General features: G+C 42.3%; 1 protein-coding gene across 1 annotated transcript; it reads left to right on the forward strand.

Annotated features, from left to right (window-relative positions):
* Positions 1-1,287: 1,287 nt before the first annotated feature.
* On the forward strand, positions 1,288-121,352 carry RNF150 (ring finger protein 150; the record flags this gene model as incomplete). Its single annotated transcript, XM_084286851.1, has 7 exons — positions 1,288-1,753; positions 68,002-68,252; positions 75,335-75,406; positions 75,808-75,890; positions 83,620-83,716; positions 89,450-89,660; positions 114,733-121,352. 7 exons carry the CDS (start codon positions 1,288-1,290, stop codon positions 114,849-114,851), a joined length of 1,299 nt encoding a protein of 432 aa, XP_084142977.1. The 3' UTR covers positions 114,852-121,352.
* Positions 121,353-132,283: the final 10,931 nt, after the last annotated feature.

The following is a 132,283-nucleotide window of genomic DNA, read 5'->3' on the forward strand; positions in this document are numbered from 1 at the left end:
GTCGACCGAAGCCAGCTTAGATCAACGGCAGCTATGAACATGAACTGGAAACGGGAAAATATTGCCACTAGCGAGATACTTATGCATCTCATCTCAGCCAAAGAGTTTGCCATTTCTAGCACCACATTTTAAAAACAAGGTAGCTAAAATAGGCGATATGTGTTAATCTTGTGAGATGTCCTTCTGTTACTGAAGGTAGTTATGGAAAAGCAGAATTTTTGCTGCTTACTTGCACTAAGATGGACAGAGTCAGTTGCTATCTGACCTTGTTCCATATTGGTATGAAAGGCATTTAAGTCTTGGCCAAAACTCTTTTTGGGCGTTTTATATGTTAAAATCCACAAATCTGGGCTTTCGCTGAGCTAGGATTAAGCTATTCTCTTCTGCCCATGTCTGTTGAGTGTTTCCAGAGAGCTGCTTTGTCATTTTTTGAAGCTTTTGCATTAGACATTGTGCTCATGCCGGTAGCTCACCTGATTTTGGTAAAAATGCTTGTCCGTGATGTTCACAGTAAGTTTGTCTGTATTTTATAACCTGTATGCATGCATTTAAATCTATGTAACTTTGGAAGAGACACCAGTGACTATCTCTATCTGGGGGAAAAACCTGGTGGGTTTTGCTGCTGTACATGACAAGGTTCGTGTTTGCAAGAGCAACAGCAGTGCCCTCAGGACGTTTCTGTCTTTAGATCTGTCTTTAGGATCTGCCTTCAGGAGGAACCGGGCTGGGGGCGCCCCGACCGCCGCCGCCTCAGGGCGCCGCGCTCCCCCTCAGCCCCGTCCCCAACGGCCGCGCTGCGCCCGGCCCCCGCCAGGTGCCGCTGCCGGGCCGCTCCCCGGCCCCCGGCGCCCCGTTCCCCGGGGGGGCCGGGCCCGGCGCCGGCTGGAAGCCCTCCCTCCCCTCCTCCCCTCCCTCCCTCCCTCCCTCCGCTCCCCACCGCCGCCACAGCCCCGCTCCTGCCCGCAGCGGGGAGGGGACGGAGGGGAAGGAGAGCGGGGGCGGCCCTTGGAAATCAAACGGCCCCGCTATGAATTAGGCAGCGGGCTGCGAGAGGGGAGGGAGGGAGGGAGGGAGGGAAGGAGGGGGCCCCCCGCCCTCCCCCGCACGGCGCCCGGCGGGAGCAGCGCCGCCCCGCTCGGGGCACACACACACCATACACACACGCCACACACTCACACCATACACACACATCACAAACACCACACACACACACGCACACCGGGAGCAGGCAGCGGGGGCGGGCCGGCCGGCTGCCGGGGGGGGCGGGCGGGTGGGGGGGGCCGGCAGATGAAGATGGCAATGTCTGTGATCCAAGCGTGCCGCAGCCTGGCTCTCTCAACATGGCTGCTGTCCTTTTGTTTCGTGCATCTGCTGTGCCTGGACTTCACCGTGGCCGAGAAGGAGGAGTGGTACACGGCCTTCGTCAACATCACCTACGCCGACCCGGCGGGCGGCAGCGCCGAGCTCCGCAGCGAGAAGAGCGAGTGCGGGCGCTACGGCGACCAGTCGCCCAAGCAGGACGCCCGCGGGCAGGTGGCCCTCTCCGCATCGCCCGCTGACCGCTACGCCTGCGACCCCGGCACCCGCTTCAACGCCCCGGCGCCGGGCAAGAGCTGGGTGGCCCTCATCCCGCGGGGCAACTGCACCTACAAGGACAAGATCCGCCACGCCGCCGCCCAGAACGCCTCGGCCGTCGTCATCTACAACGTGGGCTCCAGCAACGCCAACGAGACCATCACCATGCCCTACGCAGGTGAGGCTTCGCCCCGGTCGCAGGGAAGGTGGCCTCGCACCTCCCGGATGGTGGCATGCTGGGCTGCAGGCCTTGCCGGGCAGTGGGTGCCCGTGGTGAGCAATGGGCTTGCTGCCAGCACAGCTCCGGGGGCAAAAAGTTTGGGAGATGCGAAGTTTGGGTTGACTGGAGGGACAGATGGGACCCTGAGCCCGCCACGGGGCTCCCGTGTTTTGTTGGGTCCTCCGGCAGGTGCCCTGTGAGAGTGGGACCTCCTCAAGAGGAGAGCGGTGGTGTTTGTGGTGTGTTTGTATCAGAAGGTGCAATAAAGTAAGGGCACAGTGTCCACTGTCTCACCTGTGACAGCATAAAAGCCGTGGGATCAGGCAGGAAAGCCAAGTATTCAAGTATTTGATTTGGTGACAACGTGGGATGTTTTGTCCAGGATTCAGGGGGCTTCACTCGCTGCATGAGCCCTCTGGTGGGGTGCTCACAGTGCCAGCACACCAGTACTTGGGTCCCAATGTGTGCTCCTCAACTAACGCAGCACAAATCCAGTTGTCGGAAACAACACGAACCTCTGGTTTTGCCCACAAACAAACCCACTGTTTTTGTAACAGCATAGGAGCTGAAATAGCATAGATTTAAAAACAGATCACCGGATTTATATTTAGGGACGGTGTTTTGTGCCAGGGGTCACTGCTCTTTTATACCAGCAGCCTGTTCTGTGGGGACTAAAATGCCACCTATTGTGAAATTTCAGTTTGGTTTGCATCCAGTAACTAATCATGCCCAGCTGCTTCATGCCAGTTGAATCTTAGCAGAGTTGGGGGTAAATTGAAACACAGGCTGCAAAACAGCCTCTTATTCTAATGACATTTGAAAGTCTGTTAGCAAAGTAGCTAGCACAGATGTGTTGAAAAACAATTCGTTGCCTGACTAACGCTACAATACTGCTGATGCAAAAGCAGTGCTTTTCCTTTTGGAAGGAACCCCTTGCGTGCCGCCTCTTGAAGAGATTAACTGTTTATTTGGGCACGTTCTTATTTCTTTGATGGGATCGGTGGAAGATTTTCTTTAGTATTTTCCATTGACTTTGTAAGACAAGGAACTCCTAACTTCTTGAGCTTCTTAAAACTGTGCTTTATAACCTGCATGTGGTTTAGTAGCTGTTCAGATAATACTTCTTGCTACTTTAAGTATGACAGATTATTTACTAAGCAGTATAACATAGTAGGAACTTGGCATACTTTCGCACATTTAAAGTAAAGCTCGGGCTGTTTCAAAACTTCAGATGCGTCGCTTGTGCTTGTCCAGTAAATTTCTCTAAAACTGCCAACATGTTGGATCAATTAATGGTTTGCCTGTTTTTAAAGTATGCACTAAGCTGTTTTCCCACACAAATGGTGTTTTATTAAGGAACAGTGGGAGTAAAAAATGTCTAACCTTTTAAATGTTAGAGCTTTTGTTTATTTTAAAGTCTAAAGTGAAGTAAGCAAGGAATCTTTCTTAGTGAAAGTGGCCTCAGCTTTCTCAAATCCAACCACTGTATCACTTATCTTGGGGGCAGCTTCTTTTATATCATATGACTGCTCACAGCTCATTCTGAGAATCCTTTCTGAGTACCGAATTGATACCCAGCAGTGTGATTGACTGTACAGTTGCTGAGGCTGAAATGAACGGAAACTTGCAGAAAATAATGTGGACTTGTTGAATGCTATCAGACTGAAGGGCTTTGCTGACTGATTGTAGGAGTTTGTCTTCATTTTAAGGATTTTTGTTCTGCGAAGTTGGAGAAACAGTTGGTGGTCTTGTGTTAGTGAAAACGTGCCCTCTGCATACAGTCAAAACTGAAGGGAATTTTAGAGCTTAAGTCTACTGGAACAGAAGGAAAAATAAGTATTCTCGAACAAATATTGGACAAACATACAGAGATTCAGAGCTGGATTTACCTTCACTCTTCTTTTTGTACCACCATTGTGCTGGGGCAAATTTAACATACAAGCTGTGTAAAATTGTCTTTCTGACTTGCAGCCTTTGACGTTTGCTCAGACCCAGTCTAAATGATAGCACGGGATTCAAGGAAAGAATGAATCAGGTTTCTGAGTTCAGCAGCATCTGTGGTACTCTGCCCACGCCAAATCCTGGAGTGGGAAGAAGAAAATTCCATCCTGGAAAATACTTGTAGGGGGAGGGGGGGTGAAATATGACCTAAAAAGTGATTTAAAAGTTGAAAGAAATATGTTACTCTTTTTTTTTTTTTTTTTTTTTTCCTCCCACAGATTTTTTTATTGAGGCTTCAAGTAAGCTTTAATAAACTCCTTGTTATATAGAAAATGCTATGTCCTGTTGCGTAACAACGTGGCTCCCATTCTCATGAAGAACTGCTGGTTCTCCAGAGACAGATGTCTCTTTTCCTCATGTACGTCATTCTCTTTTATGTGTTCTGCCTTCTTTCTTTACCGTCATTTTATCTCTTTGTTTCTCTTTCTGTTTCTCTCTCCCCACGCTTATTTCTTCATATCTACTCCTATGCTTCATTCCCCCTTTTGAGCACGTTCACCTATTATTTCATAAGCTATTGCCCTTGCTGCCTTTTCCCCAAAGCTCTCTCCTGCCAAAGATTTTTACTTAACAGCTGTATCTTCAATTATATTTCCTGTTTTCAGTTACAATGAATCTTTGCTAAAATGCACCTTCTAATCTTAAAATCTGCAGGAATCTGCAGCAAGATACTTCTCTTCAATTTGAAGGACTGTAGGTGGTTGTCCCTTTGCCCCTTAAGCCCCCCACCCCCTCAAATGGAAACCAAGGTGGTATTATACACAAGTCCGTCACGCAAATCTTTAGCTACAACTTTCCAGGATTAATTTATAGTGCACCAGATGGAACAAACCAAGTGCTCAATCTGAAACAGTTCATTCACCGTGCTGAAAGCCTTTGCTCTCTTGGAGCCTCTTAGATCGCTGCTTGCACATCCAGACGAAGGAGGTAGAGCTGTAACGTCTGTGTTCGCAGGGAATGCAGAGCTCTTTGGTTTTCATGCTCGGACACACTTAGGTTCTGCATCATAAGATTACAGCCTTTGTGAATCTTTATTTTTACAGGCTTGAAGTATGGTATAGGAGCTTTGGGTTCAACTGTGTTTGCTTTTTGACTAAGTAGGTTTTAACCAGAGGAGGAACGAAAACATCTAGGATTTCTCTTTCAGATCCTTTTCTGTTTCTCCTGCATCAATTTTTCTAATAATAAAGAGGAGATGTTCTTTTTATTCCAGAAAAATAATCCATAATGTCATTCAGGGCTCTGATTGGCATTTTTTCTTATTTGGAACAAATTAGCTGTCATTTAGGTTTGAAAAGGCTCTAGCAACTGTGTCTACGTTTAATAACGTATTAATTGGAAGTGTTCTCGCTACCTGTCTTAGCAGATGCCCTCTGTGCTCTACGGAGACACAAAGGGGGGTCAGTTTCAGAAGGTAGTTGAAGGTGGGAGATTCCCTCTCTCCAGCTGTCATTAGCTACGGAGGGTACCTAGGCTGACCACCTCTTAACGTAGGCACCTAACTCAGGTGCTTGGGTCTAGGGAGGGATGTTAGCTGTGCCCGGTGCGCAGTTCATATGTGGGTAAAAGTCAGATCCGCATTAATCGATACCATGTGTAACATTCAGTTTGAGTTCTGGAGTGCATCAGAGTATCTCACAAACTGGATATGATTAGTATATGGAGTAAATTGCATCTTAAGGACTTTGGACCACAGTCAGATGCGAGTCAGGCAGTTGTGCATTCTCTGTGTTCCGCTTTTGCAGTGCGTGCCATCATAAATTCGCAGCCGCATGCTGCATGTATGGCAGGCTGTTCTCAATGAGAGGCAGATGCCTCGCTGTTTTTTTGTGATGGCTCATACATACTGTCAGCAACTGTCAGATGCAGCTCTGAGACATGAATCTCCTGTGTGGTCTAAGATGACTCTCTGACTTCTTCCCTTCCTCCTTGGCCCTGAAGTGCAGCATGTGTGCACCAGATTGCATGAGGGGAGCATGGCCATCCCATTACAAAACCCAGCGTGTCCTTCCACACATGGCCAGCCTTGATCCATGCCTGTTGAGTTCAATAACAGCTTCTTCCTTTGTACTCAGACTTTTGTTCCCTGATCAATGACTAGCCTTGCTTTTTACATATTTTGGGATTTGGTGTTAGTAGTTTGGGCTTTGGGCTCCTCTGTAGCTGTACAACTTGTACTCATGTGCAAATTAAACACTGAAGTTGAAGATTTTTCTCTTTACAGGCATAATCCAATGCTGTAGCTCCCTTATTTGTTCTTTTACTAAAACAATTGCTTTCCTAAACTTTTGTTAGATTCTAATGAGGAAAATGTGCTGATAGCATTCACGCTGAATTTATTTATGGATCATTGTGAATTAATCAAGGGTTGGAGATTTTGGGCTTCCAGGGCCTGCCATAATCTTCTGTTCAGGCACCAGGATTCATTCCTAATAGAAACTAACTTAATCGGGGAGGGAGGGAGGTCTCAGAGACGTACTGATGTCCTGATGTACTCAGGGCATGGTTGAGGTGTGCAGCCATCCCTAGGGACTTGCAGGATCTCCTGGATCCATCATGTAAACCTGGCTTTTAGCAGGTTTTGTAAATCCACTTCTTGATAGTTATCAAAATTGGAGTTTTATAATGTTGGCTAGAGCCAGCAGCAGTGCTGACAAGCTGTCCCACTGCGTTCACTAGTGAGTCACGCTTCTGCCTACTAGTTCTGCTCTGCTTTAGTGCTGGACCAGTGCTAAACTGGGAGGAGCTGTTGACTCCCTCAAGAGTAGAGAGGCCTTGCAGAGAGATCTTGGCAATCACCAGTAATACGAAGTTTAACAAGAGCAAGTGACGGATTCTGCACCAAAGACAGAGCAACCCTGGCTGTATGTACAGACTGGGGGATGAGAGGCCAGAGGGCAGCCCTGCAGAAAAGGACCTGGGTGTTCTGGTTGATGGCAAGTCAAATGCGAGCCAGCAGGGTGTCCTGGCAGCCAGAAGGGCCAACCATACCTGGGTGCCGAGGGAAGAGATTGTCCTGCTCTGCTCTGTGCTGGTGCAGCCTCACCTCGAGTACCGTGTGCAGTTCTGGGTGCTACAGTATAAAAAGGACATAAAACTAGTAGAGAGTGTCCAAAGGAGGGCTACAAAGGTGGTGAAGGCTCTAGAGGGGAAGATATATGAGGAGTGGCTGAAGTCACTTGGATTGTTCAGCCCAGAGAAGAGGAAACACCTTATCACAGCCTACAGTTTCCTCACAAGGGAGAGAAGAGGGGCAGGCACCAATATCTGCTCTCTCGTGACCAGCATTAGGACCCAAGGGAACGGCATGGAGCTGGGACAGGGGAGGGTCAGGCTGGGTGTTAGGAAAAGATTCTGCATCCAGAGGGTGGTCAGGCACTGGGACAGGCTCCCCAGGGCAGTGGTCATGGCACCAAGCCAGCTGGAGTTCAAGAAGCATTTGGATGATGCTCTCAGACATAGGGTCAGATTCTTGGGTGGTTCTGCGTGGAGCCAGGAGGTGATCCTTGTGGGTCCCTTCTAACTTGGGATGTTGCATGGTTCTATGGATTTCTCTATTGCAGATGTCTTCAGACATGCCAAGTTGTTGGGGGCTTTGTGATGTTGGGTGACTAGTTTAGCTTTAGATGAGTTCAAAAGAATGGATGTGGGGAGACCAGACAGGGACTACAGGAACAAAATACTATGTGGGGCAGCTGTTTCAGTTCTGGGGCACTGATTTTGGTCACTAGATGATACACCTTTTGCCTTGTTGCATCTTGCATCTTCTTATGGCTGGCTTATCCATGTATGTCTCCTTCAGAGCCAGTTGCAGTCAGTGGGAACACAGCAAATCCACTGAGCTTTGGGTCAAGTTGTAAGATACAGCCTTCCCTCCAAACCGTTGAAGTATTGGTTCTTTGAAAACATGTTGATCCTCCAAGGGTACTGATTGCAAAAACAGATTTCTGCGTGCCATTTGATTACCTGCAGTGTTTGTTCACAATGATTTTCATATAAGAGTTGTTTTCAGCTCTCTGCAGTGAAGTGACAAGGCAAGAAGAAAAGTTTCCATAGAAAAGGATCTATATCAGCATTGATTCTAACTGCTGCCTGTTAATCCGGAGCATCTCTTTTTGGTATATTGTCCTCAGGAGAACAGTTTGCCCTTGGTGAAGTGATGTTTTGTCTCTGTTAGCTAGGTATTTGGGCTTTAAAATGGCATTTGTTAACTTGGGTTATTAGGGTACTGTGGCAGTCTGTGGCTGGTGTGTTAACTCTGTTGTAGCTCACTGATTCATGCAGATACGTTTCCGTGCTGTCATGCTCCATGATAGTCACAGAGCACAAGACCACCTGCAGCAAAAGGGGAGAGAAACCTGCAGTTAGTTCAGCGGTGTCTTTTCCTGGTTAGAGAAGGGAACGCTTTCTACTTTTCTCATGTAAGCAGAGGACTGAAAGAACCCACTATTATGCCAGATTTATTTGATGGAACTCATTGCACGTTGTCATGTGAGATGACCGAGTTTCGAGTAACCTCTGCCTCCTAGCACCACAAGCTGGGATGATGAAGAGTCAGATCTTTATGAAGGGATAGTCCAATGACATCTCCACTTCCCAATAACTTCTGCATAGCTGGTCTGCACAGAAACAGCATTCATTTCAAGACAAGCCTCACTTCTGCCCTTTCAGTTGCATTTGAGTACTAGTCACTTGATGACTTCTTTGATACAGAAGGGAGGAAACAATACAATCATTGACTCGTAGAAATTGGATATGGAAGAGACTGAGTAGTCCATGTAATCTGTCACCTTACTAATGCAGGACTGCTTTCTGCAGTATTGCCAGATACAGTGGTTTTGTGTGTTTTGGTTTTTTTTTTGCATAGCATCTTGCTAAAGGAGTCTTGGGATGTACCAGAACCAAACGCAGTTTCTGAGCAGCTGCATGGTGCTGAGGCAAGAGAAGTAATGTGTAGGAGGATATTAAATAGCAATGCTGTATCTTGCAATAATATTTAAATCTCATTGCTGAGATGACTGTGGAAATTGAGGCATAACAGCTATAACGTAAGGTTTAAGGCCAACCTTTAACCATCATACCATACAACTTCAGGGAAGTACACGCCAATTGCATGAAGAAAGACGAGGCAAAATATTTTGCAACTGGGTATGTCCAGGCAGGCTTATTCTGCTGTGTCTTGATTCCACAGAGTGATGTGACCCAGGACTTCACTAGTGCCCAGTTCTCTCCTCATTTCACTCCACAGTGTTTTGGTTTCTCCGAGAAAGATACCTAGATGGACAGGGCACATCAGCCACTGCACAGTTTAACTGGATCTTGAATGTGAATGAGCAGGGGTCAATGAGTTCTCTGGCTACCCTGCTTGTGCACAAATGCTTTTAGATGTTGTGTCTCAAAAGGTAATTCTATTGAGAGCTACGTTTTTGGTTTTCTGGAGGAGAAAACTCAAATCACTCAGATGAAATCTCAGCTTTTAATATTTACTGTATTAAATCGACCAGTTTTATATCTTCCATCTGACTGACTGTCTATATTAGTGGTTCCCACGCATTATAAACCTACGTGTTGGCTAATGAAGTTGGTGTGAAATCAAACCCATCAGCAATAGACTTACCATTCTTCAACACATTTTGTGGACCCATTAGAAATAAATCTCCAGCTGGGAGAGGGTGAAAATCACTGATTTAGGTGAACTTACCATCCTGATGGAAATAATACTTTTGAGTTCAGAAATGAGTATGTGGAAATATCTCTTCTTACAACAGGTCTAGTAGATGGAGAAAGGTTGTGAAGGTTGATTTTCCTATGAAACAGTAACACTGTGCAGCTGTGTTTTACAAGAGAGGCTTAACAAGGGCATTATTTATATTTTGGCTCCTCTTCAATAAATTCTGAGAGAAACCTTAGGAAACTGAACTGAGGAGAGCTGAAGGAGATGATGAAAAGATTAACCTGTTTGTTTTACTGCTATTTTACACGGAAATATGAAAAGCTAGCATCTTTTATTCTTTGCTACTTACAGATAAAATAGCTTTTTCAAATAATTATTCGTTTCTTTCCCTTCTCAAGAGTGACTAACAAATAACATCAATAAGTTGAAGTGCCCATTCATTTATATCTGACAGTATAATCATAGTGATATTCAATTATACTGCTAGACCTAAGGGTCTGTCAGAGTTTTGATCTCCAATTTGATGTTTAACTGTGTGTGTGTATCTAATAGTCCCTGCTGTAAATTGGGAAGGTAGCCCATTTGTTTTAACCTGTAATTTATTTTCAGTTGAAGACAAAACTGAAGGAAGAAATGTTTGTTTTTCTGGTTCCCAAAACACAGAAACGTAACTTCTGACCTGGTTTGAGTTTATCTTGTGTACTTCTTAAGCACGGATAGAAGCATTACATCTGCATAGGAACATAATTTCTCCAGGGATATATGGAATAGGTTGGTGAGTGGTCCCTTGCGCTATACACTTAAGGAGACATAGCTTTTAAAAGTGAATTTATAATCCATAGTGTCTAGAAGCCTTTATCCTGAGAGAAGACCCCTGGCGCTGGGTAACGTGTCAGTTTGCAATCTGAGGTCACACAGCAGGTGAATTCAGAGTGAGGGAGAAGCCAAGAGGCAGCAGAGCTTAGCATAGCAGGCAGCAGTACCGGCACTCCATAACGAAGCAGTTCTCTGTATCCTGTTCTACCAAGTCAGCTCCCTGCTACTGACGTACTTGTCTACAAACCATCACCATTTGTCCCTGAACATTGGCTTAATGATACGGAATATTATTTTTTTTCTCATAATTTGTTTTATACCTTGGGCTTCCTGCCTTTTAATATGTTCTTTGGTTTGGCTCTTACTGTTTGCATCTCTCCATGCAAGGCACTTCTTTTCTGCAAGTCATTGTAAGAATCTCTCTAGATGATGTATGAGGAGAATTATGCATCACATTAATCTGTAGCTTCCATTGTTGTAAATCACACATCATTAAACCGTGCTCTTCTGTTTACTGCTTGATCTTGCAATCCTAGTCAAAGTATTCATTTCTAGTGCAGTCGCTGCTACCGTGTGTTGAATGTGTCTGATGTTATAGAGCAGCACTAAGACTGGACTCGAGCCTCGTAGATGGATTCATCTTCAGTTAACACTTCTCATCTTCAGATTACTGTAAAATATATAGCTGTCAGTTTAACAAGTGTTGTGGGTTGCCTGGGTTCAGACCAAGTACAATAAGCTTTATGGTTTTATTCTTCTGCTTAAATTGGTTTGTTCGCATAAGAAGCTTTTACACCTAGTTTTTACTCTCATTTTAGCGAAATAATTCTATTTCCTCATGATCAAAGCCCAGGGTGTCTAACAAGCTTCACTGTAAAAGATTTCTTGGATTTTCCTGTTATACAAGAGTTCGACAACAATATCTGATAAAGATCTTCCTGGCTTTACATCCTGCAAAGCTTGGTAAAATGTTAGTATTCCTTTTTCCTTTTCCATTTCAGTATTTTCTGTTAAAAGATGGAAATGTACTTCTGCTTCTCCTTTGGCCTTTCAGCAATCTCTGTGTTAGAGAACGTTAAATCTGTGGCCATGTCTCTGGGGCATGTCTGTTGGTACTCAAATAAATAAATAAATCTTTGAAACAGAACAGTCTGAGGCTGCAGTCTCACTCGTGAATTCAAGATTGCTGCTTATACTTGTACAGAATATGCTTTCCCCTCTTGTGAATTTTTAAGCTTTTATGATGTGTTTGCTGTCTCCTAGTTTTACCTGCCAGTATCATGCTCCTTGACTGAGGCAGCTTTTGCAAGATTGTGTAATCTTGGTGCCTGGTCTCCTATCGCTCTTTATACGTCCATGTGTTTAAAGCACCATCTGGTTGTCCCTGAAACCTGTACCTTTAATAAATACTATACCAAGACTCCTTATGCTGGAATTCGAGGAGCTGAGTGAAATCACTTATGTCTTGCTATGATACTGTCTTTGAAGTCTTTCTTTTGTCTTATTTTTCCTTCAATCCTCTTTATTTTCTACTTATTTTTCCTTTGTTAGCGTGTGTGTTCGTTTTTTTTTTCTTTACTTTCCCTGGTTACAATAAGTCTTTCCCTTGGTCTTCTCATGCATTTTTTTAAACCTTTTTTCTTTTTTTTTTTCTTCTTACCTTTTTTTAACCTTTTGTTTTGTTTTGTTTTACATCCCTCCCTTTTCTTTTTTTCCAACCTTACCTTTTACCCCATTCTCCCAGGTTGACAAAAATACCCAAAGGCCATAAAGGAAAGCAGAGCAGGACTATGCACTTTCAGTTGCTTTTGCTTTGCAGCTAACTCTGGGTTTAAAGAGCATCTGCTGGCTGCTGTTCAGGGTTGGCCTGGAGGAGTGGGACACCAGCGGTCAGGAGGTGCAGCAGTGCTGCTTCGGAATGGAAGACTACCAGTAAGACACAGCACATTTACTATGCGTAGAATGGCTTTGTGCTGAACACTCGTAAGTCTTTTTCATAAATTCTTAAAAGACTAACTTCTGCTCCTCTGTGAACAGAGGAGGCAGATCCTGCTCTTTCATGCTTTTACGGAAGAAGATGAAGTTTCTCCTGTTGGGTGCTAGGAAAACTAACTGGGACTTTTTCTGGCAGAATGTTTTTTCTTTAGTAGTGAAATGGACTTTCGATTAAAAAAAAAAAAATGCTTCAGAAAGATTTTGATCTCCAGAAAGGATCTTACAGTTTTAAATTTGAAGAAAGATTTCATTTTAGTAAATACTTGGTGTCTAAGAAATTCAGGTTCGGATATGGTTTGGTTTTCCTTTCCTTTTTTTGATGATATGTTACATTTTAATCAGCTTTTCTCAGAGAAGAAGTCATGTTGATGGGAAAATAGCCATCCAAGTAGCTTGTCACCTCTGTAAGATCTTCAGAGGTGAGATATTCTTCCTCTCAGAGGGCATGTAACTTATTTGACCAATCGGCGTATCTTCATCCCCTTTTCAGCTTTGCACAGATTCACATTTCTTACTGGTACTGCCCCAATCTTTGACATGTTCTTGTTTGCTGCCTTGTTGCTGTTTGTCCCTGCTGCCTTGACAGGTGCTGTGAATGTTTCCTGAGATGATGAGGATCTTGGTTGCCTTGTGCTTGTATATCGTCTAGTTGCCATTCGCAGTTTTGCTTGTTGCCTAGTGTTTGAGGATTGCGCATTGTATTGATCATAGACTACTGCCCAGCTGGATCCATAAGTGAGTTGGAGAAAGCTACCAAAGAGCTTGACAGTAGGGGAAAGTAATAAGCTACACCTAAGGCAGGCAGGATCTGCTAGTGCATGCTGATTCTTCAGAGAACTCATCTGTCCTTTCCACTCAGGGCCTGCTAACCCCTGCTTAAGAAACCACATAAGAGTTTTTGTTGTTGTTGTTTCATTTTTTTTTTTTTCCTTTTTCTCCTGAGATGTTCTCTTGTCTTTATCTACCTTTATCTACCAGACAGCCTTTGTGGTTGGTTGTTTTCTTTTTTTTTTTTTTTTTTTTCAGTCTTACTCTACTAACCAGAACCTACTGAAATGGAAATTATGAGGGAGGCCATGACCTATTCTTAAGAGAAAAGTGGGACTGTATAATTATTTTTTCTGAATTTATAATTTCTAATGGTTGGTAGTTCAATAAAATTTTTGGTAAGGGAATTGATATTATCTTGTCTCTAAATATGCATGACCTTTCAGTTCTTTTTATAATTAAGGGACATGAAACCCTTAATTAAGGGTTTCATTCCCATTAGCTGATTTATATAGCCTTCTTTCTGCTATTAGACTTACAAAAACTAACGAAGCAAGCGCTGAATTTTTAGTATAGATTTTTGATTATCTTGTACATTTGACACAAATTTGTTCTTAGTCCTGAAGCAATGAAGTGCTGGATCAGCACAATGATGTTGGTCCTTTCTGGACAATTTACTTGATGTCAGTAGTCCAGAAATATTTTTCATCAATCCCGAGATAACTGCTAATTCTGTCAGAAAGCTGTTGGCTTTGGCATTGCCTAGCCAGATCTATATTTGGATTAGCCTGCAGAACATGGATAATGTGCATATGTAAAACACCAGACACTTTAGTAGTAATGTTAGCAGGGCAGAAAGTGTAACTGTGTCTCACCCTGTACATAGATCAATATGACAACTTCTAAAACCTCTTATTCACAAATGAGACATACTTAAAAATCACTTCTCACTTTGCTAAGATGGTGATTTTGCTGTCATAAAACTCACTGGTAGCTATTTTAAAATTTAGCAAAGACATTATTTCCGATACCTACATTACATTAAGGTAATTTGGAGAATGCTTCATGTCCCAATTGAGGACAAGGTTTACATAAATGCTTATCACTAAGCTTGCATTTAGTTCTTGCAAAGAACAAGCCAGAAGTTGAGCGCCTTGACTAAGTGTGGCTGAAAGTGGTTTTATGGGAAAATGTCACCTGTGAAATTGGCAGAAGTGTCCGATGTAGCCCAGAGGTTTGTTACTAAGAGCAGTACTGGGGTAATCTTGTGGTTCTTATTGCCTCCTGTAACACTGCATTGTGAATAGTCAACGGCCTTACAACAGAATGTTTTTTTTAATAATATGTACATGTGAAATATGTATGAAGCAGGTGTTTTATAAACACCTAATAAAACGGATGTTTTAATTACTTTTCATTTCTCCACATTGATTAGCTTCTGCTTTCTGTCTGCATCACCCTGAGAAGCAGACAGTGCCTCTGGTGCCTTTCAGCTTCCAGTGGCGCTCTTTCCCTTCTGACTGGGGAAGAGTTGGCCACCCAAACTCTTCAGAACCTGGTTGCTGTCTCTTCTTAACTCCATTTTTATTTGATGTCTGTTACCAGTGCACGCAGAGAAACGATCAAAGTTGTGAGAAGTGTGGACAGCTTCTTAGTTATTTGCAGATTGCTTAGAGATTTACATTAACCAGTCAATTCTACTGGCTAGTTGAACTAGAGAGAGAAGCTTGTGTAATTTAGAATAGCCACATGTATTTCTTGCTAGTCAGGGAGCTGCCTAATTTCCAACTACATACATATCTGAGGCCTATCAGATACACTGCAGCACTATACCCTACGCCTATTCCAGTTTGGGAATAATTATTGCAATGTTTTACAGATTTGGTTCCAGTAGATAAAGTTCTTCATCGTCCCTTGTGGCCTTATCAGTCTGTCAGCTTCATTTTGTTTTTAGAAACTCAGGAGAGGTTTCTTACTGTTCCCAATGGTACATGTCAATTTTGAACAGCACTCACAGCCACTTGCACGATTGTTTGGGATATGGTGAGAGGATGGGAAACTGTAACTGCTGAGGAAGAAAGTGTAAAATTAACAGATATTCCTAACGAGTTAAGTGCCATTTTTAGTTACAGAGATCTGTCTCGAAATAATACAGTCTTAAAAAAATTAATAATTCTTAATAACCTTTATAAGTAAGGGTGCTCCAAGACAACTGTGTTAACAGCAGCATAAGGCTTGCCAGACCCAACAAATATTCACATATAGTATACAAGTATTAATGAATACCTGAGGTGCCTCGGTAGTCTTCAGTGCTCTGCAAATCTGTATTCATCAGCACAAGCCTCAAACACCCTCAGGTATCTCAATGTGAATGGCCATCGGTAGCAGTGGGGCTGGTTGTGTCTGTCTGTGGGTGCTATGCTTTTCACTGGCCTGGGCATTAGTTTAACTTCTCATGCTTCTCCTTGTCTAAAACAGCAGAATTGTAATCCATCCAGCAGAGAGTTATTGCAGGCTTGATTGATTTTAAAATAAGGCTGACGTTGATGCCATTATCCAACAGTCATCTCCACCTACTGGCACAGGCAAACTTTTGGGATCTGAGAATGCGTTAGGTTTTTAGTCAAGTACACAATATTCAGACAGCTGAAAAAAATCGTTTTTGTTTTCCATCTTTAATAATGATAATGACCCTATTATTAAAAGGAATAATATACACAGCATTTAAGCACATGCAGGCTCTCACAGTAAAGAGATTGTGCCTTTTTCTTGTGGAAAGATGTTATACTGTGCAGACTTGGTGTCATTGAAACTGTAATAATGTATGAAGTTTATAACTACTCTAACTACTTTGAAGAAGCACACTGCTTGGCTGGAAAAGTTACAGGAAGTTTACAGGAAAAAAAATCTCCAACATCAATATGATGGTTTCTATAATTTTTAGTTGGGGTTTTGGGATTAGATTGGGCTTCAAACTGAATTTTTACAAGCCATGTTTTGTGTATGCAGCCTGCTTTTAGGCCAGCTCAGATGTGGATTTCCAAACTTTTAGGTTAGCTACTATCCCTTTAAAAGTCTCCCAAGTCCTCATTCCATTTTATTACTTTCTTAAAATGTTATGAAGAAAAAGCCAATAGCCACCCTGTAAAATTCCAACCCCCAAATATTTCCTTTAGAAAAAGCATTGTAAGTTAGCTGATCGCCAGCAGTGCACTTACCTATGCCATTAATTTGTAACTTCTGCTTCTGAAATCCTAACCCTGCTGAAGTCAGTGCCAAAACTTCTGAAGGATTTCATTTCTAAGTAGTTAAAGCAAGAAAATAAATATCTGAACTCATGATGCATCTTCTGCTGCCTCCATAGTGTTTAACACATTGTTGTCAAGTGCAGTAAAACGCCTTTCATCATGCCCAACTGAAATAACACCAGTCTTGTAGCAGCAGCCTGGGTTAGGAAGAAACACTCTGTATTTCATATGATCTGCACACATCACTTGGATTCCAGTAGCCCAGCAAACAATACTGGGGCTTCATTAAGGTCATCTTGTAATTCATTAAGGTTGCAGGCCAGCCTGAGAGTGTCTTGAAGATGGAAGTATTACTTTCCATGCTCCAGCTCATTTAATAAAAGGTCCACCTATCCTTGAGTGATTGTGTAAATTGCCGAGCCATTGTTACATTTATGGCATAGCTAGAAGTTTAATTTTCTTACCTTCTGAAGTGCTTGAAAATATCTTACATATATTTCTGACAGTGAACTTCAAAACTTATTTTTTTGAAACCTACTGACAGCTAACATTTAGTTCTTGCAAGTCTTAGGGCTTGTCCATGAAATGGAAGGAATCAAGGGAGGGTGTGTGTGTGTGCTAGAGCTGTGCTGTTGGAAGAGGCTAAAAAGCTTGGTTTACAATCCTGGTAGCAGGATTCAGATGGCTGCTAGCTGATCTCCAAGAGAAGGGATCAGCCGAGCTCCCGACAGCTGCAAGAGATGTTACTGCCTGCCGAAAGTCATAGTTCAAATACAAGCTTCTGAATCTCAAGCAGGTACTGGCTGAATACACTGCAAAAAGACCTGTCCTGTGCCAGGAGGGCGAGAGCAGTATCGTTTTCACACCTTTCTTCACTAGCTAGTATGCTAAGAAGGAATGGGAATGGTGACAGCTTTGTCACGGGAGGAATGCTTCACTGATTGCTAGGTTGTTAGGAGAAGGCTCAAAATTAGTATTTGCAGTCTCCAAGGAAGGAATAGAATCCGCATTTTATGCCACCCATCTGTATGCTGAATAAATGTGGACTGTTGCCACAGAAATACAGAAACAAATCTATCCACATTAAGCCGAGTAAAGTAAGCAATTCCTTACTTGTTTCCAATCTGACCACATTAAGATGGCACTTAGTGCAGGCCGAGTTTGTTCCAAACAGAAGATTGGAGTAGTCGTAAGATCTCAGAATATGTGACTGGTTGGTTGGTGACTTTTTCCTTTTTTTCTTTATTTTCCTGGAAATAATGTTCAGCTGCGGATGCCACAACACAGGAAATACTGCATGGCACTTTCAGCGCCTTTCTTCTACCATGCATCTTGTGTTTCGAGTGATGCTGATCTGTTTTGAGAGCTTGCGGGATTTTCAAAACCACTGCTATGTTAATCTCATTTGGCTCCTATAACATGCTTCAGATCACTCTCTGTTTTTAGGGTCTGATGACAAAATATTGAATGGTGTGATTTGTACTGTAAATGGTTTATTTTCAGTGTTCACTATAGCTTCGTTTTGGAAGTCTGTGGTTATTTAACCCCTTTGTAAGTCTTCAGCATGCCTTATGGTGAATCTGCTAATAGAGATGTTTGCTAATGTGAAAAGCTCTCTCTCTCAGTTAATGTAGGCTTTGCTGTATCCTAAACATGCTTTGCCTTTTGATCTCTTTGATACAAATTAATTGTAGGTGGCTAAATGCAGGCAGAGATATCAAATGCACAGCTATGCCTAAGAGAAATGTAACTATTACATAAAATTATTAGAAATCAAAGGAGAGATCCTGATAGGTGAATCAGCATGGAAATAACAGGGTAGCTGGAGTTCATGATTTAAGCTGGTAGCTCTGATCTGCTGATACTCAGGCACTGAGTCATCCAAGGCACGAAAGCTAAATGAAGAGAGAGAGAGCATAAGCTGTGGTGCAAGAACCAGGGTAAAGGGAATTACCCTCCTTTCCTGTCCTCTCACGGTATGGGAAGAATTGGTCTCTGATGCAGTCTGAGCATAGAAATATACGGGCAGCAGGGATATTGCTGGCGGAAGGAAATTGCCAATAGCTACCACTAGGATTTGTCCCTGGGAGGCTAGGTGTGGTTTTATTTGTTTATTTGGGGGGTGGAGAGGAAGGTTGTTTTTTTTTTTCTTAAAGGGGAGTAACTAGGCATATCATATCATGTAAATGTCCGAAACAGTATGGCACTGCATCTGAGTTACATATTCAGAGAATAACTAGGAATTGTGTTAACAGCTTAATATAAGCCTTGGACTCACCTGCATAACTTAATTACATCTCCTTCACATCTTCAGTTGTGTCTCTGTAATACAGTTTGATAAATTTGCTGCAAGATTTGGTTTCAGAACACCTTAGATCTGAAGTCTTTCATACCAAGTTCTTGTTTCAAGTCATGTAAAGAGTTATGAAATTCCCATTTGATCTAAAATTCTAATTGGAAATTTCTGGCTCTGGTACATCCTCAGATAATCAGTTTTTGGTAGAGGAATACAGCACTTACCCTATCTGTCATAGATAGATACAGCATGGAAAACCCTTACGATCAGCAGGTACTATAAAGAGACCTGCCCTGGCATTCAAATATTGAAAATAAGAGATCTAATTAGCAATGTACTGTGATATCAGCATTATGTTAAATGCAGTTGTTTTCATCCTCCTCAGAGCCTGCCTAAATCTCAAAGAGAAATGGTGGAGATGGTGTAATGAGCCATGTAACACCATTGGTCACAGCTGTACGAAATGTAACGTGGGCAAAAATGGACTGTTCTGTGAAGCCTGCAAACAGTGAGAGGGAACTGCCAAATGCTTTGTTTTAGAAATATGAGCACCTGCAGCATGCTCCGAAGAGATCATTTCAGTAGAGCATCAGGAATTTGCCTGACAAGTATGTGCTAAGAGGGATTTATTTGTGGCTGAATGGTATTGCCATGTTCCTATAAAAGGAACAGTACAGGGGAAGAACTCTGCCAGCTTAAAACAGGTTTCGACTTATTTAAGCATATAACTTCCATTTGGGCATCTAAATACCGTTTCTGGGAGTCAGTAGCATTAAACCTTTGTCCATAGATGTGGTTGAGTGTAAATCTAGGTGTCCTTATTCACACACCCACTTATATTTATAAATAGTAGCTTCTTCCAGGGAGATTGACTACAATAGATAACATGCATCTGATCTTGAACACACAGATGAGTTAAGGTTTGTGGACATCTGATGTAGTTATTTTGCCAATGGGTGATCAGCGTAGGCAGAAACAGCCCTATTGCATGTCCATACAGGATGGTGGTAGTACTCCTGCTGGTTGCTTTGGGATTCATTTCAGCTGCAGTTGTGTAGAACATGAGAAAAAATGGAAAAAGAAAAAAAAAAATTGTTTTAATTTTCTAAACTGCTTTCTCAAAGCTGCTTTTCTGTGCTCTTTTCTGCGTTTGGGGGCAGGGAGGGGGGAGAGAGGAAGAAAAACTGTCTAAATTATCTCTGGTCCTTAACCCTGCAGGTCTTAGAATTTAAATAAAATGTGTTATACAGTCAACTTACAATGCTGTCCAGACCTGCAGCTTGTATATACAGAGGTGTCACAGAATGGGGTTGGGAATTTGCCTTCTATTAGCATTTCAGAGTACTAGAAGCAAGAGACTCCATCTGGAGATGAGTTTCTCATAATTTCTGGGTACAAAAATGAAATAAATGTTGCTACCGTATTGTTCCAACTGCTTGATTAGAAATGAGTCAGAGTGGTCTCTGTGTTCTTCTCCATCTGGATATATATATTCCATCACAAAGCTCAGATAGAAAATCTAAGAATTCTGTTAAAGTGCTTAGCTTCTCAACTCAAAAGACATGGTTGTTTGTAGGAAATCTTCAGAGATCAGTTTTACAATCTTAGGCCCTCATGCTGAAAATGCTCATGCAGGCAAGTACCTCATGCATGTAATGAACTTGCTTGATCTATTTATACCTTTACTCAGTGATGTTTGTACCCAGATGGTGCTCCTTAAATTTCAGTGGGTTGTGTGTATGAGCAGCAGTTCACACTGCGGATCACAATGTAGGACAAGAAAGCAGGTAGCAAACAAATACACTTAATTAAATAGGTGTGACAATTAGTTAATGCAGTACTTATGACTTTTTTTTTTTTTTTTACTGGTGTCTCTCTGCAAGAAAGATCTGTAGCTGATATAACTTGAAAAATAATATATAATTACACTTTTTAAAAAATTGTATACCTTTCTTTACAAGGATAAATAAATAGCCTCCATTTTTAATAATGGCGAAACTGACCCAAAGGGTGGAGTGGCCAAATTATGTGGTGGATCAGGAGCAGAATCCAACTTTCCAGTCTCCCCTTCTCTCTGTAGCAATAGATCATTCTTGTCCCTGCAGCACCTTGTTTCTCTAGGCCTTTTCTTTGCCAGTTTTGGTTCACTTTGCTTACACTTTCCGTATGCTTAAACTCACACCAGGGTTGATTTGGATTTCTTTTACAGGCAAGATTCTCTGAAATTTTCCTTGGTGTGTAACTTGAGTCCATTTGTATTCATTTCTTCCATGAGCTATTCTTGTGATTCTATTTAAAACATACATATATATATATATATATAATTTTAATGTATATTCTGTAATTCTACTAAGGATTATTTTCAAGCTACTACCTTATAGTTCTATAAGTCTCCTAAAAATCTCACTGTAGCTGTGAAAGGGAAGCATAAGCCAGGCAAATAATGCTTACGTTAAGCTATAGTTGGACCAAATGCATTTCCTCGTGCATCTCTACTCCAATTGAAGTAATAGATTTCATGTTAAATGTAAAATTTGACTAATACACTTTTCTTAGACGCTTTTAGCTAATGAGTGGCATTTCATCTGCTGATATCCTGATACTTGCGAAGGGTATCTGGTACATATGAACACATCTAGGATGGCTAATTTTAAAACTTACATAGGCAGATACTATGAATGTGTGTAAGGATGTCTGCAGCTGTCTTCGGAGGGTTACAAATGAAAACCCCCTTTGAGTCCAGGCTATAAATGTTTTGGGTTTGTGCTTTTTATTTATTTATTTTTTTCCTCCTGTGCAGCAAGCGGTAGGAGGCTGGCTTCCCTTGTGCAGTTTGTCACTTTCAAAAATGTTTGAAAATGTAAATGTAATTATTTATTAGGGCACAGTGATTTTGATTTACTTTCTATTACTTTTAACAGGACAAATTACTAGATTAGGATTACATCAAAGGAACTGTAAGATTTATTAGCATTACAAATCTGCTTCTTGATCAGAAGTATTGAGCACATCAATTCAGCATATCACGTTTATGGTGATGAGGTGAATATATTTATGTAGCGTGAATGAACATCTCAGGTTTTAATGCAGCATCCTGTGCACTGCGTAGAACTTGATTCCGTAAGTAGCCAGATGAGGTGCCAGATGTAAGCTAATAGTAATTTACTAATAGTAACTCACTAGCTGTAACTCAGGAGTTGGTAAAAGCTATCAGGAACCAGAGGAGAACGGAATAATTCCTCTTGAGGCATAGCACTCACAGCAGTGGCTTTGTCTTTACTGTCTTTACATTTGTCATATAACCTTTATTTTAGAAAATGTTTTTCCACTGTTCTGAGAAGACAGTTGAAATGGAAAATATCCTTTGAAAAAAATCTGCAAGATTGTTTTAATGGATTTTTTAATTTTTCCAAGACATAAATACAGATTATGGGCTTTAAGAATGTTAGAAGTTTTACACCAGTCTCCTCAGCCTTTCTTGCTCCTCTGTCCATGGCACTGTCTGCTTTATTGTGTTTATGAACACTTCAGATAGGCAGATCTGCAGATTGTCTGTGGAAGGACTGAGACAACAGGAGAATTAATTACTCAGTGTAATTAAATTTCTTCAGAAGCATAGATGCCTTAGCAGTCTCTCCCCATCCTCTCTTACTCACTTCCTTGCTTGTCTTTCTTCAAGCTATATATTTCTCTCTCACATATTGCAGTTTTATGCCCTTTCAGCTGTTCCAAAATGAGCATGGCTTAAAACAAAAAATAAAAATTGTTTTTAGGTCACATCAGACTTGCAGCCCGTTAGTACTGTGTTGGCCCCACTGAACAATAGGTGAGTGGTATCGCTGCAGCAGAAACAAACAGCTGCTGCTGAGGAGGGCCAGGAACTTCAAAAAATGGCTTTGTTCCCAAAACAAATGCATAGTGGAACTGCATATGGATTACATCTTGAGTTGAGCATCGAGTGCAGCTGTGTTTATTACACTGCCTACAAAATAGAGCAGTAATGTGCAGGCAAAGCTCAAAAGCCCCTTAGCGGCTTCCTAATCTGAGGTCAGTTGAGAAAGGATTCCCGTTTCTGGTTTCAACTTCCAGCTTAGAGGAAGGCCCCTGCATAAATCTGCTGTATATTCAGATGTCGTTGGAAGTGCTTTGGGCTACAGAAAAACAGCTGATAGCTTTGTTAGAGGAACAGGGGAGGGGAATTTGTGTAAATAACATACACGTTACGTGTGCGTGTAGGACTGTGTCCATTTAGGGTATATGCCCCAGCTTCCCAATGTCAGGCAGCTGGCATAGTCCTTCCCTACTGTATATACACCCTTAGGCTGTTCATGCTGTTTGTGTCTGACGGCACTTCTATCACACCAGCTGCAGCTTCCCTCTCCCCAGATCTTGGCACGCCGTGCAGTTTGGCTAGCTTGATGATATTCCCTATGCCAGCAGAGCTGTCTCTTCCTCTAGAACATTTATCATACCCTCGATGACCTCCTGTCCCGTTACCAGTTCATCCTTGCTTTCAGTCTCTTTTCTGACTGTGATTTTGTCGTGTGCCACACTGTTGCTGGGCATGAATTTGCTTTTTCTTAGCTGTGTGCATGCCTGATCATGCTTAATCGATGTTTTTCCTAAGGGTGGTTTCTAATCTTCTTAAACAGTTTTAGTAGCTGCAGCTTGTTGAAACAGCTATGATGTTCTGCCATACAGTAGAGCTATATGTAAACTGTCTACCTTTCTATCCAAAACATTGGGGGATGGAGATCTATTTTCAAAGAAAGGTAGCTTAGTCCAGGGAAGGGCAGTTATGCTGGAAAATGTATGAATGCATCCAAGGTAAATCTGTCTGTCTCTTCGTGGTGGTGGTGGTGTTAGTTCCAGGTATTGTGTATAAATGACGTGTTCATGCTCATGCTTCATGTGACATGGCTGCGTGTCAGGTTATCTCCTATCCATACCGCAGTCAGATGTGGAGGAGCTGTGAATGAGCTGTATAGTAAGCACGACTCTTCCAAAGTAAGCTTTTCCCATCAAAGTAAAAAGTGTCGTATCTTGCCCTGTAGGCATCTTCCTTCTGTCCTTTATGACTTCAGTGAAAAATCAGGATCAGTTGTCTTCAGTGTTTCTTTTGTGTATGTAACAACTTGCTTCCCCAGTGAAGCTTCAGGGAACCATTCTGGTTTTTTTGCTCCAATCCTGTATAGTCACCAGCCTTTATTTATAGATCATCAGATGCTCTTCAGACCTACCAGAAGTTTGCTTAGATAGCAGAAAGTGAACTTTGCGAATCAAGTCACGATCTTGAAAAGCTGCCTGAAAGTCTGAGTCCAGGTCAGTCGTGACCTGGTATTGATGGCTGGCTGTATTGCACAGACCTGAACTGGCATGGGTATAGTGCAGGCTGTCTTTAAAATCAACGTAGACCTTATTTTACGGGGGTATGTCTGATCAGCCTCTAACACGAGTAGCCAGCTGCACACCTCTTGCTGATGGCAGTGAATTATCTGATTACATTTTTGTCCATATTACACTGGCTTGGTAGTACACAGCTTCTCTCCTTTTTTCACATCTCTATTTATGAGTTTACTTGTAAATTTACAGAACTAATATTAAATGTTCACAAATGAAAAATAAATCTTGTTCTAAAGCAACATCCAATTTCGAATAAGACAGTGAATAAATCTGTCTTTAAGATTCTGGACACACTTAGAATGCATTTTAAATGATTAAAATCTTTTTTAGGCCATATCTTTACTGCTGTGATGTCTCCCTGTCACAGATGTGCTATTGATTCATTAACGTGATTTTCTCTGTAATTTTGTTAGCAAGCTTGGTGAAAATTTGTGGTGATTGAAAAGAGAAGATAAAAAGTGAAGGTTTTCGCTAACCACAACCAAGAGTGGGTAGTATTTTGTCTCAGCAAATGAAAAGTATTTTATTTTATTCTACAGAGGGGATATGTAATATACTAAAAATGCAGCTTAATATGCTTCCACATCTCTTTTGAAGAGACATCAAGCAAAGCAGAAGATCTGTACAGCATCAATGTACTTGGCCTCGGTATTGTGTAAACATGGATTATTATTTTTTGGCTCTTTTGGTCTCCCACAGAGTCCAGGACATACTTTAGATTTAAAATATGTGCTCGTGCTGCACTTGAGATGGGCTCTTTGTTTATTAGGGAAAAGGAGCCTAGGTATTTTTTCATTTACCAAAAGGTCTCTGGTAGACAGCAGAGAACAGCAGCTGCCTTCATTAAATATTGTTTTTAATATATCAAATGCTGCAGATTAGGTACAGATTAGGAGAAAAATACTTTACCTTTTAGGTCAGTGAGGATAGATGAAGGGTTAAAAAGCTGGTACTAAACTCTTATGTAAGCATAGGCTTATTGTGAGGCTTTTCATCGCCAGATAGAAATCAGTGCTACTAAAAAATACACCAACTATCACAAAATCTTGTTATGAAGCATATAACCAGCCTGCAATAATTATATCTTAATGCAAGAAGAATGCACTCTCCTTTTCTTCTAGATCCAAAACCAAAACTAGTTACCACATTAAAAGACAAGAGGTGAGTGTAATTAAAATGTAGTGTGATCTTACTCCCCTTCTGCTTCCAGTATTAGTTTTCTCAGTGCCATATGCACCAAAGGCATTATGTACAGTGCTAGTAGTGCTGATAACTGCTGGCAGGAGAGCAGTTTATGACCTCAGGCATTTGTTTATTTTGTGTGATGAAACATAATCAGTAACACAGCCGAGTGTCCAATGCATACCTCACCTCAGGCTACCTATGGAGCAGCAAACTTTGAGCACCTCAGCTGTCCTGTCTGAAGTCAGAGGAGCCAACTTGTTTCTAAGGTTGGGCATGTAGTCAAGCGCCCTGTTGTACCAGGGTCTACAACAAGGAACCTTCTGAAAGAAGCTGATAACAAATTTCCAGGTTTCCTTCATTGTCTCCAAATTGCATGTGCTGTGCCATCGTTTCGCACAGTTTCATTGACTCATCAGAGGCTGGTTGCCAACACTGTGCTTCATCTGTTACTGCCAGGAGAAGGATCTTGTGAAAAGGCAGGCGTGTATGCTACGGGGCTATTCAGAGCTCCAAACAGGAGGAGTGCTGAGGAGGAGGAAATAGAAACAGAAATGACAAAAAGCTACAGATGTTTGGAGAACCAGAAGACTAATGCAGGATGCCAGGAAAGACCAGATAATAGCAAAAGTAAGTAGAAGAGAAATACGTGGGGGTGTGCAGTTGTAGAAAATCCTTAAGAAGGAAAAAGGAGGTTTGAAATATTAGTCAAGATAAGAATTTTCGCCAGGCCTTGAGTAGATTATGGCATTTCCTAAGGTCATTTCTGTTCCTCCAATGTTTGGTGATTTGATTATATTTGATAAGGTGATTTTTACTTCCTGCTTACACTCATTTTCCCAGCTAAATGCTCCTAAGCTAGCAGAAGTGTCACAGGTTTATAGCCTTATATGCAATTATCTTACTGTAATATTTGGTAGCACTCAGTAGAAAAGAAAAGCTGGTAGTCCAGAATATTTGAAACACAAAAAGTATTTAAAATGTTTGTTTTTACCAACATTCTGAAAAGAAGCATCTGTTCTTCCCTTGAGGAATGAAGTCCCCCTCTGCACTTGTGGCCACAAGGCTAACATAACGAACTCAGGATGATAAATTGGGACCGAGCTTTGTCCCGTGAGCTAGCTTAGGACGTGCTCACCTGGAAAAGAGGGGCACCAGCTGGAGCCAAGCCTGACGAGCAGGAAGCATCATATCATGTTGCTGCAGAGACCTAGCCTTGGGCAAGCTCTGCAGCTTGCCCCAGTGTGGGTGGCTGAAGACAGCCACTCCAGCAGCCAAGGAGAGCCGGAGGGCACGGGTCTCCCTTAGCCACCCTGCTTGCTCCCTGATCCTCACGCTGTTGCTTCACGCCAGGAAATGGTTCCTCAGGTAGGCAGTAAAGCCAGAGCAAGGCAAAGACACTCACAGACTCCTCGTTTTCTGCAGTGCTTGTAGATACAGCGTCCATTTGTTAGTAAGAAGAAAATGAGTTTGAATTTCCCTATGAAATATGAAAAGAAGGTAATCGCACAATGCTTCAGAGGTGCAGGGCTCTGAGATGTGTTCTAATGCTACAGCTGTAAGCCTCTCTGTACACACAAATACCACACTGTCAGAATTTAAGAGGGTGAAATAGGTTCTCATTTTAGGTGAACAAGAACTCCAATTATAACCTCTCACCATTCCAGTTACCGTACTCTGGGTGAATGTGTTTAACAGCAATTGGGTATGTGGCACAAAAAAAGCTCCTCTGCCTTTGGGGTAGAATTACAGCGCTAAATACAACATCACGCTAGCTGTGCGAAAGGGCAGAAAAGACCCTTCTGTTAGCCACCCTATAGTTAGTTTTTATAACTTTCTTTTAATGTGTTTCTTAAGGTTCAATTTGTCATTCTTATTCTTAGTCCAGTCAATTTCTCATTGACAATTGGTCAAAGTCCTACCCAGCTTATTGACACTGTTTTTTAAAAAGGGGGGCTTATCATTAGCTAAAGAAAAATAGCCATGTTCCATGTTTCAATGTGCCTGAAATTTGGGAGATTAGAGCACGTGAAATCATGAAAGTATTTTGATATCCACAACTGCAAGCATAAAACTTCAGCTGGCATTTTTATTTCTGAAGGCAATTGCTTTCCTGAAAAAATTATTTAATTGGTAGCAGGGTCAGCAAACTGTTTCCTAAATTGTAGATGGGATCCTGAAAAATCTGTTTTGCAAATAGGTCCTCACAAGAGAACATTCATATATTGAAGCTAATAAAACTCTTCCCTGGCTTTATGGATCTCATTGCATGTAGAGATAAAAATCACAGTTCAAAATTGTAAATAATTCATTTCTTTAAAACAAATCATTTGCATTTTAATTCCTTTTTGTGATAGTTTGACATCACAATTAACATTGGTTATAAATTTGTATTTACAACCTGCTGCAAATTTCTGTACTACTTGTATAAAAACAACGTTGCCTTGTAGCAAGATGGGCTAATTTTTTGCATTCAAATCTATGCAATTTTAAGATACTATTTATGTCTCCATTTGCACATAGTCCCAAGATTTAGAAAGTGCCAATAGGCCCTGGAAATACACAGGTGCCTGGAGTGGAACAGTAGGTGTCTGAGATAAGATGGAGGAAAAGGTATGCAATTTTACTTTTCAAGGGGAGCCTCTTATCAGGAAAAGTAACTTTGGTGTGTATCATCTTATACCAAAGACATCCACCCTTTATGGAATCAAATGAATTCGTGCTTATGGCAATTTTCTCTATGATTTTGGAAGGTCAAGATAGCTGATGGTTACTACCTGTTAGTAATAAGCTCACCTGCAGCTCCTCTGTGCTTAAGCCTGTCCCTATTTTAGTGGTGGTGAATGGTTGTCCACATGAAGACTGGAGAGTACTGAAAGTTTACCAGTGGTTAGTGCTTAGAACAAAGCTTGACTCGTATGTTTGCTTATTTTCTAAATATAGGATCTATTTTGGCCTGTTGATTAAGAACATTTAATATGCAAGTTATTAAAAAGCACCAGTTACATTTTCATGGGTCTCAATTCTCTAAAATCCCTTGTAGAACAAAACTGTCTATGAAAAAGAGCCTGTTACTGCAGTTAGTAGTGATGAGTATTATTATATACTTCTCTTGTACCAGCAACAGAAAGCAATTTGTTTAAAAACATAAAAACCTGTGTGCCTGCTATAGGCTTGTGTTTGGTAAAGCCTAGCGGTCTTGTGTGTTTGTGTTAGTCTGTGGTTCTTTTTTTCTGTTCCTTTATTTTCTTTTAAAGGTCAGCATTGTTTATTTCATACAATATCTGTTTCATGATCTAATAACTTTTTTTAAAATACATGAGATGCAATACCTATAAAATAATACACCTCTAGAGTAACTCTAATACACTCGCATATTTTAATCTATCAGTCATTTCATCAAATTCAGACTTGAAAAAATAATCCATATCTGGGCTTTGTGATAAAAATAACAGCGGGATATATTTTGATCATGAACTAAAATGAAATTCAGCAGTCTGTCAACACTGTTGATATATTTCTGAATGCCATTTAATCTGGTAATGAAAGACACAGTATCTTTTTTTTTTTTCTGCCATGCTTAACGGGCATAATTTTTCAGGTGCTAAGCACCTGTGGCTCCAAATCAAACTGTAAGTGCCTTGTCTAGCATAAATTGAGAATTCTGCTTCAATCAGAAATGCTCTTCAACAAGTCCTTTTTATTGCTGAGATGACTGTCTGCCCTTGTAAGCTCTTGACAGTGCTATTTTGGGATAGTTTCACTAGTTAGCTATGGAATGATTGGAACACATCTTAACAGCAACAAAAAACCTGACCTAAAACAAGTACAGTTAACTCTAGCACTGATGTGCTGGTAGACGATTAAAAATCACGTTGTATTTGCTTCAGAGGAAAAAAAAATCAGAGAAAATAATGTGGATGAACAGCAGAAGTGGCATTTACAGCACGCTTGCAGACTTAATTCCGGATTAAGCTTTACTGTCTGAATGCCAGTGCACTCACTTCCTTACCATAAAAAGATCCTGTCTGTCTCTTTGCTTTTGATTGCTGTAATGTAGAGAAAATGCTCGCTGATGGAGTAAGATAGAAAATAGTGTTGCAGATTAGAACAGTCAGAATGTGGAATGCCTGATGGCTTCTCTGTCTGAGAAATTATTCCTTTATGCATTAAAATTGGGCTTGGGGATTTTCTGTTTGTTTGTTCTAATGGCTGCATTCTCATTATTGATAGAGAAATATATATATGAGAACAAGGTTTGTTTTCCCACAAAATAAGTGCTTAACTTGTCCCCCAGTAATTGATGGCTGATGTGACTGTGTTGTGCTCACATCCAGTCTAAAATTATCAGGAGAAATGCAAGTGGAGCTGACAGCAGAAACTTTTGCATACTTGCCCTCTTCCTTCCACCCGCCACTGCAGCTCTCAACTTGAGGAACAAACAGACTTGGAGAATTTGAACAAGAAATTACATTAAAGGAAAAGCCAAGCAGATCCTGTGTGTGTCACAGAGTAGGTTGAGAAAACTGATGCTGTCTTTTTGGAACATCTAAAATATGGTAAGTTATCTCAGCATAGCTTCAAGAGGGGGGAAAGAAAAAAAAAAGGATCTGTACCGTATACTTTGCTTTGTGCCATAAATGTATTTTTTTTCTAGTTATGCAGTAGGTTTTTGTAGATGCACTTTTGCACCAACTCTCATTGAAGCAGCAGCCTACTCATGAATCTTACAGAGTGTGGTGAGTCAGCCAGGACATGTTCTGAATGGATGCTGCAGTGCTCGTCTCTCATCGCTTAGGATATGCAGTAAGATGCACGCAGCACAGCCTCTCACCACAGGTGACAAAATGGCACATTTTGTGGGGCTGAACCTGCTTATACTGATAATAGATGCTATTTTTGTTCAGTGCTGAACTCAGTCATCAGGAATACTCTCTTTTGCCAAACTGCTCTGTCCTATGGAGCAGAAATTTAGTAATGAGGTCTTTGGATTAGCTTGTTTTTGCTGTGGCCAAGTTCAGATTAAAAGTTTGGCAGTTTTCTCTGTGTTGTGTTTCCAGCATTGTCTAAAATACAAATTTTAAAATACACATTTTGTATGTGTGTTCTTTTGCATAGGTGTGAATTTTCATTTGCTTGCTTTAAGCACGTTGAGCCATAGTAAATTTGTTCTCCTGCATACCGCTGCTCCAGGTTGTTTCAGTTTTAATGAGATGATTGACATTATTATGCATGCTATAATTTGATTGAAAGCTGTAACAGCTATGTCCTTTCATGATTCAACTTTCTCTATCTATGAGCATGATTTTTTTTTGAGATGCTTAGCACTTGCAACCTTTTTTTTTTTTTTTTTTTTTTTAGTGGTAACAGTGAATATTCAGGCCTTTTGAAAGGCAGCTGACAGATTACTCAAAAGTAGCTGTGATCCTCAGAAGCCAATTTCTTGCCATAATTCAAAACTATTGACAAAATAAAGGTGATTATCTCCATGCAAATTCTCCAGTGTACAATTAGGAGCATTGAGTTTTGAGTGCTTCAACAATCAGAGTGATTGTGACCATGGAAAAAGCTATAGCACACCCCAGCCTGCTTTCTCCCAGAAAGCATCACCTTCAGTTTAATAATGTCAAACCGTGAGGAACAAAAGCATTTTAAACTGGACGTTTTTCTAGCTAGTCCTTTGCACCATTTGTATTGAATGGCTCCTTTTTCCCATCCCTAAGTTTATTTTCCTCATCACTACTTATTTATAATGATATGCTCAGTGATTCAGGCCTATTAAGGAGATTATTACAGCAATGGAATAGTTTTCATTTCAGCTTGCTCAGAGAAGAATACAAATACCTATAAATAAGCAGAATTTGTCTATCAATGCAGAGGCACTTAAAAGCCAAAGATACAAACAAAAGTGGTTGATGATATGCAGACAAAAGATGTTTTTATTTATTCCAAGTCATGAGATTCTGCTCCACAGAACATAGAAGATTTAAAAAAAAAAAAAAAAAAAGCTTTGGAAAAAAAAAGAGTGGAGTCAGCGGAAGACCAGCTTGGATGGAGAAAGTTGGAGAAGGAACATGAGGAGTTGCATGTCACTGGTGGAAAGTTGCTGTAGTCACCAAGTTTTGGACTCTCTGCATCTTTGGATTGTCCCTTTTTAAAACTGTCACATGGACCAAATGACCTTTAGCAGTTCCAAGGGACATGAAGTCCTTATTATTTCTGAGCGTTGTGTATGTTTGTTTGTTTAAGGTGTAACAAGGCTTGTTAGTATGGAGACCTGGAGATCTAGATACTAAGAACACTTGTAACATCCTAGCAGTGGTAATGAATTGATCTGCCTTCCGTTCAGGGTGGACTGAATACCATGAGCTTCTCAATACTTATTGGTTCGGTTTTGGAGAATTTCCAGCGTGATGGCTTTGCAGCAGAAAGTACTCTAAAATGGGACATACTGAGGACTTGAGTTAAATGTAAAGTGCTTAAGTGACTGCAAGCCACAGTGGGATAAAATTAAAACCTCATAAGGTTCTTTGATACCCATTCATTTTGCCTGATGGTATTTCCTCTGAAAAGTTCGGGCAGTACAGCAGTGGCCTGTAATCAGTAGCTCACAGAGCACCAAAAATCAGGGAGATGCAGACCCAGGGGAGCACTGAAGGCAGCTGGTATTCCCCGTTTCCAGATGTGCTCCGTGCACTCTCCAGGTGCTAGGGGTGAGTGTGCAGGAGTGGTGGCCAATGGGAGGAAAACCAGAGGCGTTCTGTATTTCTTTGAGTTTGTTGGTTGGTTTAATTCACATTTAAGTTTAAAAGAAAATCACTGCTGTTTGTATTATTGACAAATAATGCTGCGTATGAATCAGTTGGAGCTAAGTGCTGCTTAGCTCATGGGATCTAAATATTTTGGGAGGATGCACACATAGGCAAATAAGGGATTGCAGCTGTAGTTTCAGGAATTAGGCAGGTTTGCAGTCCAAAAATCCAATTCGGGTAACATTTGTAAAGTGGCAGCTCAGACACTGGACCTATGCTTTCATCTGACTGCTCACAGACTTCCACAGAGTTTCTGATCCAGTCAGGAGTCTTTCCTAGCAGATTGTGTTGTGGAACTGGGACATCAGTCTTAAATGTTGGCTGTGGTTGGTCTCCATGTCTGTGCCAGGGCTTCTGTGCGGTTGGGAAATGTTTGGATTTCATTGTCTATTCAGCAATTAGGTAGTGGATGGAATATTTCTTAAATCACCCTTTAAAGACCTCCTTTTCAGTCTTCCCTTCGCCCGTTCTATGAAACAGATATGATATTTTAAGCCATGCCTGGCTTTTGAATTCTTGTAAAGGGTTTTTTGGTTGAAGAAGGCGCTGCTTTTCCATCAAAAAGCCATTCTCTTTGAATGAATGTTTAGTCTGAGTTGATGGAATTCAGCAGAGGTTATGTAGTGCTGCTCAATGACCAAAGGTGCATGGGGCAGGTGTAAAGGCACAGTACTGGTCTGTTTTTTGGAAACCTATTTCAGATCCAGCTCCTCCAGTTCAGTGTTAAAGATGGGCTGGCAGTGAGCTGTAGCTAAGTCATACATAATGAGACAGAGTTGCGTGATGGAAGCATCTGTATGTGTGTACAAGCGCAACAGGAAGGAGGGAGGGATTTTAGCTTGTTTAGAAAATAAAATGCATCGTTAATCTAAATATGACAGTAACATAAGCTGTGAGAACTGCCTTCCAAACAGCGTGCCATGAGCCTGCTTTGTTTGCTGCTCTCTGCCAGCTGCAGTCACATTTTTGCCTAACTCTGCTGGGTCGTTTCCTGGCACCTGAAGTGACCCATTGCAGGGGCAGAGAGGTGCTAGTTCTTCCCCATTCCCAGCCGTACTGAATGCTGTGGAGAGACCTCATGCCCTCTGCTTGGAGCCTTAGAAAGAGACGTGTGAGCTGTGTATTGGCATGGCAAAGCTAGCAGAAGAGGATTTGGTAAGAAAAGCCTGGCTACTAAAGCTGGTTTTGTTTCATTTGTATTCTTGTTGGGAGTGATCTGTAGAATGGTTGTCTTTCTTTTCTGCTTCTCTTCTTCAAAAACTAGAGACAAAGATAGTTACAGGAAAGAATATGAACACCTGATAATTTCAGGTATTTGTCATGCACTGTTTTGCATACATGGCAGTTTCCCCCCTTCCAGGAATAGACGTTTCTCCTTTAAACACTCTGCAAGTATTTCATTTTAAACAACAAACAGGGCATGGGCGAGAGAGTGCAAAAGCTAAAAAAAAAAACTAAAGCAAACAACAGTTACGCACAAGGAATGCATGGAGCCATATACATAGATATACAGGAAGTTTTTAAATAAACCAAATATAAATACAGAGGAAGCAGCAAAGGGTGAACTGCTGCCAGGAGGTTGCTTATATAATTGATGTGCCTGTCTGTGAGGCTGCTTTTTCTGTGGTTTGATATATAGCTCCTCTAATGAGGCAGGTCTCAGTCCCAGAATTTGGTCTCCTGTTCAATGTGTAAGATTTAGATAAACAGCTCCATGAGGAATATGCCTGCAGCCTTTTGGAAACAAAACGCAGCTCTTCTAGGCAGTGTTCACTGTTTCTTGCTGGTTTCTGGGCCATGCTATCTGCTACTCCCCATTCGGGGAAGGATGGCAGTGCAAGTTGGTACAAACAGAAAATTAAGTCCTGTTGTGCACACAGTGATTCTCCTCTCTGCTCCAGCGGGAGTCATTATGTTTATTTCTAGGTATTTCCTCATGGCTTTTGTAACCAAGTTCTCATTGTGCCTTTGCAAAGAAATTGTTTTCTTCATTTCATGCCTAAGTAGGAACTTGGGCCCTGATCTCACAGGCAGGTCGATGTGCTGATGAAGTCCATGAAGGTCTGAAGAAAGAACGAGGTTCATAGCTGTGTGACTGGAAGAATCAGGCTGTTTTGCAGTTGTTCCAAGCCATGGTACAGGTGTTTGAAAAGTAAGTGAGAAGGAGGCTAAGCTGAATAATACATTACCTGGGACCAGTGAGATTACTGGTTGAAAGCAGTCTTTACTGTTGTATTTTGTTTGAAGATTATCAGGTTATTCTTTTTTGTTGTTGCTGTTCTCTTTTATTTTTTCTGCTGTCTGAATTCTCTGAGTCTTTGTGCTTTCCTTGTAAAGTTGTCCCCTCCTCGCGCACACGTGCATATACACACATGCAGGCTCTTCTCATAGGACTGTTGTGAAATGCTGAAGTTCCAGAACTCCATCATTCCCTTTCAGAGGGGCAGAAAGACGAGAAGATCCTTAGGATTTCTGCTTCCTCTTTTGCCTCTATTTCCATCTTTCCATTTCTTGTCCCAGGCAAGAATCCCACAAAGCAGTATGTCTCTGCTCATGGTCACTACTACCTCAGTAGACATTAGGATTGCAGCAGCCCATTCATGAGGGAAAGAATCTGTCAGGCCCTGCCAGTCAATGAGCGATTTGTCCCCACCACAGTCCCAGGGTCTAACACAAACAGATGTGTTTTGATGAGCTTTTTTTAATACAGTTCTTAAGAGAATAATATCTACTGGTAACTAATAGCAGACCTCTAATATACTCTTGTTTCCTAGCACTCTGTCTTGGATTCGTGTCTATTTGTTTGCTAATTTATGTTCTCGAGTGAAAATTAGGAGGCTTCAGATCTGGAAATGCTGCACTTTAATCAGTAAGTTTGAAATAATTACAAGTGTTTTGCAGTTGGCGTGCTTTAGACAGAAACACAAAACTAGTTTAGAGATACAGACCCAAGGCTCCAGATGGATATCCAGAGTTAGGCATGACTGTGCAATACGTACCTGAAAAAGAGATCCCAGTGGGATGGGACAGCATCTGTTCATGGAACCAAGAGGACCTGCTTTTGTGCTCTGCCAGACTTTGCTTTGCCACTTCATATCAAAGCTGGCATCTAAGCCTTTACCTGAGGTATGATTCCCTAGTATTGAAAGGGCACAGACAGTGAAAAAAACAGGTGCCAAGCCGTTAGAAGGACATGGTACTTCCAGAAAAGATAGGTTATATGCATGCACTCTCAGGTACAAAGTATACCAGAAATGTGAATTAAGTCTTCACTGTCTAGAATAAAACCAGACAACTTTTGGAGCAGGATTCAGTCACTTCAACATAGATCTCCAGTACCATTTTAGGCACTGTAGTGTGTCCTGCTGCCCAGTGGTGCTCGGGGCTCCCGGAGGCCCTGCATCAAGCCTGCCAGCCCTCTGTGGGTTTTTCTTATACCCTGAGGAGTCTAAAGTGGCACAGGGCACCTCTCTTTGAGCCCTTAGATTTGGTGGCAAAAGGAAGCTTCTAGTGGGGAGCTGCTGGAAGAAATGCCAGGAGTGTTGGGCAGAGCTGAGAGCGCAGCCAGAGCACGTGACGAGGGGAGCGCGTGTGAGGCAAATAAAAAGAAGAGTGTAGGTGCTGAGGAACAGGCAGATAATTAAAGAAACTTAAAATATAGTAGCCTGGTTTTTAGGAATTGACGTGTTTCTTGACAGAGTCACATTAACTGCTCTCCTCCTGCAGCAACAGAGAAGTAGTGCAGGCTGGCTTTGTCTTGCAGGAGCTCTTCTCCTGTGTACACCCTGCTGTTCCGTGGGGAAGGTTTGTTGGCAAAATTCATCTCCTCCAAAGGGCTCGCGGTCTGTAAGCTCACATATTTGTCAAGACCCTATGTGGCTTATATGAACTGAGTTGATGGTTCAAAACTGTTTTGAAGTAGATTGGTCTTGGCATAAGGAGATATTTTCAAGGAAATATAAAGCCAAAAATAGAGGTAAAGAAAATAGATGCGGCAGAGCTATGACTGGGGAGTCATTAGCAATGATGTCACTAACTAGGCCATGCTTAAAAAAAAAAAAAAATCCAAATGGAAAGAAATCTAGCATATGTATGCTGCAGTGGGAAGCGAGATCTGCATAAGCTACTGAGAAGCGAGTGCCAGGATTGTGAATTTCAATAAAAAGTTCATGCATTTAAACTACTGGCCGTAGGCAGAACGGTTTGGGAGCACATCAGCTTGCTGGCCAGCAGCTGCGTGGTGCGGAGCTGCCACGACGGGAGGTCCCGTGCTTGGCTGCACGTCCCCGCGGGCTACAGCTCACTGTGCTCTGCCCTGCCCTGGCCTGGTGCTGTCTCTGGCGGGCTGTCAGTGTGCCCAGAGCCGGCTCCCAGGTATCAAGTGAAGGACTGCTATGTGTGGTCAGTACGTCTGAGTTACTGTTTTAAGCTTTGTCAAGAAAGATGACCACTGGGTACGTTGTTTAAGCGTTGTTTCTGCTGGTGGTAAAAATAAATTTCCTGCTTAGCACAGCCATGTCCCTTAATGTCCCCCTTTACCTCTTCGGTATTTTTTTCTTGTTATTCCATTGATTACAAAATAACATACCTGAAGCTTTGCGGCTTTTTCACAAAAATAGTGCCTTCTGTCACCAAGGGCTACCATCACACAGGGAGCAGAGTCCTCCTACTCTGGCATCTAGAAGTGAGGAAGAAAATAGGCCCATTTAGTTCTGTGAGTGGCCCCGGCTGTTCACAGCCAGGTGCTGCAGGATATGCCCAGGAGCAGGTGCCTCAGTGCCTCACCAAGTGCCACATCCAGGACCATTGTGTGCTAGCAGCCACGCACCTAGGAGGTAAGTGGGCACAGGACAGCTGCATGGGAGGTTGCTGAGCGGCTGGGAGCTCTCCAGAAATCCCCAAATCTGCATCTGGGTCCAGCCCTCTGCAGCCAGCATCTTTGTTGGCTCTTGTCAAACATATCAATCATTCTGGATGTAGCTAGTGCAATGCTTGTGCTTATGCTCCCAAATATGCTTATGCAAGGCCCTGGTGTCATTTTTTTTCTTTTCCTAGGTCTATATCTGTGCATATCCTTTTCGCTGGTTACCTTTGCTTCTCTGCTTTGAGAAACGCTTGCAGAGGAGCTCTGTGCCACTGCCACTCCACTCTGTCGTTTGTAAAGTTCAAGTTTTTTTCCTTGGCTAATATTTCGGTCATGAGTAAATATCATTTACAAATTCTGTGTCTGTCCTTGACAAGGTGAAGTTATTAAGACTCATTTACAGCCCGTAAGAGGAGATGTCTGGAGATGAAGTCTAGCACTACTAAAACATTAGTATTATCTGTCTGCTTGCTGCTGATCAGTGCTGTAGGGTGAGAAGACCTGTGATATATGTTCCTATCTCATCATCTAAGAATTTATTCACATGAGTTTTATGAGCATTAGTCTGAGCTGGAAGGAGGAGAGAGACAGAACGAAGACATGCCTGAGAAGTTTATGTTGCAATTAGACATATGAAAGAAAAAACAAACCATGAATACTAATGGTAGGGAAGCATGCAGATAGGTTAAGTAAACATTCAGCTGTCCAGTTTCCACATGGAGAAATGTAAGTGTTGAGAAATTTAAGTGTTGCTTAGAGGATGTTTTCCTTCTGGATTCCTTCTGTTTTGTTGTCGTTTTGTTATTTTGTTTCATGTATGTTTTACTCTGTTCACATCAGGTTTGAACTTTCAATTTCAGTGCTTTACAGAAGCCTGTTTTCATCCTCATCGCTGCTGAGGGAAACTATAGTAATATGACTTTTGTAAAGTAGCATTTGTGTTGCAGAGGACAAAACTGTTGGGACAGTCGGTCTTCTGAGTTTTTGGGGCTGAAAAATCTCCCCAAACAGAAGAAATAGTTGTGATACTACATAATCCTCCTTAAAATACATTAAGAGTTCTGATTCCCATATAGTTAAGTTTATTTGATTTATTTTTTTTTTAAAGGAAATAGATACAATTTTTTTTTACATACATTTGAGTAAGATTATTACTCTTATTTGTCTAAATATGTATTTGTGTGCATAGCATTGCTTATGCATGGAAAACGACTGAGGGTGTCAGAAAGCAAAAGGAGAAAAAGTGAAAAGCCTTTTCTTTGATGTTCCCCTCTTCCCTACGCACCGTATTTCAGTATCCTGGTATGAATTTTATTGTAAGTATCCTTTTCAAAAATTTGTTTTACCTGCGTTACCTACTCTGTCCTCACATATTTGACTTGAGGCCTCCAGGTCTTTGAAAGTGCAGTATTTTCAGCACTCAGCATTCAAATTCTATCAGTTAAGCTTCCCTTTCCCACCCACAAGCTGAGAGAAAAAAGTGCTATAGGTTGTTTCTTTGTCACTTTCTCGTGCAAGACTTGAAAGTGTAGTCATTTAAGCTTTCTCATTTTTTCTTAAGGCTTATTTTCTTCTTTCTGCCCAGAAAAAGCTCTATGCTCCAGAAACATCTTTTAAAGAGAGATGAGGTTCATACATAATCACTTAATTTTTTCCCTCCTGAACATAGCGTCCTCTCAGCCCTTTGGCACTTCCATTTAGCTGCCTGACATTCAGATCAACTTTAATGTGAGGACTTGTTTTCAGGGGAAAGATGGATGGCTTCCCGTCTGCCCCATCACTACCTCTGGACCAACCCTGTGCCCTCGGCACTGTAAGAGGTTGCTGCAGCATCCCCCACCAGCAGTGTCCTGCACCCACTGAGTGCTTTGTCAGCTGTCCTACACAGAGCTTCAACAAGGTGCAAGAATGCACAGCTTCTGAAGCAGGATGCTAAGCAAATGATGCTATATTTCAGGAAAGACTTGCAGAGCTGTGTGTCTTCTAGCTTGATTTGTGATGATGTTTGCAGGTAGAAAGCATGGGCATACACAAAAGTGAGGAGGGAGAAAGCAAAACCACCAACTTGTTAAATATTTTCATGAGTTTTTCAACCCTGATCAGGCCTCCCATTGCAGTCAGGTTTTCCAGCTATGTATATGAGAAGTTAATCAAGCCCAGTACACGGAAATTGTGGGTACAGTCAGATTTTTCATTCTTTTTCCACAATGTGATTCCAGCTCATAAAATTAACTATGCTCGCTACAGAGTCTTAAGAGAAATTTAAGACTGTAGCTGTACTGTATTGTCAGCCTTGTCATTTTCCTCTCAGTCATTTCATGTGTTTCTTTGAAGCTTTTCTTTTTTAAGCCATCTCTTACACTGTGGAAATGAAACTTTCAAATTAAGTGTGAAATAGTCTCTTTGTCAACCAATAACTTATTACAGTTCTGCTGTGCTGTGGATGGATGTGTTCTTTGAAAGATGAGCTGTTGTTTTTGCTCTGCAAACTTACTCTTTCACACTTTATACTTGTTAGAGAAAAGGTACAAGATTTTTTTTTTCTTCCTCTTCTTCCCCAGTGGATTATTAATGAATTATTCATCCATAGCTCTCATAAGAAGAAAAAAAAAAAAAAAAAAAAAAGAAAGAAAGAGTACCTGAATTCCCCAAGACTTTCATTTTGTACTGCTTTTCACTAAGAAGTGTTGCATACATCCAGACCTGGGAGCAAGCACCACTGACTATACAATACACGATTCTGGAAAGATCTGTAAGTGTGCTTTAAGTGCAGAAGACATTGACTCCAAAAGCACAGTTACTGGTAATAAGCATCCTGCATGAAGGATGGTGAATTCTTCATGTGAATATATGCACATGATGAATATAAAAGAGTAAGGTTCCATGAAAAGAAGCTGGGCTCTTTTTTTTACTTTTTTTTTTTTTTTGTTACCAGCCTATAGTTCCCTTTCTCTTGATTTATTCCCTTATTTGTCTTCATTTTTTCCTCATTCCCTGCTTTGTGTGCCTGCATATAGAAACCTGTGATACTTAATGATGGTAATAGAGAGAAAGGCAATAACTATGCATACTTCAAATCTCTGTTGTGCTGCTGGGACCAGCCTTTCCAACACAGCATTCATTTCAAAAGAGCTTCCTTTATGACAGAGAAGTCTTTTAGAAAATTTCTTAAGAGACTTTGTGCTTTGCTGTGTCACTATGATGCCTTGTATTTTTATGCTATGTTAAAATGGGAAAAAAAAATAGGGCAACTGGAAAAAAAAATGACCTGAAAGGTTTTTATTTCTTGCTGTAAGGTAGCATTTCTGATGGTATCCTGACTTATCTATTAGTCTAAAGAGTGATCATGGAAGGAAAGTCATAACTGAAAACGAAATACATTGTGATTCAAGATTCAGGCAAGATATTCTGCCACCAGAGAACCATTGTTCTGTGTTGAACAATTATTTTTTTAATATTTAATATGGAGTATAATATGTCAATTGTGAGTAGTTACCATTAGAATTGTAGTACAGTTCCCATAATTGTTTTCTTTTACATACAACAGATGTGGATTGGTTTCTTTAGGAAAATGCATGGAAATGGCAGAACACTGTCAAAATTTTCATAGGTCTTGTTTTTTATTCTCCAGCAAAGTTTAGTTAATATTTTAACATAAATAAACATACAGATTTTTTTAATTCTATATTAATGTGGGTGACTTACTCTACAGGAAACAAATTTTTGGTTGATGTCTCTGATTTTCTTTATTAGATCCAGGAATCCTTGTACCAGATTTCTCTTACTTTTTAGAGAGGAGTGCAGAGTGCTGTTGTGAGCAGACAGCTCTAATGATGGTGATAGAAGTTCTGACCAATTTTCTGAGATGAGCTGTAACGAAGTTACTCGTGTTTAAATGCAGTACGCACATTAACATCAAACAAAAGCAAAATTACCAATACTTGAAAACTCTTTAGGAGAAAAATTGCTGTTTTCACTTGAATATGCCTGTGTTTTCCATTAATATGGAATGTCATTCTGATGTAAGGTAATGCTAATGCAGTGTAATTTGTACCAGTAGCTGGGTTAGGGATTGCGTGCTGTCAGCTTGTTGGTACAGTAATGCCCACCAAATGTGCGAAGGTTTTCTTTCTCCTGTAGTCTTTCATGGGTGCAGTAAGCTGTATCCCTACCAAGCAGCCTTGCTTTGTAAATGGACTGCAGGCCTGGATAGCACCGAAATGTTTGGTTTATGCTTAGTCCCAGCAGAGAAAACAGGCCTGTTAAGTCAACCTTGCCCATAACAGGATGGAGGGATGAACGTAGGTGGAGAAATGGGAAGTGTTCAGCCTCTCTTTGTTCATTGTTTACTGAATGTTGGAAAGCTGACTTCTGTTGTTTGTGTGGTAAGTCCAAGAAAATAGAAGCGTACAGAACTATCTTCCATTTCTAGTTAACAATAGTGGCAGGCTGAGAAGCACAAAGGTAGAAGAAATTCTTACTTATTAGTCATAAAATGTCATATTTTGCCACCTGCTTCATGCTCAACAGTTATTCATCCTGTCAGGTTCCTGACAGAGCACAGCAGAGGTGGCAGGATTAGGCCCAAAGTTTGAGTGACAACCTTATGCTCTGTTTAGCTGCAACATTATGATTTAAATGGAAGCTGATTGGTTTGGTATTTTCAGCCTACATCAGAAGCTTTTCCTTGAAAACTGTTTGTTATGGGAAAGAATAATTGGACTGTCTACTTTAATACAGGATTGCAATTGAAAACTGCACCAAATACATGTGCAGTTATGGAGCAGAACAGGTCTATCGATAGTGGCCAAATTGACCTAACATCAAGGTCATCTATCAAACCAACTTGGGAAAGGCTTTCCTGGGTGTAGTGCTTGGGCTTTGCACACTGTAGGTAGTGGTGGGCCTAATAATTACCATATTCCTAAATAGCACAGTAAGAAGATTCAAAAAGTGAAACACAGAAAACCATAGAATATTTTCAGTGTCTGTTTTTAGAGAGCATAGTGTAATACAGTGCAGGATGGGGTGATGAAAAATGTCATTGAATGCATCTTTTGCAAGTCTGTAACAAAATGCAGCTGTTCTACCTTTGAACTTCTGCCACCCTTCCACTTCCTGACTTTAACAAAATTTAATTTATTGACACACGCTCTTTGTAGATTTACTGGGCACACAAGAAACAACACCCTTCCTTCCTTTTTTTTTTCTCCTCCCCCATGCATTTATTAACTGAAGTACCTTATGAGGAGGATCCACAAAAGGTGATGGTAAGACATTTGGTACAATGTGCTGTCCAAATCCTTCAGTCCAGCTGCCTTCAGTATAGACAGGAGGAGGAAACTGAAGAATTAGGTTGAGAAGCTAACCAGGCTGCTCCCAAATTCTCTGTTCTTCTGAACCTGTGCCCTCAGAGCGAGGGCCTTGAACACTTTTCCCTGAGAGCTCATTAAAGGGACACACTTCTTTGCTATCTGTTTTTGCTTCTTCATTGGTTTACATTACGTACAAGGAGCCTCTGCATTGAAATTATTTTTATAGCATGTTAAAAAGGAAAGGTAACTTTATATGAGGAATGAAGAATCACATGCAGTAAATCTCTGTAGCTTAAAAGAAGAGAGGATGGCATTTTTTTTTTTATCTGTGGCAGTGCTAATTTTTTGTTGTGAGTGTTTTGGCTGATTTACCACTTTACAAACTGAAAAAAATGCTGTTCCTTAACCAGTATCTGAGAAGTTGTATGCTAATGTTTTGAAGAAAAACTGCTGTGGGAAACCTTGAAGGCCACACACATACACACACACAAGCGGGGGAGTCAAAGCGCAACCTCTGGTTTTTGGCAATGGCAACATACACATGGATCATAAAATACAGAATGCCTGAACATGCATGCCTGAGGCATGATATGTGAAATGGTAGATATGCAATAGAGGTTTATGCAAGTTTTCTCCTATTTTAGGCTGAAATTAGCATAAAAAATCTCTCATAACCAAGAAAAGGTTGGATCAGAAAGCCAGCTAAAATTTTGGGGGGTCTACAGATAAGTCTAAAATGTCCTAAGAACATCTTTACTACAGAAGACATTTGACCATAAGAAAGACTGTTTGGGACTTTTTTTAATATTATTTATTTATTTTGTTGGGGGTATCTTTGGAAATCTTGCCCTGTTGGGTGTCATCTTTTTGTTTTGCTTAGATAACAAACATAGTCCTCAGAGGTTTGTTGTGTTCGGATCCAAAGACTTGGCTTTGGATTTTGTGTTTTAACAACACAGAAGTGCATGAATTTCTGAAAGTTCTTTGCAGCCAGGAACAACTGAAGTGCATACTTATGGAGAAAACAGCCAGGCTTCTGCTAGCTGAACTGCACTGGAAGAAATTTGTACACGTGGAACTCGATTCTGTTTCCATTGAAGTTGATGCATTTTTGTTCCAAAAAGAATGGGATCTGCTTTGTTTTTCCTTTCAAAATTGGAAACGAGTCTCTTACAGACTTTGAACTCTGTGAAGCATTGTTAGAGACTTTTTTTCCATTTAGTATAATATCTGTTTCCACTTTCTGAATCTTTTTCTTTGCTTGTTTGAAATGGTTAGTGGTATAGCTAGTAAAAATACGTGCTACATGGGTTGGGGGGAGATTGTGTTAATTTTTAAAGAGCTATTTAGTTGCCTGACATAATTGCAAGAGTACATTTCTAAATCAGTAAAGGCATCAGACTGAAAATGATTCACGCAACTTTAGCTAGAACTAAAAAGAACTAAAGAGAATGTTACTATGATTTCAGAGCTGTTTTATGGCAGTATAAATTCATGGCTTTCCAAAAAAATAATAATAATAATTCTGAAACAGTATTGTTTCATTGAATGTTGCCTGTAATTTTTGTATGGCAAAGAACCAAAACATCCCTAGGAAGCTGTATGTTTGTTTGTCTTTTTGTTAACAAGCTGTTGGCTAAATAAAGTTCCATTGTTGAATGACTAAGACAGTCAAATATTTACGATACAGACATAGAGCAGTTCCTCTTAAAAGCTGTGTAAGAAACATCTGGCCAAATGACTGAACGTCTTCTGTAACAGGGTCTTTCTGGGATTAATGGTCAAGGATTCTGACTAATTGTAGGCAGTAACTCTTAATGAGTGCCAAATGTGCACCTGTTCACCTCCCTCTCTAGGCTCTCCATACATATGTTGCACGGATGATGTGCTGGCGGGCGGTTGTTTTGTACTGCAGCTTGAAGGTCATTTCTCCTGCAGCTCCATTTTATCTTATTTCACACATCTGGGCTCATCATGAACAGAACAGGATACCAGTGCTGTTCAGCTGTAGTATAGTGGTCCGATGTATATACTAAATCAATTCCTTAGGCTCTACTTAGAAATTCCTCTGTACTAGACAGTGTAGCCAGCTGTTTTGTCAGTTTTTCAAAACTTCGGTGATTCCATTCTGAGGCGCCTTCCATACCATCCAGCACGTGACGTTACAGCCTAAACACAGGAAAAAGAGATTGCACTGAAGATATAAGGTGTGGATTCTTTTCTTGTTTTAAATGGATTTTATGCCACTGCAAGGAAGCACGCCTGGGGAGAAGGTGCTCTGCAACCCACAGTCCATGTGTAGCAATGAAATTTGCAAAGAGTAGGCCTCAAATACCCTTTCCAAGCCCACTCAGAGCAGATCTCATTCCTTTAACTAATTGCTAAGGTAGCTGTGCTAAGCCTTGTCTTTGTTCCTAGGGTGATAAACATGCTTACAGAGTGAAATTCCCTCACCTGCACAGTCCCTATGGGCCAATTTAGGGCCTTCCTAGGTGTTTGGGAGACTTTGAGCACGCAGGTTTGTTGCATGGAGAACCCACGTCACATATGCAAGTGAATGTTGCTGCCCAGGGAGAGGCAAGTGTCACCCTGCACATGCAGTGCAGGCTCCTGTGTACCTGCATAGCAATGTATCTCCTGGCTATAGGGATCTCCTAAAGCTGGAGCGCAGGGATATAGGACTGTGAAGACATCAGTGCTTGAGTTCCCATGACAGAGAGAAAATTGGGCAGAACCTCTTACTGACAGCTTTCTTCAAGTGTGAAGTAGCAACGAAGGCAGTCCTTTGAAAAAAAAAATTCAATAGTATAATGCAGATATTCCATACAGTTAAAAAGTGAAACAGAACAACCTAGAAAAGAAAGCCTAGAAAGAAATTGCCTACAGGTAAGGGAAAGTGATAAATAGGACATTTGGGGAGCTAAAAGTAGTGGCCCTTACCCTTAGTTCAGTATTACGAAAACCAAGTTGTTAAAAGAAAAGTCACTAGGGTAAAAGTTTGATTTAAATAGCTCTCTAATGACTGCTTAAATCCATAAAAAATTTCCTCTGTTCTGAAAGGTGGCATGGGATAGTCTGGGATATGAATTTCAGCATCATGTATTTCCTCGTACCTCTGCATACATCTCCTTTCCCTTTTGCACTTAAGAGCATAAACCTTAGAGTCCTTTACAATGCTTATAAAACACTTAGTCACATAAAATAATGGATTTGTTGTGGAGGCCACGACAAAGCAAATCAAGATTCTTTGCACCAGTGTAGTGTGTAAAGGGATAAATCACAGAAAGCAAATTCATGTCCTAATTTTGAAAAGCCAGTGTAATGCTGTGATGTTTTCAGCTTGTTGCTGTCCAGCTGCTCTGGAAAAGCAGCAGCTGCTATGCTCCATTGCCTGTTTCTTTCCTGGAAGGTGCTTTATGATTTAAATCACTTCTTTAGATGGAGAAAAGCAGATCTCTAATTCAGCAACAGCCGTTTACATTGACTTGACACCAAGAAGTAAAACCAAATGGAAAGGATCACTGCAAAGATAGAGAAGAATAGACTTAATTAATAAAAAACTGCTGAAGGCAAAATAAAAAAGACGACATGCTGGGGTTTAGCAGTCTACTTTAGGACATAAAAAACATACGTTCAGTAGTTTTATGCAATTAAAGGAAAAATGGCTGTTTTTTTTAACTTGCAGTGCTTATCGTTGTAGAATAATCTCATAAATCAGAGAGCAGCATCCGTGTGCTACATGGTATCCCAGGCAAAGAGCTGTCGCCATATGAAATCCTTTTGCCTTTTTTGGCTGGAGAAGAAATGCTTCCAAACTTGGTGCAAGGCAGTAGGAGGACCAGGGTGTGCAGCCTTGTATTTGTGACTTTTTACACCGTGTGCTCTTAGCAGCATGTGGCATGGCTGCTGGGTAGCCTTCCCCCCCTCCCCAAATCAGATTATCTAACAGTTAATCTGTTGTGTTGGTTCCGGGAGGGGGCTGAGCGACAGCAGCTCATTCAGGAGCAGGCTCAGGGCAGGAGGGGGGAGCACTTCTAAGAGCAAGCTGTTTGAAGCAAACATTTTCCTTTTAGCGATTTGTGGGATTAAATTTCAGGCTGATGTCTATGGAATTTGGCAAGAGCAGCCAACACGTTCATCCCGTTAGTTTTTCTCCTTAATTTCTCTTATGGAAAAAAAAAAAAAAAAAAAAAAAAGAGCCATGCTTTATCACTATGACACTCCTCCTTTGACCAGCTCATAATTCTGTGATTGCTCTTCTTCATTACCTTTTAATGCTGACCAAAGCCTATGTATTTAGATTCACAGTTCTGTCACCTGTCTTGTGTGTGTGTTTCTTCTGAAATGAGCTTGTGTGCTACTTTTAACTTCTTTTCTTTCTCCATAAACGATGATTGTTTCTCAGCCTATGCAACCATGCACATGGAAGCTATGTAACAAGTCTTTCATCCTGACTTAGGGGAGAGGTGGGAATACGTCTTGTAAAGAAAACATGCTTATTACATCGGCCTTCCCTTGTTTCAGTTAAGTCCATTGGTCTGGAGATCTTGATATGAATCCTGAGTATCAGTGTATGTGGTGCTGATAGTTTGTGTAATGTCTGAATACTGAAGCCTCCTGTACTTGCCCGTCTTTCTTTCCAAGATACAAAGGAGGGCAGGGAAAATCTAAGTCTAATTAGAGTGAATGAATCTGTGCGTTGTCAGAGGCTTTGCTGTCTCTTATCCATATTACTGCCGCAGCTGAGGAGCGCATCACAAGGGCACCCTGGTGCGGACCCTGAGTGCTTTATCTGTATAGATTACTGCAGCCTATTTGCACAGGGTGAAGCCAGACTGCAGCTTCAGCTTTCAGGAAGCCTCCTCACAAGGGGAAAACAAATTATGTTAGCTAACACGTAGCAAGTGTTGGGAGGTAAAAGCTTAACGAAATTAAGACAACGTGCAGCTCCCAGGCTGCAGCAAGTGCTATGGGGAAACTGAGAGATAATCAGAGCCTGGTAATAAGCATTAAAACTATAGATACCTTGCCTTTTCTGGAGCTGCCTTTCAGTATAGTCTCTGAGTTAAATGGTATAAGAATGTCTTTTGCCATCACAGAGTTGAGGTTTCAGCCAGTAGAGACAGGGCTGAACTAATAACAGCACAGAGGACAAGCCAGGGACTAGACAATCTTGCCAGGATAACAGGAAACCTCAGCGTGGAGTCACAGGGTCACCGTGCGTGTACTTTATTTGGGAGTGCTGTGTTTACTTAGCTGGACCTGCCAAACTTGTCCTAACCGCTGTAGGGAATTGGCCTGTCCCACACACCTGTGTAACTTGCGTCTGGGTATTTCTGCCCGTGGTGAGTGTATAAATTGCATGGTACTTCTCACCGTGGAGTTCAGAAGATCCTGAAGGCAATAGATCGAGAGGTGCCACGTGGCCTTTCTTTCAAAAGAAAGGACTTGGTAGCACAAAACTCTGGGTACAGCTGTGATTCTGGTGGGGAAGGAGAGGGCAGGGTGTCCATTTATGAATGTGATGGCTTTCAGGATTTTCCAGGGCTCTGAGTAATCTGGGAGCTGCCACAGTCACTAAAGAGGCCCCTTGGGAAACTGACTTGATACAGGTGGATTTTTAGCTTCTAGGTAAGTAGCTAAGTGTGTCACAACTGAGCCTTCTCTGTCTGCTCTCAAAGGTGGTGGTCCTACATCACCTCTGCAGTTTTTTTCCAAAGGATGGCAGACATTGGCAGCTAGAGCAGTCAAGGTCCTTCAGTCTTCTTTTTTTTTTCATCCTGAATTCACTTTTTTCCTTTTTTTTTTTTTCCTGGCCCACCCTATGTATGACTCTACTATGTATGACTCTATTCCTGCCCTGTTATAAGTGTAGCCCTTTCACCCTTCTTTCGTTATCATAGTCAATCAGTTTCTTTCGAAGTCAGCAGCTGTCATTCTGAGGGGCTCAGCATGGAGAGAAACCTCAGACAGTGCCACGAGGTCTCCAGCTGCACCCCCAGCCCTCATTGCCTCTGATTCAGTAAGCTGCTCTGAAGACCCCACCAAAACAAAGTGCCTGCTTGGCCATCTGCAGTTCAGGCAGCAATTTTGTTTCGTTTTGAAGCCCACCATCAGCCTCCATTGGCCCAAGATACAGGACTACAAAAGTCTTCTTTCTTTACAGTTCCAGATTTGTGCCTTTTTTGGGTCAATTTCTCCAGCTTCTTCAAACTGGACTCGTGTAACTCCAACAAAACCAGTCAGGTTTTGCCAGCGGAGCATTTGGCTAATGCTGTACACCAAGCAAAGACATTTTGAAGATTAATGATCTGCATGTCATGAGTATGTAAATACTTATTATTTGCTCACATAACCTTTTTTTTTTTTTTTAAGTGGTGGCTTTTGAAAGATACAGTTCAATTTTCCAACTGTTTATGTCTAAAAATGAAGAAAATATAGGGCGGCGAGGGGTAAAACTGATGCTTTCTAATGTAACCGAGTTGGTTTTAGGGGAGTTACGGAATTAAGCAACTACTGCAAGATGTAGAAAGTATTGTGTTAGTGACTAGAAATGTTAAGTCATGCATAATTTAAGACCAAATCCCCTAGGAAGAGTTCACATAACATACATAAACTGTTGAGGGTTTAATAAACAAGGAAACTGAAAAGGGCAGCGTTTGCTGTAATCCAGATGTCTTGTTACTGCACACAGGTATTTCCAGCCAAGTGCAGAATGCTGCATTTAATGCTGAAGTATAGCTGAGTGAGAAACAAGATGGGGAATCAGTAATATCTCAGTGGTTAAGCACGTTAATAATACACCAGTCCTCTGTTCCTAAACCACAAAAAAAAAAAAAAAAAAAAAAAAAAAAAAACTTTATCAAATCTATGCAACCTTTTCGGATTTGCTTTTCCACTCAGGAGTAGCGATAAGAGAATTTCAGAACTGAATGTCTTAACTCCCTGCGCTCCAGCTGAGCAGCGTGTGTTAGCAGCGTGTGTTAATAACTACAGGAGGCCTTACCCGCGTACAACCTGCTGGTGTTTGCCTTATTTTCAACTGATGCTGTAGGCCCCCCACATGAAAATAGCGATATGAGAATTTTAATTCATTCTATAATGACTTCTTCCCAAGAGCTTGGAGAAATGGACATTTCTACAAACTTTACATTGTAATAAAAGCTGTAGTGAACCGCAGGTTGCTCCAAGTTAAAGAGGAACTAATCTGAAGTAATACCATTGATCCAGGGAAGTTGTTTTGCATTATTTGGCCCAGGTGTTACTTTTGTTTTTTTCCACAGCTAAATCACACGTGGGAATAACCAATCGCTAGATGTAGATCTTCAATGTGGTAGGTGAACTGAATTCCCTTTTTTTATTTTTTTTTTGAGGGTCATTCTGCTCTTTAGCATTTTCGGTAGTACTCTTAGTCAAGCTTTATGCAGTGATCATCAACTTGCATAGGCTACTGCTTCCAGTCAGAAATGGGACTGTATTTTTTGGGATAACTCATCTGCCCCTTTCTCTGGCGTTAGGTGGAAGTCAGCTTTGTTTGTCTATTTGTGCTGCTCTGTTTTGTGCTAATCTGCCTGACATAGAACTGATTTAAAAGCTACCCCACAATATGTTCTACTAGAACAAGTCTGAAGATACCGCACAGAGTCAACTGAAGAGTACCTTAAATTTTTGCAAGCGTTTTTTGGGAGTTTCTGGATATCTCTGAACCTCCACACATATGGGGAATGAAAATATAAAGGACTGACAGATTTCAAACCTCCAGGTCATTGCAGCTTACTGAGATAATTGCCTAGTGACCTCCCTTTTGGATCCTTGACAAAGACTGTCTTTTTAACAACATGCACTTCTGCTATGACCTCTGATTAAGGAGATTTAAAAAAAAAAAAAGAGAGAGAGAAAGAAAAAAGAAAACTATTCCACTCATGGTCTTTCTCTCACTCCTTGTAAACAAGTATGTTGCTGACTAAGGTGGTCATTCTTCTTCCCTAAGGGCTTTCTATAACCACTTTTTACAAATTACTGTAAACTGAAATGAACAGCTTTGTGGTTAGGAGCAGCCTTTGGTGTGTGGAGATCAAGTTCCTCTATCTTCTGCAGATTTTGGTTAATGAAAGTGTATGAATTGCCTTGGAGGGGATTCATCCTTTTTTTTTTTTTTTTTTTTTAACCCAGTTTGCCTGAAAGCAAGGCCACAAATCTGAATGAGTCAGGTGAGATCCATTTATCATTGAAGAAGAGAGCAGGATATTTGCAAAGGGCGAATATTTCATCTTTTTGAACTGCAAGAAGAGCCTTGAGATGGCTAGCTTGTTACCAACTGGGTTGAGGTGACATTAATTCCATGTTAGGATTTTAAATCAGACTACTCATTGATTTCAATGGGAGCACACCTGAGCACCCTTTTAATTCTGTTTCTGGGCATGGACTCATCCAACCTATGTTTAGAGTATTAGGTTTAACTTCTCTGTGTTTTTCTTGTCTTTCTTCTAAGATTTAAATTGCCACGTTCAGATTTTGAGATGAAAATCGCAAGCAACTGATCTGTAAAATGCAGAATGCATTGTTTCTATGGTTTTCTACTTTTTTTTTTTTTTTTGCAAGTACATACCAGCCGAATATTTTTAGGAATTACCATGATGCCTGTAAGTGCTACAAAGTAGTAACTGAGAGAATCTTGTAAAAATAGCATTGAAAGTAGACCTCAGAAAGTCATTTAGGCCATCTCTCTACATTTTAAGGCAGAAGCGACTATAACTGTTGTCCTTACAGGGCACAAGGTTGGTTTGTGTTTTTGTTAACATGAGTGCTCTTCCTCACCACACCAGTGCCCTTTCTGTAGTGATTTAAATACTTTTCAAAATGCACCAGGATTTTAAAAAGGCATGGCACTTACTGAGCTAGGTGTACTTTGTTTTGCTTGCACATGTGATGTACAACTGTCTGAAACCATTTCTCCTTATGCATGATGCTCCGTCTTAGGTTGTTAGTAACCTGACAGTGCTTCATATAGCTAAACAGCAGCCCATCAGCGAGGAGGAAAGGAGGTCTAGAAGAATTTACTAACAAATCTGAAGTCTTTGTGCATGCACTTTGTTGGTTATTTCAGTGCAGTGTGTGTTAAAAGAGTGTTAAAAAAAATAACCACTAAAAGACTGGATTGGAGAAGACCTTCATTTGTTTGGGGGTCCTTTTGTTCTTTCTATTCTGACTTCTGGAAGTGGCTGTACAAATTTCAATGTTTCAAGTATATTTTTGGAGTAGAAGAACTATGCATGTTGACATTTAACGTACCGATGTCTGAGGCTACCAGGCTCACCTTCTGGGGGTAATTTTACATAAATTGTGGCTTAGTAACATAGTGTGTTACTTACTGACTACATTCTTTTCAAATTTTGGTATTTCCCTGTTTTATTTCTGAACTTCCTTCATTTTGTGTCATAAATAACATTAAATTTGCTGAATTGCTGCCCTTGAATTACTTCAAGACAGGGTGAGCAGAAACAAAACGAGAAGTGAGAGGGGATTTATTCAAACTTAACTCAAAGCAAGTGGCAATGTGAGAGGTACTGCCCTAAACACTAAGACTTCTAAAACATTTACAAGAAATAAGGAACTGAAGTGCTACTTTAAAGCCATGCTGAACATAAGCAGAATCAGAAAATTTAGGAGGAAAACCATGGGATAACAGTGCTGCTGTCTCATGACACAGTGATTTAAACACCCAAGCACAAAGACAGCAGCATTATTATTGTTAAATGTGTACATAATGCAGCGAGTTTGCATTAAAAAAAAAAAGCGATGTACGTCATTGTATTCTCAGAATTACCATCCTTTGGGAACAGAGTCTCTTGGGAAATCATTTTTCCCTTCCATGAGCTTTGGCACCTGATGCAGGCGCAGCTTTGATGCAAAGAGGCTGCATGCTCTTTGTTTCTGCTGCCCTTTCCTTCTGTCATTCCTTGCATACGTGTTACCCAGTTCTGCCTGCTTTGCATTCACGCTGTGCTCCTGTGTGTCATAAAAGCCCCAGACCCATATTTTTGAGCCTTCTGCTGCATTCACTGTAAAAATAATGCTGAGGTTTTTCCTAGGCCCAGAGGATTACTGCAAAACTTTGTTTTACGTTTCCAGATCAAGTACAGACAAAATGTCTATGTTCTTTGGAAATCTTACAGCTTTTCAAGTACAACACGAGGTGCAGGCCTTCCCTTTGTGTGATGGTGACTCTCCTCACGAAACCAGGATGCTCCCTGGAGAGCAGATAGGGGTGTGATACAACAACTGCCTGGTCAATCTGGAGTACTCCCCATGGGGCAGGACACGATGCTTTATTTCTCTATTTTGTTTGCAGCCTTATTGCAGTAAATATCTCGAGAATATAGATGTATAAAGGCGATTCCGGAAGAAATGTACTAAAGCTGTTCGCAAAGAAAAATGCCCGAAATAAAATTGTTGGCTGATACGAGGGAGATTACTCTTCACTACCCTCATGTTATAAATAGCGGTTTTAAGAAACATGAGATTTTCATTGCCTAATGTGGCACATACCACCAGAAACATGTAGTTGTGTGTAGATGCTGCATAACCTGGCATGGTCAGAGAGCTCCCTCGATGTGAACCATGTGTTTTCTTAAGCCTGCATTTCCAGTCAGGATTCTTGAAAGGCTAAGAAGCATTGCGTATAAGCATAAAGAAGATTAATTTCTCTGTATCATTCAGTTATGAAACACAGGATTTGATAATGGTGACATAAAAATAATGGTGTCTTTAAAGAGAAATAGAGACATTGTATCTGAAAGGCACATCAGAGCTATAACCCTTTTCTTCTCATCATGCCCGTGTTTGACAGCGGAAAAAGGATAATACCCTGAGCAGATGAAGAGGGATTTCTTTGTCTGTGGGGGGTTTATTCTTCAATAATTATAACTTCTTCTAAGTAACTCTTTGGGAATAACATCTCTGAAATGAGATTGTGGAGTTGTTTTAGCCAGGTAGTATCTGGTAGTGATGCGTTCAGCCGCTGTTTAAAATGGCATTTCGTGAAGCCTGCAGCTCTGCTTCACTAACAATGACAAGCTGTAAAACGCCGAGACGTTCTGTAGCGTGTTAAGAAAATGTTTTGCTCTTGCACCTGCCAGGACATTTGGGGCCCTGTTCCCTTTCTCCAGGATGTCTGTAACTTCCATACATAATCAATAGGAATTGCTCATATCCTGTGCTAGGAAAATAAGGTCTGTTAAAACCTGTTGTCTAAAGGGCAGTGTATAAATAATAATGCCCAGCTTTTTTTTGTTTGTTTGTTTTTCAGTAGCAGTTTATGTTTTTCCTTCTTTTCGGTACCTGACATAATTGGCCTTACATACTAAAGGTCTGGTCCTGCATCATTATAAGCCAACGGGGGATTTAGCTTTCATTTCATTGCAGGGAAAAGGTGCATGACTTCTGAATGGTAATGCATAGCTGTCTTCCCTGGTTGTAATGGGGGAAAACAGGTTTCTAAGTTGTTTGCTTTTCATGTATTATAAGTGTGCTTTTGAGATGCTTATATTACTGTCATAGCAAGGCGTGCATTATAAAAATTTTTAAAAGAAGCTATGTATCCAAGCTCCACATAAATTTAACAAGTGTAAGGTCCCGGAGCATAATTGTTTCTCTGTATTGCATTAGAAAGCATTCCCACAACTTTCTCCATGTGAGATCAGGATAGAGAAACATTTTGCCTCTATAGAAGGATAAATATTTTTCTCTGGGACATTTAGACTTTCACATGCTGTTGAGGGTTGTTTTTCTTTTTTCTCCTGTGAGGAGGCCTGCTTATTCCAAACATTTTCAGGCCTGATGTGTAGTTTTAGCTAAGGGCGGGTGTATCTTGCAGAGCTTGAGGTTTCGTTAACACTGCCAACTATTCCCCGGTTCACATGGTTCATTTGTCTAGTTCAAGCCTGAAAAAACACTTCTCCTGTATTTCAGTTGTAGAGTTGTTTTTTTTCTCTTTTCAGTTTGTTTTGTTTCTTCTGAATCAGGATTTCTGCTGTGTGCTGGAGTTGGAACATCACCTTACAAGAGGGTGTACGTGTTTGGTAGCACGCTGCTTGTCGTGCCTCTGGTCTTGCCTCCGGAGCCAAGGAGGACCAGCTCTATGACTATTATGAATTCTGTAGTGAGACTGCTGCATGGGAATGGCAATTTTTGGGGAACTTCCTGTCAAATCGGCTCATCTCAGCACTCAGGTTACTTTAAGCCCAAAAGCCATTGGGGCTTACAGTTCCAATGGCAGGTGTCGGTGACTGCCCTGAATCCAAGTACTTCCTCAGTGCTTCCTTGGACTTTGGTCCATGTGGAAAGAAACCCAGAAATGTTCATATTTTGTCAAATTTTCTTCTTGCAGTAGCTGAGTGTGTTTGAAACTAGACCTCATAAGCTTGCCACCTCAAGGTTGCCAACCTTCTGAGAAGCTGGGGTACATGTTTAGAAAATTGCAGAGGAGTTTTTAGATTTTTATAATCTGATCTGTTTAGTACAGATCATCAAGTGGCAGTCAGTTTCTCATGTACTAGCTGAACACATTATTCAGCTGAGGACATGCTCAGTAAATGAATAAATCATTTCTCCCTGTTTAATCACTCTCACAGTTGAACATTTTGTGATTTATTTATGATTTGAAAAGCACGCCTTAAGACTCCAGCTGTTGACTCTCTGCCTTTTTTCTGGGTAGACAAAGGCCCTATTGCTACCCATTATTTTCTGTCACTGAGGGCACGTGCACAGATATGTTAATGGATACATATAATCAAGTCACCTCCTGGTCCTGTTTTCAATAAAAGGAGCTCGCACATGCTTCAGGCTTCCCTGCAGCTGTGAACAGTCACGTTATTCTTATTTTACTCTCAGTGGCTCTTTGCTTCTGCTTACTATTTCCTGTTTATAAATCCCAGGATCATACTTCTTTGCCACAAGGTTATCCTTGAACTCCATCCTGATGTGGTGCTTTTATTTCTTTGGTTGACTGTCCAGTCAGAATAACTGCTTTCCGCATTTCAGCCTCTTGTTGTTGTTGTTGTTGTTTCTTTTTCTATTTCTATTTTTCTCCCCTCTCAATTGTTTGTCTAGCCTGGCTTCCTGGTTCCTAGAAACAGCACCTTGGTTGTAGGCAAATGCTGGCAGTGTGTATCGCCCAGACCATCAGGTGAGCTATGGCACATTTCTCCTGCAGTCAGTCTGCTTTGTTACACTATTTCCTATAAGAAACAAGCTCTGCGTGGCTTGTGGCTGCATTTTGTTCAGGGACATTGATAGTTATGTTCTGGGAATCACACAAGGTAAATTCAGGAGCTGAGGTATCAGAAAATGTTCCTTATTTTGCAGTGTAAGTCCTTGGTAGGTCGAGCTGCTCTGCCATGTGCTTATGTGGAAGAAAGCGATTCACAGACCTGCACGTGGGTGAGCTGGGAAGCCAGAGCTGTGTTCCCAGCTCTGCTATTGACTTTCCCTGTGACTTGGACACCTTGCCCTACTCTAAGCTGATAAAGTTTACCTGATATATTACAGCCACTGGAGAGGACCGCAGTGTTACAGCTACAGGGAATGACATCCAGCCTTTTGGTAGAATTAGAAGATCGTTTCTAGACAGGGTCAAATGCAGAAAAGCAGAATCTGTGGCACCAGACAGTTTAATTCAACTCATCAGTGTACTGCTAAAGACTGGCATAGAGCTCAGCAAACAAGGTGGTAAGCGGAGAATTTTAGCTTCTGCTTCATGTTCTTCGGCTATGTGAGGCAGGGCTTGGGTTGGTGACTTATTTAGATTGAACAGACACAGACATGGTTAAATCAGCCCTATGCTAGGCTACAGAGCTGGCAGTTGAATCAGTCAGAGAAGTATTAGCAACTTCCAGATAGCTTAGTTGGGGTAGGAATAAACAAACAACAAACAGTAAAAATAACCCAGGAGTCCATTTAAGCAAACATCCCCTTCCCCCATCAATGTTTTTAGATGTCTTGTTCTCAATTTTGTGTCAGTTGTTCTCAATTACATCTCTATTCATGTTCTTTTTTTATCATGTAAACCAAACCAAATGAGTTGTGTCTTCAGAAAACCCCGATACCATCGTTAGAAATGGAGTTTGTTGCCTGTGAGACCTTATCCCCGATGTATGAAGCAGCACTGGAAGTTTGTTGTACTCTTACGTTCTCAGAAGTTGATATTCTTACAAATGATTTTAAACTGGTTTGCCCTAGAGAATTAAACTATATCAATTCGAAATCCAATTTTATTTAAGCTTATGCCTGTTCATAATGCAGGAAAGACCTAACATTTATCTTCTGCTTGTTGTGTGTTTTTTTTTTTTTCCTTTTACATTAGACATTTTAAGTGTTATTTACCTAAGGGATTGTATGGACAGCTGGAGAATTGCAAAACTAATGGTATTAGGGAGACTAATGAAATAAAAATTGATTTCTTGAGGAGGGATGTGAATTTCATTCAGTCTGAATAATATGTCTTAGCCATGATTTTTGTTTTATTTTTACTAGTTCTACCTTTCTGATTTCAGTATATGGAACAAGTCCCTTGTTTTTAGACGCCTTTAACCATAACACCCAAAAAGAAAGGTCCAAAGATTCAGCAGGGTGGCAGGTTTCTTCTGCAAGGCTCTCGAGCAAACAACATCTCTCCAGCAAAAACAAGGCAGACTTTATTGCTCTTGATTCTATCTGACGTAAAACAAAATAAGACATGTCCCTCTCTATTTTGAGGTGTGTGTTTGATTTTTGTTTACTTCATCCAGAAATTTGCAGACTTTTTAAAATAGCTCATAAATAGCCAGGGGTTACAAATCCCCCCCCTAATTGGTTTATGGCCTTGACCGGGCTGGGGCCAGTGGAAAACGCTGCAACTGCGTCAGGGGACATTTCGAGGGAGGCAGCTGACAGCATTGCACATTTCCCCTCCTTTCCTTCCCCTGCTCCGCAGAAGAGGTACGCAGCTGGTTCCTTGTCAGGTCCTTTCTTGGTGTGGCTCCTTGCCACCCATGGCATCAACACCAAGTCTGAGAGGAGATCTTCCTCCATGGTGACATTGAACTTTCTGAGGGGTTTTTCAACTTCTGTCCAGCCTTCAGGAGGTCTGATGGGAGAGTGCACTGGCTGCCACATCAGCAGTGCAATACAGCTGGTGTTTTGGGAAGTGTCTGAGGCCACAGCAGCCCAGTGAGCTGAGATTTGACAGGGCACAGCGTACAGGGGGGCCTGCCCTGGGACCTGGTGCCCTGTCGGTCTGCCTCCCATGGCTGGCCTGCAGGAAGGTCGCTGCGCAGGTCCCACGGCAAACTTGCTGGGTCCCTAGGAGCACATGTTTGGCCAAGGGTGGGCAAGGAGTACTTGAACTGAGAAATAAGGAAGCTTCAATGTTGTTTTGTAGTTTTCAGAATGATTTTGTTGACACGGATTAAAAAGAAATGTGGGCTAATTCTCCATGAAAGCTAGACACCTGCCTTTGCAGGAGGCACAAAGACTCGTGGCATCGGTCAGCCCAGTGACACTAACGTGAGGTGACAAAGATGAAGGCTCCGTGACTTACACTGGGCGTAATGACTGAAGACTTTTTCTTCCTGGGAAAGTTTGTCTTTAAGATGGCAGCAACTAGAAAAAGTGTTGGCAAACCTGCCACTATAAATCAAACCTATCCATCCCCTATATGGAAAAGTATGTCCGAAGGTATGGAACGGCTTCCATATGAGGAGCGAATGAGTGAGACGGGGCTCATTCAAAGAGATGACTAAGGGCTCCTATCACAGAAGTCTGCAAAACTCCCACAAAAATCCAATGATACTGAGAGATGTTCAACTGCTTTTGGAGGCTTTGGCAATGTGTCAGCGATAGTCTGGCTCAGATTTGGTTTATTTGTCCTTTTGTTCCACTTTTACCAGTCATTTCCAACATTTTCTTCTTTTGCTCCATTTTCATTCACTGTTCTTATCGGTTATTTTTAATCCCATCACCCTGCACAGAGTGATGAAAGCAGTTAGTGCTTTTACACCTCTGGGGAACTTTTATCTGAGTAAGGAGAGAGAAAATCCCCTGCGGCAGTTTCACAAAGTTCCAGGATTGCTGCTACGAACCTGTTCCTTGCCCAGCTGATTAGGGGTCATTTGAACTGGAACTTGCCCAGCAGTGATGCTCAGAACCGCACCAAATTTACAGTGTTGTTTCCTAGCTCTTTGCTCTTTCAGTCACCTGTGCTTTTAAAATGGCATACAGCTCCAGCCCACTTGGAGCCAACTGAGCATGTGGCTTCAATCACAGTTGTTTCAGTGTCTTGGTTTGGGGGGTTTCTGTGTCGGATTAGTAGGCAAGGGATCCTGAGGGCTGCTTTTGTGCAATTTTGTCTTCTCTGCAGAAGGAGGGGTGTCCTGTAAAGCTGCTCTGATGGTCAGGTTTGACAGTGCAGGCAGAAAATGTGCTGGACTTCAACTGGGAGCTGATGTAGTCCTGGTCATGGGGACCAGTGATGAGAGACAGTGATTAAAAAACACTCATCTGGTCCCCCCCATCTATTTCCTATAATGAACAGTTTTCAGCCAGAGTTGTAGAAGAGGCCTCATGGACTGAAGAGGTATTTTCAGACATGTTAAAATAGCTTGAAACATCATTTTAGAACTCAGGCATTTCAGCTGAAATGGGATTTTTTGCAGACATGTCTCTCTCCCTCTTCCCACTTCCCTCCCCCTTCTTCCCTCTTTCTTTTTTCTCCTTTTTAATGGTTTAGAAAGTTTGTAATGATATTTTATTCTCCAGGGTCAAATTTTGTTTATTTTGCATATGGCACTAGTAATTTTTTTTAACATCTCTGATGTTAGGAGTAAATGAGCAGGATTTGTCACTGCATCCAAAAAATCACTGATTCTGTCTCTAAATTTAGAAGAAAAGCTGTTATTAATCTGCATAGTAATGGCTACTTTTGTCTGTGTATAGTCTCGTGGTTATTTCCCAATTTTACATGTGTTTTCAATAGTCTTTGCTCATGAAGTTCGCAAAGCACAAGCAGAATGTAACTCTATTAGCAGGACATAATTCCACATAGATTAGTTAATTATGCTATCAGCAGCTCCAGTTACTTCCAGCACCGTTTATTTGTTTCCCCCGTTTTATCTCAGTACTCCACGGATCTTTGCATGCCCATAGGTTTCATTTTTACCAAATGTGCTCACGTACTGTCAAGGTATGGGGTCAAAGAAAGAGGAATTCCAGGTCCGTGCTGCAGCTAGCTGTGCTGGAGGTGGCTGGCCGAGTGTTTCCAGTGGGAAGCTGCACTTCTGGCCATGTTTCACCAACTCACACCCCTCCCAGCCTCTGGCACATCCCTGTGCAGTGTGATGTGGCCTTGAGCGGTCACAAATGCAGGGTAAGGCAACAAACTCAGCATGTGTGTCCCCATGAAGGGGCAGGACGACGGCAGCATCCACCAGCTCCTGCCGAAGTGCCCTGCTGTTGGAGGAGGGGGCACCAGGGGCAGGCAGGGCAGTGCCCAGGAGGATGGGAGCAGCCCCAGCTGTTCTGCTTACTCGTCTTTCCTTCCTGGCAGAGTGTCTGGGATGTGGTTGGGATCTGGATGCTCTGCACTTATCTTCAGGGAGCCTTTGTCTAGTCACTCGATGTGTTTGCTCTAGCTTCCCCATCTGTATATTTATACCTGCTCTGAGAGCGCCAGGCACAGTGACTGGCTTGTGTTTGCACTGTGCTCCATCCTGACTACTTCAGATGCTATTCAAGACATATTTGCTTTTGGCGTAAGTCCACCGGAGATAGCAAAGCAGAGTCTCTTTGGTAGTGGGCGTGTTTTGCAACAACCCTGAAAAGGTTGTGTTTTGCTAATAAATTATCCCTGCAGTGTGTTTTGCTATGAGTTGGAGCCTATCCTAGCTGTAAGACCTTGCCTGAAGGATTCTGTCTGGCCACCTTGCACATGAAAAAATCACAAAGCATTGCAAGGCAAATCCCAGAATAGAGAACTTATAGCAAGTGACACGTGTCATTAAAACCATACAACGTCTGGAAAACAGCGGGGATTTCTGGAGACATCTTCAGTGCAAATGATTAGCAGCTATAATGAAACACTTTCCTGGCCACGATAGCAAAGTCTTGAAAGCATGTGCCTTGATTTGGGCTGGGGTCTGGGGAAACCTCTCGGAGAACCACCCCTTTTTCTGTAATTAAGTGTGAATAAAGAACAACACGTTGATTCATTAGCGTTGGATATATCAGCAGACTGATGAGCTGACGCTAAGGGAACCGAGCCCAGGAAAAATGCAACTATCATGCTGTTTGATTTTGTGAGTTTTATAGCTCTTTACTTCTTTTTTCTTTGCTGCAGTTTCTGCATAAAATTAGAGGAAGTCAATATATTCTGAGCTCTTACAGCCTTGGCAAGATCAGCATTGATTACAAAAACATGAACAGAAATTTCTTTGTCCCTAAACAGTAATAAACAGTGGCTGCGACTGCTTTTTGCTGGAAAGATCACAGCCAGAAGCATCTTGCCTCTCCTGGTTTTAGCATCAAAAGAAATGAAGCGAGAGCAGCTCGGCTGGAGGTTATTGTTGTTCACCTCAGGATGAAAGCGAAAACTTTCCTATCAGTTATTTAAATACTGTAGCCAGTCATTAACATCAGCGGGTCTTTTTTCTTTACAGGTCACTTAACTATCCTATTAGATACTTGTACTTCTGCAGTGAAAAGTGATTCGTGACCAGATTGTCTAAGGAAAAAAAGAAGAGTTTGTGTCAAACTTTTTTCTTCTGGTAACAGGGAAAAGGAAAGGCTGGAAGGAAAAAGTGTCATTTCTCTTTCCAGCAGGCGCTCCCTTTTCCTTAGCCTTTTAAGGAGCCCTGATTTACAGTTAAATGTTTTGGGAGATGGGTGAGGGACCAAGGAAGGCCCCAGCAGTGCCAAGAGGAAGCAAGAAACGAGGCAGAGGATAAGTTGAAGGAATATCCATCTGCTTTTAAACGGAGAGATAGGAAACCAATGTAGAATGGGGGTGGGAGGAGATGAAAGCACCCACATCACTGCAAAGCAAGGGCTCTAGAGTAATTAGGAAAATAGAGCATAGGGTGAAAACTCATGTTTTCATGCATGTCCACCAAAACGGGTTTGCATGCAGCATAAGGCGTGATGCAGCCCCAGGTCAGCCTTGCATCCTGTCTTGCTGCTGCTGCTTTCTGCTTTGCTCCGGTGTTCCTGGGCCCCAGCAGCAGCTGAACACTAAATGCTCACAGGTAGTGCCCAGCCCACCCCACTGCCTCCGTACCTGAAACACACCCAGACCCAGGACCGTCTGGCCCGTGGTCCTGCTTCTAATAAAAGAAAACAGCAGTAGCTGTCTGGAGAAGTGTATAAGCGGGGTGAATGTTTAGTCCTGGCTCCCCAGCCTGCAGCATTATGTGGTTCCTGGGTGTCTCTGCCATTTGGTAGCTCTCCATTTTGCAACACCAAGACACTGTCTCTTAACCCCTTGTTTTTGCATGTGAGGGCCTTCCCATTTTATTCAGAGCTGCCTCTCTTCTTTAAGAGCCTTTGGTGAGAAACCTCACTGAATAACTTTGCAGTACTTGGTCCGTAGTTGTCCATTTCTGTTATGAAACCTCATTAGAAATTGGTGTCCTTTCTAGTCCTCTGGCACTGAGACAGCTTTATGCAAGAGGTTGTAGATCACAGTTTGTAGTCATTCCACTTATGATATACGCCTGAGTATTACTGCTACTTACTGGGTCTTGCTCTTCTCTTTGCCATTTTTTTCTGTAGTCCCATTTTCTGATACTTCAATTTGAGACCAATGCCTTGAATGCCCCATAAAAGAGAGTTCCTGCAGGGAATTATCCTTTTACCCAGTTTGATTTCTTATAGGTAATGCTTCACGGTTAGCCTTCGTAAAATTCTGGGACATTATCTGTGCTGCTGCTTTTCTGAAACAGCTGAAGCACAGAAATGAGTGTGTTTTTTTTTCCAAAAATATTGCTTTGGTTTCCAATTACAAAATGTAATTTCAGCCTATGTTTATTGTTAAAGGAAAAAGAAAACAGGGATCAGCTGATATTCTGATCAATTTATAATTGTACCATAAAGAACAGAGAAGCTAGGATTGAACTCTCACTGGATGGTCTCTGAGACTTGTTACTCTTGTTGCAACTATGAAAATATTAGTAAAATTTATTTAGTGTTAACATTCTATTGAAATGCCATCCCATTAACATGTATACTATTTCCCGTGTAATTTAACTGTGAAGAAACCAAACGAGATTGTAAAGCAATGTTATTTTCAAAGAGAACAAAGTCAGTAGCAAAAGGTGGTGTCTTATACTAATCCAACAGACCAGTCTTGGTTATATGCTCAGACAGTCACTACAGCACTGTTACCATGGGTTATCATTCTCTTTGATACTAGGCTGAGCTGTTTATTGTTCTGGAGAAACAAACAATACTGTTCTTTAAACATAAAGTCCATGCTTTGCTTTACGTTTGCTTTAAAATGTTACACATAATCCAGAATGTATTGTAAAATCCATTCACACAGATGCCACCAGCAACAGGGGTATGGCAGGAAAGCAAGCCCATGGTTGGCAGCACATGAAGTCCTTGTGCAGAGAGCAAGCACTGCTGAGCTCGTGGGAAGCATGACAGCCGAAATGGCTTGAGCTGCATGGGGCTGCCAGAACCCTCAGACTCATGCTGAGCCCTGGGAGGGTGCTCCAGAGCTGGGCACTTCCAGGCTGTCACATTGTTCAGGTTTGCAGGTACAAAATCTGTAAAAGGAAATACTTCAGATATTTGGATTTTGATGTACAACGTAAGAGAAATCCATATTTACACATTGATAGGATATCTTGGAGAAGAGTTATGTCCCTCCCAAATTGGAATTCTATTCAAATAATTCAATTAATTACTTTTCTGACTGACTTCTGGCTGTTGCCAAGCATGAAGAATTGTATCTTCCAGGATGTGTCAGAAACATGCCACTTCTCAGAGCTTCAATCAAAACTTGACAAAGCATTAAAGAAGCAGCCATCCCCCAGCTGGGCCTGACTGCTAATTAGATGAGTAGAGGACTGGTTTTAGTATCACCCTGAAGCTCTCAGAGGAGAATCAAGAAATGTCATATGTTTCTCAGCAAAGCCTGTGGTAGCCAAGGTAGAAAATCTTACATTCATCTTCTGTTCATGAAATCTGTCCATTTCTTGAAATGTAAGTGCTACAGAAGCCACTGTTACAGAACTGAGGTCTTTCTTTTCCCTGTCACCACTGAATATATTGTTACACTTGAAAAAGTTTGCAACTTGGCATAAAAAGCATCCCAGCTGAACTGTATTTCGCAGCCAAGAAGGAAGGTTTGGAGAGGCTCTTCCAGGTATTTTTCTTAGCTGCACATCTTGCCATTGAAAACACAGACTTCATCGCTGCCTTGCTCCTCTGCTGTGCACCATCATGTGCAGGTGGCAGAGGATGGCTGGAGCTTGCTGCAGGCTCCCTCTCCCTCTCTCCTTGCTGTGTGGTTCCTCCTGTCATTGGCCCATGGCAAGCTGCTGCTCCTTGGCCTGCAGGCTGGGGTGAGGAAGAGTTCAGGATGAGCCTCGCAGGATGGTGTAGTGCCTGGGTGATTCAGTGTCATTGCCAGAGCAACTCTTGTTAAGTGAACAAAGCAGACGCAGCTTGGTAGGGCTGTTCTGCCATTGATGGATTAGTCACAGGGTTACCAGTTTGTCCCAGTGACAGGGAAATAAGCTGGGCCTGTACATGGCACTTCAGCACCGTCCTGCTGGAGCCAGCAGTGCCCAGGCCCGTCAGGCCCCCACGGGTATCGTGCCAACAGCGGTCCTGCCGAGTGCATGGGGTGCTGAGCACGGAACCTGAATAGCTGCACGTCTTCTCCAGCCAGAAACATTTGGTTAGGTGAATGTGCTTCAGCAAGTTGAGGTGAGTTAAAACATCCCAAATGCAGGCAAGTTCTATTTTATTTGTTTTGTTATTGGCATGTAAGGAGAGAGCATTGACATGTTTAATGTTTCTTAAGCCAGAGAAGAAGAAAATCCATTCACTACAGCCTGAATACCTCTGGTTTATGAGCCTTTGATTCATCCTGACAACTATTTAAAAATTAATTTCAACCTCTGCATTAATCTTGGCCAGAAAAAGAAAAGAAATGTGTTAGGTAACGAGTGCCACAAAGTGCAGTTACCATTGTGGATGTGTGCAATGAAAGGCACAGTTAGCATTTAACTCACAAGAGAATCTTTAGCACATATTACCAGATACTTGAAGTCCATTGAATAAATGTGTACATGGGCATAGAAATGTATCTCTAATATTATTTCTTCTCTTTCATGTGTATAGTTTTCTTCTATGTCAGAGCATCCCATGTGTCATTAGATACTGAAACCAAGGTACTACGGACATTTTGTTATGTGAGGGAAGAAAGGGAAGTAAATGACTTTTTTTTTTCTTCACAATATCGGTCATATTTGAGATTAAAAAATTAGATTAATGGCTTGATTGATTGAATAGCACTCTCTGTAATGCCTTGGAGAAATTATCATAAACTCACTAAAGGGCTAAAAATAAAAACACCATCCAGATTATTATTTGTTGCTGATTTGGTTATTTTTTTCCAAGAATGCTTCATTACAAATGGTAATGTTTTGCAAGAAAATAACCAGATAGCCTGCAATTTGAATATATTAAGTATCTGAATAAATAAAAGCAGCTGCTTGCCTCTTGCAATAGCTGTCTTCTGACTTTGCATTTCTTGTTTAGCATATACACTTGGCCATGTCTTTTCTTAGTATCTTGCATTTTGTAATATCTTGTAAAAGGCCCTAGGCCAAAGGTGTCAATAGATCATCCTAACGGTGAGAGAGAGAGAGAGAAGGTAGGCATGTGGTTGCACTCCTGTTCGACCCCAGTGATGTTTCCATCATGAGTTGAAGACAGAAAGCTGCACTATAGCTTGATCAGAAAGCGCAGGTGATGAAGAACAGGAATGAGGTTAAATTTATCCAGGAGATGATAATTTTTTTCTCCCTCTTTTTCATTACTTTAATATTAAAGAAAGAAGATGAGACGCTGTGGGATCCTTGTTTTATTATTACAAAAAAGATTAATTCCATAATCAGTTGAATCAGTTGAATGTAATTCTTCATTTGTAGCATGTCATATCTGGCCTTTGTCCATTATATCTGGTTGTCCAGAAATATACCGAGCTATATTCAGCTGTATTAGGCATAATTAAAGATACTAAAAGCATGTTTTTAAAGACATTTTAGATTGAAGGTAAGTAAGCAGTTAAGATAGTACCTGTATTTTCTAGTGGAAATATTTTTGTCTGTCTCTCCCATTTGTATGGGTTTTCAGGTAACATCTTTCATACGGTGTCCCAGCTCATACTGCAAATACTGTTAGGTGGCCATACTGGACAAGTGAGTGATTAGAGTGGTGGCTTTTGAGAGGAGAGATGGAATTCATTTCAGTATTTCTGGTTGTGGGATTTTTCACTGGGGGTTCTTTGTGGTTGTGTGTGAGGTGGTTGCTTTGCTTTTCTCATTGAGTGATTTGAAATTGTTATTTTTCTTTAAGAAGGGAAAGAGAACAAAATAAGGCATTTGAACAGTTGTGAAAAACATAAGCACTGCTCCAGACAATTTATCTTATTGACTCTAGTAAATTGACTGGCATGGCACATCATCAGTGCCCTTCTCAGCCACTTTGCGACTTGGCAGATTCTCCCTAGGCTGTTAGGGTAATGTTTGCATTAGCCCTTGGTAATAATCAGAAGTGTTGCAAAGGCAGGTTTATTTTCCCTGCTGAAGGTGAACCCTTACTTAGACCCCCCCCAAAAAAAAAAAATATCTGAAAATGATAAAAGCTTTACAGCCAAGTATCTCCAGGAGGGTTAAATTTCCTATCACGGCTATCTAAAATTCTTTTGACGCAGCTAAACCAGTGATTCCACCCAGCTCATTGACTGGCCTATTCATAATCGGGGAAGTATTCCTCTCAGGAGACTTCCCATCGTAAATGTGGTGCAATTTGCACTTCTGCTCCAAGACTTGAGAAAGGAGGGTTTGGTTCCCAGCTTTGCGGCATATTTTGTGTGTGAGTAGCAACAGTCTGTCACAGCTATTTCAGTACTTCCAGGCAATCCAGGCACCCAGCAGAACTGGAGAGAAATTCCAGCACAGTTAGCATTTTCCACTGAATGCCACTCGCCTGTCCACTTCAATAAGTCTGAAATTCTTAGACTCCTCCTGCAAGCTCTTGGTACCTAAATGCCTTTGAAAAGCTGGTTTATACCTCCCGGGGGATTTGGTGGAGAAACATCTGAGCCAGACCACAGGACCTGGGGCACAGTGCTGCTCTGGGGGAGGCTGGGTTGGGTCTCAGCCTGGAGGAGGATGCTGTCAGAAATGCAGTCTCTGTTCGTGGCCAGGCAATCCTGTCCCACCTCAGTGAGTGTGGCAATGCAGGCAGATTTTTGTCCTCCTGCCACAGTCAAAATGCAGGTAGCACTGGGGTTTACGACATGCCAACTGATCTCCTGGGATTTCAGCTGATGAAACACTCACCTTAGCATCATCTCTCTGACTTGAAAGACCCCCAGTTTGTACCTTCTTTTCTAAATTCCAGTTCATGATTGTTGTGTATGCTATCATATCTGGCGTGTTTCTACATTAAAGTCTATTTTCTTTGTCCTTAGCTGCTTGGTACAATTGAGGATTTGACCACTGCAAAACATGGGTTAGCTGTAAAAATGGTATATGCTTTTTTTTTTTTTTTTGAAGTGAAGTGAAAGAAAAATATCCCTAATATTAAACCATAAAGGAGTGAGCTTACATATAAAGCTAGAAGAGACATCTAATAAGCTGCCCCATCCCAGAGAATTTCAGACTGTATGTGTTGTTTACATAGGGCACATAAAAGAAAGGAAAATAGTTTCAATAGCATGTAATGCAAATAAAATGAAAACAGCACTGTACACAAAGCAAAATTGACGCAGAGTCAAGGCTTGATAGATCACTGAAGGGCCTGGTTTTTCAGCCTATGGCTTCAGAAGGGGTAACAGGATGGTAGGAAGTCCCTGCCCCATCCTATTGATGGGCACTCCTTTGCCACTTCAGCTGTATGGGGCTGATAAGTATATGGCTGTTTGCCACCTCAGCTATGCCAGGGGCTGATTTGTGCTGCAGTAACATTTTTGTGTGTGTGTGAATTAAAATGAGGCTGTTGACTTTCAGCGTGGGCTCAGCTCTTGTCCCTGCAGCCTTCTCCCATCACTTGTCCTGGGTGAAAACAGCAATGCTTTGGTGCATTCAGCGTGAAACCATGTGGAGATCTGTGATTGAAAGAGTTCTTGGACTGAGCAGGGGTTTGGAGGGGCTTCTCTGACTCTGTCAGAGCCGTGGCCATACAAAATGTGCTATGATAAGTGCTTGGGGTGTTGGAGGGAAGGATGCTGGCTACAACACATCTCCCTTTCTGCAGTGGTTACAGCAATATTCTTCTATGTGAGCCTCAGCAGAACTGGGAACCTGTGTTTGTCAAACCGTGAAACATATTTTAATTAACTCACAGAGGTGAGTTTATAGAAACACACTGTGTAACTGGTTCCAGTTGAAAACTTCACCGGATTCATCCAACTTACCTTTGGATGAAAATCAGGAGGAGAAGATGGAACTTTTTGATACTGATTTGCTTTTTATTTTCCACTTGCCTCATCATCTTACCATTTTATTTTATTATACTCACCTGTTCTAATTAAAGCTTCTTTTCTCTCTCCTATACGACAGGCCTAGATGATGTTGTAGCAATAATGATTCCTGAACCCAAAGGAAAAGAGATAGTGAGCCTCCTGGAGAGGAACATCACTGTGATGATGTACATAACCATCGGGACACGCAACTTGCAGAAGTACGTCAGCCGGACCTCCGTGGTGTTCGTCTCCATCTCCTTCATTGTGCTGATGATCATTTCGCTGGCATGGCTGGTCTTCTACTACATCCAGCGATTCCGCTACGCAAATGCCAGAGACAGAAATCAGGTAAGAAGGGCTGGAATGGCTCTTGTGGGATTCAGCTTTAAATAACTTTAAAGTAAAATTTGGGGAAAATAAATGTGTAGCTTTAAAAGAAAAAGAAAAAGAAAAAGAAAAAAAGAAGAAGAAATAGTGAAAAGAAGGGAGGTTTAAAAATGCTTGTGTATGGGAAAAGCCAGGACTTCTGTCAATACAGACGGGGCTGAGGAAAAAAGAAAATGACTATAAAGTGTATGTATTATGGGTTGTTGGTTGTTTTTTTTTTTTGCTTGCACAAAACACACAGGAAACAGCCAGAAAGAGTCATGATGTTTATTACCAAAAAGATTCCTCTGGTACACACAGCCAAGTGACATAGAAATGTATATAAATTAACTAGCAATCCGTAAGATCAAAATTATGTGAAAAATATAGTGTGGTATGTGAATGTCTGTGTGGGAAACAAGGGCTCACAGTAAGCAGAGAGATTAAAAAGAACAGGAAGTGTTTTCATTTTCATGCTTCTTCAGAAGGGCCTTGAGCTTGAAAGGGAGTGTTCCTGTTCATTTGACAATTGTCCCTGAGTGGGACAATTAATTAATGCTGTAGTGATAGCCACTAATATTAGTAAATCTTTGCTTTTGGTTTTGGCATCTTGTCCGTGTCCCTCCGCTCCACAGAAGAGACAGAAACTTAGAGAGCTGGAGAGAAGTCAGCAGCATTCTGTGGGAATGGGTGCTGGGTCCTGAGGCCCTCTCGATTTATAAAGCACCATGCATCTTTATGGTTGTTCAGCAGTGAATAATAATAGCAATGTTAATAACAAATTTAATCTTTTCTGGACTGGATCCAACTATCTTGGCATCAGCAGAACTGTGAAGCTGAGGCTTCTACATTTCATTCTAATGGTACAGTAGAAAATATTATCAGTGTATGAAATCTGAGGAGATAACCGTTTTACTGCAGGAAAAATAATGCGTTTTAATTCAGAGATGTTTCTGGACCCTTAATAAATTCCTGTTGGGGCAGGGGGAGGGCTGGCTCTGCAGAAAGAAGTAAAACAGAGTGTTAATCATCTCGTAGAGGAAAGTACTGCTGCACTCTAAAATATCCTGAACGTATAGGGATCCCTCGCTACCCCCATTGAAATTCAGGCGTCTTCTGAGATAGAGAGCAGCTGCTCTGTATTTACACACAGAAAGAATATATTTTACTTTTAAATGTACACCATGAAATTTTGGATAGTAAGAATGAGACTATCCCAGCTGGAATTTGAACATCACTGGCAGCAGAATCACTGTGACTGTAGCGGCTGTGATAATTTTTAGATGCTTTGGCTGCAAAAGCACATGTGTGCCTAATTTATGTACGTGAGTACCGTAAGTGTGCTTTCAATCAAGTAATTGTGCAGGCAGATTAGCAGAGTAAATAGACATACATAAACATGAAACCCGGCAAAATAAGAAGCTCCCTTCAGGTAATATGTGGTGGTTTGGAATGGACTGGTTTATGTGTTCAAGCAGACTTCCTATTCAGTCTTTTCTTTCCAAGGTTTGAATGAGATTAATTTGTGCACAACCAATTGTCCTGTGCAAAGATTTTAATAACTTTGTAATTAATACCAATTCTGTTCTGGAGAAGAATAAGAAAATAGGCCTCCTAGGCAATTACTTATTAGTCATTTTTTGCCAAAGCTGTATTAATGATACAGGGCAAACGAGAATTTCTTTATGTAGTTTATTCACGTGATTTTGCCTGACATCTCCTCTGATTAGCTCTTACTTTTGTTAAGAAAAATGGTGTATGATACATTTGGATAAATCTCAACCATTTGTGCTAGTGAGCTTTTTAGTCCTGGCTATGGACTAGAGTAATGTAAGTAGCTGTCAGAAGAGCTCAACTTGCTCTTGCCCTTTCCATGAGGGTTCTCTCTGCTTGCTCTAAAGTTCTGCTTTTTTTTCTTTGACACATTTTCTTGTAGCACAAGGATGGGAGGACAAAGTCCTTGGATATTCAGATAAATACAAGAGAAACATTTTTTATTGCTTTTTGGGGATATAGTTTAGAACATGGTTCTTTTGTCATTTTGCTCAAAAGCTTTTGCCATTCTAACTTTTATGTGTCTGAGTAAGGGTATTGAGCTTACTTGTTGGAAAGCCTTGCAGGTGTTTTAAGGACCTTCATTGCTGGCCAACTTTAGGAAAGATGCTTCCTTCTATTTATATTTGATAAACTCTGGATAAAGTTTATCTGATGGGTGAGGTTGAAATGTTTGTACAAACAGCTTCAGATGAAGAGGGACCCAGCTGGCCTATTTAGTGAAAGTAGTGCTATCAGTTGCTACCCCACGGCACAGTAAAGTCTTACTGTGCTTACTGCCCATCTCTCTAACTGCAAAAAACTGATTTATTAGATTTCTGTTTTAAAAATAAAAAGGAGGTTAAATTCATTTTGACATCTGAATGATTTTAAATCCTGCAGTTTTAAAGCAAGGTCTTGTGAGGGTCAGTGTTGTCTGTGTCAAAGCAGAACCTCTGCTTACCTCTGTTTACCTCCATCATGCATGCCCTTCCCGAGGCTGTTTTATAGCCAGGCTGCTACCCAGAGCAGTTCAGGCTCCTGTGAATTCGTAGTCTTGGCGCTATGCTGAGGGAATGGGACAGGGTGGCTGACTGCTAAATACAATCTGCAGAAAAAAGTCATTATCTGCAAGTAGGAGGGGTGTTGCAGCACTGCTGAGCAAGGTTTCTGATCATCTTTCATTGTTCATTCTAAGCCTCTCCCTAAGTCATCTTCCAAGCCTCTTCCAAGCTGACCCACTTTAATGATGTCTTGCTTTCCTGCAAAATATGGTGCATCCTTTGGTCAAGCCTCATAACCACATCTGCCTCCTTGTCTTTTCCTATATGGTCACCCTCCTTTCTAGGTCCACTTCCCGTCTTATACACAGCTTAAGTTGCTGATCAGGCAGTAATTCCAGAAGGAGCTAACTTAATTGTCCATCTAGAAAGTGGTGGGTCCTGCTAACGAGACAGGCAGCTAGAAAGACTGAAGAATCTCCTGGATTCCTCCTGTGATTCCCCAGTGAAGTGAAACCTGGACATACACCTTGTACATCTTCACCCATCACTCTTTCACCACATGTGCAAAATCCAGGTTCATGCGCCAGAAGGGAGACTCAGCTCACTTCAGCTAGGTGCTTGGTTTAAGCGTATGGAGAACCAGGTCTGCAAGGCTTCCTACTACGTGCCCTGATCTGTTCATGTAGATGTTAACTTAGTGGGGAATTTCTGCAGTGGATTCCAAAACTGTCGTTCCAATATGGGCTTGTGCACCTGTAGCTAGTGTGTCAGCTACAGATACAGTCATGCTTCCTACAGTCGTAGAAAATATGGTTACATTTCAATTTTGATTGTATTTTTTTTGATTGATGTGTTCAATTTTTAGGAGTGTCTTTAGCACAGACAACTCTGTGGTTACATATGAAAGTGAAAGGTAGGTAGTAATATTCACACGGCTGAAAAAAACAACTTTTTCTCCTCTTTTCTCACCTAAGAAGATGGCCAGCAAGTAGGTGGCTGCCCTGATGTTATGCCCTTTTGATATTATGATGATGAATTTGTGAAAGGAAAGCATAGCCAACATGCTTCCTCAGCAACATGTTCCTGGAGTCCTCCTGAAAATGTGAGAGTATGTCCACAAAAGACTGTGGGACTTGTTTGCATCAAGCAACATCAGGTTACGGAGCTAATTGAAGGTGCTTTGGAATTACATGACAGGGTAATTCAGCAAACTGTGACTTGTTGTCTCAGCCCTGTAACAGCCAGGACACAGACTTAAAAAAATAAAAAATAAAAAAATCTTTCTGTTGTCCGTGAAGCACAAGATAGGAAGACAGCAAGAGGGAGATGTTTAAGGTCCAGACCTGTTGGCCGGATTTCTTCCATGTTGTTTCTTCCCATTAGCTTCTTGTTAAGTAGTTTCCTCTAAAAACATTTTGAACTAGGTGGGCTTCGTGCTTTTTGCAGGATGGCAAAAGCCAAAGCAGGAAGTTGTCCCACTAGGGCTTGTGGAAGGTCCTGTGCATCCTGGTTTAGGTAACAATAACCTCTAGGGAAGGATCTGGTTTAGTATATGACAGGCATTGTATGGAGGGTCAAGCAGTTCTCTGAGAAAGAAGACTGGTGGGCATGGCTTTGCATGAGGGTTTGGGGCCATTGAAGAGAGAGATGAAATCTTTGAAGCGGGCTTGGGAAGATGCTTCCCAGGATGAAGTCTGCTAACTTGATCTGCGGTACAGGAAATGTGTCTGATACCTCATCCTGATGGTATAGCTCGTTCTTCTCGAGGCACAAGGTGATCTCCTTCCTCCAAAGGTAATAGTTTGGTAAGGCCCTTAGGAGAGGAGCACTTGTGATTTCTCTTCCACAACACCTGCTGTCATTTCCTTCCTCAGGAACAGACAAGTGATGCTTTCCATGCTACTGTCCTTTCTTTTTAAATAGTAATGCCATCTCCACAAGACCACTGCATCTTATATGCTTAACTCCTTCCAGTCCAGTATTGAATGTTGCAGCCTTGGTAATGAGATTATGGGATTTATGATTATAAATCTCTAAGCTTCACTTTAAACCCCTAAACTATTGTAATGCCTCTTATCTTCTAGGGACAATGATTGGTTAGTGATAGCATGCCTTTCATTCAGATAGAAGAATCCTTGAAAGTATGACTTTACTCCAAGATATTCCTGTTTTTTCAAAAATTAAATAATTCTCATTTGCATTTAAGTCATGAACTTGTCTATTTAAGCTAGACAAGAGAAAACAAACATGAAAACAAGCAGATCAAAGATGTACATGAGTCTTTAATCTTGTCCTATGCCCTTGAAGAATGTGCAAAAAAAAAAGAGCTGAGACATTTCATTAGTTTAAGTAATAATAATGATAAAAAGGAATCACAAGCAATTCCTGAAGGAGGACGCAATGGCTCTTGTCTCACTGCATGTTATCAGTCTTTCTTTGATTTACATTAAAGAAACAAATAGCTGGCAAGAAATGTTTCCAGCTCTTGTCTGATCTGTTTATTGAAGGGAGACTGTGAGCAAAAATGTACCACAGAAAAGATGTTGTGCAACTACAAAAAACTCCCCTACATGTAATAATTAGCTGTGCCGGAATGCTCGTATGTGAATCTCATATGATAGCCAAGATCATTTTCACCTCTTTAGCCAGCCCTGAAATTGCTCACTGCTGTCAGTATTGCACACGTTTTGTCAGTCTTCCATGTCTCCAATCTAATAAGCTTAGCCTCTAAATTAAATTCGGCGATTTTAATTGAACCCAAAGAACAACGTGGTAATTTATTAATCATATCTGGGTGATGATTAGCTCCCAATTTACAAACAGCATCCAGCTTCCTTCCAGTTTTGGCTCCGTGCTCTCCCCCCCTCCAGCTGGAAGCCCTTCCCGCTGACAGGCCCCTCTGAACTCTGGCACAGGCAATGTTCCCAGCCCAAAAAGTTGAACGTCTTCTGAGTCACCGGAGCTCCTGAATCTCCCTCCTAACTAACAGCACATGGCTGGAAACATGGACGGGGGGCAGGGGAGGTGAAAAGAAGAGTTTGTCATCGGTGGCACCTCGGGGTGCACTGTGTCATAAACGGTTATAAAACTGACGGGAAGGCGTCAGGGTAGGTGTTGCTGTGTGATCCTCTGTAAGATAAGAAGAAATGGGAGAGAGCCCAATGGGAGAGGTCACCAATATGGTCTGGGGACAGGAGCATGCAGTAAACGAGGAGAGGTGGAGGGAACTGGGCTTACTAAGCTGGGTGGAGAGGAGGCAGAGGGGCTCTGCCTGCGGCCCTTGGCAGCATGAGGCATGAGGCAGCGTCGGGCTCTTCTCGGCGGTGCACAGAGAAAGTGTAAAAGTCACAGACTGCAACAAGGGAAATCCCCTTTATATGATGATAATTAAAAAAGCTGTGAGAGCGGTGAAGCACTGGAACAAATTATCTCCAGACGTTGTGAAATCTCCCTTCCTGGAGATAGCCAGGACTTGACTGGACACAGCTCTGACTTTGAAGTTGACCCAGCCTTGAGCAGGGGGTGGAAGCACATAACCTCTGGGAGACCTTTACAGCTTGTGAGTCTGTCTCCAGCTCTCCTTCTTGTGTTAGCACAAGTGAGCAGCCAAGTCCTGAGAGTCTGTGTCTGTTCTGATACAGGCACAGGCTCCACAGCACGGGCTGCAGAGGTAGCTCCACAGGGTGGAGGACAGGGTGTTTTACATCAGGCTGTTGTTACCTGCTTTAGTCCTGAGTGGCAGTGACCCTGTCAGCACAGTAACAGTGTTTGGGAAATACGTGAGAACAATCGGAAATGTCATATGGTAAGCAATTCACAGGCTGCTGGAGGGGAAGATAGAGAGGAAAAGAAGTGAATGGTTATGTATGGATAGGATGTTACTGCAGGACTACGTAGTGCTTTATCTGTAAGAAACTGCAGATGTTTTAGCCTCCTTTTTTTCCTTGCATTACTCCTATAAAGTAAGCAAGCTCTGTATTGCAGGAAAACAAAACAGCAGAGATGATTCATGTTTTTCGTGGTTAACAAGTTATCAACTCAGTTGCAGCACTTAAATTTTGCTGGTGATCATGAGCCAGACCTGGTATAAAGACCTCCTGAATCTTAAGTGTAGCGTTCGTTCTGCTTACCAGCCCAGGCCTTGTTTATTAATGCGTTTTTTACAAGTATAATTAAAAAAAAGGAGAAGCAAAAAGTAGGATTCCCAAGCAGCAGACTTGTTACATGAACTTATACTGACTTAAATAGTATAGGTGCCATAGCCATCACAATGGGCTCATGCAGTCTCCTCTGGAACTCCATTAGCATAGCTTTGCCTCATCAGCCCTGGGTTACCAACAAGCCTAGAATACCTACTGTGCGCTTACTCTGAGTAACAGCGTGACTGACCTCATCTGTTTACATTTATACAGCACTGTCCTGTTTCATGTGCAGTTGCTTCAAATTATTAAGAAATCTAGTGGAAAAAAAGCGATGAATTCTGCATGAAGAGATACTCTTTGCTTAAGAACCAATTTTCTATTACAGCGCCGGCTTGGAGATGCTGCAAAGAAAGCAATCAGCAAGCTGCAAGTCAGAACAATCAGGAAAGGTGATAAGGTAATTTTTCAAATTGCTCATTACCAAATGAATGTCTGCATGGAGTATTCCTTCAGACCACTGGGACAGAGAGGCAAAAGAGAAATGGCAATTGCTTATTAAGCTTGTGTGTGTCCTCCAGGTGGTGGAGCAATACTGGTAAGCAATTTATGGATGGAGTGGAGTAAGAGGTGAAATTATCTGAAGATGCAAAAAATCCTGAAAGTGCAAACACGCTACCTAAATCTGTGTGCTTTTCAAACTGGGTGCGTGTTGAAAGTCTGACTTGCTTTTCTTGAAATGTATGATTGATTTTGCAGCATGCATCAGTGACTGTTTTATTTTGTCACATAAGCTCTTGTATGAAGAGATTAGCTAACAAAATAAAAAAATGAAAATGATGAATGTTCTCTTTCCTATAGGAAACTGAGCCAGACTTTGATAACTGTGCTGTTTGTATTGAAGGCTACAAACCCAATGATGTTGTCAGAATTTTACCTTGCAGGTAAGTTAAAGGCTGAAGATGCTTTAAGCTCTGATAGAGTCTCTACTTCAAAAGATAGGCTCTGTTCTCAGAGTATCTCTCTGAGATTGTCTGAGAGCTTGGTGGAAAAAATTAAAGTTTATTGTTTTGATTTATTCCAAATCTATTCTATAAAGACATCTGAAATGCCTGTTTAATCTACTTGAAATTAAGGTAGCATTAGTGGTGGTGAAAACCTGAGTTTAGCATGATGGTCAGAATTTTTGTCTGATCTGGATATCTAACAAAGTTATCAGTAAGATTTTTAAACTGAAGAGTTTGATTCTTCTATTTTTCTCAACAGTTTAATATTAATCTAAAATAACGCCTTTAGAAGAATTTGCCACTGACTTCAAGGTGAGTCCTGGGCTGAGCGCCAGAGATAGAGTGGGCTAACTGCTCCCCATGGAAAGAAACTAGCACTACATTTGCTGTCCTGTGTCGTGACCAGGTGTCAGGAGAGGGATGGCTTCTATCAAAAAATATAAATAAATAAATAAAGTTGAGTAGAAACAATAAACGAAAAGGGAATGTGAAAAAGACCATGTTATCTATTGCTGCCATGAAAATATTCATAGGCATGTAGGACATAGAGGACATAGAGGTGACAAGAGCTTATTACAGTTGTTCTTTCTAATTTCTTCCCTTCACGTGACCATGCCCAGTGCTGCACACACACTCACAGTGATGTCATGCAGGAGTGCAGCCTTTTGCCACCTATAACAGCTGTATTCACGTCTCTGTGTCATTTTGTTGTCATCCATGGAGTGTTAGCTAACAAAATATTTCTCTAAATAAATCAATTTCTTAGGAAATTTCCTAGGAACAGTGGTTCTCCCAAGAGAGCAAGGGCAAGTGCTTTTTACCCTAGAAAGAGTGATCTCAAATGCAGTATATATAGAGCATAGATTTTTATGGAGTTTCTTCTATTGGATACATGTTCATTGGCTTGAGAAACTGAAATATTTGTTTCTTTTCCTGCTATGTTTTTCCCTAGTAGATATTTGAATGTTACAAGCTGTCCATTTCTGTTCATTCATATGACTCATTAATCTGTTTACCGCCATCACTAAATGGCAAACAAAAAGCAACAGATTAATCATAAATTTGACCTACTCTAAATCCCCCACAATGACAAATTGCATATGAACTCTTGTTTTTCTGCAAACACACACTTCATGAAGCAGAAATACAGACAAAAATGAGAAATTATCAGAAAATGTGAACCTTGCATTGGCATCAAGCCTGTTTTTATAGAAGCATAATAAAGTTTGGAAATTGTACATGATAGAGACAGGCAGTTTTCAGAGGCAGTTATACAATAGCAAAAAAAAAAAAGTCTACTCTCTAGCTTTCATTTGTGTCTCTCCTCATAATTCAGTGAGGCTCCGGTCAGATTTTGTCATGCACAGTGTTGAGTCAAGCAGAGTGAATAGGAAACACATAGTTAACAGGTGATGTTCAGTTCTTGGCTGACTTAAAAGGTCGCCTAGAAAATGACTCATGCTAAAAGGTTAGCAGCAGCAGATCTGTCTTGTAAAATACTCACAGTTTGAGCCTAAGCAGTTTTGAATTATAAAAACTAAAAGATCTTTCTCAAGCCACTACTTCACAGACTTCAACAGGCTTTCCTGTTGCCCAGATTGTGAGGGCAGTATCTTAAATATTAATTCACATGGGGTTGGACTTCTGAAACTGATTCTTTCTGCTGCTGTCAGACTTTTCTCCTAAAAAACAAACAAACAAAAGCACTTTCCGTCTCTGTTAAGTGAGTAGGAGAGTGTTATATCGTTATATCTTGATAAAGACCTACAGACAGTGTAGGTTTCTTCCTCCAGCATCCTCAGTTAAACCGTTTGTAGTTTTTAGTAAGGGAACTGCATTAGTCAGCCCTCTGTAATGAGAGGCTGGCATTTCACTGAGCCTTACAGAAGCCAACACCATGACATGAGTGCTGGCTGACCTTAGTTTATCGTCTATCCAGGAGCTGCTCAAGATGTAGAACTTTTTACCTGCATAGCCAAATGTGCTCCAAGATCTGTAAATGAAAGAGGATGCTTTATCCCACAGGCTGTGCTGGGAAAACCACTGCTAGCAGACAGCAGACACACTCAGCGTGAAGCCCTGTACATTTTCAGGTTTTTTGTTGGTTTGTTTGTTTTGTTGTTGTTTTTTAAGGCTGCTGAGTCCTGAGTCTAACTAAGAAACTGGTACCAGAATCCACTGGCCAGTATTGCAGCATATGAGCTCTGAAGTCATATAGACAGATGTTTACTAGCACTTAAGCTGTTTCCCCAAAGCTCCTCTTATTGCAGTTGGCAGAGAGCTGGCACTGGGGTAGCCTGTTGTGAATATAGCCCATGCTGGAGGGCGGGGAGGAGAATTCTAGTTAACTTGTGCTTCTTCCGTGCTTTCATCTTTGGAAGCCATCTCCCCCAGCTGACCATATTAATAAACTTCGCTCTACAGAGTGTATTAAATAAACATATACTGACACTTGATGGTGAGGGAAGTGTTGGCTTGCAGCTGGTTTTATGTTTAATGGTAGCAAGCATCACTGAAGTTATCTATGAGGGCGCTGACACAACATCAAATGTAAACAAGTTCACTGTTCCCATAGTGACACATCTTGCCATAGCCCTACTTCCTTCCGCTTGTTCTCCATCTCCAGCTTCAAAATTCCTTCATCTTTTCTGCACGTTCTTTGGAGAAGTTCCTGATAGAGACAGACCCTTTTTCTGTCTTTTCCTTAACTTCTCCTAACTTTACTAAACTTCCACAGAGAGGCAAGACAATTCTTTCAACGTCATCTCTACTGAGAACTTTGTTTCTTCATAACCTCTTTTTCAGATTGTTCCATTTCTGTCACCAACAAATGGTCATTCTGACTCTGTTTGAGCTTGCACAGCTCCTCTGAACCTCCGCTGAACAACTGTGATTTCACAGAGTGCTCCACTCCTTCCCTCTCTTTTCATTGGCCTCCTGTGAAAGTCATTTCATCACAACACTTCTTCCCTTTTATTCCATTTTCCCACTTACCCTCATCATCGTGTTCCTTTGTCCTTCCTTAATCTGCCTTAAAAACAAATAAATAGTAGCATATATACATCCTCTAAAGCCCAAACCTTCTTGTAAGGTACTACAGTACTGCTCAGCCTCGTACCAAAACTCTTTTCAGTCCTATGCTGCTGTCCCATCTCTAATCCAAGCAACAGATGCTTTTAGTCTGGGTCCCTGGGAATGTATTTTTCTTTCTGCTTTTGCCTCCTTTTGTCTAAGCTTGCATTTTTCTTCTGGAGAAAAAAAAAAAAGTGTGACTGCTAGGTTTGTTTGCGTGCAGTTCAGAAAGTTGGAACTAGGACTGGAAGGTGGGAGGAGAGCAGTTCCCCTTACCCTGGAAAAAAAAAAAGCTTCTCATAATTGTTAGCAAGTCAAAAGTTTTACAAGAGTTTTACAAAGATAAAATTATTATTATTATTTTTGGGCTGAGCCCAAAATAAATATTTTTTTGTTGTATGTTTAAAATTGCAGCTTTAAAGAATATTGAAATGCATTTCAGACAAAAGTTATCTCCCGTTAAAAAAAATATTGAGTGCTAATTAGATAACACCAAATGAAATGCTCTGGGATTTTGAGATTCTTTTCCTTACTTTGTGACTCTGAGCTTTACACAGCCCTGTGCAGTAACAGCCACAGAGCAGTGCAGGAGGGATCCCAAGAGGCCACCAGCCCCATGGTGCGGGGGCATTGGCTGTGCACGTGTCATTCTTGGGAGTTATTTTTCCAACACACTCTGCAGCCTCTGAGGATGAAGACTTTGCAAATTCCCCTGATAATTTATTGCAGTGCTTTGCCACCCTGACAGCGGTGAAGCTTTTCCTATTGTGTAACCTGAATCTCACTTGCTGCAGTTTGAACACATCATCGTGTCTGTTATCCCTAGGAGAGGTGAAGAACAGTTTGTTTCCTTTCTGCTTATGGAAAACTTTGTCTTGTATGAGGATTGTTACAACATCTCTCTTCTTGCCTTCCTCTTTCTCAACTAATCAATTACAGTTCTTTTGAGAAACTTTTCAACCCATCCAAATCAACATAGTTTTGCAATGCATGTGGTTGCACACAACAGGAAAAAAAAAAAAAAAAAAAAGCACATATTTTCTTCAGCTATGACTTTCATCAAAGCCATGTTCCAAGCTTGTGTCTGAAACATCTTTCTTGCTGTCTCCCTGCATGGATCATTACTTCTGAACTCATCTGTGGTGCTTCTACCCTCTCCTTCCTTTTAAAACTTGAATCAGTCAGAAATGTAAAGAGAGAAGGATTTTTTTTTTTTCAGTTGATCTTTTTACATCTTTGTCTTAGTGTGTGACTGAAATATCATTGTTGCACTCTCATCTTGTTTTGTGCTGACCCTTATTTTATCTGAATTTAGATGGTAAGCTTATCAGAACATTGATCAGTCAAGGATTTGTTGAAAGCCATGTAGATAGTGTTATAACTAATAAAGAGTAAAATAAACCTTCAAATCCTAATCTGCAAAACCTGCAACGCTGCTTTTCCATACAAAATGCTTACATGTATGGAAATAGATGATATGAGCTCTCTAATTGTATAATGTGGTACAAAATTTTTTAAATTGAAATCTTTACCTGATTTTCAGTAGCATTCCATTTTTGTGTTGATTTTTGTCTAATAATCAACATCCTTTCATTGTACATATTAAATCTAAAATTAATAGAGCCATAATACACTGTGGCAGCGTAGTATTGGGAAGTGCCAAGTGATGTGATCTGTCATGTATTTAAATTACTCAGCAGTGGTAGGGTCTTTACAGGATTGTTTTTTGAAGCCAACTTTAAAAATGCTAACCTTCAGTTTTTGAAGTCTTTAAGCCATGAAAATTCCAAGCTTTTGGTGATTAACAAGCATGATGAAACACTGTAATATGAACCACAACTTGACTGAGGCTTGCAAAGCTACAATTTGAAAACAAGAGGGGACCTTCTAATATACAGTAACCTGGCTTGACAGAAGCTACTTTTTTTTTATCTGAAACAGATTTTGGTATCCATTTTTTCATATTTTTGGATTTTGGCACAATGAGCTTCACATGTTTGCAGTTAAGCATATTTGTTTATGGATGTGAGTAGATAATAGCAATTAGTTTTCTTTGTGTAAGAATTGTGTAGTTATTTCAAATAGCTGAAAAGGAAGACATTGACTTTCAGTACTCTTCATGAACTAACACATTCAGTTTCTGTTGGTTAGACTTCTAAATGTAAAATTGCACATCATTGTACTTTCACCTATTCAAAATGCTTGCCTGATGATGTGCTGAATATGTGCCTCCTGAGATAAAAGGAAGGGTTATGCAGGACAGAGATGGAAATTTAGTGCACTGTGTTTTTCTCAGATCAGACAAGCCTTGTTTTGAGGAGGGTTGTGAACTGTAGTAGCCTTAGTAGAGTAGTGGTTTGAACTTAAAATATCACAATACTTCTTTTGCATCAATCATGTTGACATGCAGGATCAGATGTGGTGTGACAAAGTTTGGTATCACAGCCAACCGATATAATTAGAGTAGGTCAAACTTCCAAGAACAGATCTACCCTTTCCCATAGTTGTGTGAAGTCAGACCAAGTACAGCAATGTCACAATTTGCCACGTAGCTTTGTTTCTCAAAGAATCTGCTTCTTCTAGAAGTAGTGAGAAAAATATTCAAGTGAAAAGAATAAAATTCTGAGATTTCACTTAGTTTTGGCTTTGAATTTCTAACATTATTTAGGACTGAAGCCAGCTAGTATGCCAGCCAACTAGTATGTGGGCTGATACCACATTAGTAAGAGCTGGGGTTGCAAATCGATATTGATAAAAGTGCACCTCAGTATCTTCCATCCAAAGTTGAAAGGCTATGTGTATCTTGTTATGTGAGAGACGGTGTGACAGAGTACACCAGCCAGCCCATTCAGCTGAATATGTACCACTTAAATATTTAAAATTATTTTGGTACATTAACTGTGATTCTGGCTCGCTCAGAGATTGCATTTCCTAGTGGAGGCTGGCATATGCTGCGATATGCCCGCTCCAGGTGGAGTGTTGGGCTGCTGTGAGCTGTGCCCACCTGCTGTTACCTGCTGGGTTTGCATGGCTTGGCTGTGCAAGCAGTGCAAATGGGTCAGTGACAGCACAGGGAAACGGAGGCTGGAGATGGCTCAAATGTGAAAGTTCAAGCAGACTGAAATGTGACTTTCAGGCTCTGCCAAGTAAAATGTGGGACACCTGTTCCCTTAGGAAAGTCAGAGCTGATCTATATGTTGTTTCAAAACAAGTCTGAGTGTGCACCTTTCGGGGCAAGTTTGTGTGTATAAACCCTCTTTTTCCAGAATACAATACCCTATTTCCATTTTGCTTACGTTATTCATTGTTTAGAAAAGATTTATTAAAAAAAATGTTTTAAAATACTACTTATTCATGTATTTATTTATTTATTACTAATTTTCCTACGTATTAGTATAGTTTCTGAGGCTATGAATATGGTAGGAAATTTTCCCTTTTCTTCAGAAGGAGGGGAGCCAGCCAAAAGCAAACTATTCCAAGCCACAGAACACAAAAGTAGAGAGCAGGTGCATTGCCTACAAGATAAGCCAATGGTGCACTACTGTAAGCCCATTTATGCCACCTGTGGATTAAGGAAAAGAGAAAGTAGCAAGAGAGAGGAACTTCTCTGCCTTAGGCTGAGCCTTAGCTGCTTTATTTGACCTCTTCACCAGCATTTCTTAAATCCTGAGCCCCACATTCCTGCATTTTTGCAACATTCCCCCTCTACAACCATAGGATAACAGAATATGCTCACAAGAGAAAATACAGCTGTCAGTCAGGTTTGCACACTGAATACTTCTATGTTCAGTCTCACCTTGTGTCAGGCCAAGATAGGTGAGTTTTCAGTTCCTCTGCCTGGACAATGTGTAAGAAAACTGGCCCAGCAGCCACATGGCTCAGGTAGTTCCTCGGTGGTCACTTCAGATGGAGCATGGGATTAGCAACAACCCCTTAAGGGCTGGAGTTGTTTAGGAGCTCACTTTGACGGGCAAATTCTAAAGAAGGGAAGGTCAGGGATTTCAATTTTATTTAGGATTTATATTGAAATATAAATTGTTGAAATTATGTAGGATTTCAACTTTAAAAATGTTACCCTGATTTTTCCATTTAAATGAAGAGTAGCTTTTTCATTTTTTTTCTTTTATTTTTTTTTAATTTTTTTAACTTGCTTTCCTTATGCGTGCATCCTTAAAAATAAAAGCAGAACTCCAGTGGCTTCACCTTTGTGTAAAGTGTAATCCCATTTGTCTGCAGAACCATAAGGAAACAGTAATGTGATTTCACCAGCAAGTAGGTTCTGTGTACTGACAGCCTTTAACATTTAAAGAATATGGGTTTTGCTACTGCATTTTGTTTATTTTTCCGAATTCTTTTTATGTGTACATCTTCTTTTCCAAACTCAATTGAGTAATACTGTGTATATGCACTTGACATGCTGCAGAAATCATTTTAAAGCTTTGTCTGCATAGAATATGGACTTGCCGTCCTTGCAGAGGTCACAAACCACACCATTTGAAATGCTTGCACTTCACTGAATACAGAAGTGTCTGGTACTAAGTGATAAATTGTGCTGTGGTGGATTTGAATTAAAATGTCTTGTTTCTCATTGCAGGCATCTTTTTCACAAGTCCTGTGTAGACCCCTGGCTGCTAGACCATCGTACCTGCCCTATGTGTAAAATGAATATTTTAAAAGCTCTAGGGATCCCGGTAAGCATGTTGCAGAGGAGCTGGTTGGGGCAGAAGGGAAACACCAGCCACTTGGTTGCATCCCCAGTCCTTTGCCTGTCTGTTCCCATTCTTCTCTTCCTGCCACATTATTGATTTGTTAATTAATTTCCTAAGGGTAATACAAGCTGAAATGTGTGACTCTACCTTTCTCCTGCATCCCACTTCTATTAGCAAGAAAGGATGTGTGTTGGGTGTTGGGGTTTGTGTGTCCCCAACATAAGCCGGCCCAGCTTATCGAGCAGGGGATTGCTTACTGGTGTTTCAGATTTATACATTGTTTTGTACAGCTTTTGTTTGTGTTTTAAATCAGGGCTGGTTTGTGTTTTTGGGGAGTTTTTTTGTTGTTGTTGTTTTGTTTTGTTTTGTTTTTTTAATTCCACACTCAATTCAAATATCAAAGCAGAAGGTCTACAGATAAAAATTTCCCTGATATACCAGGTGAGAACAGCTAATTGCTCATTTTAGGGAGCCAAATCTCTTTTCTGTCAGATTTGTCTTAAAGTCTATCTGTAGCAAGCTCTGTGCTACTAATTCCAATTAGGAAGATGTCTACCGGTAACTAAGCACGTGGCAGACCCCATGCTAAAAGAGAAATGGTTAAGCTCTTTGTACTTGATACAATTAGGTGTGGTTAGAACTTGTTAAAAATAAATCTTTTTAGGTTGCTTGTTTCTAACCAGATCGTGTATGTCAGTACTGAAACCCTGGTCAGTACATGAACAGGTGCTGTAAATGCCCTCCCCAGTTACAGATGGTGACACACCAGCTCACATATGAGAGAGCTGTATAAAGTAAAATAGATCGCAGAATCACAGAATGGCTGAGGTTGGAAGGGACCTCTGGAGATCATCTAGTCTAGATGTTAAGGTCTTCCAGCAAGTTTAGTACCGTCTATCAGTATTTACATCCAGAACATGGCTCTCAGACTTAACTGGCAGCTGCTGAAGGCTAAGCATGTATGCAAATCAGACAGGTTGTCTGAGGCTGGGTACATCAAGGGGAGGAAAAACATGCTTACAGACATTGTGCAGAAGTTTTGATTTGCAAGACTGGCTTTACTATACATCAACAGCTCTGTAGCAGCAGGTATAGAATCTAACTGCCATGATTAGGAGTTGAAGCATCATTCAGTTTCCTCAGCCTTCGTTTTAGCTCTCACAGCCCCGATGTTGTCTCTGTGCTGTGTGGCAGAAGGGGGATCCATTCTGCTTCCTGAGTGCGAACTTTCCACACGGAGATTCAGTGGAAATAGCTGTGCTGATCTTGTAATTAAGGATAGTGTTGTAACCCACATACACAACTGGGTCAAATTAAGATTTCAGAGTCAGCCTCAGCACTGCTCTGTCTTAACATCCAAGTGTTTGATTTTTAGTGTTAATGTTCCACTAGCCAAGTTTGTTCAAAGGATTTTATTTTATTAATTTCTGTAAAAATTTTCCTAGCATGTTCTAAGATGACAAACTGAAAACAGCCCGCTCCATCATTTGGAGAAAGCATACTGGCTGCCACGTGCATGAGGCATTGGTTAAAGTTAGGGAGGGAGAGGGAAGAGCTGCGTGTTAGCTTTACCCCTTGAGGTGAATTACAGTAGGAATGGTTGTCCATGGGAACTGGGAACATATGGTAGCCTTCATGTCAAGGGTTTCCTCTGGATGACAGCAAAGGGAACAGGAGTCTGAGAGCATCAGGTAGCTTGGGGGTTTAAAATTCTTGTACTGCTATCAGTTCCTGCTCTGTTCTCTCTGCTTTCTCTTTTTAAAATCTGCTTTAACTTCCGCTGCTGCTTCTCCTACCTTGTCTCCTGTCCCTGCTGCTTCTCTGCATAGCCCCCTCCTGCCTGGTGTCACTGCCCATGCTTCTGCTCCCTGCTCATCTCACAGGACCTCTTCTCCACCTGCACAGACACTGAGCATCCTCACCCTTCTCTTTGCCCCATGGCAGCAGCTTAGGGCAGCTCGGGAGGGTGTTGGTCCTGTGCAGTGGTTTCTGGTGGCACAGCCAGCTTCCCGGCACCACACAAAGCCCTGTTCTCCTTGGAGACTGCAGTTGTCAGTCCCTAATAAGTCACCAGGCTCCATCAGCACACATGAACTGATTTTTTCAGAGGCTCATAATTTAGCCAGATGTCAGTGGGCTGTTGTGGGAAAAGACGTTTCCCGGGAAGAAGCTGTAAAGCTCTAGGGCTTCTCAGCAAGAGGTGGCAAACGCTTCTGTAGAGTGGATAAAGCAGAATGCCATTCCCTAACCACATTCTTGAGCCTTGCTGAGCCATCTTAGCTGAAATTTCCACACAGAGAAAAGAAGCCTTAGGCAGGCAGCAGTCTCTGATGGGAAGCTTGAGCACCAATTTGCCAAGGATCTTTGCAGATTTTACAATGGGAGGAATGAGGAAATCTTACCATCAGCAGGACTATTAGTTTTTCTACTGCCAGCTGAATGCTTGTCCTATAGTTCTCGTTAAAGAGCTGGCTTGTGCAACTGTAGATAGATTGTGCTTCATTTAGCAGAAAGACCTGGGATTTTCCAGGAAATTATTGGTTAAAAAAGAAATTTCTAAATATTTCAATTCACTTCACATCTAAACTCTCCATTTAATTTGTAACAACGACTTCAGATTATCTGCCCTAAAACCAGGATCTGCAGGCTGCAGTGAGGCACTAAACTGTCTGCACTGATTTTCACGGTAGCTGAGCACCCTAACATCCCAGCCTTTCACCGTGGCACTCTGCAGCTCCAGAGGATAATTAACTGAATATCTATCAGCAAACGTTTGGAGTAACCTTTTCCACCGTCTCTGTGCTGGTGAATCCAGCTCACAGACTTTACCTCTTTTGGCTGTAATATTTGAAGTGAATTATCAGTGCAAGTGACTTTCACTTTCAAAGACCTACATTGCTTTTGGGAAGATCATATCGCATAAAATAGTTTCCTTCTGCTTCTCCCTCTTTTCTGCAAATATCTGCTGGATAAGCAGACAGCTGCATTTTTGGCAGCAGATTGGATGACTTGAAGCTATTCACTAAGAGCCTTAGCCAAGCGCTCAGAAGTCAATACAAAGCCTTCCCTTGACTTTAGTGGAATTGTGCCCTCAAAGCACTTACATGCAGGGAATGAGTGAAACCAATATAATTAAACTTAGCAGATGTATCTGGGTCACCCTGACAGCAAAAAACTTAATGTAGTTTTTTCGATCAGTATTTTATATTGTTAGTTTTATAGTATGCTGCCTAATTTGCGATATTTTTCCAACTAAAATGATTCAGGAGTAAAGGGATTAATTATATCAAGTAACGTTATTTTAGCATCTTTTTTTATGTTTGGTTTGGCTTTCAATTATTTTTAAACATTTAAAAGTTAGCGATAAAGCCCCATTCTAGGAATAACTGGAATCAGAGCAAAGGACAGACAACTGATCCCCTGAAAAAAAATTCAAAATAATTTTTCTTAGAGTACAAAATAAAAAAGCAGGTCTTTTTTCTTTAAGATAGACTGCCCTCAAAGTCAAATGTAATTTTAAAATGAAATTCTGAAGGCATTTGTTATAATAGCTGAGGGTGAGGGAAAGAACGGTAGATCTAATGAATGATTTGGATCCAAGGCCTATAGATAAATAATTGGTGTTTTCACTCAGAAAAGTACAAGTTTGGTGGGTTTCATTAAAGTCACGTGTAGCTGGATGTGCCTTTATCCCGGTTGTGAGGAGCTCTCGCTGCCTGGGGATTAGGTTGGAGCCAGACAATGGCAATTGTAATTTTTATCCCAAACTTCAGCTTGTGGATACAAGTCACATGAGGATTGTGTAAAGTTCACGTCTTTTTCATTAGGAACATTTGTAAAAAAAAATACTCAGGAGATGGCAGCAATCAGACAGGGAATATATGGGAAAAGAGAAAACACAGTAAGGTCCTACTTCTGCAAAAAATGCAAGCATATGGTAACCTCCAGAGTTCAAAGGGATTACCCTTGTGCTTAAAGCTAAGCCTCTGTTTATGTCTTTGCTGTATATTTTGCTTACTTTCTAGATGGCTGCTGTTGGAGACAGACAGGTTCTGAAAATTTTCAGAAATGCCTTAACAAGTGAGACACCTGAGTGTAGCAAAAATCAGATCCACAGAGCAGGTTCATCACGTCTGACTTTAGCCATCCAGATGCTGGATTTCCAGCCTAGCAGCTTAAGCCCCTCTCTGTTTAGTGGTGAGCAGTAGGAAGGTAGAAAGGGCAATTCATAGCACTTACCATAGGGCGGGATGAATCACACAGCAAAATTATCTCAGACTATTGAAATTAGAGGAAGCCCAACTGACTGATCCAGATTAGCCTTCTGACTCCTGGACAATAATGATAAATGTGAACAACATACATTTATGTTTCCTAGCTTAACAATGTATCTACGTCATTGCAGCTCAACCTTGCAATGCCCCTTTGCCATTTTGGACCTGCCAAACAGTATCCTCGTTTCTGAATTATCCTTGCTTTTTGTTATGGTACATTAAAACTTCAAGTCCAGATCTTGAAATAGTTACGCAAAAAAGTTTTCTCCATGCCTTGGGGAGAACTAGACCCAGCTGTGCGGGATAATGGCACAAGAATCTGTTTCCTCTGAGAGCAAAAAGAACCTTTTACTCCTGTTTTACACCAGTGTTTATGGGGAGCTCCATAGAAGTCACTGCTCTGTGAAGGGGAGCATCAGACTTTTAAACAGGCCTAGAGAAATCAGGGGTAGAAATTAGTTGACTTCTTAATCACCCAGCTTGACTGTAGTTGTCTTGCTGGACAAACAGTCCTCCCTGCCCACTTGAATGCTCAGTGTTCTCCCCAGATAGGTGCTTTGACATTAAGGATGCAGTGTAAAAGGTGCACACTAAAACACCCTCTCATTGCTTCCCCGTAAGCTCAATAGAAAGGCAGGCACCTGACTTGAAAAGCTTGGCTCGTTCTGTAGGGGTAGTCATGTTCACTATAAAACTGCAAGAAAGAAGAAATTACAGAGTACTTGCATCCATGCTGTCTGAATCGCAAACCAAGGAGGAGTCTGATCTAAATAAAACTCTTCAATTTTCCAATATTGTTTGTTTGTTTCTTTTCTCATCATTTTATTTATGCAGGAAATACAGCATTAGCAAAGAAAAAGATCTTTTCATGTTAAAATACTGTCTTATCAACAGTTTTAGCTTCTATTTTCGCACCCCACACATAGATGCGCCCACAGGCAGTTCCGTGAATTCCTATTTCTGAAAGCTCTGATATCAGCTCAATAAATGCATATTGAGATAAATGATAATCATCCCCCTTCAGCTACTGTCTGTGTTTACATTTGTAATCTGACTCAGCAATCTGCCTGTGTTGAGCAGATCATACCAATAAGTGAACTATTTTGTCAATTTACATGCTCCCAAAACCTTTAAGAAGTATAAATAAGGATATTTAGAGATTGTAAGTGACAGTCTAGCACTGCATATTTCCAATGCATGCTTTGGATCTCTCTTCCAACAGATTGCATTAATAGGTTTTAAGCAAGCAAACTGTGTGTGTTTATTCATCTTATGTTGCCATTTTCAGTACTTGTTCATAAGCAGTTCCATGGGAATCAAGAAAATGACAATAGGAGCAGTGGGTTTAAGAGAAAATTAAAAAGATTAAAAAAGTAGGAGCAAGTAAATGAAGTGTTTTTATAAAATCAAAGCTCAATTTTCTTCTTTCTCTTCCCATTAGCCAAACGCGGATTGCATGGATGATATACCTCCGGACTTGGAAGCATCCATAGGAGGACCTCCAACCAACCAGATAACAGGAGCCAGCGATATAACAGTGAACGAGAGCTCTGTTGCTCTGGATCCCCCGGTGCGGACTGTGGGAGTGCTACAAGTCATCCAAGATGTAGACTCCTTTCCCCAGGCTGGGGAGAGTAACTTCACAACAAGCAGTAAGTTCCTCTTTCTGGCAGAATTTGCACTGACAGAAATTATTAGAAACCTGAATCACAAACCGATATTTAATGGGGGAAAATGGCCTTTGAGGCCTTTTTTACTGGAGCAATGACCTTACCTTAAGCCAAGTGGAAATCTACAAGGTAAGTAGATGTAAATATCGTGTCATTCTGCTGCACTGCAAACACTCTAAGCCTGTGTCCGAATCTGTGTGTAGGATAACAAACTCTAATTGGAGTCCCCCACATGGACAGAAGAACAAGCTATTTCATTCAGTACAAAGAAGTACAAAGTTATGGTCACCTTCAGGTATTGTTTACATGTCCTTTGGTCTGCCTTTTTTCACCGGGCTACATGACCATATGGAATTTATTACCTGCATATGATAAAATAAATAGTAAACTCAGCAATCTCTTCCACTGCCTTTGGTCAAGAAAAAAAGAATGTTGAATTCTGTTCTTGCCTTTCTCTTTATCTTCTTACGCCAGCTGAAGCTTGTCTGATTATTCATACTTGAATTTCTCATTTCATAAAGATTGATGGTCCTGTACTTGAAAACTTGAGTACGGTGATGTAATGCTGCCGATTTGTACTAAAAAGGAGAAATTTGGAGGTTTTCAGTGTAGTTTTTGCTTGTTCAAGAGGTGCCATTTGAGCTAGTAACCCTCAAAATGTCTACATGGCTCTGTTTCTAATGTTTCTGATGTTCATTGTTGAAAATCTACTTCTGACAGTTTGAAAAGAATGGTTGTCAGTTGTTTTGAGTGAGGATTGTTTAAAATTCTCGCTTTTAGGTAAAATAGCAGATCAGTAGAAAATACATATCTGTTTGATACCAGTTGGTGCATTAGTATTGACAAGAATATTGTAGAAAATCATCAGATATACTTGAAGGGAGGTAGGAGAGTGTGATAAAATACAGGCTTGTATATGTAACCAACACAGCTCCTGGAAAAAAAACAATACTTTCAAGCATTTTTACGTACTACTCCGACTCTGGGTGTGACACCAAAAAAAATGTGATGTGTAAAAGATTGGAGAGACATGAGAGGGCTAGGCTGAAATGATCATATTTTCCTTCATGTTGCAGCCACTGTCATGGCAGTGAAAATAACTTCTGGAAATACCGGACTTGTGACCTTAGGCATAAGTGACCCAGGAGTGGATTTTTAAACTCGTCTTTTGTGGATTAGGTACTTGTTTCAGTTTGGGTCCTTTTATGGTCAAAATATTGGATCCAGCAAAGGGTGTGAGCAACAGGGTTATAGACCCAGCTGTGATCTGTGGCCAGCCTGTCAGCTGGTGGGATATGACTTTCTCAAGCCTCCTTGGGTGCTGGCAAGGGCTGTTCAAAACAAGATGTTATTTTGTTCCTTCCAGTAATTGTTTTTAAATACATTTGAGGCTGATTTAAACTGTGAGAGAAAGATTTTGCCACAATGCTACTAAAGGCTGAGATAGACTCTGGTCCCAATGTTCCTGAGGCCAGCAGCTCCCCTGGCAGATAACTACCCTTGTCCCACTGTTCTTTACGAGGTCCAGTACTGAGGTAGGGAAGAAAGGCCATGGTGTGTCCTTTACACCCGCAGCTGTATGTCCCAAATTGAGAAAAGCCAGCAGCCCGGTCTAAAGTCCAACGTTAGGGGCAGTTCATGCCTTTCATCCCAGGATCTTGGCATGTCAAGAAGCAGTTCTTTTGGTTTGTCGTCAGTGGTAACAATGGTGTCGAGGCAGCCAGGGAACACAAGAGCTCAGTAACTCTCCAGCCGTGCTCTCCCCCTCCAGGTTTGTTTTGAGAGTCTGCAAAAGTGTTAGTGTCCGTCCAAACACATTTGTTCTTCATTTTCCATGTTGCCAGCTAAGTAACTGGTTGAAAAAGTTGCTTTGAGCCAGAGGAGCACAACAGGGCTGCAGATGCTTTATTTTGCCTTCGTGCCCTCCCTTTTTTCCTTGCCTTTGATGACACTGGGCAACAGTCCCTAACACCAGGCAATCCTGAGGGCTGACAGCAGAGTCCCTGGATGAGAAACTTGCACCAAGGCCAGAGGGTCTGTCCCGACGCTCAGGTAATGAGGCAACAAACCACAGAGCTCCCAGAGCTCACTCACACATCATTGGTATGTTGTAGCCAGGAATCTTCGTCTGGATTTCTCATCTCACAGTGGAATACAGAACTTGAATATCAGTCAGTTGTAGGTGTGGAAGTTTACATGCTGTCATCACCACATCCAAAGTGGTGCAATTTGCAGTAGTTCCCAGCAACAGAGCCATTTGGTCTCTTTTTGTAGTGGAGCTCACAGTAAAGATGAGCTCCTTGGAATCAGCCCCCAGCTTCCAACCATCAGTGCTGGGAATTTGTACCTCTAGCTGGCATATGTGGCTTTGAGGCTGTTCAGGCACTCTGAAAAGTAGAGCTTAGCATCTCAGGCAGCCTGAACTCTAAGCCAGTGAAAGCGAGCATCCAGAACCACCATCTAGTTGTGGTATGAAACCAAATACTAACTAAATCAGAGGGCAGCTGTAGCCTAAATAGCTGGGTCATCGCTGTCATATAGTTGGGACCTAATAGGCATTGTGGCTGCATATTGTATTCAGGCTTTGTATTTCTTATTTCCAGAATCCTCATAGTTACACAAGTGCAGAGCTTGCTAAGCATGCCCTTTCTGTGAACTATCCTGCCTGGGAATGCATACGTGCTGACGCTGATTGCTCCTAGGAATTTTTGCTGAAGTTACTAGATTCTGGCCTCTTTACATAGCATTGGTGACGGAAACATACTCCAAGGCTGAATCTGTGCTAATTTTTTTTCCCTCATTTCTGAATCTCTGTAGACTGCCTCCCATGCAGTCTTGACGTGGCAGCCTGTGCCCAGCACCACAAACACCCATCTTTGCATCCCTTCTTTTTCCTGGCAAAGTTCAGTGGTCCATGATATAAGGGACTTGCTGCCTCTTCCCACCCATTTCTGCAATACTTTTTGCTTAATTGCTGTTGCATCCTTTTGGTTTGTTGATTAATCATTCTGGTATTGTTTTCTTGGTTTGGTTTTAATTTCCCTTTCCAGCGAGCATTCAGAGCCAGAAGGGCTCCCACAGTGTGTCCGGAGGGAGGATATTTTCAGAATACTGTTCACATCGGGTGAAATTCTGTCTCCATTGAAATCTGGTGGCAAAGCTCCCACCTACTTCAGTGGGAACGGTTTTTAATTTCTGGAACTCAGACGGTGCTTTTCTTTTTATGTCTGTGAGTGTGCCCAGCAGATATTTCCTCTTCTCTCCCTCCCTTTTTCTCCCCGTGCTCCTGAACAGATGATGGCTTCCAAAGGACCCTTGGCAATGTGGTGTGCTGCAAACATCTGGATGGTCTTCACGTGGGGGGGCCTGTCCCTAGAGTTCCTTGCTAAACCAAGCTTCTCCTGTGTAATAGCACTGAGCACTAAAAAAATGGACAAGCAGTACCTCTCAGCTGGCTTCTACCGAGATCCAAGCCCTCATGGGCATGTCTACAGGCCAAAGGCTGTTCAGTACGTAGTCTTAGTGACTGTCTTGTGGTGGGATTTCATGCAGGATCCTGGGATAGCGTCTTAAAATGTGGTATTTCTGTAATCAGTTGCTGAAAATGGATGGATGGGAAAAATGAAAAACTGGAATTGGGGGGAAAAAAGGAGCATGAAAAAATGAGTGAAATACATAAGAGTTCATCTCAGCAGAGTTTCCTGCTTTGACCTATTAGAGCAGGTCCAGAGGAGGGCAACAAAAATTACCAGAGGGCTGGAACACCTCTCCTATGGAGAGAGGCTGAGAGAGTTATGGTTGTTTGGCCTAGAGAAAAGAAGACTGGGGAGAACTTCTTGCAGCCTTTCACTATATAAAGGGCACCTACAAGAAAGATGGAGAGAGACCCTTGGGTATGTAGTAACAGGACAAGGGATAATGGTTTTAAACTAAAAGAAGGTAGACATAGATGATGTATAAGGAAGAAGTTCTTTACTGTGAGGGTGAGGCCCTGGCACAGGCTGTGGATGCCCCATCCCTGCAGGTGTTCAAGGCCAGGCTGGGTGGGCTTTGAGCAACCTGGTCTGGTGGGAGGTGTCCCTGCCCATGGCAGGGGAGATAGAACTGAATGGTGTATAAGGTCCCTTCCAACTCAAACCATTTGATGATTCTATGAGTCTATTAATTTTCAACTTTCAAGATGGTACGAAAGAAGATAATATTTTTCCCCAGTAATGCATCATAGCAATTTGTGCTGCCCAATTTTTTAGTACTGAGTTATACAAAATGTCAATATGACATCTTTGAAAAATCCAGCACGGGTGGAATTTCCTGCTTTACAGACATCGTGAGTGTGAGCTAGACTAAGGCTTAACTTGGCTAAGGTCTGAACTTGAGAAGTTCTGAGCTGCACCAGCTTTGGCGGAGTGGAAGGTGGATTTGGGATTTGATACTTAGCAATATTATTTGGGTCAGGCTCAGCCGGGGTTGAATGATATGGTTTAAAAATGTAGTTCACTGGGAAAGTAGCGTCTAAATGCTTTAAAAGTTGTGTGATGCTTGCAAGAGAAAAAGTAGATTTTTTTTTAATCTTTTATAGCATCTATGATCATTAATGTCCCTCAGTCCATGTAGTATTTTATAATCTCTGCAGTAGATAATAGGCACTGACTGAGTCTTTGCTCTGTGTTGGTAAATACCCCTAGATTTTCAATTTAGACAAGCTTTTATCCTCTCTTCAGTGTGATGTCCTGTCATTACTGCATGAGGCCTCAGAAATCCCACCAGTACTATCTCTGTAGCTGGAGTAAAATTCATAAATAATTCTACTGCAAAGATGGGCAGAGGTTTTAATATGAAAAACCACAAACTCTCCCCAAAGGTGTCTCATTACCTGCAAAGTCTGCTGAGTTTGGCAGGCTGTAGAACAGCATTGGCAGTCCAGGGAATATCAGCAGTTCCTTTTCTGCCTCCCATTTTGTTCCTTCCTTAAAACCCTGCCAACAAGTAGCTTGTCATGACTGTTAGGACACTTTCAAGTGTCTTCGATAGCTCTTCATTAAATCTATTAATATAGCTTCTCAAGTAATTATTTTGATCTGTGTATGTCTAAAATGTCTTTGTGAAGAATAATCAACCTTTGGAAGAGGATGGAAGTGCATGATAAGAGTCTGATCCACTGTTGTCTTGTCACCACTTGACTGTTCTTCTTTGCTATTAATAGGGGTTTTTTTAAGCAGAAGTAAAGGGGGAGGAAAAGGTGGGAAAAGTCCCTAGACAGTAGTTAATACGGAAAGTTATTAACACTTGCATTAGCACCTAACATGGTCCTGGAGACAGAATACTGGTGGGACCTAGTTAAAGACTGAGCAGATTGGGTCCCATGTGTCTGAGGTATGACATAAGTCCTGGTGGCTCTATTAAAAGCTTGTGCGGATGTTGCACTACATAGTTATCGTGGACTGAAAATTCCGGTGAGCTGAGGTCCCACATTCATTTTGAGACTCGCACCAGTGCCAGCATAGCACTGGTGGTTTGGAAGGCCAGCAGTGGTTTGAAAGGGTCACTGGTTGAAACATAGCAGGCATTAAAAATGTTTTCTGCATTGTTACGTATACCTTAAAGGCTCCTGCTAGGCTGTGTGAGTGGATAGTTTTTTGGTTATAAAACTGCTCTTCTTTTCCATATGTTGAGACGTGAAATTCAAAGTGTTTCTGTACAGCAAATAGCAGAAAGATGTTCAAAGTGCTGTGAAACAAGGACCAATTTAAAATCTTTTTTTTTTCATTGTTGGTGTTTTTTGTTTGGTTTTCTGTTTCACATCTGCTATATGCATTGTCATTGGATATAGAGCAAGCAGGAAACTATGTTTTTTATCAAATGTGTCTTATTCCCCTTAAACACGCTGAGCTGTCCCTGTGGCGTTATCAGGGTGTACAGTAAGTACATGTGATAGTGACTCCATCTCAGCCTACAAGACTTGTGCTTCTCTCCTGCAGAAAGCCACGGGGCAGCGGTAGAGGAAGATGCTGGCCTAGACTTGGCTTCTGGAAGAGGGTGATGGTCTTTGCCTAGTGCTTTAGACATAATTGTGAGAAAAATCAGCATCCCATTGTAAGGTCTATGACATTCTGGGGCAACAAGTTTTTAAATCATCGCAAAAACAGTTCTGTGGCAGCCGTGCAGCCAAGGCTGGGGAGCCTAAGAAATAAATAACGTACTGCAGTAGTGAAGGCTCCCATTTATATGTCTCTGCATACCATTGCTGTGGCAGCTACCAGCTTGCCTCTCTCTGTCACAAATTACTTATTCCTGCCTCTGTGTTACCCTTCTGCTGTGCGGCTATGTTGCGAGCCCAATCCAGAAGCTAACCTTTTTTTCCTGGGTTATTTTCCATTTGGATCAGTTCCGTGATGCAGAAGTAGTTGTGCCAGTACAATGGGAGGAAAGAAATGTGGAGTACAAGAGAAGAGAGGGCCGAATAAGCCAGCTATAATAATGCTATTGCCAAAAACAAGCTCAGCATCTCAGAAGTACAGCTAGACCCTACACAGCTGTCTGTTTTGCCCAGAAATCAGAATAAACAAATAGGCAAAGTAAACAAGAAGTTTCAAATTTCATTTGAATAATCACACCAGAGTGTACAAGCATCTTGTTAATAGTCTCTGAATATGAAAGACATAAGGGATTTATTATCTATTATGATGAAACTCAATTAGTAAGGAAAAGTGCCATTGTAAAAATTGTGATGGCACACAAGTATGTCCCTAGAAATACCATTTCCAATTGTTCTGCTTGTGCATTATATATGTACAGGGGAAAAGGGGATCTGAGGGCTGGGATCAGGGTGAGGTAGCTTACGTCTTTATTTATACTTTACTGTCTCAGGCAGGCATCTAGATAAAGCATTGAACAACAACGTGTTTAAAGAAAAATCGACAAACAATGTAGAGTCAAATACAAATCTGAACTGCAGAGAGATGACTTAATACTAGTTGTTCTCTTTGATTTATTCTTGGAGAATGAAAGCCTTGCCTTGCAAGAGATGTTCGGCATTTTACTTGCAAGCTGCTTGATTATTTGGGATTCAATCTCACATCTCTAATGTCTGTGGAGTTTTTGTTCTCATCAGTTTTTACACAAAAGCCTCCACTGAAGTCATCAGGAAGAGCTTTTTAAGTTACAATGTGCTACAGAGATTCTCAATCTTTTTTCTGATCAATTCAGGAACAAAGACAAATGGGAGACACAAGGGACCAGCTGGGATCAGCACCTGAAAGTAAGAATTAAGAAGTCAGACCAAGCAGCAGCCGTGTAGCTGGGCAGGCAGAGAAAAGGCAAGCTTCCAGGGTCAGTCCTGCTGGTTGCTGCCGTTGTTTCAGGCAGATAAGCAAAGCAAAATTAATGTTTGAGTGTACTGCACAGACCCCAGAAGCCCCTGTCAGGGTCTACTGTAGCAGTCATTATATATACAGATAGTAAAGGATGGAGCCACTTCTGAAAAATTCATGGGTAATAGCACATACAGAAGGCAAACAAATCTAATAAATTTAGCGGGGAAAGAACGACAGTGAAAAGCCAGCTGTGCCTATGGGAGGGTGAAAGCGTGAGGCTGAAATACTGGAGCTGCTCGTAGAAAGTAGTGCTGTATTTGCCGCAGTCATCTTTGATGCTGCTTGCATCGCTTCATAATGGAGCATACATTAGCTTCAGCACTCTCATAGTGTCACGACAAGTTTGAAGGTGACTCAAATGAAGAAGTAAGCCAGGCAAAAGCTCTACTGTTGTGCTATTTCTAGGCATTGTTTTTTTGTTTTTTTTTTTCTCCTTATTCATCTAGGCTAGTCAGTGAACATGGAAGAAAATCATTTTGCACCTGGAAACCATCTGGTTTCTCACAAGCATTTAAGGGATCACAAGCGTGCTTACACATGCATTTCATGTGTTGTAATCAGCAGGTATGAGTTGCCTTTAGAAACAGAGTAAGTGAAAGAGCTGTGTGTGTGCCTGTGTGGTTTTGTTTGACAGATAAATAATCTTTCAGGAGATATCTGGCCTGCAAGAAACATCCAAAAGTGATGTTCTTTAAGTTTTCTCCAGATTCTTGTAGGGACAGCAAAAAAGAAAAGGTAGTCATATTTGCTCATGGAAGGAGACCAGTCATGTCCTAGCGTGGTTTTGAGACAGCTCGTTCTTTTGTTACTTACCTCCAATTCCAGCTGAATTCAGGGTGCTTCAGAGATGCTTGAGGGTGACCCCAGCAACCAGTCAGTTCACCTAGATGAGAGAGTTCTCACTAAATCTTAGGAACTTGACTCATCTTCTTGTGCTGGGCGTGGGCAATTTTGACCGAAGATAGCTCCTGAAGCTGATGCTTTGAAACTGATAGGCCAGGTGGAGAAACTGGCTTATGGGTTTTTTTGGAGAACATGAATGACCAGAAGAAATGTAGGTAACAGGCGAAGCCCAACATCCAAAAGGAAATATCCCAGCTACTGACCTGAGTATTAGGAATGGATTTTCTCCTGCCTCAGAGTCTGGGGAGATGAGGGAGGTGGGTAGGCCTTCACATTCTCAGATGCTGAAAATAGGACCCACACACTTGTTTTTTAGCCCAACTAGATGCCATTTTTGCCACTCCACTGACCAGGTCAATATCCTGAGGAATATACTCAGGCTGTACTCAGCATAGTGCACAGGGGCATCAGAGCTGCATTAATGAATATCTGGGCTTCCAGAGTGCCCACAGAATATATGATGGAATATCCACTCAACTCGGTATGTTATTGTGACTGTCTTTTGCAAGTGCAGACCTGTGACTGTTCTTTTCACTGTAATTCATATCAAACATATCTATCTGAAGCACTCAGAGAGCAGACAAGAACATACACTCTGTTTTGACAATAATTAGAGCCTATGTTAATACAGATATTAACGTGCAAAACAACTTATCTGCAGATCTCTGTGGTGAATTTCTGTTATGTTTGCCACTATCTCGGTACCATAGTGCTGTAAGACAGTGAAGAGCCATATTCCTTCAGGGAGAATGCATTGAAAATGTGTAGAACAAAGATAATACTAGCAAAGTCAGAGAAGCATAGCAGAATATGAAAAGCACTTAGCTAAAATAGCTTTATTAGATTGCAATATCTCAGTGAAAAAAAAAAATCACCCGAAAAAGGTTTCAGATCTGCCAGTTCCTTTTGCAGTTAGGTAAATATGGCAATATTTTCAGCTGCTAACATTTCTTTGGAAGGCAGCCTCCAAATGTGATGTCAGGTACATATGACAAACCTTGCTTCAGGTTTTGCCTCATGTGCAAGGGATATTGAAGATGAGACATCGCTAAACTTTATTACTTCTTTATAATTGCTTTTTGAAAAGGTAGTGGCACCAGAAAATTGTCTTTCTACGCATGAAAAGCTATCAGTCTGTAAGGCCAAAATAGTCTCAGAGTAGGATACTTTAGAAAAATGACCCTTTGCAACCTGCTCTGGGAGATGTAATGTGCATTCCCAGATGCTGAGCAGCCTGCAGCCTAAAGGTACACTTTAAAAGAAACACTTTTTCAGAAAAGCTGTGATAGGAAGACTATATTTTCAGTTGTTCACCCTCAAAAGTGCCTTGTTAAACTACCATAATGGCTGCATATTCCACAGGGTGGAAACAATTACATTGTGTGCAGTAATTTTTTCTTCTGTCTTTCTTAAATGAATCCTAAAGTTTCTTTGTGATTATGATTGAAACATGCAAGTTCACTTTTCTTGGAGAAACAGAAAATACACTGTAAATTCATATTCAGCTTCTACCAGTCCTCTTTTCAGACTACGTAAATAATGTCACAATATTTTACCTTTAGTTTACAAAACAAAACTCCCAAGGTCTAAATAGTCTTCTGGAACCACCACTGGAAGAGTGGAGTTGAAATTGAAGAATTTGGATGGAAAAGAAGGGCAGAAGGGGTTAAAACTGAACTTAATTTCATGAAATGTTGACTCTGACTGCAGTAGTGTTCCCAAGAGAACTAATGAATCAGTGCAGAGGCATTTGAATTCTTTGAAGTTCTATGGTTGGTCTCCAGGTTTTAAGACAGCTTTGGTATTTTAACTTTTCCTGGTACCTATCAGTGCGTATCTCTTTCTTCTACATCTCTGAAGAGTGTGAACTCTCACAACTCAAAAGAAGCTGGAATAGGAGTATATATTCACAGCAAGATCGAAATGGACAAAATATGTTCATACAGGGAAACAGCGTTTGAAAATTGCTCTGTTCCAATTTGAAGATGTACTTGTGAAGAGTTAGGGAGGTCTTGATCTCCAAGTGACCTGATGACCATATTTTATTGTAATATTCCAGCTGCAATTTGTCAGAACTTAAATTGACCTTCCCTTCCACTGGTCAAAGAAGAAACTCCAGAAATGGATGTCTCTGTCTTGGCCTTTTTCTTGTTCTCTTGAGCATTTCAGTAAAAATCCATGATGAAACCAAGGAAGGAGGGTTCTGATGCCAGAAGCTGCTCACCTGAAACTGCATAGTGACTGCAAGCTTATTTGAAGGAAAATTTTAAATGGCCCTAGGTTTATGTAACCTAAGACCAGTTTCCTATTGATTTTCCTACTGGGTTTCCTGCTAGCCAGCCCCAGGCCTTCAGGGACACTTGGCCACTGACAAGTCAACCTGGGTGCTAGGACTTATGTGCCCTTGAGGCTGGATCTAGTGGCATTTGGGTGAGATTGTGTTAGCCTTGCTGCTTATTGGCATGGTTGCCTCTCTCTGGGTTTTAATTGTCACATCTTGCATTTTGGAAGCAGCTAAGCAGAGCTAGCTTTGTTGTGATGCTACTTGTGTGAACGGAGAGCAAGGAAAGCAAAGAGGAGCTGGTTGAAAAAGGAGAGGGAGTTTGTTTGTACCCTTGCTTCAGGGTAATTAGAAAAAACAGTTGGCCACACATGTCAGGGAGTCAGATCAAGTTAAATTGTGCCATATCCTTGTTCATAAAGGCTCATTTGGGTGAGGAAAGGGAGATAGGCAGGAAGGAGAAAGGGGGTTAATTAAATTAATTAAAAATCTTTAACTCAATATGCTCGTTAGTTTGGTTTCAGCTTATGTAAAGGCTGACTTTTTTCTTTAAATAAGTGATTTTTTTGTGGATGCATTTTCAGACAAGATTCGAACATAGCAGGCCTGGCCTGGCAGATCAAAGATTTATTTTTTAATAGGAAAAAACAAACATGTTGAGCTACTGCAGCGTTGTCAAAGAAATGAAACTGTTGACCTTTTTCTTTATGAACACTTTTCTCAGTTGTTGTTCTGTACTCGTACGCTTTTATATGAAAGTGCATTAATATACACAGCCTAGCTTGTTGGGGTGTTATCTGGTACACTAACCCTGCTAAGAGAAGAGAACATTTTGGATGTTTCTTTTCCAAGTAGATGGTGGTTCTCTACATCTCTTAGCCATATTTTAATCCACGCTTCATGTGCCTGTGATGAGTTTAAATATACTTGGTTTTCTTTCCTTATAGAATGCTTTTGGTTACATCAAAAATATTGCTAAATCCTTTAAGCAAACTGTGAAAGCACCTTAAAGGAGACACAACAGGCCTTAGATGTTACTTGTCCAAAAATAGTAGGTTTGATACAGTCTCCATACCTTTTTTTTTTTTTTTTCTGATTCCTAAACTAATGGAAAGAGCCACATTTTTCCCAAAGACAGCTCTTTATATACAAATTAAATGAGATTCAATTATTTAGGCTGACAGGCAGTCCTGGCAAGCATTTCTGCTGGATACTCTGGACTGTTTTCAGCTATGTAGGTCTACTATTCTCATCCTGCTAGTACTCAGTCTCAGTTGTAAAAGATTTATAGATTAAACCACCACTGAGAGTGTCATACCCTGCCTGTCAGTCCATAGGTGTCCTCAACAATTTGAGCCATTTTGCATCCCATGCTAAGTGCCAGCCCACGGCCTGGCACAAGTCACGTACTGCTTACAAGTGCCCTGTGGCACACAGGGACCTTTGTGGTATGTAAACCATCTGAACAGTGCAAAGCTCTCGTTTTGGGAAGTATGGAGTGCAAAAGTTCACATTTTGTTGGGGAGAATGCGGTCTGTGACCAGGGTCAAATTCAGTTCTCAGTCAGAGCAGAGATGGCCACAGCCATGGGTGGAAACTTGCTGATAGCAAAACTATTGAGTAGGCAGCAGGAAGGATCAGAGCTGGAATAATTTCTGTTCAAAAACTGTATAATTACACCAGAATCTAATACGTGTTTCAGGGTTTGATAGGTTTGTGAGGTTTAAAAGAAAGGAGTGTTAGCAGCTGAACTCATCTGTCATCAGAGGATGTAAAAAAAAAAAGTTTAATCTCTGTGGGTTGATGTTACATGACGGGTTCTTTTGAAAAGTAGGTGTGATAGCTTTTAACTGACATCTGGCTGCAGTTCTGCACTGACAAAGAGATGAAGTAAGAGGCTGGGGAGCTCATACAGTGAATGATACTAATTCCTAGCAAATCTGAAAGGGATTATATTGTGCAGCCACTACAATAGTGGAGAGTAGGCTCAACTACCCAGGACGTCCCTTGCAGAGTAAGTCTCCGAAGGCTTCGTCTTTAAGTTAAGAGAAATATTCCACATTAAAAAAAAAAAAAAAAAAGTTGTTCTACTGTAGCTGTTTTGAAGCATGATTTCTGTGCTATCTGCCCTTTCTTGCTATTATTTTATTAAAACAACATCGTCACCTAGACTCCAGAGAAGATGAAAAATCTGAAAGCAGTGAAGCATTTCACATTGCTTTAAAGGAGACATTTATGGAAGCTCCAGCAGTTGGTACTGACTCATCTGCAGTATTTGCCAGTGTTCAGTGAAGGACAGGGCTGTGCTCTCCGTGTGTGCACGAGGGAGGACGGGATACATGCACCTATCAAGAATGCATCTGAACACAGCGCACTAGAAATGAAGCTTAGACTGTTCTCAGTTAGGGTAAAATTTCCCTATCTAAGGATTCTGTGAAACTGAATATTAAAGCTTTTTGGTGGAGTATTTAAGTAGTCCTTAGGGCCTCAAAAGTGTATAAAGGCTGTAAGAAACTTGTAGGAAGGAAATTCAAATTAGAAGAATATGTTACTTTGAAAACATCTAGAATTTATTTTTAAAAAAACTACTGCAATTTAAATGAAATTAAGGGCTGACACTTTTGCTTGTCACGTTATTTTTCTTCATTAAGAATGCACATATAAATGGATGAAATTGTTTCTTCTGTATGGAAGGGCTGAATGTTCATGTTTTATTTAATCGATCATCCTATTAATTCTTTAGTGTTCTATGCAGGCAAAAGCACTTGGTTAATCAATTGGATTGGCCTCCCCATGTATTCAGAAGAACGTCTGCTTACCTGTGAGCCCACCGCAGCATTGCAGAAATAGTACAGCTGTGGGGTATGGCTGTAGTCGTCTGTTCAGGTTCTTAATTTGTTCCAATGCCTGTATCAGAGCTAGCTGCAGGACGTGGCATTCCTGCTGATGCCCTGTCTTCAGAAATGACTACGTCTTCCAGCACATGGTGGGGCAGGGAGCTGGGCCAGACACCCTCCAGAGGTCCTCCCAACCTCAACCACTCCCTGAAGCTGGTGAGACTGGAAAGCGCTCTCATTGCTTTTAGACAGGGGACCTCTTACAGAGTCACCGAGACACTGTGCAGTTGAGGCTCCATGGTTCTGTTCTGTTTTTTTCTCAAGAGATTTCTTGCACAGCCAAAGTGCACTTAAATCAATGTTTATCTTTTGAGCTACAGTAAGTAGATAAGCCATGGCCTCTAACAAAACATATAATTGAGCTGTCCAATTCAAATCAGGTTAGACTGTCCTGTAGAGTTCAAGAACATATTTTCACTGGGTTGTTGTGCTGTTCCTGTGATGTGTTCTCCATTTTTATGGACTTACAGAATTGGTCTTTAACCTGAGCAAAATACTTTGGTCAAATGTGTCCCAGTGTTTTGGGGGCATGTGTCTGACAGTCCTACAGGGGCATGAGCACATGGTGGGGACTGGAGATGGTCAAATCCTGCAAGTCCACGTGTGGCTGGTGGAAGGCAAAACACTGCTTTCACTGCGTGGTGTCAGAGGAAAAGGCAGCAGCAGAGGAAGCGTGACACAAAATGTTACAGTCCCTGTGTGTGTCTGCTGTTTGTTGGCAGCCCTTGGGTAGGCAGAGGTGCTGGACCTTGTGGGCGGATGCCCACTGAATGCCATCCTAATCTGCCCAGACTTGGCAGGCAGAGCAGTCCCACAGCTGTGCCCTGCCTTAGGCACTGGAGCTGTTGCTGCAGCAGAGCCAGCCCCATTCTCAGGCGTGTTGTTCCCTTATACTAGGCAGGAAAGAAGACTCTTTCCCCTTAAGGTACAACTTACACTGCTAAAAGCTGTATTTTGCGTAGGAGTAAAGATGACATCCCATACATTGGTTCTTCCACCATGACTGTGTTTTGTTGGTGCTTTTTTTTCTCTTTTGGCTTCATTACCATGTGGATTTTTTCATATTTAATGAGAAGACATCCCTGGGTGGAGTTTTTATTATGGACGTTTCTAATGGATTGAAATTTCAGCCAAGGATCATCATCACCAACATGGATGGTGAGAAAGCAATCTGTACTGACACACACAAAATTCATGAGCCTGAGAAGTGCTGGGGTAATGACTTGTCCCTTTATCCTGGAAATGTCCTGAGATCCCAGGTGGAACCTGTTGGAAAGAAGGCAGGAGAGACAGTAGGAAAGATGATGTGCATGCATTTTGTTCAAGTAACCCCACCACTGCTGGGCTTTTCAGCAATCTCCTTGTGTGTGTTTTCTCATTAAATCCTCTAATATACATGCACAGCCATTTCTGTGATGCCTTTGCACAGGGCTGTTTGTTGTAACTGCTCTTGAAAGTTCAGTCTATGATTCATCAGTGTGATGGTTTGCTAGTGGCCTCACGTTTTGGAGAGCTTATGCAGTAAATGGTATTTAAAGAGGCAGATTTGAAAATTGCACACGTGCTGCCATGGTGAGCAAGCTCAGCCAGACTCACATGAGCTTGTTGAACCCCCTCATTCGAGAATTAACAGGAGTTCACTTTAAAGCAAGCTGTTGTTTTCTCTTACAGCTGTGTGCATACTTGTAGTTGAGGAAGCAGTTCATGGTGATTAAGCAGAAATGTTTTTTTTCTGCTTGTCACAGCAGCCTACGTTTGACAACAGGTTCTCACAATTAATTGCCCCCATGCAGATTTTTGCTGGCTAGTAGCCACCTTGTACATGAGCTGAAGTGAGAGTGAGAAGCTTCTGGTGTCCTTGAAGAAAAGCTGCAATAAACTGATCTCGCTTAAAACAGCCTCACCAGATCTGGCTCTGCAGGTCCCCTTTGATGCCGTAGTCTTGTGCCTTTGGTTTGCTTCTCCAGGCACTAAACCCTGCTTCTCGCGTTCCCGAGTGCCAGAGGTGGCATTCCCAGGCGTGCCATGGCTCTGGCTGTCTTTGCAGGATCCAGCAGTGCCGAAACCATTGGGCACAGCTCGTAGCAATAGGCTGCAATTTCCCCCAGGTCCATCTGGACCAGCAGATGCTGCGGAGCCCCAGCCAACACCCATCTCTACAGGTGCTCTGGGACAGGCTCTTCAGCTGCTGCAGCAGGGAGGAGGGTGCCCGTGGGGCGAGCATCCCTTCCCTCACTCCTTCCAGCCAGGAGCAGGGCACAGAGCAGCAGAGCACAGCAGAGCTGCTGTGCAGGTGTGCTCAGTAGGGACCAGCAATGAGAAGGAACGACCTCAGCTCTGTGCAGCCACAGCTGCCAAGGAGTTCCCCAAGGAGAGGTCACGATCAGACCAAGAAAAAGGTTTTGGAAACCCCTAGCTCACATTGAGCCTTTTGCTTTGATGTTGTATTGTGCCTGGGGGGACTGCAATACCTCTGTGGTGTGGGATTTGTGTGGCGTTGGCCAGGATGTCTCTATATCATTCTGAAAGGATGTTTCCTCCTTGTGCTCGTTAAGAAAAGAACAGAACTGAAGTTTCTCTTACCATTAGGTGCTTGTTCATTGAATCTAGTGCATTATGCGTCTGAGTCAGACTGTAATTTCCTTCTGCTTTCAGGCTTGCAGGAAGCAGAGTGCACTGCTGACATGTGCTCTTAAAATATAAACAGAAAAGTTCAGTGACAGCAGCAGTCACCAGTATATAGCCCACGGAAACTGTGATATACAGTTAGATTGTGTGATTATGCTTCTTGTATGTAACGTCCCTTTATTATGCCAGCCTGCCAATAGGACATAGAGCATGTAACACGTGCTGGTGTTGCACACTTCTCACCTCAGCTACTGGAAAAGTCCTTGCAATATTTCTTACGTCCTATTGACATGAACAAGCATGATCATTTTTAACTTCATCACTTAATGCTGTTTGTTTTGCAGCATCACCGAGGAGCCCTGGTCATTCAGCAGCTGCCAAGAAACGAAGTAAAAAAGTGGTCTCCAGGGCTCACCTGGCAGTTTATAGGTTCAGCATCGTGGTGCAGCAGGGACAGCCTGCAGATGTTGAAAGGCAGGGAGCGCCCCTTCCTGTCTCTACCTCAGGATGCTTCTCTCCTGAAGTTGGCTGCAATACTTGCCCTGTGACTGAGCCAGCCTCTTCAGCTGCTAACCTAGAAAACCTTTCTTTAAGTTATTTTTCAGCCATTTTTTGTAAATTAACTTCCTGGCCAACCAAAGGAATGGCAGGGCTGACTTCAGGGTAGATGTCAGGAGGGCAAACTAAGGCAGGGGAGCTGGGCCTCGCTGCTCGGATCTGCCATGCTGCCGGTACACAAAGCTATAGTTCAGCTACCTCAGAAACTAGGTCTGCATGCAGAGAAATGAAACAGAAGAGTAACAGAAATGATCAAAGAATAATGCCTGCACATGATGTATTCATAGCAGTGCTTGGGAGTGTGTGATAATAGGGAGTATAGTTCAGTCTGGGCCTAAGAGACTTATTGTAATTTGGTCAAGAGTTGAATTAGGCTTTTTGTTTAACGTGAAATGGAAAATTTAATTTAATGTTTCTTAAGATTCTTAGAGAAGTGTAGGAGATGTCAGGATGTTACCAAAAGCAGCTAAAATCTTTCACGATTGAAAACCTTTAAATCACTAAGGTCCTTAAGATCAAAACTGCCATGTGGTTGCAGCACAGTTCTTTGGTATTTCTGAATCTTTTTTATGAGAGATCTTATTTTCTGATTTTGAATCAATGCCTGAATAATTTAATGTGTTCTAAATAATAATTATTTTTAACATTTATTTCTAAAATTTACCGTGGTCATCAGATGAACATGCTCTCCTGACCAGAGTTACAGCTGGTGTGGCATGTTGGCACTGACAGTGTCTGGTGGTAAATGGTAAGAAGGGCGTGCAGCAGCATCCCACTGCTGCTCTCACCTTCCAGACAGCAGGAAGGTTCAAGGAGGAAGGGAAAAGCAGCTTTGAAAAAGGTTTAAGAGGCTGGACACCCTGCTGCAAAGGAAGCAGCATGGGTCTTGTCTGGCAATCAAACATGGGGATTAGCTGGTATGAGAGAATAGAGGGCAGTGCAAGGGACCTTAGTGCGATGACTGCATCAACTATTCAGATAATTTCTCTTATTATATTTTGACTGAGTTTCCAAGCGACAAGAGGAAAGACCCAAGGCATGAGGAGAGAGAAAATGATATTGCGGTAACTAGGCCACAGAAGGAGTTTCCCTGCTGGTCCAAGGGCAGGAACATAATGAGCATGACCCGTAAGAGTAAGGAGAAAGAGGAAAGCATACCAGAAGCAAAAATTCTAGGTTTTCTCATGCCATACTTGGAAGAGGCATGTTCATTGTACCACAAAGAGGGCTGGCAGCTCCCCCCTGAGACAGCTGATCAAGAGTTCCCAAAATGTCAGCCAGTTTCTTATAGGCAGAAGACAAATCAAAGTGTTGACTCCTAAAATGATTTTACTATGTGCTGTGAATTTCAAAGACTTGTATATTGATTCACAGACAAAATTCCAGAGAGGTAGTATGTGCTCATTAAAATGTATATACATTTATAAAATGAAAAAAATATGTATTTTCCAGCCTATCAGGTCCAAGTGTCACCATGCAATAACATCTGGTATATGTTCTGCCCTGTTTGCTGAGCTAGGAAGCAAATGTGTTTGCTATCTGTTCCATGTGTTTTATATCATCTGTATTTATTTATTTATTTATTTGCCCTTTTTGGATAGAACATTTGGGTGGTGATACTTTCCATGCTGTTTATTAAAGTGAGTTTCCTGGTCTTGCCAACACACAAGATGTCTCCTCAGGTAACTGGTATTAAAGTTTATTGCCAAAGTATAACATGTTCCAAATTTAGGCTTCAGAAAATTGGTTACATTACTAATAACGTGCCGCCCACCTTTTTTTGTTTGTTTTGATGCTTGACTTGAGATACCTGGATATGATTTCCAGAAGTGCTGAGTACTTACAGCTGTACCTGAAGGTCGCAGAAGATATGCCTGGGGCATACAATGTGCAGGTTAATGCTGTAGCTGAAAATCAGTTGTAGCATGTTTCGTTTGGGCACCCAGAGTTGGTGAATACTTTGAACAGTGACGCTTCTCCCTCTCAGTAGCTCATTTCTAGAATGATGGCGATGCTACCCCTTCATACCACAGGGTGTTTGAAGATGAGGAACTGCATCTTTGGCTGTTTTCCATGAGAAGATGCTGTATTTTCTCCAAAGATGTATCTCCTATGGAAAGATTAAAGAAAGCTTGTTACCCTTTCACTCATTAACACAACACAAGTTGGCTTTGCAAATGATATTTGTGTTTTATGTCATGTCCAGGCCCACCTATGAAGGCCCTCAGCTGCTTAGATCCAGTTAAACACATTCTTGAAACGATTTCTTACTGAATCTTGCCAGGTCACAGCGTTTGGTTCTTTCTGGTGTGCTGATGTTTGGATAGTCTTCGCAATGTTCTTCAGATGCTGTCTGCATTATCCTCAGGATGAAGCAATGTTGCCATTAGTACAGTCACAGAGCTCTGGCTTGTTGTCTGTGGAACAGACTCTAACCTTTTCTTCCAAGAAGACTTACTATGCTCAAGTACTTTTCCCCTTGCTGTGCAGATAAGTTTGTCTGCAGTGCTAGGGAATACCAATAAAACACTTCCCCAGGACTATGTTCTCAGCTGCAGCCAGCCAGACTTCTTCATCCATTTTATTAGCCTCTGTGTACAAAAGAACCGTGTTAGTAACAGGTTTTTTATAACCCTCTCCACTCAAACATATTCCCACTGCTTCTTTTGCATTAGAGATTTTATAGGCATTTTTAGTGCCTTTTATTTCAGTTGTTTTGTTGGTGCTGTTATGGCCTGATCTAAAGTGTTATGATTATCAGGATGATATGGAAGGAATTTGGCACTTATTTTATAAAATGATCCAATAAAAAGTGTTGGATGATTAATTCGAGAATAATTTTAAGAATCAATAGTGTTTTTACAGAAGACGGTTGTAGCAATAAAAGAAGTATGATTGGTACTGTTGTGGAACTAGTTGCCATTTGAGGTGCTAACTTAATAGGACCGTGCTCTTTTTCTTGTGGATCATAAGCAGCAAAGCGATGCTGTGGCAAGGTCGCACTGAGGGGGAGCAATAAGCTCTGTAATAGTGAAGTGCGTGCTTGGGCAAAGAAAAATGAGGGCTCTAGAAATGTCTCCTCTGTCCTGTCATAACTCAAATGTGATGGATAGCGTGTTCGGGTTGTTACACTGGAAGCAAAGTCTGAAAAACACTGCTTGCCTTGGCAGGTCACTGTGGCGTTGTCCTGACCAGAATCTGTTTTTGTAAAGGTCCCTTATCGATGCCTCTACTGACCCTGGATGTATTTTCTTCTCGTGTCCTCAGAGCTCCAGCTGATGGTCACATTCCTGTTTTCTTCTGGAGCAAAATGCTTCGAGACACATCTGACTGGGGACAATGTTTTTTTAATAGAAGCGAGCACCGGACTAGGATAAGGTTTATGCCACCACGTAAATTTTAGATATTTTTCTATACCTGAGGGCATACCTGTCACCCAAGATTGTGTGAATTGGCTTGGTTCTACCTTCAGAAGATGAAGTGGTATGAAATTGGATATATTTCACAGTAGTGAAAGTGTGAAATGAGTAATGAAATAAAGCCAATTTTTTGCCGTATATTTATTGTCAGAACCAGGTTTTGGAGTCCCATTGTCTGTTCTGCAATTTCAGCCACCTAGAGATGAGGTAATAACTAATAATATATTTTTTTCAAAGTATTTAATTAGATGAAGAAATCAATAATTGTTCATTTCTCCTCAAAGCTGGGCATCTACTGTCAGGAAGGGAAGGTCTGGGGAGAAATAAGACTGAGCTAAATGCTGAGCTTCAAAGATAGGCAAATAGGTTACACCTCAGTCAGTAGCACGATAGCAGCTTTTTCGTGCTCTCTGGTTCCTGACATAAGATGAAGAAAATCATTAGCAGCTGCACCGCTCTGTGCAGTGGTTTAATTGCATGCAGCGCAAGACTGAGCTCTTAGTATGCTGAATTAGTTCGCGGAGCGCTGATAATAGATGAGGGAAGGGAGGCTGACTCCCAGCTGAATAGTTCATTGCTGTGGCCCATGTTTTTAATCCACAAGAATAGGAGATTGCTGCCTTTAGTTACACTTTCAGTAGATGAATTACACATTTGGTGACAGCTCTCATTTGACATGTAATAATCAATACTTCCCTTACTCCCCAAAGGATGTAATAGCAGAGAGCTACCTGGAGGTCTAGAGGAGGAAAGAAGTCTGTCATCTTAGGCAAACCTTACAAGCATTCAATGCTGAGCGGCTTTAGCTGAATAACATTTTATTGTATTTTTTTTTTCTGTCGATTTCCTGGATGCAGATTGATTGCAGACCTCTCAGCCCAGCCAGCGGGTTCTGCAGCTTTACCAGCCCTGTGAGCATGTAGGGAATCTCAGCATCTGGGGCAAGGAAGAGCAATTTTAGGAGAGCCCCACTGCACAGCCCATGTCCTAGGGATGTCAGAGTGCAGTCAGATGCAGCCTCTTTGGAAGGAGCGCAGTGGGGAGCAGGAGTGAGGTCTCAGTGAGTGCAAAACCCACCACAGTTTTACTCCTCATCCTTGCTTAGGTCATTACAATTACATCTCGGTTTGTGCTAATGCCTGTATGTTTACGTGCAGCATGTGGCATTTTTGTAAATGCACTTTTCACTCAGTGCTGAATGCTTAAGTCCTTCCCAAGACTCTTGCAAACAGTGTCAAATTCTTAGAAACTACAGCCTAACTTTTTTCTTTTGGCATATTCATTAGTCTGTGACAGCTACACACTTACTCAGCGTTAGGAGTAGCAGCAGCAGTAGATAACCATCACTAGTGTGAAGTCTTACTGTTTTAAAGCACCCGGGTAATTAGCTATTTTCATCCTTGTTCGATTGCAGTTATACTCCAATATAAACATTCCTTAATGAACTTTGCAGCAAGTGAGGCTTTACTACTGTTGCATAGGGCAGTTCCACATCCATGGGGTAACATTCTTCCCGTGTTAGCAAAAATAAGTTTGAAGTAACACTGACTAGAGAAAGAGTTTGCTTTATTGTGCCTCTCTCAAATGAATGTGTGTCAAGGAATGTAAGTAAGTGGAAAAAGTCTGTCTGGAAGTAGGCAGCATGCTGCGGTGTATTGCGTTTCGCTGACACGAGAGGAATGTGGCAGGGAGGTCTACAGTTGCTGGCTGTAGGCGCTAGCACTCAGGCTGAGAAGCAGATTGGGATGTGCCTTTTGCTTCATTAAGCAAAAGGCTTTATGCCTGTGGCATGAAATGCTATAAAACACGGTGGAAGTATTATATAGTATTTGTTATTAGGCAGGGCTGTCAATATTAAACATCCAAAATCACAAGTGATACAAAATAAAAATGTGTAAATATTTGGAATTAAAAAATAAATAAATAAATTCCTTTTTGCTTCTCAAGATTTATTTATTTTTAAGTGAAAGCTGAGACCTTCACTGAAAAAGTTGAGATCCTCACCTTACTTCAGAGCTCTAAGACAGACAATAAATTTTACAAAACTAGTAAAAATGTGATAAAAGTTCTCAACAGTGAGGCAGGCATGCTCTGGAGAAGCTGTGCGACTGTGTAAGCTTTGTCAATGTAAATGGGAGCTAAAAGCCAGGGATGCAAAGTGCAGGCCAAGCTCCTGGCACTTGTAGTTTGCTTACCTTTAACAAAGGTCCCTAACTGTGCTGGCTCACGTTACTGAGCAGCTGGCCAACAAAAACCCTCTCACCGGTCTAGAAAGCCTGTGCTGTGTGGGGGAGGCAGAGCAGAGCAGTTTGAAGACTTGCAGCCAGATCTGCACCCAAAGATCCCAGCAGATGGTGTAACCTCAGCAGCCTCCCTGAGATCCATCATGTGCGTGTTGCGGTCGGTAGTAGGACTCTATTTACAGGACCGAGCACGTAATGCTGAGGGATGCATTAATTTCCTTGTCTTGCCTGCATCTGCCAAAGAAATGTCAGCGTTGATTCTGCAGAAGGGAAAGGAGTGAGGAGTGGTGATGTCCAAGTTTTTCTCCTCGCTCTGCTGAAGCAGCGGGCTGCAGCTTTAGGATGTTGAACAACTGTACTGTTAGCAAGCAAGGGAGATGGAGCGTCCACATTTCTGGGCGCTTCTGCAGAACTGGAGAAGCAATGCCAGCACATGGACATTTTTAGGATCCTTTGTTCGTTTTTCTTACTGACCTGCACTTCAGTCACAAAGAAAATAAACTGCAGAGCCTGTAGGACTAAGAAGGAAGAATTGCAGTAATTATATAAAGTTTTTAATGTAAAATTCAAGTTTGCTATTTTGAAAAGCTTGTGCTTCTGTACGTAGGTGGGTTAGAAAGTTGGTAGGCAAGCTGTAGATCTGCTTTGTTCTGTCCATTTTGAAGGCAGTTGAGATCTTTTTCTGCTGTGCAGCCCTGGAAGGAATGGCAGATCTTGTAATAACATTTCAGCACCACAAACACTTCTCCCTTGGCTCTCTGACACTTGGTGTTGGCCACTCGGACTGCCCATTCAGCATGCACGTGGCTCGCTCCCACCATTCAGCCCATTCTTTCCTGCACAGCTCTCATTCAGATGAGAATCACCTTTCTCTCTAAACACTCTGAGCAGCTATTTAACATTGCCATGCCTTGGGGACGCTGTCAGGAGAATGTCAACTTTCTCTTGGGTCAACATTTAAACCACTATTGTCATTGTTTTTTAAGAATTGTATTAGTTATACTGACAAATTCCAGTTCATCACAGCTGGTTCCAGTGGTCTGGAACCAGATGGTTCTGACTCAGGGAGCTGTGACCACTGCACTCGGTGCTCTAGGCTGTGGTGTTGCACTTCTGCACTCTTGGGTCTAGCAGTTCACCCAACGGTTCCATGTCATTGGAGCCCACTGAGGTCTGCGTGACGTACCATTGTTTGTAAGGACCTACTCCACCCCCAGGAGAAATATTTATAGTCTGAAGCAATGCCTTGAAGCGTTTTGCTACTGCCATATTGATGGGGGAAAAAATGCACAGTTGCAGAGAGGCTGTGTGTATTAATTATTTATCTTGCAATCAAGAAAGTATAAAAATAATCCAGGGTGGAAAATGGGGAGGGTTCTAAAGGAACACGCTGGTTCTTTCAGTTTGAATAATGCAGACCTCACTGAAGCTTTCTCTCCAGAACATGAGGTCTAATCACAGCACAAATAAATAAATGCTTTTTCTCTGGAACTGACTTAAAAATCATGTAGCTCTTGAGAGAAGACTAATTGTGCTCACTTAACTTCAAGTAAATACGTAAACTGTGAGGAGTTATTGTTTTCCTGGCTTCCCTGTAATCTTTCATATTTGTTATTTTTTAGATATTCAACTTCTAGACTTTTTAGCATCAGTCAAGCTCTGCTTCTATTGTCTGAAAAATAAATATGCAAAGGAAAAACTGCCACAGATTTTAATACCTTGTATTGTTACGGTGTAAGTACCATCGTTGTAATTAAACCGCTTGAACACAGAAACCATCAACTTCTTCTCTCAGGGACTCAGCCACCCAGGTGATTTTTGTGCCTTTGAAAATCTCCCCAGAGATCCAATGCACTCTGCTTCTCTTGAGTGTTCTTGAAATAAAATTAGCTTTTAGTCCTTTAAAATCTGTTGCTTTTATCTGCTACTAAATACATACAGAGTAAGCGCTGCAGGATCAAAACAAAAATAAGTTATTCCTCCCACACTTGTAGTTTTGATGGGATTTTCAGTTTCACAAAAGTCAATAATCTGATTCTTTCTGTATTTGGGATCGTGGCGGATTAAGGTAGGTCCGTTTGGACTGGATCAGGAACCTGCAAGGTGCCTGGAAATCAAAGCAGAGGGTGGGCAGAAAAGGGGCCTGAAAATGAGAGAGAAGGCACCAGAGGTGGCCTGGTCTCATGTGCTGGGACAGAACTAATGATCCCCATGTTGGTCCTTCCAGCAATTTGCCTAGCAACCTTGTGAAAGCCTCTGAGAACATAATTTATCACCTAGTGAGGGTCTGGGCAGATTTTTTTCCGAATAGAAATTTTCCTGATGACCAACCCATTCCACTGTGCCCATGACTTTGTCCTTACCTTGTTGCCTCTGGGGGAAAGAGTAGGATGATGGCAGGTCGGGGAGGGGGAAGAAGGTGAGGGAAGTGTGCAGGTGTGTGAGAGGAAGGTCATGGGGATGAAAGGCCTGAACGGAGAGCCCTGGGAGGATGAGGAAGGGCAGAAAGTACTACTCATCCAGGCTCCTTGTCATCATGTTTCTCTCTACAGATGGGGTCAAATTTGTGATGTTTTTGAAATGTTTTAGATATTGAGTAAGAGCAAAGTTTGGAAACTGAGCACAACCTCAGCTGTGGAGGAACCTGGATCTGCCTTTGGGTCCTATCTGCAAACCTGAAAAATGGTAATCCTTTGACATGTAAGCAAGATGCGAACATAATGCCTTTTTCCTGTCTTTTCTACCCTCACAGATGAACAGGAGCCAGCAGTCAGCAGTGATTCAGATATTTCACTGATTATGGCAATGGAGGTTGGACTCTCCGATGTGGAGCTTTCTACTGATCAAGACTGCGAAGAGGTGAAGTCTTGAAAAACAAACAGAGCTCCGACACTAAACTACAGGGGAGGGTCACAGGGAGGGACCGAGTCAGCTTCCTAGGATTTGGACCAGTCATGCACATGCCTCCAGAGCACTGTCACTCCTGCACACTCCATTCTGAGATGGTCACGAAAAGCAATAGCAACAGTTGTGTCTGCCTGGATGCAGTTCCGTCATCTTACATACGTTTGGTTTGTTCACATGGGAGATGAACACTTCCAGTTTACCCACGTGCTTGAGAGCAGTCATGTAACTCTTCATGGCTCATAAATACGCAACTGAAATGACAGCTTGAGTGTTTTCTACACTTGTTTGCTCGGGTTTTTGTTTCCTTTTTTTTTGGGGGGGGAAAAGACGTACGTTTGTTACATTTGTTTGTTTATAGTTTGTTATGGATAGACACACCCGTTTTTGTTGACTGACGCCCAGCTTTTTCAAGAGTTCAATCCAGAAACCTGAATTCCAGTTCACTGGTCACTTCGTGATCCAACTCCAGGACGTGTCATTGCCTGTTGCTTCTTCATGAAGTACACAGGGCTTCAGAAGGATGGTGCACCAGCACCCTGTAATAATGTGAAGCCTGCTTTCATTAAGTGGAGCCTTTGAAACTGTGTATTCTGAAGGCCTTTATCTGTAAGAGAGCTCTGAAATAACAAAGATTGCAGAGATTTGGTTTAAAACAGCATTATGTTGACTTTTACATAGAGCTCTATTTGAGACAAGTATGGTGCAGTGTGGAGGGAAGGAAAGAAAAGCATTAAGCTTCACCCTATGCTAGATGTATACTACCAGTAGCGGTCAGTACATTGACAGCCTTCCTTCAAGTTACAGGGCTACAGCAGAAGATCTAGTGTAACATCGCATCTTTGCTTAATTTTGCAGACCAGATCTGACCAGTAGATCAGATGGAAGAGTGTCTGAGGGATTTCCAGAGGGTGCTTGTTAACAGCTGTGCGTTATGCAGACAAAAAAAATGTTCTTAGAAGGGGTCTGGAGATGCTGATATCAGTGTCAGAAGTTGTTGATGAAGCAGGAGGCAGCTGGATGAAATGTTTACTTACCGCTTTGTTTTTGTTTTTTTTTTTTTTTCTTTCTGCGTTTCTCCTTTTTTTTTTTTTTTTTTTTTTTTTAACTGCAGCTTTTGCCTGCTTGTTACCCAACACAAGAGTTCAGGTGGTTCATTGCCGTCCAGAGTCCCTGTTAACATTGCTGCAAGCATAACAGAATACTTGCAATTTATATAAGTATGTATACCAAAACATTTTGGGTAGGGAGGAAGGAATTTGTAAATAAGGAGAAGTAACGCAAATCAAAATGTCTAAATAATAATGATCTGTGATTATTATTAGTCCATACTGAATTATGCTTTCCAGGAAAAAAAGCTTTTTTTTACTTGTTCAACCTATGATTTCATTTTTCAAAATATTCAACTGTGAAAAAGCACTCTTAGCTAACTGTTTTACAAGAGTAAATGCTTTCTGTTGACAGTCAGATGATTTGAATCACATTACTGGCTCCCGAGTAGGTCAGCAGAATCAATGATTTGTCTTATATCGAAATTTCATGGAGAGGTCAAACATCTTCGCTTGAGTCACAGCAGCATCTCAAAACGCAACTGTTAGCGTTCTTGCTATATTTAATCTTCCTTGTGGATTTATTCATTAGCTGTGGAAAACAGCTCCCACCCAAAATTCATTTTATCAGAGCTTATTCAGGAACAAATGCAGTTAGAACCATCCCCAACATTTTGGACAACTTGCATTTTTATTACAGGAAGAAGGAAGAATTATCCTCCATACTTTTGGTTCAGTTCATTTTATAGCTTGTTTTTTGTGATGTTCTTAGTCCCTAAATTGCGGGGTATGTTTGAGGCTTCAAAACCATGATCCAGACATGTGCTGTTACATTTTTATATGCCATTCAAAAGAACATCTCTTTTTAATTAGAGAGATGCAAGCAGCTGGAAATCTGTTGTAAAAAGGAAGTTAGAGACTGTTCCGGAGGGCGCGGCTGAGTCACTCTCGCCAATCGTTGTGGTTCTGTTATCACATTTTCCTTATTCTTTAATACCTCCTCTGTTCCCTGCCACTCTGGGAAAGGCCCACACTGTCAGGGGAACCGATGCTGAAATTTACCCCTTCACAAGAGTTCAGACAAGGTACCGATCACATCAGCTCCACTTAAGCTCTGGAAGTAATGCTGAAGTAGGATTTAAGTGGTGCTTATACCTCATACTGGCCCTCCACATAGGAGGGAAATTCATTGCGAGTGACTTCAGGGGAAAGAGAAGCTGGTTATATACCCAGTCAGGGCTCCCTACGGAAAGAACACACACCGGCACAGTTTCTTCCCTAGCGCTGGAGCCTGGGTGCTACATGTCACAGGAACATCACGAACACGATGTCCAAGTTGTCAGTGATCCTCTAACATCCGCCCGCGGCACCCAGCATGCAAACAGAACTCCTGGCTGAATCATTTGGGTTGCAGAGGACCTGTCACAAAGTCTTCATTTTGTTTTACAAGCTGAATTAACTTAATGGACAAACTGACGGAGTCCCCCACAGCACAGCAGAGCAAGCGAGGTCTGCGTTTGCACAAGAGGCTGGAGGGAAAAAAAAAAAAAAAAGCAAAAAAAAAAAGCAAGGCAGGAGGTGATGCTGAAGTGGGTCATTTGCAGGCAAAATCCTTAAAGGGAGCTGTGCGCAACAGGACAGCACACAGACTGTAACTACGACCCTCCCCATATCTCTAGAAGCTGGGAAAGGGTTTTGGAGAGGGATCACACTCTGCATGCTGTTGTTGTAAGTATCCCATCCTAGACCTGGTCCTTAAGGGGCCAAGGCTGGCCAGGGACGGAGTGCTAGGCTGGGTGAGATGATTTTGTGCACCACCAGATTATGGTCTTTCAGAAGAGTCATCCTAGCAAATCTGGGTCAGGAGACTTCCAGCTTTTGTTTTCCAAATTCTGCAGTTTTGCTCAGGAAAGATGTTTCTGTCTCTCTCCTCAGGTGTTGTGTAGCTGTGAGTGCTGTTATGTGATAACAAGTGCAAGGCCAGGTTACACAGCGCTGAGGGCAGAACTTAGGAAAGCACTTAAGTAAATGTTTTAATCCGTCCTTGTTCAGAAAAGCACTTAAGGCTGATGTTGGACTTGCTCTGAAATCACGTTATTTTCAACAGGTCTTCTATAGCATATTTAAGACTGGGTCAAATGGAAATGTTTTCCTAAAGCAGGTCCTGGCCCAAATGTCCTTTGTATACATAACCTGTGAAATGCCTTGGCAATTTGAGGTGCTTCATGAATATTAAGACCCCAGAGGTATGTTTGTAAGACATGCGAAAGCCTTAACTCTGCAGACCCTCATGCCCATGCAGTTTTGCCTATGTGAATCCTTCCCCTGTGATTCCTCTTAGGGTAAAACTAAATCTCCTCATCAGCAGGTTTGGGCACGATTGGTCCCTTCCTGAACGTTTTGTGATTCCTCTGTACTGCTGCCCGCCACACCAGGGCTCTGGCATTAAATAGGTGGGATTCAGATGCTGTGGGCACAGCCCTGCCTGCTCAGAACAGAGAGCAGCCTTTAGCATGCAGCCAGGAGGGGGAAAAAAAAAAAAATGTTCAGGTGCGTAATTCTGCACACTCATGCCGTGATGTGGATGGCTTTGCTGCAGCAGCCGCTGCCCGGACAGCACAGCTGGGATGGGGGACGCCTCCTGCATGGGGCTGGTGGCCAGAAGGAAGCACAGCTCTGAGAAATGTTCTTGTCACTAGGCTCATTGTGTGTCTCTGTAAACTCTTCCTGTTCCTGTCACCTGAGGCTCTTTTCTCTTATTTCCCGTTGGTGAGCACAGTGCGGAAAAAGCGCCAGCTTGTCTTCACTCTGGCTGGGTTGCAGGAGGAAAGCTGGACAGGCAGAGCCTGAGTTCCCTTTGGTTTTCATGGGTTTCATTGAACTGCTTTCCCAAAGGCCCGTTCAATAGGTAGAAGATGTAAAAAGTAGCATGGGCAGAGTTTTGTGCTCAAAACCAACCTCATGTGTGCGTGTGGATGTGCAAGGCACCAGCTCTGCTGCTTCCCTTCCTCAGCTCACCCATTCTGCTGCAGGCACAGGTCTGGCACTTGCTGAGAGTTTGAGGTTTGTTTTTTTCCCAACTGCATCAAAGCCTCAAAAACAGGACAGGGACAATGGTAGCGTGCAGTTTGTTCTTTAAGCAGTCTATAGAATTAAGATTCCACATACACATATACAAGTACATTGATACAGCTATGGAAACTGCATTGTAGTGAAAACAGAAGCTGCTGCCATTTTTAGAGTGTTTCCATATGTGAGAGAAGCAGGCAATAAAGAAAAAGGCTTTATAGAAGTAACTTGAAAAAAAATACTGAGATCGTATACTATGAGAGGTCCCTAGGATCTCACTGCTTTAATTTAGTGATGTCTGGGTCAGATCCAGAGAATGCTGTTGCAAGAAAGTCCATACTTTGTCTCTTGCTGAATGCCCAGTTTGTGATACCTCCTTACTTTGTTAACAAAATGAACCCAAGCACTGGAGACAGATCTAGCTCAGAATTCAATGTTTCACAAGGAATATGCATTTTGTGATCCGAAGTCTTTGTTGTTGCACCTGTTAATCCACCCTCTTTTCCCCTTTGCTAAATAAAAAGAAACACTTGTCCAACTTGAAAAATGTTGAGCTCAGAAGATGTTTGCCTACAGAAGAATTGCAATGGCAGGTATCTGCAGATCACTTAACACCTCTACGTGCTTTTAGTCATCAGTACACAGTGACAGATTTTCTGTAAAACATGTTACATTTCCCATTCTGGTTAAACCTGGAGTGCAGTCATCATATGAATTTTCCATTTTTTTGCCTTACAAACTTTTTCCTTTGAATGTATGCTGCAGCCCCTTGAGGGGATTCAGTGCTTAATGAGCAAAGATGAGGGCACGAGCCTTCATGGATAATCTCTAGGCTGCAAGCCCTTGTTCTGATGATTGGTCTGTACTGAAACAACGACACAGGTTATGTTCAGCAGCAGGAGATGCCTTTCAGCCTGGGCAGCGGGCAGCTCCCAGGTTGTGTTTGTAAGAGGCTTGTTCCTTCCTGGTCATTGTCCATAGAAAGCTGATGAGCATAGAGTGTGAAATAAGCCAGGAGTGCGAGTTTACAGTCTGTGCAAACCAAGAAAACCGATAGTCATTTATGGCCTTCTAATTCACTAGCAATAATGGAGATTTTTTTTTTTTTTTTTAACCCATTGTTCTTGTAGAGCCCAGTTGTAGGTTGAAAGTTACTGGTCTGCTAAAGCTGTGGGCCAGGACGAGTCCAAACAGAAGCAGGAGGACTTGGTTTGCTCTTGTGATGCATCCGTTTTGCAGGACTGAAGCGGCAGAGAAAACCAGCCTGTTCCTTGCCAGCCCCAGGCACGAAGGATTGCGCTAACGTGAGCCTTGGCTGCAGGGAAGGGAAACAGTGGGATCAAACTAAGGCTGTGCAGATCCTACCCTCGCACCTCTCTGGTAACTTCACACTGACCTCGTGTAGCGCCCAGCCGGAGGGAGGCAGCCGCAGTGCAGAGGATCAGCGCCTTCGGGTGCGCCCCGTGCATCACCCTGATAGCGTAGAAGGGCTCACGGATAAATGTCCTGCAGTACGGCTCAGCGTGGGGGCTGAGGAAGAGGCAGGCCCTGGGCTTCGGGCAGATTCAGGGGAACCCAACCACTTCGTAAGCAGGGCTGCTGCTTCACTGAGGAGCACTGAGTGCAAACAGGCTCGTTTGGTTTACAGATGCAGCGTTTGAGCATATATGGGGCAACCGGTCTGACAGATAGAAATCAATTCAGTTCAAGCAGCAGCAAACACCAACATAAGGAAATATTTTAGGGGAAAGGGAAAATGAAGGTGGAGGTGTTTTAGCAGACTTTTTGAATAGGGACAATTGATCCAAGACAAGCAGTCCTTTCCTTCAGACAAGCCCTTACCTGAACTAATTGATAGCTCCGCAGCTGGCAGGGGAGCCAGGTGGGCTTTTGACTGCGGGTGCAGCAGCTGGGGGCGCCGAGCGAGGGCCAAGGGTGCCCTCTGCTGCGCAGCTGCCACCCACCAGGCAGGAGCAGCTCCCAGCGCTTTATCTTCCCTGGCACTTCTGTTCTGTGGAGAAAAAAAAAAAAAAAAAAAATTAATAAATAAAAGCTTTCTGAGCATAAGCTGTATTTCAAAGAGAGAAACAGAGGAGATGAGAGGAATGAAAGGCGTTGTGGAGTTTGAATGGAAAGTCAACGGATGAGTTTTCCATCTGAAATTAATCTTGACCCTCCCAACTATTTTAATTGTGAATTGGTGGAAGTTTGTTCTTTCTGGAGTGAATGCCAAAAAAAAAAAAAAAAAAGACAAAAAGAAGAAACAGCATTTTCCCTTTTTATTTCCTGATTTTTCAGTCCTGTTTAGTGTTAAAAATAACAAGATCAAGGCGCTTGGTTGCTCTGAATGTATACGGTTATTATAGATGTCAATATCTAAATGTTTTGTATGTACGTAATACCACCCTCACTTCTTGTTTCACGTTTAGGAACCTGAAATGACTGTACCATTTTGTAACTAGAAATGTAAAGAGGGGACAGGGGGTGGGAGGGTCTGTTATTTTTATAGCAAGATGTTCCTTGTATTTAGCGAGCATTTAAAATGGTTTTGTACTTGTCCAAATATACATTCCATCCATTTCCAGAAGAGAATTATTTTTATTTAGAGTAGTTTATAAGCAAACCAAAAAAAATAATAAAATAAAATACAATGTCCCATTTGTACACAGTTCATGAACATAGCAGAAATATTGTTTTCCAGTGATGGCTCCAAAGTTTTTCCAACAATGTCTTCTCTCACACACTGCACAGCCATACCAGCAAATGCCAATATCAAAAAGGGAAGGAAAAAAAAAAAAAAAAAAAAGAACAAAATAAATACCATATGCATCAGCATACAGCTTACCAAAATAATTTCCAGTTAGGAAACAATGTTCTGTATCAGTGAAATTCTCCCAGGCTGCTGTTGGTCCAGCTGCGGACACCGGGAGCGGCTCTGCTTCAGCCCTGTCCCTGCCCAGTGGGGCTGACAGCCCGATGAAGCTGGGGGGATGTGGCAGGGTTGTTGCATACATGCACACATACACACGTGTGAACTCACTGGCACGCTGCATCTTCTGTTGTCTGCAGGTCCGTCAGGACCGGGGCCTGTTCTTGGCTGAAGCTCTTGCCGGTACTGCCGGCGCTTTCTGTAGCCTGACCGTGTTGTGCTGTTTGTGACGGTGGGAACTACCCTTCAGCTCCACGAATAAAATACAGTTCCTTTCTTCAGGTTGCTACACTTCGGTGTAGGAAACACCTAGAGAAAGACCAGGGCAAAATCATACTGTAGCATTTGCATAGGCAGTTCTTTTCCTTAGCTTTTTTTCCCTGCTACCTGTGAATTTGCTGCCAAAACAGAGCAGTAGCAATTTGTGAAGCAAGCCTTTTTTTCTAGCATCACTTTCTGTACAGCATTGCACATATAGTTTAACTCTTTGCTGATACTTTGTAATGTGTACATCTTCCCTTTCAATGCACTTTATCTCTTGAACAATGTGGGAGTCAGAGAGCTACCACCTTAAAGGGATTTGCCTGAAATCATGGGGCACACACTTTTTTTTTTCATCTTGCTTTGTTATATACTGTAAATGCTAAAGAGCATGGACAGTGACTCAGCTGGGGGAAGTACCAAAATGTTAAGGCTAATATTTGAAGCGTTATTCAGTAGTACAACACGGCTATTTTTGTTATATAGAAGATTATAATGTAAATATGTGAGACTGTGTTATTATGTACTAGTAAAATATTGCAACTATCAAAGTTAAGATTGTGAATTCTGAGGAATTTTATTGCAAGTTTTTTAATAAAACGAATCTGATTACTGTGTCATACGTATTTTCTAACAGACAGTAAAGCTGGCATTTCCTGATGCGTCAAAGTCGCTGATTGTTTCTCACTGAACATGGCTGCTGCTGCCTTTGGCACCGATGCAAAGCAGAAGCTCCGGCCAGGAGGGACCCGAGCTGCAGCCTGGCCTCCAGCCACAGCTGCTGCCCTCGCTCTCCCCGTCCTTCAGCTGCTTTTGGTCAGAAAGCGGTGGCTGTGCGGGAGGTGAGCACCTCCTCATCCTGGAGGAAGAGCTGGGGTCACCCTAGGCCCTGGGCAGCATGTGCTAAAATAGCTTTAAGGTGCGACGGCTCTGCCGTGCCACAGAGAGCATTGAACTGCCCGTGCAAGGAGTCGTCTGGCTGCTCTTCCCTGTCCCACTCGTCCCCAAAGGTGTCCCCTGGGCTGGGGGCAGAGGGCAATTTGAGGTATCACCAGCCCAGGATCCCGGTCTGTGCTTTTCTCCCTATGAACACGTACTTGCCGGGCGGCCACAGGAGGGAGCAGGCCCGGTTCCCTCGGCCCGCAGCGGAGCGAGTTGCTGTGGGATCAGCAAACACAACGCAGCTGCTGCCAGTGCTGCAGATCGTGTGGGCACAGCGTGCTCGGGTATCGCAGCAGAAGTAAGCCAGTGCGCGGCTGCTGGGAATGGCAGCAGGGCTATAAATAACGAGGGGCGTGCGGCAATTAATTCCAGGATGCAGGCACATACTTACGGCTGGGGTGACATCACTCTTCGCCACTGCGTATGGGCTCCGTCTCTAGTCAAAGTGCAGCAATAAAGCTATGCTGCTCTGTGCTTTTTTTTTTTTTTTCCTCCAAAGTCAAATTGTTCTCGCTCCTGTGATTGCAGGAGGTGACCTTCAGACCTGTCACAGACAGTTGAGAGGACTCAGGACTCAAAAGAAATTATCCAGATTTGTACTGTGCCAGCCAACCCAGGGTCCCTCCTGTCCCATGATACCCAAAATGTGCTAGGAAAGCAAGCACGCTTTGTGCTGCACATCTGAGGGTGCCCTAAGGGACACTGCATTTCCTGCACCGAGTCTTGGGGATTCCCAGGAAAACAGCTCCGAGAAAGCAGCAATGCCACATGGGGTGAGCAGGTCTGGGGGAGGCCCATAGGGAATAAGAGGATTTACGGTCCAAAATAAATCAGATGGGTTGGTGCATTCATACCTACCATAGATCAGCCACAAGAAGCCAGTGCTCAGTCAGGGAGGGTGCAATTTTGCAGCACACTCGTTCCTCAGCCTCTGCGCCCCATGCAAAATGAGCAAGCCCTGGCCACAGCTGAAGCAGGGGACACATCACCACCCTCACGTGCCTGGGCCACCCTGTGCTGCAGGCCACCACCACGCTCCTCTGGCCATGCTGCTGGACAGCTGCCCCTCAGCACCCTGCCTTCACCAGTCCGGCCTGCCCCCTGACAGGTTGCAAGGAGAGGCTTGTGCAGGGAGGCCGGCAGCGGCAGCTGAAGCCCAGGCAGCTGTCCTCCTGCTCTAGCTAGGAGCATGGTAGCTCCTGGCAGAGAGACAGAGCAGACAGCTGGGAGTGGTAACGCCTCAGACGTGTTGGCCGAGCCCCAGAGCTCATCTGTCAGAGCCCAGAGCTCAGGCGAGGTTGTTCCCCTGCCCTGCTTGGGGCAGCCGTGCTGGCGCTGGCCCACAGCCCTGGCCTGCATCTGACTCTGAGCAGACGCCCATGAAGGCACAGCAGTAAGGCAGTCGCCCCCTCTGAGTTGCTTCTGGCTTTCCAGACATCCTGCACGTCCCGGCTGCAGGGGCCAGGCTCGCTCGGTCATGTTTTGTGTGGACAGGACACCGGCACATCCTCGCCGCCTTTCTCCAAGCCCCGTGGGCCCCTCTGGAATTTCGTGGCGTGGCCAGAAAGAGGAAGGCTCAGGGTGCAGGCACGGCAGTGCCCAGGGCTGCAGTGTACACGGGCTGGGGGCAAGGCCTGTGGTATTTGATGTTCCCTGCAAGCCCTCAGGTTCTGGAGGCAGAGGGGAGGCAGCGCCGTGTGGGGCTGCAGCCTTAGCGACTGAGAAGTGCTGAAAAAATTGGGCGGTAAAAGCCCCAAACACATCAGGCCTCGCTCAGCCCCGTTCTCCCTGCGAGGAGCTCCTCACACAGGCACGTCCCCGTCCCTGCGAAACAGGAGTGCTCTTCCCCAACAGGAGGCTCCCTCGCCCTGCAAATGCATCTCCCAGCCCCGCGCACCGTGTGCCGAGCCGCAGCCATCGCAGACACCTTCACCTCGGCACAACCCAGCCAAAATTCAGGCGCACGCCAGTGCCACCTTCACCCAGCATCTGCCCCATGCTCAGGCCAAGTTTCAAGCCCACGAGGTAAAACACAAGCTGTCAGCACAGCCTCAGCACGTGGAGTACTTCATTGTACCTCTGGTGTCCTGTTCTCAGTGCGGCTTGGGTCTCAGAGCCAGAAAAATACCCCAGAAAAGAATGAGAAAAATCACACGAGAATGTGTTATTTTGATGAGGGTGGTGGTTTGGGATTTTCTGTTTATTTGTGTGTAATAATCGCCCCAAAGGCATAGAGAAGGGGGATTTATTATGGAGGACAGACACTGAATTTCACAGCCTTTCAGCTAGAAAAGTGCTCTGAAACAGCTCATCAGCACTGGGAAAAAAAACTTTTCTCCTTGCCTACACTCAGTGGGGTCTTAAACAGAAGCAGCTGGCAGGGCTCCCCGATGCAGGTACATGCGAGGCATCGTTAGCAATGGCCAGCACGGGTCAGCTGTGCTGCCGGGCTGTGCGGAGGGGAAAGGCGTCTGCAGGACCTGTGGGCTGAAGGTATAAAGCAGCCCCAGCGACACTGCAGAAGGAATTTGCTTGTTGTAGGGGCTCCTTTTGCCTCTGTTCTGGGGGAAGAAAAGGGCTGAGCACAGCACCAGGGAGAGGTTCTCCGGGATGACAATGAAGGACTCGCTTGTGCTTTGGCTGGTAGGAAGCCGTGCTTTTTTTTCTTGGTAGGTTGTCACCTGTTGGAGCAACCAGCCCAAGTTGCTCTTTGTGCACTTCTGGTGTGCTGCTACCTAGTGCCCTTAGTCTCACCTGGGCTCAGGGCATGCTACTTACTAAAATGTGACTTTTTCCCCAAATACCTATGGGTGGGAACTCCCTGCTGGCTGCCTTGTCCCTGGGAGCCCCTGCAGAGGAAGGGTCCTGGGGTGCAGGTGTGAGAGCCAGGACACTGCTTGTCATGGGCATAGCAGCATTATAAGGCCCTGAGGATGTCAAATCCACCTCAATTTGTGGTCCATAGGACCTCAGGCAAACATATTATTGCTGTGTGTTCACTCAAGAGAAGCTGTCACTGACTGAGAGCATCCTCAGATGAGGGGCACGTAAGCAGTAAATTGCCTGGTGTTTTGATAGCTATTGCTTGAGCTTTGCACGCCTGTTTTGTCAGGCTTCATAAGTGGTGAAGCAGCTCCATCTGACCGTGAGAGATTCTCTCTTTTGTGCTGGAGATAATTTTATGCAGCTGTGAGATCATCTCCCTGGAGAGTAGGTCTGGCCAGCAAAGGAGCAAATCCACGCTACTGCATCTTGCTCCTCATGTGTCTGAGAGGTTAAGCAGAGCAATTCAGAACTGCACTTGGCCGTCTCCAGGATGTGAAGTCTGACTTTGCACAAAAGGCACATTAAATGTAAACCGTGCGGTGTGTAAATATGATTTTTTTTCTTTCTAGAAATACAGTGTCAGCTTGCTCTTGTCAGCCCTTGATTGTAATGCCAGAAACCTTCCTAAGTACCATTATTCTTGCTGTTATTAGGTTATATTATCTTTTCTGTCCATTCTCTTCTTTGGATGGAATTAGAGATTAGTCTTGCTCTTTAGATTTTGTAAAGCTTGCTGGTAGCCAGGGACTTGAATGCTTTTCTTTTGTCTTAAAATACTTTGCAGTAAATATGGTCATTCTGGTTTCTCCTTTCTCCCTCACTTTGTTGTATCCTTTGTAAGGTTCATGGTTCTCTGCTGCCAAATAGGACATGCACAAACTGTAGTTCAGAGCTTGTATGAAGGTTGTTCAAGCTCAAACAGCATTCCTGCTTCCGTTTAACCCTTTTCAGGAAGGTGATGTTGACCTTCCTTTTCTTTTTACTTTTTTTAATAAAAAAAAGCTCCCTTTGCAAGGCCAAATGTAAAAATATTTTTTTTTTTAATAAAGATCTTTGGTACTGAGCTTGCTGGAGGAGGATGCAGTGCTGTGCATACTGTATGTGGCTTTGGGGGCTTGTCTGATTTTTTTTTTTATGGAAACCAGTGGAGCTGGGAATCTGGGAATTAATGACCTGGGGCCACTTGTGTGAGCGGGGATGGGGTTGGTGAAGGAATTTTCTGCTTGTCTCTTCTGCCACAAGCCTCATTCAAACCTGTCCGACAGGGCTTGTCAGGCACTGTGTGGACCTCCTAAAGCCTTTCCCAGTCCCTTTTAGTCTGCTGGGAGCAGCCATCTGAAAGCACTTTAGGTAGTATATCAAACCTGAGGGCAGGAGCCCTCCGCCTGTCCCTCTGAGGTCTCCTATCGGAGAGCTTGCAGCAGGTCACTGGCACAGGGCAGCATGGTTACTTTGGTGCATTTTGCTGTTGCTTTTGTCTCTCCTTTTAGTGTAAGCTTTCAGATCTTCTCTTTCTGGTCATAAATGAGGTTATTTTCCATAGCAATACCTTTCTCTGTTGGTTATGCTCACAACCCTATCCTGGTTTTTGCTCATCACAAAAAAAAATAAAAAAGGAAGCAGAAGAGATGATTATGCTGTGTTTGGAGCTCATATATGAATGAGCTTGAAGGGTATCAGGCATACCCTGTGCATGAGTTGTTTTTCTTGGTTTATGGCTTTCTTTGACAGGAAAGCTTTTTTTTTTTTTTTGGCTGTGGCAAGTCTGTAATCTCTTTTCAGTTCATGTCTACAGAAGTTCAGACCTGGTAGCCACCTGTCTCCTGCACTAATGGGTGTCACCCAGCTCCATTTATCATCTGCTTATGTGCTTTCTCAGAGTACTGGAAACCAAGGTTACTGGGCAATGTGATGGCAGGGGAAGTTTGTTCTGTACAATAAGCATAATACAACAGGCATGCTGGCAATGAATATTAGGGAAGGTGATCACTGTACTTTCAGGGCTGTGCCTCCTGTGGCCTGTTTTTGGGAGCCCCTGGTGCTGGAAATAGCACCAGGATTCACGTTAGCTAGTGTGAAGTTTTGTGTCTGCAGTGCTCTGGGCACCTCTTGTCAGAACTCAGAAAACCTGAAGCTTTCTGTGAAAAGCACCCTGAGAGCTGCAAGCTTTGTAGGCCACAAAGCACTTCCCCCACCCTACCACTGCCATTAAGGGTGGATATGAAAACTTGTTGTATGGTTTGTAGAGGAAGCTTGTACAGGAGATGCGTAAAATCCTGTTGTAGAAAGCAATCATGTAGTTATTCACTCCTGTCTGAAATGAGGGCATGAAAGAGATGAAACCTAAGAGCAATGAAAGGCAATACTATAATGCAGTGCCCTATCGATCTGTGGATTTCACTGCTGCTTAGGATGACTGGCCCACAAATAACATTGTAGCTTTACTAATTAGAACTTAAATCTTCATAAGATGAAACCAAACCAAAACACAAGCTCCTTACACTTAAGTCTTTCTACTGCTTGTTTCTTGGCTGGTGGGGTCCTGAAGAAATGCTTGCTGTGATTCATGCACTTTTCTGCGGTGCCCAGTTACATGCATTATGAATGTTTTATGTCTCACTCTGATGTAAATCGATGTAGTACGACTGACTTCAGAGGTGGGTTGCCTCTGCTGCGGGCTCAGCCAGCTCCCACCCATGTTCTCAGACTCATGTTTGGGGCAGGAGCACTGGCAGGGATCTTGTTCAGGCAGTAAGATTAAAAGACATCTAAGAAACAAGGTAATAAATGGAGGAAAATGGCTTCTAGGGAGGATAAACCAGATGGGAATCTGAGCAATAGGGGAGTTGGCCCTGAAGCCTCAACTCCCATAAAATGTCAGGGCAGGCTGGAAGGGCTCTGGCAGGGCAGCAAGAGGGATGGGGTTTTTAGCAGCCCTCCTCCTGTTGGTGCCTCCACTCCTAGCAGGCAGGTTGGCTGTGAGGGCTTAGAGCTGCCTCTGCTTGGTGCAGGTGTCACCAATTTGCAGGCAGTCAGGGCAGCTGGTGGCACCATGGCACTAAGTAAATGACTAATTTTGATTATTATCTGCTACAGAGCTGTAGTTAAAAGCATTTTTCTTAATTTCAAACCCCAGTTAATACATTGATGTGTAATACCCAGCCCAGCAAAACCCAGATGAGAGATTAGCAGGCCGAGCAAGAATGAGAGTTGGGGAATGAGAGATGGGAAGGTGACAGACACATGCTTGGGGCATTTGTGCCAAGCAATGGATGACTGCTCAGATGACTTCTTCCCAGTACAAAGCCAGAGTTTCCATTGCACTTCAGACCAAATGTACTTCTCCTATCTGCTATCAGAAAGGGAAATAACTAAAAATAAAACCCAGGAACTTCAGGAGGCAGGGACTGGATTATTGGGATGTTTTTGACTACTTCCAGCTCATTAGAGCTGATTGATGGAGGCTCAGGTACTGATCATTTTTGCCAGAGAGAAACCCCATGCAAAGGAACTGCTTCTACTCCAGCTGTGTGCTGCTCCAACAGGCAGGTCCTGGAGAGCGCACAGTGATGTAAACCTGCACGAAATCTACCTGCTAAGGACATCCCAATCAGCCCTTTCTGAAGTGATGCATACCAAAGCTGTGCATGAGAACAAGCCAGTTCACAAGACGGCCTTCTCCAGCACCTGCTTTCCCTCTCCCCACACCCAATAGCTCCTCTGTTCTTGGACCCTGCTGATCAAAGTATGGGGGGCTTCTCGCCATGTCAGCAGCTCTCAGGGAGGCCAGCTGAGGAATGAGATGAGACAAGCAGTGGACTCCCCTACACACAGGATGCAGGGGATTCAATTACCCATAGGACTGGGTGAAAATTCAACATTTTCTCTTCTGGGTTTTCAGTCACTTCTGGAAACAGCATTCACAAGGCTCCATTTTGCTTCTACCAGGTCACTGATGCATTATGAAAACATTTCTGTTACAGCCACATAGAAAGGTTTCCCTTCCAGTTGCTAGTACCCCACTACCTTGCCGTATCGCCTTGCTTTCTGTGTTTACTTTTCCCCAAGAAAGCCCCGAAGGTGTGTGAACAAAGCCTTTGCCCTCTTTGACTTCCTTTCCCTTCTTGCACGATGCTTCGGTGCAGCTCTGAGAGGCAGTGGTATCAGCCTACAGGGATCCTGCAGGCTCGGTAGCACAGCGTCTGAGTCATGCTCTAAAAATAGCCAGGAAAATGTCAGCCTCGCCAAAGTCATCGGCTGATTAACAGTGGAGATGCGTGATCCCAGCTACCTCCAGACAGATTCCTGATATTAACTAGATATCTGAGCAGTTCTAATTATAAATATATAGGTAGGTGCTTTATGTTCAAAGTACTATAAATGAAGGGAGGTAATGCAGAAATAGATTTTCCCAACCTAGCAAAGCAGTCGTACTTAGTGCTGTCGTGCTGCTTCTTGGTGAATCCGGGGTGCTTTCAGTGTATGAGCACGGGAAACTGCTGTGTTTCTTGGGTGAGCTTTCCAATTTTGCAGGGGCACAGAGGTAAACTGACTTGCATTATTGCACACTGTGTTGAGGTGGTGGCTGCAGACCTCCTGACTTGGTCCATCCATCACCGGGGTTTCTCCAGCAGCATGTGCAAGGAAGGCTGTCACTGTGTCCCCAGGACACAACTGAAGCAAACAGCTACTGGCTGCTTAGTCTGAAGTGATCGTTTCCAAACTGGTTGGTACTGTGCTGTCCAAGGGTACGCCTGCACGACATCTGGTGCAGCCAGGAAGGTATGAGTGACAGGGTGGTCGGGTGGAAAAGGGCTAGAGGGGCTGGCTGGCTGGAAGTGTGGCACGTCGTTCCCAGCAAGCCCATCAGCAGTGCTGTGCCCAAGCTAGTTATCCTGGGAGCAAATACTGCCCATAGCAGTGGAAGTATGAACGGGCACGCTCTGCCCCTGAATGGAGCCTTAAATCAACCCATCAAGGAAATGGGCTTTGCAGATTATTTTTAGGCAGTATGTTAAGTTACATGAAAGAAGTCTACCTTGGGTGAATAGCTAAACGAAATAGCCATTAATGGCAGGAAGGAAAAACAAAAAGCTTTTAACCTGCTATTTCCATGGAGCTTTTCTTCAGAGGAGGAGAGAGATGCAACTCCCCACCAGACTTTCATGCCTGATGCAGCACAGCAGGATGCTCTCTGCAGATGCACACTGCAAATAGCTTTTCAACCTCATACATTATCACCTTTCCCTTGCACATCACAGGTCTGGCAGGCCAATGAGCTTGAAACCATGGAGAAGAAACCATGCTGGGTGACCCCCCTCTGAGGCCCTGGTGCCAAGCAGTTGCTGGCGGGAAGAGCTGCTGATACCCCAGCATCAATCCCAGCACTTGTTCTTTAGGGATGGACCTGCAGTGTTGCCTGAGCCAGTGGTTGGGAGGGCTGGGTTGTACCCATGGAGGGCAGGGTCAGGCTTGCTACCTGCTGGTGCTGCAGAGGTGTCCTGGCAAGGCCAGAGCAATGGGGCTACCAACCCTTACACAAGTGCCACTGTCCCTCAGGAGCTTCATGTTGCCCTGAGCTCACTGCCTTGCTCTTCTGACTTATGGGCGCTGGCTCACAGAGGAGCTACCTGCTTCTTGGTGTTGGCTTTTGAAGACCCATGGGTGGACCAGCACAGCCTCCAAGGCTGATGCTCAGTGCATTCACCACGTGAGACAATGGGGATGAGAGACTTGCACTCCTGGGCCTCTCCGTTCCAAGCTGATCATTTCCATTTCTTGTAGAGGAAGCCTGACTCTTGTCCAAAAGTACCTACCTCTCCTGGCAAACCATGAAAAATTTTCTGTGTCCCAGCAGGGCTCAGTGGAGCCCATTCTGAGGTTTTACGTCTGTACCTATCACTTGCAGTACTGTTTTAGAGCTCTCTGCAGCAACCCCGATTTTTTGAGTTCCTATCCAGGCCTGGGGTGATGAGAGGTGGAAGGGCCAGAGAGCAGCTATGTACTACACAGAAGAGATGGGTGGGGGGAGAGGGGACTGCTTGATGCCCTCTGAAATCTAGATGCTGCTGGAGCAAGGCGAGGCTGGGGATCTGGATCTAGCAGTACAAGAAAGCCTGTGGAAGTGACCTGGCTGGTATCTGAGCTAGTGTAATTATTAGGAAGAGGTTTAAATGCTCAAAGTGATTAAATGTTTAAATCTTCTATTGTTACTGCTTACCAGTGAAGTGCATAGTATGAAAAAGAAAATATTTCTGCCAAGGGACTTGTAAATAAGTATTCTTCTGTGACTTCTGAGCTTTAGTAGATGCACTTTTATAAGC

The sequence above is a fragment of the Netta rufina genome (assembly GCF_964035555.1).
Source record: "Netta rufina genome assembly, chromosome: 4".
Taxonomy (NCBI): domain Eukaryota; kingdom Metazoa; phylum Chordata; class Aves; order Anseriformes; family Anatidae; genus Netta; species Netta rufina.